Source organism: Macrotis lagotis, chromosome 5, assembly GCF_037893015.1.
Source record: "Macrotis lagotis isolate mMagLag1 chromosome 5, bilby.v1.9.chrom.fasta, whole genome shotgun sequence".
NCBI lineage: Eukaryota > Metazoa > Chordata > Mammalia > Peramelemorphia > Peramelidae > Macrotis > Macrotis lagotis.
Window position 1 is genome coordinate 50,823,774 of NC_133662.1, and position 144,179 is coordinate 50,967,952.

The window sequence follows — 144,179 nt, forward strand, 5'->3', positions numbered from 1 at the left end:
TTGCTTTCCCAATTAAATATTTCATATTTGCTTCCATATTTTCATTCCTTTTTTATTGATTCTTGATTTCTTATGCAAAGTTTAATTTCTATTTGCCTAATTCAAATTTTTAAGGAATCATTTTCTTCAGAGAATTTTTATACCTTTTTTTTCCATTTTTAATAATTCTGTTTGCAAGTTTTTCTCTTAAAAATGTTCCTCCTTTAGAAAATTGTTAATTCTTTTTTTTGTTGATTGTCTTACATCATTCTAGTTTTTTTCCTAATTCTACTTCTGAACCCTTCCATGGATTAAGAATGATTCACATATTTCTTTGAGGTTTTATATTTAGCACAATGTGCTGACTTTGTCTTCCTCTGAGTTTTCTTTTTATCTCTATCACTCCAGCATCTTTCTTTGGTTATCTTATTTTGTGTGTTTCCTCATTTTATTTCTAATACATTTCTTGACTTTTAACTTTATTTTTAAGTTGAGCTTTATTCTTGGTTTGGGGGGAGTGGGTACAATCTCAAGCTTCAGATTTTACAGATTGCTATTTTCAGTGTCTTCTTCCTAAGACATATTAGTAATAAGACAAAGATATAGCTATAAATCATACAAGTGCAATAATATAAAACATATTCCATATTAGTTGGATTTGGAAGAAAAGGGACTAATAAAAAAGAATAAATCAATAAAAATGTATTTCAATCTTCATTCATTTTTAATCATTTCTTTCTCTGGTGGTAGATAACATTTTTCACCATTTCTGTAAGTGTTTAGTCCTATTAGGATGATATGCTTTAAGCAGAGGTGTGATTTCTGCTCTCCTGAGCTGTGCTCGGTACTGTCAGTGATAACAAGCATTCCTTTCCACCCTGAAATTGTGACCAGGGACCCAACTCTTGCTATTGCTCCTCCTTGCCCTGGATTTCTGACTCAGAATGGCATGTAGCATTGCAACAGAGTCCTGATCCCAATACCATTGAAGGGACACTATAATCTCCTTCTCCTCAACTGCCTTTTCCATCTGTTGGCTGAGTTTGAGAAGCTATTGCTTCTGATTTAGCTGCTCTCCTTCCCAAGTCTGTGTGCTATATTGCACTCCATTCTCACTCTAGTGAAATTTATGACTTCCTGTCAGCCTCCTAAATTGTCTTGGGACTATTAAATAATTTTACTCTTTCCTTTTGGTAGTTCTGCTGCTCCAGAATTCATTTTGAGGCATTTCTTGAATATTATTTGAAAAGTAATTTGAGAAAGTTCAGCTGAGTCCCTGGGTAAGCTCTGCCATTGTGGTAGAAAATATTGTTTCTAAAACATGCCTCATGCATTTGACTACCATACTGTTTTACAGTAGATCAGTAAAAAAAAAAAACCTCTTAAAGAAGCAATGGTGAATTAATTTCAACCTCTAACATGATATTCTATTCAGCCACTTAGTATAAATCTCTTTAAGTTATAACATTCTGTGTGTGTACACACACACACACACACACACACACACACACACACACACACACACATATATATATAATTCATGCAGTAATTGCATCAATGATATATACGCTATCATTGCCTTTTTTCTCTTAAAGCATAAATCTGGTCTTAGGTCACATCTGTGCAACTAAACAGAATAAGATATAATTCAACAATTCATTTGGTGTGATTTTTTTAAGACTTGTCTAAACACATCTTTGAATAATGGGTATTTTGATGAACCATATCAAATGTACTTAAGATTCTCATTGTCATTCATTTACTGTTGTTAGGACCTTAGTCTAAGACAGACTGATTTTTGACTAGTGTTCACCAGGAGTGAATAAAACAGTTGCAGATGGTTAATTTTTAAAATTCATTGTTTGACCAAAGTTCTTGTGACACATCTACATTAAAGATATTATTCAGCCTATAGGAATATTACATAATTTGATTGACAGTAATTGCTACCATATTCTTCAATTATCTATTTACTAATTTCTACAATATATACTACCAATTATATATATATATTATATATATATATATATATATCTCAAACTAGTGCTGCTATAGAACTTCCATTCAAAACTGACATAGAAACTAATTGACTTCAAAAAACTAATTTTGAATTAGCATGTATTTAAAGCAGAATTTCAGAATCAATTATTAATGATAGAATTCTTTTGGGTAACTTGTTCAATAGTTAAAATAAATGTATATCTTTGGAAAAAATACATATTACAAACATTCATGCATTTGACATACTGTAAATCTAGGAACAATCAAGTTATCAGTTTAATTTTTAGATTATAAATCATTCTTTTTTCAAAAATTATTCATTTATTTTCATCCATTTATACATGCATATTTATAAGTAACAAAATTTCTCTCCTGGTTATAAAGTATTCTCCATTTTTGTTATATGACATGACAGATAAGGGGCCTCTCAGAGCACACTTATGATTTATTCACCTATTTATCCATATATTTATAGTTCATCCATTTATTCATTCAATATTTATTGTCCTAATGGTCAAGGAGATGGGCACTGGATGAGTGTAAGGCTTAGATTAAGGAACTGTGAATATTTAATTTTGGAAAGGGAAGAGGCTTGGACATCATAGCTATCTTTCAGCATTTGAAAAAATAACTTGTGGAAGAGGAATTTCAGGCTTGTTCTACCTAATCCAGAAAACAGAACTTCTGAATTAATAAAAGGAACTATACATTGATAATTTTGTCATAAAATATGACAGTGGGCAGAATTTTCACAATTTAATCTGGCCTGATCAATTTGGGTTATCTTGAGAGCTGAGAAAATTTTCTTTACTGGAAAAGTTCAACTAAAAGTAGAGTACCTAATTAGGAGTATTCTCTTTAGATTTTCCCCATGATCATTGATATCCTTTCCAATTAAAAATGTGTAACTTCTTTAAATCAGGGATCTGAAAATAAAGTTTGAAAGAAATTTAGTCCAAGAATCAAAATCAATTTTGATGCTAGGCTTTATGACACAAAAATGAAGTAGTGTCTCAAAATGGAATTTTTTTTAAGAAAACACACAGTTGCCAATTACTAAGGCTGGATTCATGGGATCTTTCTTTTCAATTGTTTTGTAATTGCCCATGAATATTCTACTATACTTCATATTCTTTTCGATCTACTGACACTTAACAACATCTATGTGAAAAGACACATCAGGTAGCTACTATGTAAAAGTCAGTTTCTCATTGACTCATTGTTTAATTTCAGCAAATGAAATTCTACTTTGCTAAAAATAGCTAATCAATTCAGGTATTTCACAATGGACTTTTCTGCCACATTTAAAAAATATTTTTAAAACTAAATCATTGCCTTTGTGCAGTCTTTCTTTCTAGGCTCCCTGTTACATGACTCCATTTCTATTTTATGTGAATAGATTATTTTGGGGCTAGTGGAATAGGGGATGGCAAGTAAATTGAAGAACTTATTGAAATAGAATAAAACATCCACAAATGATACCACATGTTTTGATACCTAGTAAGTTTAATTTTTTTTTAATTTTATTTAAGGCAATGGGATTTAGTGACTTACCAAAGGTCACAAAATTATTAAGTGTTTGAGATCAGATTTGAACTCAGATCCAACTGACTCCAGGCCCAGTGCTCTATTCATTGTACCACCTAACTGACCCCATAAGTTTTTTTTAAACTTGCAATCTTTATAGTAAAAATCCTGTTGACATGGCAGAACTTCCCTGGGACATGGACGCCAAATAGGCAAACTAGTGATATTCTTTCATATACTCTTTATCACAGGTTCAATATATCCTTAAAATAACTGTGAAAAATATTTTCCTGAAATGAACAGCTCACCTTATCATTCTTATTGATAGTTTTCAGTAATTTGAGTCATGTATGATTTTTTGTGTGTAGTTTGCTTTTTTCTTCTCTATCTCATTTTATAGATGATAAAACTGAGACAAACAGGTTTAAGTGACTTTCCTTGCACTGAATCACACAACTATTACATGCCTGAAACCATACATGAACACAAGGTTTCCTGATTCCAGACCTGTTGCACTATCCACTTCACAGCCTAGCTGCCTGCCTTTTGCCATATGTCATTTAGCAGCTGATAGATCCCTATGACTCCCTGTTTCTTCTATGATTAAATATAGTTTCCTCTGTTTGATATTTAAAGCTCTGGGCAATCTTTCAACATTTACCTCTCTTTCTCTCTTATATCTAGTATTCTTTTACAGACTCTTCTCATACAACATATTCACCTATATGCTGTTCTTCAGGTATGATGATATATCAACTCTATTATTTGGCACTATCTTCCTTGCCTTCTCTCTCTCTCTCTCTCTCTCTCTCTCTCTCTCTCTCTCTCTCTCTCTCTCTCTCTCTCTCTCTCTCATTTTCCTCAATATTTAAGAAAGATCTACCTTGTATAGGGAAAATATTCTGAAAAGGAAGAATATATTTTTTTTAAAACTACAAGAAATTTGTTCTATATTTTGATTTTCTTTGAGGAATGATGTGAATATATTTCTGCAGGAGACTGAGTATCTGGTAGTAATTAGTCAATGTTTTCCTAATATACTTAGAATCCAAAGTAATGGCTGATTGGAAGCCTGAATGTTTATGACAAGCTTAGGTATTTGCTTGCTTCTTTCCAAATTAAATTGTCATTGTGCCAAGGGTTTATGTTGAATTCCCTTCAGCAATCAATATTGGTGTATTCACATAGAATATGAGTAACTGTTTATAAAATTGAGAAATGACACTGGAAAAAAGGAGAGATCAATTATATATGTATTCCATGAATTACTTAAACGATGCATGGGATAAGTAATTTGGAGAAATGATGTATTAGGAAAAATCCTGTCTCTGTCAGTGTCTTGTTGACAGGAAATGAGTCATTTCTTTCCTAGGTCTTAGTTTCTATACTGGAGAAGAATAGTTATTCTACAACTTCCAAAATTTTCTCCTAAATCCCCAAGATTATGTATTTGGGAAAAAAACTTTGAGTCCTTATGATCTTATAATGATGTTAATATAATTGTTTAAAGTGTTGATTGATGTAAAGTTTTATTCATGATGTAAGGTTGAAGGAATTCTGGGTAAGATTTCTTGAAAACATGTCATTAGAGAAAGATGCAATTATATGAAACATGACACTTAATAATTATTGATTCCTGACATGTTCATAATCATGACAGACTTTTCTCTCTTGTTTCTTATATTGAGATTGTAGGCTGAAAGTGGAACATTGTGAGGTAAAAAACAGACTGCAACCAGGTTTTTAAAGATCGAATCAGAAACGAAATTCCTGAGACTTTAGGTGATGCCACCTTGGAAGAATTGAAAACTTGTAGGTACACAGATGTAACTCTAAAATAGCTACATAAAGCCCCAGAAGCTTGGAACATTGCACCTTTCAAGGAAATAGTTCCTTAAAAATTAGAATTGAATAAATTGAAGCACATGACTTTGTGAGAAGTCAGAAAACAATAAAACAAAACTAGCAGCATGAAAAATAGGACAAAGCTTGAAATATCTCAATGGAAAAAGGATTAACCTGGAAAATAGGTCCTGGAAAGAAAACTTCAAATTGTTGGACTACTTAAAAGGCATGTTAAAAAAGAATCTAGAAATCATCTTTCAAGAAATTAACCAGGAAAATTGCCTTGATACTTTAGAATCAGATAAAATATAAATTGAAAGAATCCACCTGTCTCCTCCTGAAAGAAATCCCAAAATTCACAGGAAATATAATAGTCAATTGGCATAGCTCCCAGGTAAAGGAGAAAATATTGCAACCATAGTCAGAATAAGACAAGATTTAAAGCTTCTACATTAAGTCATCACAGGATAGGTATATAATATTCTGGAAGGCAAAAGAAGTTGTATTATAACCAAGAATTATAACTAACCAGAAATATTGAGCATCCTGTTTCAGGGGAAAAGATGGGCATTTCATTAAATAAGGGACTTTAAAATTTGCCTGAAGAAAAGTCTAGAGCTGAACAGAAAATTTGATCTTCAAATAGAAGACTCAAGAAAAGCAAAAGATAAAAAGGTAAGGGAAATCAGAAGGAATTTAGTGATATTGTACTGTTTATATTCAATTATGTAAAACCATGCTGGTAACTCACATAAACCTCCTCATTTGCAGGACAGATAGAGGGAGTATATAAAGACAGGTATGCGATGAATATGAATGAATAATCTCAAAAATAAATTAAGGGTTGATAGAGAGATGTACTGGGAGAAAGGGAAAGAGGGAGATATAATGTTAAATTATTTCATGTAAAAGAAAATAATGGTATAATGGTGAGGGAAGCAAATTTAGCATTGTGGAGCTTCACTTTACTAATGGAATTGTTAGTTGTTCTATGAGGTAACCAGTTGACTCCTTCTTTTGTAGAAGCAATGATTTGATTAATATTCCTAGAGCAAGAGGAAAAAAGGAAGGGAAAAGGGGAGTGTATTTTCATATGACTTTGGGGAAGAGGGTCAGCATGATTTCCTACAAGGCTAGGAGAATAGGTGCTGCAAATTCACTGAGTGTACTGGGATGTGATATTGAAGAAAGGTAATTCACTCTTAGGTTGCACTAAGAGATATAGTAAGTTGAGTATTAGACCATCAATCAGTCAAAAAATACACATTTATTTATTAAGAGTTTTATCTGTGGCAGTTAGAGTGCTAAATAATGGGGAGATAAAAAAAGAAAAAGCAAGGATCTCACATTATAGTGGAATAGATACATGTGAAAATAACTTGTTGCAGGCACATTATGTGGAAGGTAATTTTGGAACAGGAAGTAGCATCTGATCAATACTGTCTTCCCTGTTCAGGTGTCTTCTATAAGTGCTATATTTTAGGAAATACAAAGAAAATCTGGAAAGGGCCAAAATGGAGAGCAAGCAGATGAATGAAATTATTGTGTATAATGCCATATGACTATTACTTAAAAGAATTTGTAATGTTTAACTTGAAGATTTAGACAACACAGCATAGATGTCTTCAGATACTTGAAGCAGTATTAAAATAGAGAATGAATTATTCTGCTTGGTTACAGAATTCAGACTTGTTGTTTTCTGTGTGCTTCCATCACTAGGTTTTGGGAGCAATCTCTTTTGAAGAGAAGTATTTTTCATCAAAGGAAAGGTTGAGGACCTCTATGGGGAAATGAAGGGTTGATGTAATCTTCACACTATAAGCAATAAATGTGAGCAGCCAGAAGAGTTAACTTAAGGGAATCTCTATTCTTTCCCAGAGATATCAGCTATGATAATATAAAAGCAACTTAAATGAAGATGTGTCTTTCTATCTTATGCTTTAACAAATAATTATAGAAATGTCAGTTAAGGTTATATCTATGGCAGCAATTTTCATATGATCTTAACATATGCATGAAAAGACAGATTGTGAGATAACCTTCTTAAGTTTCATGTATCATTCACCTAGATATGTGAAGAGATCTTCAATATAGATTCATTATTAAATCTCGGACTTTTTTATACTTTCATCTTCCCAATTGTGTAACTCACAATTTTATACTGAATTCATACATTGAATTCAATAAATGAAAGCAAATTAACCTATATTGAGATATACAATGTATTATAGAAGTATAAGTGGAAAATAAATAAGATTTCAAGAGAATTTGCTCATTCTCCTATTCTTCATACCCTGGAATGAAGCAGAGATAAGATATATTATAATTGTAAGATATAATTATGATATAATTATAAGATAAGAATTAAACAGTGGATTAAATTCATTGAGTTTTAGTAATGGAGAAAATACAGGCAAAGAGGAGGAAAACTGTTCATTATTTTTCTCATAATTTAGTGCTTTTCATAGAAATTCTAAAGAATCAACAAAGATACTAAATAGGACATTTGATACCAATATCAATGTTATAGCTTCAAATGAATCCCATAAAAATCAATAATATCTCTACATGATAACAACAAAATTCAAAAAGATAGTAGAGAAAACTCATTCAGAGAAAATATTAAATGCATTTGTTTACTTTGGGGGGAATGGAATAGTAGGGGGAATCAATATACTTGAGTAGTTTCATTACCCTACACAATTTTCCTAAGGGAAATGTTTTAGTTCCCATGGATGTGCTACTATATATAAAAATAATGAAGTTAATTGCTGATTTCATGCTGTCAAGTCAAACTGCCAATGAGTTAATAAAACAGCTAAAATAAAAAAATAATGTCAATTAAAAAAGAATATCAAATATCAAAGAAAATAACAGAAAATTTAGGAATGAAGGTGAAATATTTTCAAAGTCATCAAGTTATATTATAGAAGTCATCAAAGGATTAGTTATTGGTTAAAATAAAATATATAATTTGAAGAATAGAGAATTAGATAGATTCCAAAAAATTAATTATTTTGAAAATCAACTGAAAATTTAGAAAGCAGTCTTCTAAAAGCTGGACATAGACCAAGCTCCTAATTAATATTCTATAATAAATACAAAATAAATGCTGAACCTCAATTTTAAGGGCCATAATCTTCACACAAATAGAAGCAGAAGAGTTTGTATATATATTTCAATCCTAAGGGTAAAACTTTGTTTTTAATTAATTCCTTTTAATGTTTCTCTTGGTTCCCAAGTATGTATTCAAAGGTTTTCCCAGCACTTGTCTTTTCAGCAAAAAAAGGTTCAAAGTGTTCTTATTTAATAAAGATCCATTTTGAATTATAGAATTGTTCTATATTTTTCATGATAAGATATTCCTAAGAATATTATGTGAAATGTTCATGATGAATTAATTATTTATGAGGTAAATCATCATCATCCAAATTGCACCTATCTGGAAACCTTTCATCACAATGAGTTACTATTTTTAAATATTTGATCAAATAACATAATATTTGATTAAATAAAACTAGTAAGCATAATATTACTATAACGATTACTGTTATTATTGATTGGAGAACTAGAGAGCAGAGTAGAAAAATTCTCTCATAGCTCTCATTCAAAGTGGTCTCAGAAATCCAAGTCTGCTTATTTCCTAATTGCTGCATGTTTAGATTTGATTATGGTAGCCTCATATATTCTTTTTTCCATATCCTTATTATTCTTAAGCTTCCTTTTGCAAGTATTCTTCTCATTTTATATTAAATTGGCCCCATTAGTTTATAAGTTTTTAAAAGTATGGATTCTTTTAATTTTTCTTCTTTTATTCCCCTTTCTTAATATAGTGCCTGAGACATAATAGGAAGTTGAAAAATATTTATTGTATTTGTTTTTTAAAAATTTTATATTTTTCAAATTTTATTCATATGCATTTTGAGCAGATGATGGTTATCCTGGAGCTGAGGTAAGTAGAAAGTAGTATTTAGCCAACTTTAAATACTTAATTTGTATCCAAAATTTGAGATAAATAGTATAATAAAGACTAATAAAGACTCTGATGACCATTAGTAATATTTCCTTTAAAAGATATCACATTTAGCCATTGTCAGTCAAAGTTTCCTATAATATTTAAGGGATATTTACTAATAAGTTCATCTATTCATAATAAAAACAATCTAATTTGAAATGCATGAGGGTTGAAAGTTTAATCAGTATCTTTTGATGTTTAAGCAATCGTTAATTAATAATACAGTTTGGGAAGCAATAGTAATTCTTAAAGAAAGATTATTCCCCCTGGATTCCTTTTGGTCAGGCACTCACACAATTCTAAAAATACTACTGTTTTGATCATAAATTCTCATATTTGTATTCAAATGCAAAGTCCAAGTTTTAGAAAAGTTTAGTAAAATTTTATTAAGACATTTTGAGTTATCTAGGAATGAATTTTAAAAACTTGTTCAGATGCTTAAAATACACTCAAATAGTTGAAAAGTAGTTTTATTTTTAAAGTCCAAACTTGGAATGTATTTAGTCTTCCCTGGAGAAAGAATGACTGGATTCTCAAAGGACAAAAGAGTAGAAAATTGAAATCCCTGAATACTGGTTTCTACCACCACAACATGAGAGTACTAGATAGTGTCAATATATGGCAGAAGAAGGTTCAGTTCTTCATTTATTATTAATGTTCTTATATCTTTTACCTCATATATTTACAACCTCCTTCTGGGTCCTCCTCTTATCACTTTTAAATCTAATAAATGATATAACCTTGCCAAATTAAAGGGACATGATATTTCTGAAGATAAATGAATGTATCTACTTGCAACTGCATAATGCAGGGGATTTCTTGATGATGTAACTGTCCATTTATTGCTTCCAATGCACTACTACTAGAATTGCATATATATATATATATATATATATATATATATATTGCTCTACCTGTACAGTAATATAAATGAGGTAGTCACTAGAAACAAGACAGTCCTGTGGACTACAGAACAGTGAGATAAAGGCAGGCAGATATAGAACAGAGAGGCAGAGACCGAGAGACAATGGCAGGAACAGAGAAATAGAGGGATAAGAGAAAGAGACAGAAAAAGAGACATAGAGAGAGAATCCGAGAGACAGAGAATCAGAGAGATACAAACATGGAAAATAAGAAAGGAAGGAAAGAAGTAAGAAAGGAAGGAAGGAAGGAAAGAAGGAAAGGAAAAAGGAAGGATGAAAGAAAGAAAGGAAGGAAGGAAGGAAGAAAGAGAGCTGGAGAGAGAGGGAAAGGAAGGAAAAAAAGGGAGATAGCCTATATTATTGAAAGAAGATGGTTCATTTCATCATTTAGTAGTCCTAATTGCATTTACATTTTAAAGAATATGAAATAATATTACTTAGTTATATATAATCCCCAAACCCAATTGGAAATATTTATAAATTAATATAATTCTAAACTGCATTGTATTTTAAGTCAGTTGAAATTTCTCTAAGTCTCTTGGAAAATATTAATAAACTAATTTGTATTAAAACCAAAATCACCATATCTACATATACAAACATACATATATACATACACAAATATCTATCTAGATATGTCTATATACATATCTAGAATCTCTCATATATATATACACATATATATGCATATATATATATATATATATATATATATATATACATATGTCAAAAGTGATTCCTCAAAGTATGTTCCAAAATGAGGAAAGTTATATTTAGTTTGGGGACCTGGTTTAAATAGATTCATTTTAGTAAGATAATTTAAAAATATTAAAGAAACCACCTCCCTTTTTTAAAGGATTTCCAAAGTTGAGAGATGGAGGCAAAAAATTTTCAAGTTTAAAAAGAGATCCATATAAAGTGATAATATGGTTAGATGAAAAGGTGACCATGGTCTCTGGAAATTAGATCCCAATTGTGGAAGTTAATATTCCAAGACAAGAGAAATGTCTATGTAGGGAAAGCGTAGATGATAAAAAACAATTGCATAACCTCTGGTGTGTTAAGAGGGAAAAATAATCTAGTTCATCAACTTCTGAGATTATGAGGTTTAGAAAAGTGTAAGAGATCATGAAATGTCGATTTCCATTTCTGTGTGAGATATTATTGTGTCAATAAGAAAAGGTCAAGAGCTCGGAACTATCACGCACACTGTATTAGAAGGGGAGGGTTTGGTTCAAGATTTTGGAAATGAGATTGCGATAAGTATAGTCACATAGGAGGAGATTCATAAGAAAACCCTGTAACATATCTAAAGTAGAGATAGTACACTGAAAAAAAGTGTTGATCAACTATGATACCAAGTGTTTTAGGAACATTAAGAATGAGAAAAAGGTCATTGAATTAAGTAATAAAAAGTAATAAAAATATCATTGATTAGAAATTTTAGTTGAATGATGCATTCAGAGGTCATATTGTAGATCATTTTGGAGAGTAAAAGCTTAAGAAGTAACAACTCTGAGTAGTTTTCTCAAAAAAGGTAAGCTAAAAAGAAAAGACTAGATACAGGAGGAGACCTAGAAGGAGTGAAAGGATCAAGTAAACTTTTGGGGGAAATTTGTTCTTGTTTAGCATGTTTAGCATGTTTTGTTCTTGTTATTTAGCATGTTTGCAGACTGCAAAGAAGAACCTGATTGATTTGGAGATATTGCAAACTGAAAATGGAGAATGATAGTAAAGCAAATCCAATGTAGAACAAAGAGAGCTAGGATAGAAAAATTGATAGAAGAGTTAGCCTTGTCAAAGTAAATGACAGCCTTTTCGTTTGAGAAAGGGGAATGGGAAGAAACAGTGAGGAAAGGCATCAAGGTGATGTGAGATGAGAAAGAGTGGAAAGAGAAGTGTTATGAGCACATTGTCTTTGGTATATTTTGAAATGAGTTTTTCAGATGAGAGATTTGGGAACAAATTCCTTGAGAGTCTTAAAAATACTCACTTTTGATATAGCCTCTGTGGATCGTGGGAGAGCAAATTGATTTGGAATATGTAGGATGATTCCCTCGACACAGCAAGAAAGGCATTGAAGTTAGAAAAGTACATTTGTGATGCATCCAATAAGTATAGTACTCAAGGTTGTTCACATTTCCATTAAAGACAGGTGAATAAGAAGAAAGGAACACCATGGAACAAACTGAAGTTTAACTTTACCAAGACTGAATCAGTGATAGGACAAAGTGAAAGATTTCAGGAATAGAGAACAATGTCAAGTTGAATTGACCCACCAAGATAGGGAAAGGAAAGGAATAGATCTGTTATAGAGATGTTATCCTAAAATAATGGGGTGGAGGGAATGAAGACATAGCAAAAATTGTGTAAAAGGTTAGAGGTGGAAAGTAAAATGGAAAAATCAAATGATAAATCATCAAAAATGAATTGTTAGGGTTCATGGTCATAGAAAGGAAGCATTTAGGAGTGGTGGAAACATCAAAGGATTTAACATCTCTGGAAAAGTAACTAAATTATAATAGAGAAGCAGATCCTAAGAACTGAGTAGGTTGAAGAACAGAGAAGTTAGAATGAGGAAACCTGTTTTAGTTGAAGCCCATTAACATGAAGTTAGGAGATAATGTAGATATAATGAATTCATTGAGTTCCTAGAGAAAAAGAGAGGACATAATGTATTATAAAGACTAACATTATTGCTGTTATACAGGCATTTCAGAATTTTCTGACTCTTCATGATGGCAATTGTTGGTTTTGTTGGCAAAGATCTTAGAATGATTGACGTTTCCTTTACTCATTTTATAGATGATAAATCTGAGGTAAATATGCCTAAATTATTTGTCATGTGTCACAGAGAGAGTGTCTGAAGCCAGATTTGAACTCAGAAGGGTGAGTCTTCATGAAACTATTTGCATCATATTCACTTTATCATAGTCATAGTATAACTACCAGGATTACAAATAAGGAGATAAATGAGAATAATATAATATTCAAAGAAAGAATCTGAAAATGGCAATAAGGACAAGGAATATGCTGTCGTTAAAACTAAGACTAGGAAGACATGGCTATGAGATAATATGTAGCCATTACTAGAAAGGTTATTGAGAGAAGTGGCATCTTTAGTAGGCAACCAGTAAAAAATGAGTATTAGACTATGCAGTGAAAAAGAAATAGGTATTAAATATATGAATATTTTTATTATGGAACAAGCATTTCAGCATACACAATAAAAGGGGCATTTACAACTGTATTTGGGCAATGAAAGACTTGGATTCATGGGACTGATGTTAAGAAATTTAGTGTCTAAATTATTATTTTACTGAGGAAGGAAAAAAATGGTAACAAAAGTCATCTACAGCAAGAAAACATCAAGAATAGCAAGGAAACTAATGAAAAAAGTGCAAAGGAAGGTGGCCTAGCACTACCAAATCTAAAACTATACTATAAAGTGTTAGTCATCAAAACTGCCTAGAGCAATGGGTTAGTGGATTAAGACAGGTTCAAAAGAAACCACAGTAAAATGATTAGAATATTCTACAGTTTGAGAAATCCAGAGACATCAGCTTCAGGGATAAAAAGTCACTATTTGACAAAAATTTTTGGGAAAATTGGAAAATAACATGACAAAAATTAGGCATAGATCTACATCTCACATTATACCAAGATAAGTTCAAAATGGGAACAGAATTTAGACATAAAGAGTGACATCATATATAAATTAATAGAGCAAGAAATACTGTATCTATTAGATCTATGAAAAGAGGATTAAATGTGTGATCAAACAAGAATTATAGTAATTTAAACTATAAAATGAATGATTTTGAATACATTATATTAAAAATAATTTTGCACTAATAAAATCAATTCTGCCAAAATTAGAAGGAAAGCAGAAAGCTGGGGACACAATCTTCACAACAAGGATTTCTGATGAAAGTTTCATTTCTAAAATATAGAGATAATAACATCAAATTTATAAGGCTACAACTCATTCCCCAATTGATAGATGGTCAAAGGATATAAATAAACAATTTTCAAATGAAGAAATTAAAGCTGTATATAATAGGAAAACATGCTCCAAATCATTACTGATTAGAGAAATGCAAATTAAAAAAACTAATAAGTATCAGTTCACACCTATCAGATTGGCCAATATGAGAAAAAGGGAAAATGAATAACGTTGGAGAATTTTGTGAGGATTGGGCACTGATGCCCTGATAGTGGAGTTGTCAACTGATCCAACATTTCTGGAGAACAATATGGAACTACACTCAATGAACAATAAAACTATTCATACCCTCTAACCCAGCAAGTCCAATTTTTAGGTCTATATCCAGAAGAAATTATAAAAAATGGTAAAAAGTCCTACATGTTCCAAAGTATTCATAGCAGTTCTTTTTGTAGTGGTGAAGAATTGGAAAGTGAAGGGATGTCCATCAATTTGGGAAAGGGTAAACACGTTATGGTACATGAATACTATGAAATATTATTGTTCTATAAGAAATCATAAATGGTCAGACTCTAGAGAAGTATGGAATGTGATACAGAATCTGATGCTGAGTGAAAGGAGCAGAACCAAGAGAAACATGTACACATTAACAACAACATTGTGTAATGATCAACCTTGATGGAAGCATCTCCTTTCAGCAGTGAAGAGAGCTAGGACAACCCTATTAGACTGGCTTTGGACAGCACTAACCACATCCAGAGGAAAAACAAAACAAAACAAAACAAAATGAAACAAAAAACTAAAACAAAAAACAACCCTTCAGAGTCAAAAGAACACTTCATAAAAATTATCTTTTATGTATCTCCTTCCCTTAATTCTAATTCCTCCTACTGAAAATGACTAATTTGTGAACATGTTTATCAAAAATATATATGCACAATGTTAACCTGACTATTAGCCACTGAGGGGATTGGTGGGTTGGAAGGGAGGTTGGAAGGAAATCTTGTACTTTTAAAATATACACAAGTATCTAGATGAATGATTAAAAAAATAAAATAGATGAACGTTAAAAAAAGAAATATAGGAACCAGGGAAATGAATTATTTAACTTCAACAAAAATTTCAAATTTATGCCATAGTGATAGTATAAATATTGAAGATATTGAAAATGTAGTAATTAGAAGAAGAATAACAATAGTTTAAAGTAAATTTATTTCAGGTGTCATATAATAAGATCATTCAAATACCTCCCTCACGGACATTATGGAAGATTGTGATATTGTTTCCTAGGAAGATCCAGGAGGTCCCCCTCTAGTAGGCAAAAGCAGAAAGATGCATATCACAGGAACATCAAGATAAAGGATCTGAACTATAGAGTCCTGTCACAGAGTAAATAGTGAAAATTCTGGCAGCTAACATATACAGAATTTGGTGCAAGAAACAATAAAAAGAATAATGTCAGTAGATCATACAACAGGTTGTAGATAATGGTGAGAAGTAAAAACCTGGAAATATAGAGAAGCACTGCTTATAAAGGGGGTACGTTTTGGTTAGAAGATAAGCAGATAACAGGAGAATGAAATAAAGGTAAAGACATTCAACAGAAGTGTTTGGTATTTGCTAAAAACAGAGTGGTGGATAAAAGCACATAAACCAAATTCTTTAAAATACAAAAAAGATATAAAATACAAATAAAAAAGTTAAACTAGAGGGGACCTCAGCACCCCTTTCTCAGAATTAGATAAATCTAGCTACAAAATAAACAAGAAAGAAATGAAGGACATGAAATGAATCTTAGAAACGTTAGATATGATAGACCAATCAAATGCAGAATGTTAGAAATCTTAAATGCATCTTTCTCAGATCATGGTGCAATAAAAATTGCATGTAACCAAGGGTCATCTAATGAAAGACTAAAATGTAATTGGAACTAAATAACTTAATCCTAAAGAATGTGTGGTTCAAGATACCAGAGACTAACCAGGAAGTCTCCTGATCTCTCTTCACTTTCTCTCAGAAATATCAATAATCTTGTCTCTAAATGACATAACCTACAAAAAAGACAGTGGAGACATTTTACCTCTTCAGATTTCTTGGAATGAATTCAGGAAAGGACTTTACTCCAGTGAAGGAGGTGCACAGGTGAGTATAGATGGAAGTGGGGAGGAGGCAGCAATCATAGATATACCAATAATGAGCAACTAAGACTCCTTGGTCAGAGGTTAGCAGTCCAGTGGCTCAACTAATGTAGTTTTGTTGGCTGCAAGCAAAAGACATATTCTGAACTCCAGGGTACTGAAACAACAAGTGAAAATAGATAGGACATTCCAAACCCATTGAATAATGATGTAGACTACTGTGTGATGCCAAAAGAGCAAGGCCTGGCATCCCAAAACAAGAAGCATGGGAGAATGCCACTCTGTGACCCAGGAGTAGAACTCAAGTTTAAAAAACTAGAACTATACTAAAAATGAGTAAGAAGTATAAGTCTGACTATGGAAAACTGCTATGCTGACAAAGAAGATTAAAACATTAACTCAGGAAAGGATGCTGGCCAAAGTTCTATGTTTGAAGTATTAGAGGGGAATATGAATTGGTCTCAAGCCCAAAAATTCTTCTAAGAAAAACCTGGAGAGGATTGTAAATATCTTGGAGAAAAATTGGGGAAATAAATGAGAGGTAAACAAGAGATAGTCAAATGCATGAAAAAGGTAGCACAAAAATTGAATAAAGAAAATAACTCCTTCAAAAACAGAATTTGGGGGTGGGAGTGAGCAAGATGTCAGAGAGAAGTTAAGAACTTCCCTAAAATTTCTAGGTTTTCCCTCAGAAACAACATTAATGAAACTTCAAAATGGATTCTGTAGTGACAGAATCAAAAAGAACAGTGTAGCATTTTCCAACTTTAGATATCTGAGATTTCAGAAAAGTTTTGTCAAGGGGAGGTTTGAGGAGGAGCATGACCCAGAGCAGGGAGCAGATAAAAGGCAGTGTATGGAGAAGACAACTGGCAATTCTTAGTCAGAGAAGAGATCTGTAGAAGAGACGCTTAAGTCCCAGCTCAGCAGACTAACAGCATTGCAGGCCAACTGGTGAGCCCTAATTCAAGTGTCTCAGCTCCCCTGCACAGCCAGTAAAACTAAACTGGTAATGACCCAGACTGCTGAGCAAGTCACTAGCAATCCCAAGTAGGAAGGTCTGTGAGTCATCTATTCCCCCAACACAAAAATCTTGAGACAGTGCACCTATGTCGCAGGAGCAGAGATAAAAATGAATAGGAATTGTCAGGGGAAAAAAAGGTGCTGATAATAGAAAGCTTTTTGGGAGATCAAGATGTTCCCAACACTATCAAGAAGAAACTGGAAGAAAATGTAATATTTGTGAAGCACAATAGGGAAATATGAATTGGTCTCTAACACAAAAACACTTCATGCAAGAGTTTAAAAAGCTCTTAAAATATTCAAGTAGAAAAATTAGTAAAAGAAATGCAAGGGAAATTTAACATCTTGCAAAAGGAAGCACAAAATCTGACCAAAGAAAATAGTTCCTTTAAAAATACAATTGGCAAAAACTGCATCTTGCTGATAAAGAATGGAAAATTGAGGGGTTGTCTATCATTTGAGAAATGATTGAACAAACTATGGTATATGAATGTGAAACTAAAAGTCTTATAAAATAATTGTTGATAAATAATCATTGCATACATTTGGCAAAAGTCATATTTTATTAAAATTCAAAAAATGAAAAATAAACTTAAGGAAAAAATACATTTGGGTAAATGCATAAAAACCCCAATCTTTTAAAATAAGAATTGAACAAATGGAAAAAAGAAAGCAATACCTTTAAAAATAGAATTAACCAAGCCAAGATGATAGTGCATGTTCCTGAATCTTTTCCTTAGTCAACTTTAAATAAGGCCTCTCACACCAAAAAAATAAATAAATAAAAAATAAAAATAAATTAACAGTTCAAGATTCATGGAGGATTTTCAATAGAGGTCTGCTTCTTCAGCAAAAAAAGGGGTAAGTATAGCCCAGTGTAGGTGGGAGAGCAGGAAAGTCAGTATGAGGCTCTTAGTCTCAGCACAGTCCAGGTCCTGGTACAATAAGATAGCATCCCAGTTCCTGGATAAGCTAGATAGCAGGTTAGCAAGGAAGGTCTCAACCACAACAAATCTGAGCCCTATTAACTCTGGGGCAGCAGTAGGACTGGATTGTGAGCAAGCCACTTCAAAGGCAAAATCAGGGTATAAAAGAGGAAACAAACTTCTATATATGCAATGCAACACCGGCTTTGCATGCACAACACTTGTCAAGTGATAAGCCAGGAACCAGATCCCAGGACCTGCACAAAAAATTCACTACTGTAATCTCTGTTACCCAGGAGCACAGTTTAACTATCAAGTGAGCAATAAACCAAAAAGAGTGCTAATAACACAAAGCACTATTCGGTAGGGATGACAAAAATGCCATGTCAGAAGAAGAAAGCAATGACAAATTATGTACATGCGAAGTCTCAAAGGAGTTTAAGAATTGACTTCAAATCCAAAACCTCATAGAGTAGTATAAAAACAATTTTAAAAACCAAAGAAGAGAGAAAGAAGAAAAATGGAAAAAATGAATGGAGAGCCATGCAGGAGAATTAGAAAAAAAATTGAAGAAATAAACTACTTGAAAAGTAAAAATGACCAACTGCAAAAAGAACACAACACATTAAAAAATAAAAACGACCAACTGAAAAAGAAACTGACTCAACAAAAAAAATTGACAAGCAGGAAATGAAAAACAGCTCATTTAAAAGTAAAATAAACAAACTGAAAAATGAAAAAAAATGTTAGTAGAAGAAAATAAAATTTTAAAAGTGAGAAGTGAACAAATGGAAATTAATGATCCTTTGAGACATTATAATTCCATCAAAAGGCTGAAAAAATAGTAGAAGAAACTGTAAAGTAAAATTTGGGAAAAAACAAATGATTTGGAAAGTAGATTCAGGAGAGATAATGGATGAATTTTTGTTCTACCCTAAAAACCTAGATCAAAAAAAGAGCTTGGAAAATATATTTTTTAGAAATTATTACAGAAAACTTCTCTAATATCCTAATTTAAGAAGACAAAATAGTCATTGGAAGAATCCTCATAATACCTCCTGAAAGAGACACTAGGAAAAAAAATCTTCAAGCAATATTGTAACCAATTCCCAGAGTTCTCAACTATATGAGAAGATAGCAAGTAGCCAAAAAGAAGCAATTTAAATAGCATGAAAACGCAATCAGAATTATTCAGGACTGATTAACTTCAACATTAAAGGATTGGAGGGTTTGGAATATGATATTCTAGAGAACAATAGATCTTGGGATTACAGCCAATAATTTATTTCCCTGTAGGATACAGCATATTTTACTAAGTTTTAAGATGGATTTTCAATGAAATATACAACTTCCAAAATTTTCTGGCAAAGAGACAAAGACTAAAGAGAAAATTGGTTCTTCAAATACAAGAGCAGGAGATGCATAAGAAGGTAAAATGAAAGGGGGGAAATGCTAATCAAGTACACTAATCTATATGCATCATTAGTAAGATAACACTTGTAACTTGTAACTTGTCATTTCTCTTAGGACAGTTTAAAAAAAAAATTAGAGATAGGGTATGGGCATAGGAAGACCACAAAAGTGTTGAGGTTTTATTCAAAAACTCAGAATAATGAGGATGAATATTGTTGAATGAATTGTACTTAGAGAATATGTATATAAATGAGATGTGAAGTTATATTGATAATGATGGTGGAATTTCCTATTGAGAAAGGAGGGAGTGTGCTTAAGAAGATACCTAAATAGGGGCAGGTAGGTAGTGCGGGTGGCTAGGTGGCAAAGTGGATAGAACATCAGCCTTGGAGTCAGGAGTACCTGGGTTCAAATCCGACCTCAGACACTTAATAATTACCTATCCATGTGGCCTTGGGCAAGCCACTTAACCCCATTGCCTTGAAAAAAAATCTAAAAAAAGAAGATATCTAAATAATTAAATCATGAAATGATTTTACATTACTAGATACTTTAGTAAAGGAAGGTTGTAGTACAAGAAGGAAAGAGGGGAAGCATGTACTTAGAAGGACTGCACAAGAATAAATCATGAAGTGATCTTGAATTATTCCATAAATTCTTTAAATAATACTACAGTTAGGAATCTGATAGAAACAAAGGAAGAGAGTATGTCCAAAATATTAGTTAAATAGGATTGTAGTGCTATGTTTGGAGAGCTGTAGAGACAGAAAGAGAGAGTGTACTCAATACTTTGGTTGGGGAGGGTTGTAGTTTTAGGATTGGAATTCAATAGAGATGGAGGGAGTAAGTGTATTTAGAATTACTGAATTTGAAAACATCATGCAATGATTTTTCATTGTTTGATGCTTGACTATATATGTAAGTGAGATGGCTTAGTGAGAATAGGGTGGAACAAACAGTCCATGAAATGAGTTGACTTTGCCTGAAGCTTTGGCTCATGACAATAGCATTTCTCTGAAGGATACATGAATAGAGGGTGTGGTTTAAACTGACCATAATTTGGTGAGATATTTTATGACTTTTGGGAAGAGGGGAGTAGACTTAGATAATGATTATGAAGAAACATTGGTTATCAATCAATCAAGCAAAACACCAATCAACCCTTGAGAAAGATGCTTCTTTCAAGACAGATAAAAGATAATAAAGCAGGGGTTGGAGATACAAGAGAGGGTTAAAACAATAAAGAAATGAAAATGATTATACTAGGAGCAAGCTAGGCCTTATGGGATAAATAGCTTTACATGAAGAGGCACAAAGATTTATAACATAAAGGGAAAGAAGGGAGTGTATAAACACTGAGTAAATCCTACTCTCAACAGAATAACAAGCATTAACAATTTGGTTTAAAAATCTATCCAACCTACAGGAAAATGAGTGGGGAAGTAGGAAAAGAAAGGGAAAGAAGGGATTTATAAAAGTAAAGGCAAAAGTTAAAGTAAAGTTCAAGCTAAAATTAAAGAGAAAAATTACAGTGGAAAGGAAGAAAAACATTGGTGAGGAGGGAGAAGAAGAAAAGAAAGAAAAAAACTATATAAAAGGAGGAAAACATGGATTTAGTAACCTTCCCACCCCTCTACCCTCAGTTGGGAAAAGTCAGGTTAGCATTTTACATATATATTTTCAAATACATATTTACATACATATTTACAAATTAAGAGTTTTGGGCATGAGGAATTAGGATTAAGGGAAAGAGATACATGAGATGATTTTTATAAAGTGTTCATCAGATTCAGTTGGGGTGTTTTTTTATGTTTTTTGTTTTGTTATCTTCCTCTGTTTGGAGATAAAATAGTACATAATCTGTCAAATATGATTGTCCTAGCTCTCTGGAATGCTGAGAGGAGTTGCTTTCATCAAGGTTGTTCATCTTATAATGTTTATGTCTAAATTGTTTTCTTGGCTATATTCCCTTTCCTCAGCATCAGATCTTGTATGTCATGTGATGATTCTCTAGAGTCCTAGCATTTATATTTTCTTATACCATAACTTGATTAACCATTCCCCACTTGATGGGAATCCCTTCAATTTCCAAATATTTGTCACTACAAAAAGAGATGCTATGAATATTTTGGAACATATAAGACATTTTTCATTTGTACAATTTCTTCTAGAAATTATCTTAGAATTGGAATTGCTGGATCAAAGGGTATGAACAGTTTTATTGCTTTTTTGGGAATAGTTACATATCAGAATTAGAAATATTAACTATAAATGGGGAAAATACTCAAACCCACTATAAACCCTATATAGGAAGTAAATTAGCAGAATGTATTAAAAACCAGAATTCTACAATATGTTGTTTATTAGAAATACATTTGAAGCAAAGAGAAATACAAAGGATAAAGGTAAAATTTGACTCAAACAAAATATATTATGCTTTGGTACAGTCGAAAATATCAAGGATAACAATCCTCATCTCAAGCAAAGCAAAATCAAAAAGAGACATTATTAAAAGTTATAAGCCAGGAGTGGAGTCAAGTTGGTGATGTGAATGTAGCATTTCCCAGAAACTCATTCCCCCCAAAACTCCAAAAGTCATCAAATTATGACTCTAGTCAAAATTTAGAGGGGCAGAACCCACAGAAAGACTGAGTAATACACTTTCCTAGTCCAAGATAACTTAGAAGTTCTGTAGGAAAAGTTTGTTTCACCAGTACTGGGGGATAGAATAAAATGCCATCTCCAGCTCCAGCCCCAGCCTCAGCACAGTGCAGCCTAGACTAGCCCAATCCAGTCCAGCCCAGCTCAGCCCAGGGATCACCAGGAACAGCTTGAAGGGCTAGTGAGAGAACTCTGCTGTACCAGAATGAATGTGGAGTGAGGAGCACCAGCCTCAGAGCAATCCTGCAGCAAGAACCTGCAGTGGGAAAAAGGGGAAACCAGGTTGCATCTTCAGAGCACAGCCCACAGACAGTAAGGGGGTCAAGAGAGACTGAAGGAATCTCTGTGTTCTCCCTTGGGCAGAATTCTGCAATTTGCCCACACTCAGATCCAGGTTCCAAACTCAGCCTTCCATACTAAGATAGCAGGGACTCTCCTCACAGCTCCAGGGCAATGGAGAGCAATTGTGGTCATCTACATAACAAAGTACAGCCAAGAGAGCATAAGACCTTGGAGAGATAAAGGTCCCAGTGAGGTGTCCCAAAAAAATCCCCAAAGCCTTGGAAGTGCTGTAAATGAGACTTGGATTGAGGAAAAGAGTAAACAATAAGAAAAAGAGGAATCTGACCATAGAAAATTACTTTGGTCTCATGAAAGATCAAAGCACATACTCAGATGACAACAAAATCGAAGCTTCTGTATCCAAAACCTCTAAGAGAAATAGAAAATGGGCTCAGACTATGAATGAACTAAAAAAAAGATTTTGAAAAGCAATTAAGGGAGGTTGCAGAAAAATTGGGAAGAGAAATGAGAGCAATTCAGAAAAATCTTGAAAACCAAGTCAGCAGTTTGGTGAAAGTAATACAAAAAAATACTGAAGAAAATAATATGTTAAAAGCCATTTTAGGCCAAATAGAAAAAGAAAAACAAAAGGCAAATGAGGAGAATGCCTTAAAAAGCAGAATTGGCCAACTGGAAAAGTAGATAAAAAGCTCTCTGAAAAAAATAACTCCTTCAAATGCAGAATGGGACTAAAGGAAGCTGACTACTTTGCAAGAAATTAGGAAGAAATAAACTCTTCCAAAAAAAAACAAAAATTAGAAGAATTCATTGAATATCCCATTGGAAAAACAACCAACCTCAAAGACAGAACCAGAAGAAATAATTTTAAAATTATTGGCCTACCTGATAGTCATGACAAGGAAAAAAACCTAGACTTCACTTTTCAAGAAATATACAGCAAAATTACCCTGAAATCTTAGAAGCAGAAGGAAAAATAGAAATTGAGGGAATTCACAGGTAACCTCCTGAAAGAGATCCCAAAATAAAAATTTCCATGAATATATAGTCAAATTCCAAAATTCCCAAGTCAAAGAGAAAATACTAAAAGCTGCCAGAAAAAAGAAATCCAACTGCCATGGCCCAATAGTCAAGATTACACAGGATCTAGCAGCATCTAAATTAAGGGCTCATTCTAATATCATTAGGATATGATATTCCAGCAGGCAAAGGATCTTGGTTTACAACTGAGAATCAACTACCCAACAAAATTGAACATCCTCCTTCAGGGGAACAGATGGACCTTCAGTGACACATGGGACTTTCAAACGTTCCTATTGAAACAACCAGAGCTGAATAGAAAATTTCATCTTCCAATGCAGGACTCTGGTGAACTATAGAGGGGATGAATGAGAAGGATTAACTATGAGGAACTTAATGATATTGAATTGTTTGTATTCCTGCATGGGAAGAAGATACTGATAACTCACATGAAATTTCTCATTTAAAAAAAAAAAAACTGTTAGAAGGAGCATATATAGTGAGGGCACAGGAAGGAGCAGAATATAATGGTATAATTAGTAAAAAGATGGAGTCAATGGTTAAAAAGGGAAGTACTGTGAGAAAGAGAAAGAAGAGGAAGAAGGAGCTAAGATATTTTATATGAGTCAAGAAAAAGTTTTTTCAATGGAATGGAATGGTCAGAGGCAAGGTGGAATGAGTGAGCCTTCATTTTCATCAAATATGGCTCAGAGAGGAAATAACATACACACTTAAAAGGGTATAGAAATCTATGCTACCCCAGAGAAAAAATGAGAAGAAAGGAATGGGATAAGGGGGAATGAGGGAGAGAAGGGGGGGGATAAGTGATAGAAGAGAGGGAAGATTGTGGGAGAAGGTACTCAGATACAGCACACTTTTGGATAGGGACAAGATAAAAGGTGAGAGAAAATACAATAAATGAGAGAGGGAGGAATGAAGTGGAGGGAAATACAACTAATAATAGCAACTGTGGAGAAAATATTGTAGCAACTTCTCTGTTGGACTTATGATAAACAAAACAACTCACCCCAGAAACAGAGCCATTGGAATCTGAACATAGACTGAAGTCCATTTCTCTCTCTCTGTCTCTCTGTCTCTCTGTCTCTCTGTCTCTCTGTCTCTCTCTAACTGTTCTTGGGGTTACTCATCTTCTTGGGGTAGGGAGGTGGGGTTTATGTTTACTCTTACAATAAAATCATTGTAATAATATAAAATAAATAAAGCAAAAATAGTTTTAAAAGTTATAAGGGTGAAGTATATCCTGTATTATTTATATATTATCTTTAAGTACTTTGCCTCCCTCAGTCTTAATAAAAGTTCTACCATCTTAATCAACAAAGCTTTATGTCTGATTAATATCCACATCTTCTAAGTACAATCCATTCAATTACATCCAACAAAACAAACACACAAAAAAATAAACAACCCTTCAGAATCTGATGAACACTTTTATCAAAATTATCTCTTATGAACTCCTTTTCCCTTAATCCTAATTCCTCATACTGGAAATAACAAATGTGTAAATATGTTTATCAAATTATGTATGTATTGCTAACCTGACCTTTCCTCCCCTGAGGGAAGGGTGTGGGTGGGAAGAGAGGGTGGAATGAAATTTTGTAACTTAAAAATATAAATGTACATATGGATGAAAATAAATAAACAAATTTTAAAAAAGAATTATAGGGAGACAGAGAGAGGGACCTCAATTTCCCTCTCTTAGAATCTGATAAATCTAAATGTGAAATCAATAAGAAGGAAGTTTAGAAGGAAAATAGACTTAGAAAACTTAGACCTCTAGAAAAGGGTAAAAGGGGATAGAAAGGAATATACATTTTTCTTTGTGGTACATGGCACCTATGCCAAAATTGACCATGCATTAGGGCATAAAAACCTTAAAATAAAATGCAGAAAGTAAGAAATAAGAAATACATGCCTTTCAAATTAAGATGCAATAAAAATTACATATAATAAAAGACCATGGAAAGATAAAACAAAAAATAATTGGAAACTAAATAAGCTAATTTTCAAGAAAGAGTGGATCAAACAACAAATCAAGGCAATAATCAACAATTTCATCCAAGAAAATGATAAAAATGAGGCATCATACAAAATTTTATGTTATTAAGGGCAAGGCATTTTAGGGAAAATTTTATATCTCTAAATTATTTTATGAATATGATAAGAAAGAAAAAATAATGATTTGGGAATTTATCTAAAAAAGCTTGGAAAAGAACAAATGAAAAATCCCAAACTCAATGCCAAAATAGAAATTCTGAAAGGTCAAAGGAGAAATTAATAAAATGGAAATCAAATAAACCATTGATCTATTGATTAAAACAAAGTGTTGATTTATGAAAAAACAGTGAAATAGATAAACATTTGGTCAATCTGATAAAAAATAAAGGAAGATGAAAACCACACTACCAATATAGAAACTAAAAATGATGAGCTTCCCACCAAGGAAGAGGACACTGATCAGATAGTTTGTAGTTATTTTGCCCAGCTTTAGGAAAATAAATTTGTCAATCTGAGAAAAATGGATGAATATTTACAAAAATATAAACTATCCAGATCAACATAAAAGGAAATAAAACACTTAAGCCCATTTCAGAAAAAAAATGATGTAAAATATCAATAAATTTGCTAAGAAAAAAAAATTCCAGGTCCAGTTAGATTTACAGATGAATCCTACCAAATATTTCAGGAACAATGGATTCCAATTCTACATAATGTATTTTTTTTTAAAATAGAGGAAGAAGCAATTCTTTCAAATTCTGTTTATGACACCAATGTGATAGTGATACCTAAACCAGGAAGAGCCAAAACTGACAAATGAAATTGTAGACCAAACTTCATAATGAATATAGATGCAAAAACTTAAAGAAAATTTTAGCAAAGAGTTTAAAACACATTATTGCTAGTATAATACACCATGACCAAGGTAGAGTTTATTCCATGTAGCTATGAATGGTTCAATTATAGGAAAATAGTCAGCATAATTGAATATATCAAAAACAAACCAACAGAAAAAAAAATTACATCAACAGACACTGAAAATTCTTTAGAAAAAAATGTAAAATTGGGTGGCTAGGTTGCACAGTGGATAGAGCACTGGCCTTGGAGTCAGGAGTACCTGAGTTCAAAGCTGGCTTCAGGCACTTAATAATTACCTAGCCATGTGGGCTTGGGCAAGCCACTTAACCCCATTGCCTTACAAAAACCAAAAAAATAAACGTAAAATCTAATTCCATGCAAAATACTAAAGAGTATAGGAAAATATTTTCCTTAAAATGATATGCAAAAATCATGAATAAATATTATATGTAAGGGGAATAAACTAGGAGAATTTCCAATGAGAAAAGGGACAAAGCAAGTTTACCCATTATTAGAGCCATTGTTCAATATAGAATTAGAAATGTTTAGTAATAAGAGAAGTAATAGTGATAAGAGAAGAAAAAGCTTTTGTAATAAGAGAAGAAAAAGAATTTGAAGGAATTGGAATCCACAATGAGGAAGTGAAACTTTTAATCTTTGCAGATGATATGATATTGTATTTAGAGAACCCCAGAAAATGAACTAAAAACTATTTAAAACAGATAACTCCAGAAATGGAGGAGAATTATAAAATAAACCTCCATAAATCATCAACATTCTTATGTATTATCAACAAAGGATAACAACAAGAGATAGAAATAGAAATTCCATTTAAAGTTAATGTGGAAAATATAAAATATTTTGGGAACCTACCTTCCAAAACAAACCAGAAACAGCATGAACACGATTACAATATACTTTTCACACAAATAAAATCAGATCTTAACAAATGGAAAAACATCAATTATTCATGGTTAAGCCAAGCTAATATAATTAAAATGATAATTCTACCCAAAATAAATTATGTATTCACTGTCATACCTACCCAAATCCCAAAATATTCATTTAAACAATTAGAAAAAATAGTAACAAAATTCATCTAGAACAATAAAATATGAAGAACATCACAAGAACTGATTTTTCTAAATGCCCTAATGCTAACTGTATCAGATGTAAAACTATATGATAAAGTGACAGACATTAAAACTGCATGGATGTGTTTAAGTAATTTGGTAAAGGACTAGTGCATTAGAATAGGTACAAAAGAAATCAAAGTAAATGACTATAATATTCTACTGTTAGAGAAACCCAAATATATTAGCTTCTGAGATAAGAACTCAGTTTTCAACAAAAATTACAGGAAAAATTAGTAAATACAATTGCAAAAATTTGGCATAGACCATATCTCACACCCTATACCAAAATAAAGTCAAAAGGGGAAAAGGATTTAGTCATAAAGGGGTATACCATGACTAATTAAAAGATAAAGAAATGCTTTTTCTTTGGGATCTATTGCAAGGTGAGAAATTTATGACCTAATATGTAATAAAGAACATTATAAATTACAAAATAGATTTTAAATATAGCAAATTAAAAGTGTTTTTAATAAAACCAATGAAGCCAAGATAAGTATGAAAGTTGAGAAAAAAGAGAATTTTCTTTTTTTGTTGTTTATTTATTTTATACTATTAGAATAAACTTGTTCTGAGACTAATCATAAAGCAGGAAATCCCAGAAATTCATTTACCAAAATAGTCCAAAAGCCATCAAATTTTGACTCTAGTCAAAAATCTAGAGAGGCAGAACCAACTGAAAGATTGAGTGATACAATTTCCCAGTTCAAAACAATTTATACAATCTCCAGACAAGTGTGTTCCACCGGGAATAAGGGTAGAAAATGGGACACAGCAGCCACAGCTGCAGCCACAGCCCAGCACAGCAGAGCCTGTCTTGGTGCCTGGGTTCATGGCAGAGGGGGCAGTTTAATCATCAGAAACAGCTGGAATAGTTGGTGAGAGAAATCTGCCACACCAGAGTGAGTATGGAGCATAGCTCTAGCCTCAAAGCAGCCCTGAGATGAGAAACATCAGTGGAAGTTGGCAGAACCACACAACACATCCAAAGCTCTCAGTCCATAGACTGTAAGGGGATCAGAGGAGACTGCGGAAGTCTCTCTGCTCTCCCTGGGGCAGGACTCAGCTATTTGTCCATACTCAGATACAGGTTGCATTTTGGGCTCCCAATCACCATAACCAAGCAGGGACCATTCTCAAAACTCCAGGGCAGAGGGAGGGCCTGAACACAGAGCTTGGAGTAAATCATTCGTAGGCTGGAGAAATGAGAAAACAACAGAAAAAGAAGAATCAGACCATAGAAAATTACTTTGGTCCCATGGAGTACCAAAATACTTACTCAGATGATGACAAAATTGAAGCTTCTACATTCAAAACCTCACAGACAAATAGAAAATGGGCTCAGACTATGGAGGAGTTCAAAAAAACATTGAAAAACAATTAAGGGAGGCAGAGGAAGAAATTCAGAGGAGAAATGAGAGTAATGCAGAAAAAATCATGAAAACCAAATCAGCAACTTGATGAGATAAATACAAAAAATACTGAAGAAAATAATATGCTAAAAACAGTTTAAGCCAAATGGAAAGGGCAGCACAGAAGGCAAATGAGGAGAAATGAGAAAAAAAAGCAGAATTTTCCAGCTATAAAAGGAGATTTAAAAAAATATGCAGAATGGAACTAAAGGAAGCTGATGACTTTATAAAAACTCAGGAAGAAATAAAACTGTACCAAAAACACACACAAAATTAAAAGAAAATATGAAACAACTCATTGTTAAAAGAACTGACTTTGAAAACAGATCCAGAAGAGATCATTTAATAATTATTGGGCTACCTGAAAATCCATGACCAAGAAAAGAGCCTAGACTTCATTTTTCAAGAAATGTGTATTTCTTGTATAGCAAAATTACCCTAAGATCCTAGAAGCATAGAGTAAAATAGGAATTAAGTGAATTCACTGATCACCCCTTGAAAGAGATCCCAAAAGAAAACTTTCCAGGAATATCATGGTTAAACCCAAAAACTCCCAATTCAAAGAGTAAACACTAAAAGCTGCCAGAAACAAGCAATTCGACTATCCTGGTTCTATTGTTAGGATTACACAGGATCTGTCAGCGTCTATATTAAGGGCTCATATGGATTAGAATATGATATTCCAGAAGACAAAAGATTTTGGTTTACAAGCAAGAATCAACTGCCCAGCAAAACTGAACATGCTTTTTCAGGGGAAAAGATGGACTTTCAATGAAGCAAGGGAATTTCAATCTTTCCTATTGTACCAATCAGAGCTGAACATAAAGTCTGATCTCCAAGGACAGAACTCAGGTGAACCATAGTGGGGTAGATGAGAACTAATTATGTGGAACTTAGTGATATGGAACTGTTTGTATTCCTACATGGAAAGAAGATATGGATAACTCTTATGAATTTTGTCATTTATGGGCAATTAGAAACACCATGAATAGACAAGCCACAGGAAAGGGCTGAATATAATGGTATAATATCATAAAAGAATGGAATAATTGGGTGATAAATGAAAGTACTGGGAGGAAGAGAAAAAAGATGAGAAAGAATTTCCACAGATATTTCTGATAAAGACTCAATTCTAAAATATGTAGAAAATAGAATGTAATTTATAAGATTTCAAGTCATTTTCTAAGTGATAATTGAACAGAAAACATGAACTGGAAGTTTTCAGATGAAGAATTTAAAGATATATACATATATATATATATATATATATATATATATATATATATATATATATACATTTGAAACAATGCTCCAAATCATTATTGATTAGAGAAATGTGAATTAAAACAACTTTGAGGTACCACCACACATCTATCATTTAAAGATGATCAAAATATGGCAAATAAGCAATGTCAGAGAGAAAGTGGGAGACTAATGACCTACACTAATGATGGAGTTTTGAACTGATCCAACCATTGCAGAGAGCCATATGGAACTATGTCCAAATTGAGATAAACCTGGTCATACCTGGTCATTGCTTTGATCAAGCAATACCAATATTAGGTCTACTTACAAAAGAAATTATAAAAAGTGAGAATCTCTGACATGTACAATAGTATTTATGGAAGTTCTTTTTTAAGTGGAAAAGAATTGGAAATTAAGTTGGTGCCTATCAATTGGGAGAATGGATTATGGCATGTGAATGTTTTGAAGTAACTATTGTTTTATAAGAACCCAAGAATGGTCAAATGGAAATAATTTCATGAACTCATGAGTGATGGGAACAGGATCCAAACAACATTGTAAACTTTAAGAGCAATATTGTGAGTTGATCAGCTATGTTGGATGTGCCTTTTCTCAGCAGTTCGGATATCAAGAATAACCCTAGGAGACCTAGTATGGACAATGTCATACACATCAGAGGTGGTGGTGGATTCAATTTAATTTAATCAAAATTGTCCAATTTGTTCTTAATGATGTTCTCCGTCTCTTCCTTGGTCATAAACTGCTTACCTTTCCATAAATCTGGCAGGTGAACTATATCTTGATCTCCTAGTTTGCTTATAGTATTGTCTAAATCATGTATCCATTTTGATCTTTTCTTGGTATAGGGTGTGAGATAGTGGTCCAATTCAAGTTTCTGCCATATTAACGTCCAATTATCCCAACAATATTTAATTGAAGAGACAATCCCAATAGCTAGATTCTTTGGGATTATCAATCAACCCATTACTATAATCATTTCTTGCAATTACACCTAATCTATTCCACTGATCCAGCACTCTATTACTTAGCCAGTACCAGACAGTTTTGATGACTGATGCTTTATAATTTTAGATCTTGTAAGGTTGAGCAGACTGTTTTTGCATTTTTCATTAAATCTCTGAAAATCTTCAACTGTTTATTTCTCCATATGAATTTATTTATAATTTTTTCAAATTAATTACAGTAATTTTTTTTGAATTTTGATTGGTAGGGTACTAACCATGGTAGAATTGTCACTATTGTTATATTAGCTCAACATATCCATGAGATTGATATTTTCCCACTTATTTAAACCTGATCCTATTTGGGTGAGAAGTGTTTTATAATTGTTTTCAAAAAGGTCTGAGACTGTCTTGGCAGGTAGACATCAAGTTATTTTATATTGCCTGAAGTTACTTTGAATTTGATTTCTCTTTCTAGCTCTTTTTGCTACATAATACAAATCATACATAGAAATGTTGAGGATTTATGATTGCTAGAGTTACTCATTATTTCTAGTTGTTTTTTAAATGATTTTTAGGATTCTCTGGGTATATTATCATGTCATCTGCAAAGAGAGAATTTTGTCACTTCCTTCCCAATTCTAATTCCTTCAATTTCTTTTTCTCTTATTGCTGAAGCTATAATTTCTAATAAAATATTGAATAGTAGTGGTGATAATGGACATCCTTGTTTCACCCCTGATCTTATTGGGAATGCCTTTAGACTATCCCCATTGCATATAATGCTTGTTGATGATTTCAGTTAGATACTGCAATCCATTTATTGATATGCTCTTTAGTGTTTTCAGTAGGAATAGGTGCTGTATTTTGTCAACAAGCTTTTTCAGCACCTATTGTTTTAATCATATGATTTCTGATAGTTCTATTATTGATATATTTAATTATACTGACAGTTTTCCTAATATTGAATGAACCCTGAATTCATGGAAAATTACTACATGGTTTCACTCTACTATCTTGGTGATAAGTTGTTGTAGTCATTTTGCTAAGATTTTACTTTAGATTTTTGCATCTATATTTATCAGGGAGATATGTCTGTAATTTTCTTTCTCTGTTTTAAATCTTACTGGTTTAAGTATCAGTACCATATTGGTGTCATAGAAACAGGCAGAGTTCCATCTTCATGTATTTTCCCAAAGAATTTATGTAGAATTCAAACCTATTGTTCAATGTGAATTCATCTGGCCCTGCAGACTTTTACTTAGGGAATTCAATAATATTTTGTTGAATTTCATTTTCAGAGATAGGGTTTTTAGGTATTTAATTTACTCTTTATTTAACCTGGGCAGCTCATATTTTTTGTAAATGTTCTTTCTTTTCACTAAGATTATCAAATTTATTGGCATAGAGTTGGGCAAACTAATTTTGAAATATTAATTTAATTTCCTCCTCATTGGTGGTGAGTTAACTTTTTTCCTTTAAGAAACTAGTAATTTGGTTTTCTTATTTCTTTTTGTTAATCATATTGAACAGAGGTTTAAAATTTTACTGATTTTTTTTTCAGAAAATCAACTCTTGCATTGATTTAGTAGTGTAAAATTTTTCTTGCTCTCAATTTTATTAAATTTTTAATTTTTAGAATTTCAAATTTGGTGTTTAATTGGAACTTTTTAAATTTATTCTTTCTCTAATTTTTGTTGCATATTTAGTTGATTGACTTCCACTTTCTCTAATTTATTCATGTAAGCATTTAAATATGAAATATATCACAATACAGAACCCTTGAGCGTATCCCATAGGTTTTGGTATGTTGTTTCATTATTGTCATTATCTAAGATGAAATAATGATTCTTTCTTCAATTTGTTGCTAGATCCACTCATACTTGAAAATGAGGTTATATTATTTCCAATTAATTTTGATTTTACATCTCCCTGGCCTATTATTTCAAGTGATTTTTATTACATTATAATCTGAGAAAGTTGTATTCACTATTTTTGCCTTTCTTCACTTGATCATTCTGCCAAATGTACTGCAGAAAAAAAACTATATTCCTAGACATCCCCATTCAGTTTCCTCCATAAGACTACAATGTCTAGATTTTCTTGCAATCTATAAACCACCTTAACTTCCATCTTTTTTATTTGATGGATAGATTTATCTAAATTAGAGAGTGGGAGGTTGAGGTCTCCCACTAGTAGACTTTTGCTTTCTATGTCTTCCTGATACCTTCAACTTCTCCTGTAAGAATTGAATGTTATACCATTGGGTGCATACATATTTAGTATTGAAATTACTTTATTGTCTATTTTTTGTCTATGGTACCATTTAGGAGGATATAGTTTCCTTCCTTCTTCCTTATCTCTTTTAATTATATATATATATATATATATATATATATATATATATATATACATATATATATATATATATATATATATATATATATATATGTATATATATATGCAGGTGCTTTTTATGAGATAAGAATTGCTACCCCTGCTTTTGGTCACTTCAGCTAAAGCAAAATGTATTTTGCTCCAAGCTTTTACATTTACTCTTTAAATATCTCTATTCTTCAAATGAGTTTCCTGTAAGCAGCATATTGTAGGATTCTGGTTTCTAATCCACTCTGCTATTCGCTTACATTTTAAGGGAGAGTTCATCCCAATGAGACGCTAATGCAAATTGGTGGAGTTGTGGTCATATTCAACCATTCTGTTAGCTCAAACCAGTATAAAATCATGCATGCCATTTAACCTAGAAATATCACTGTTAGGTCTATACTAAGGGAGATAAATGGAAAGAAAAGGAAGGAACCTACATGTACAAAAATATTTACAGAATTTCTTTTCTAATGATAAAGTATTGGAAAATGAAGGTAAATAGCTAACCAAATTATGGTACATAATTATGATAGAGTACTACTCACATAAAAGAAATTATTTTTAGGATGTTCTCAGAAAAACCCGAGAAGACTCACATGAGCTTGTGCAAAGTGAAATCCACTTTGTACAAAATAACAGCAATATTGTCAGAAGATCAATTATAAATGACAGCTATTTTCAGTAATACATTGACTCAGTACAATTCTGAAGGGCTTATGATGAAAAATACTTTCCATCCAAGGAAAAATAATTGATGGTATTTCAGAACAGATTTAAGAATATATTTTCAACTCTTGAGAGTTATTAGAGTCTTTGTCCCAAGTAGGGTTATAGCCAGTTTCTCCCCCATTGGATAGCAAGTATTAAACAGGGAAAAGGGGAGGAGGGAGAGAAAGAGAGGGGGAGAAAAAAGGGGAACTAAGAAAAGCAAGGAAAGGGAAAAGGGAAAAAGGGAAAGGGGAAATAAAGGAGAAGGGGGTGGATATAGGAAGCCAAACACACTGAAGGTGGTAGTATTGAGAAATAAAATACTGGGGAATATGGATAAAGGCGGGGGGGAAGGGGAAAAATATAAACAGAGGGAAGATAGCATGCAGGGCAATGAAGAATTAGTAATTATATCTTTGAATTTTAATGGGATGGACTCTCCCTTAAAATGAAAGCAAATAGCAGAGTGGATTAAAAACCAGAATCCTACAATATGCTGCTTAGAAGAAACTCATATGAAGCATAGAGAGATATATGTAGAGTAAAGGTACAAAGTTGGAGCACAATATATTTCACTTCAACTGAAGGGAATAAAACAGGGGTAGCAAACCTTATCTCAGATAAAACAGGTGCAAAAATAAATAGTGTTAAAAGAGTTAAGGAAAGAAACTATATCCTCCTTAAAAGTACCATAGACAATAAAATGATTTCAATACTGAATATATATATATATATATATATATATATATATACATATATATCTGTGTGTGTGTGTGTGTGTGTGTGTGTGTGTGTGTGTGTGTGCACCCAACAGGATAGCAATCAAATTCTTAGAGGGGAAGCTGAAAGAACTAAAGGAAGACATAGACAGCAAAACTATACTAGTGGGAGCCCCCAATCTCCTGCTCTTAGATCTAAAAAAATCAAATCACAAAATAAACAAGAAAGAAATTAAGGAGTTAAATAGATTGCTCAAAAAACTAGATGTGGTATATTTATGGAGGAAATTGAATGGTAATAGAAAGGAATATACCTTTTTCTCTGCAGTACATGGCACTTATTCAAAAACTGACCATGTACAAGGACATAAACACCTGCAGAAAGGCAGAAATTGTGAAGATATCTTTCTCAGATCACAATACAATAACATCCATATATAATATTGGGCCAGGGAGATATAGACCCAGAACGAATTGGAAACTGAATAATCTCATTTTAAAGAATGTGTGGATCAAAAAACAAATTATAGAAAAAATTTAATCATTTTATCCTAGATAATGACAATAATGAAACAACATACCATACCTTCTTAATTAATTTGGTGGTGCAGTGGATAGAGCACCGACTCTGGAGTCAGGAGGATCTGAGGTGAAATTAAGTCTCAGACTCTAAATAATTGTCTAGCTATATGACCTTGGGCATGTCATTGCCTTGCAAAAATATAATTAATTAATTAAAGAAAATATACAATTCTATAAATGAGATACTGATTCAATATTTGCATTTGCTTCTAAATCTATACTTCAGTAGGCATGTATGCTCAATAAAATTATACACTACATAATTAGCAATTGAGAGAAAAGAGAAAGGCAAACAAATTTTAGGTATTATTATGAAAATGTTTGAGTCTCAGAAACTCCCAGGATTCCCTATAACACTTGATGTAATTGTTGAAAATTATCATTCAACTACCATTAAAAATGAAAAACATCTCCAAAGAATTTAATCCTTGTCATCTCAAGCAAGATTATAATTATGATTAGATAGAATCAATGTTTTTGGATCATGTTAACTATTACTAAGTTTATTCTTTGTTGTACATTTTATGGGGCCAAGTAAAACAAACTCTCTCCCCTTCTGTTAACTGCATATATACTCTTTGGGTTCAAAGTTCTTTGTCTTTTCTCTTTTCTTTTCATTTGTGTGGTTGTACATTCCCAGTATTTAAATCAGTGTCTATCATGTAATTATCACCCAATAAATAATTATTGATTCAATTTGCTTGATACCTTTGAGATAATAGTTGAATAATTGAACCTATATTAGCTTCAGTTTCTTCTTCTTTATAATGGGGATAATAATTATTGTATTTATGGGTTTTCTAAAAATAAAATGAACAAATTTATATGAAATTCATCCCTCATGGGGCAGCTAGGTGGTGAAGAGGAAAGAGCACCAGCCCTGGAGTCAGGAGTCCCTGAGTTCAAATCTGGCCTCAGACTCTTAATTACCAAATTTTGGGCAAGCCACGTAAACCCACTGCCTTACAAAAACTTTAAATAATCTACATCTCATACTCTTTTTTGAATAGTCAATTTTGGATAACAAAATAGTTGTACTAATACAAATTGAAAAAATGGAGAACTAGAAATAAAACATTGAAATATAAAATGACAAAAATATAAAATTATGACAATCTAGGAAAAAATTTCCTTCTTGTATAGAAATATGATAGTGTTGAAATAGAATATTAAATGTATTATCAAATTAATGTTGATTTTTGCCTATTTTATTTCCTTTTCATTTTTTCTTTACTATTTGTATTTTTGAGAAACAGGTGACACTGTGGATAGAAGACTGGGTTTGGAGTCAGAAGGACAGTAGTTTGAATTCAACCTCAAACACCTGCCACCTACTAGCTGGGTGAGCTTGAGCAAAGCACTAAACCCTGACTGCTCTGCATCCAAGGTCATCTTCAGTCATCCTGATTCATATATGCTCATTGGACCCAGATGGGTCTGGAGAAGAAAGTGAGGCTGATGACTTAGCATAGCATCACCTTGACACAAATTCAATTTATGTGCTTTTCATGGTATCACCTCCCTGATGTTTTGTTCTCTTTATTTTTTGAAAATGAAAAGCAGAAATATTATTATCACATTTTGAAACTATGAATCATTAGGTAGCAGCAAAATTAGTCTTATATTGGGAATGAAGATCATATAGAACAAAAATCGTATAAATAACAAAAAAGAGATAGAGCATTAAAAACAAGTATACACACACACACACACATACACACACACACACACACACACACACACACACATATATATATATATATATATATATATATATATATATATATACGTGAATATGAAGCAAATGGCCTACAGGGCTGCAATAAAATATTAAAATTGAAGTACAGAATAATTTATAGTATAATTATAGTAAAAGACATGGGGCTAATTTCTTTAATATAATTAACATTTTTATAAGCTATATAAACTCAATTTATGACAACATTTTGACTCTAATTCTTTGGTGTCATAAAGCAAAATATTAAAGTTATAGAAAAACAAAGAATGTGGTAATTCACATCTGAAATTATATTACATGAGCTATCTTCTTTCAATAGTTACATGGAACCAAATAAGTAATTTAAATACTACAAATATGGTATTTTGCATTCTTCAACTACAACAATCAGTTGTGTTTTCTTCTGGTATTATAGCAACATTTAAAATAACTAAAAATTATTTTGTTAACTTTTCTTATATTTATGTAATTATTTAGTTGAAACAAAATTTATCACCAATGTCATAAACTTCTCACCATCTTTGAACTATATCTGCATATATTTAAATTTGTATGTATTTTGACTAGCTAAAAATAGCTGCCTTTTATTTTAAAAAGTAGTTCAAAGTTAAATATAGCTAGCAATGATGTCTTGATTCATATGATGTCATCTAGTACAATAAATTTAAAACCTCTAGATCAATTATCAAACTATTCAAATGTAGCTTAAAGTCAATTTATGAATGGTTTTATAAATGCTAAATAAAATTGTACTGAACCATTTTTGCATTCCTTATATTTATCATTAATTCCATTGAATTTACTTTGGAGTTCATTTAATGGTAAAACTTACTAAAAACATCAGATCGACAATTTTTCAAATTAGCTACTTAGGGCATAGCTTGAATATTTTCTGCACTTCAGTTAAAAAGGTTAGAAATAAGTTGCTTTATCTAACAAATATACATTTTTCTTATGTTTTTGTGAGGCAAATGGGGTTAAGTGGCTTGCCCAAGGCCACACAGCTAGGCAATTGTTAAGTGTCTGAGGTCGGGTTTAAACTCAGGTATGCCTGACTCCAGAGTCAGTGCACCACCTAGCCGCCCCACAACTATACATTTTTGAAAAGCATCCTTGAGAAGGTTAGTATTTCAAATATATATGTGTGTGTGTGTGTGTGTGTGTGTGTGCGTGTGTGTATGTATATATACATATATACTGTCAAAAAGATTCTCTTACATAATGTAAATTATTTCTAATGAAAAAGACATATAAAGTCATGAAATTAGATTGATTTTAAATTATTTTTTTCTTTATTATTAAAGATATTGAGTTTTACAATTTTCCCCCAATCTTGCTTCTCTCCCCCACCTCCACCCCACAGATAGCACTCCATCAGTCTTCACTTTGTTTCCATGTTTTACCTTGATCCAATTTGGGTGTGATGAGAGAAAAATCATATCCTTAAAGAGAACAGAATTCCCAGAGGTAACAAGATCAGACAATAAGATATCTGCTTTTTTTTTTTTTTCCAAATTAAAGTGAATAGTCCTTGTACTTTGTTCAAACTCCACAGCTCCTTTTCTGGATAGAGATGCTACTCTCCTTTGCAGACAGCCCCAAATTGTTCCCAATTGCTGCACTGATGGAATGAGCAAGCCCTTCAAGGTTGAAAATCATTCCCATGTTGCTGTTAGGGTCTACAGTGTTGTTCTGGTTCTGCTCATCTCAATCAGCATCATTTCATGCAAATCCCTCCAGGTTTCCCTGAAATGCTGTCCCTCCTGGTTTCTAATAGAACATAGTGTTCCATGACATACATATACCATAGTTTGCTAAGCCATTCCTCAATTGAAGGACATTTAGTTGATTTCCAATTCTTTGCCACCACAAACAGGGCTGCTATAAATATTTTTGTACAAGTAATATTTTTACCCTTTTTCCTCAACTCTTCAGGGTATAGACCCAGTAGTGGTATTGCTGGGTCAAAGGGTATGCACATTTTTGTTGCCCTTTGGGCATAGTTCCTAATAGCTCTGCAGAAGGGATGGATGAGTTCACAGCTCCACCAACAGTGTAATAGTGTCCCAGATTTCCCACATCCCTTCCAACAATGATCATTATCCTACCTGGTCATACTGGCCAATCTGAGAGGTGTGATGTGGTACCTCAGCAATGCTTTAATTTGCATTTCTCTAATAATTAATGATTTAGAGCAGTTTTTCATATGGCTATGGATTGATCTCCTCATCTGTAAATTTCCTTTGCATAACCTTTGACCATTTGTCAATTGGGGAATGGCTTATTGTTTTAAAAATATGACTCAGTTCTCTATATATCTTGGAAATGAGTCCTTTGTCAGAATCATTAGTTGTAAAGATTGTTTCCCAATTTACTACTTTTCTTTTCATCTTGATTACATTGGTTTTATCTGTGCAAAAGCTTTTTAATTTATTATAATCGAAATCATCTAATAGGTTTTTAGTGATGTTCTCCAACTCTTCCCTAGTCATAACCTGTTCCCCTTTCCATAGATCTGACAGGTAAAAGAGTCCTTGATCTTCTAATTTGCTTATAGTATTGTTTTTTATGTCTATGTTCTGTAACCATTTGGATCTTATCTTGGTAAAGGGTGTGAGGTGTTGGTCTAATCTAAGTTTCTTCCATACTAACTTCCAATTACCCAGCAGTTTTTATCAAAGAGGGAGTTTTTATCCCAATGGCCAGACTCTTTGGGTTTATCAAACAACAGATTATTTAATCCTCTCCTGCTTTTACACCTAGTCTATTCCACTGGTCCACCACTCTATTTCTTATCCAATACCAAACAGTTTTGATGACTGATGCTTTATAATATAATTTTAGATCGGGTAGTGCTAAGCCACCTTAGTTTGCATTTTTTTTTCATTAAGCTCCTGGCAATTCTTATTTCTCCATATGAATTAACTTGCAATTTTTTCTAACTTGTTAAAGTAATTTTTTTGGAATTTTGATTGGGAGGGCACAAAACAGTTTAGTTTTGGTAGAATTCTCATTTTTATTATATTAGCTCTCCATATCCATGAGCAGTTGCTATTTGCCCAGTTAATTAGTTCTGATTTAATTTGTGTGAGAAGTGTTTTATAATTGTTTTCAAAAAGATTCTGAGTCTGTCTTGGCAAATAGAATCCCAAATGTTGTACACTGTCTGAGGTTACTTTGAATGGGATTTCTCTTTCTAGCTCTTCCTGCTGTTTCTTACTAGACATATATAGAAAAGTTGAGGATTTATGAGGGTTTATTTTATAACCTGCAATTTTGCTAAAATTGCTAATTGTTTCCAGTAGTTTTGTGGATGTTTTCTTGGGAATCTCTAGGTAGACCATCATGTCATCTGCAAAGAGTGAGAGTTTTGTCTCTTCCTTCCCAATTCTAATTCCTTCAACTTTTTTTTTCTTCTCTAATTGATGAAGCTAACATTTTTAAAATGCTATTGAATAGTAGTGGTGATAATGGGCACTCTTGTTTGACCCCTGATCTTATTGGGAATGCCTCTAGTCTTTCCCCACTGAATATAATGCTTGTTGATGGTTTCAGATAGATAGTGCTAATTATTTTAAGGAACAGTCCATTTATTCCTACACTCTTTCGTGGTTTTGATAAGAATGGATTTTTTTATTTTGTCAAAAGCTTTTTCAGCATCTATTGATAAGATCATATGATTTCTGATAGGTTTGCTGTTGATATAATTGAGTATACTCACAGTTTTCCTAATATTGAACCAACCGTGCATTCCTGGAATAAATACTCCTTGATCATAATGTATTATCCTAGTAATGACTTGTTGTAGTCGTTTTGCTAAGATTTTATTTAGGGTTTTTGCATCTATATTCATCAGGGAAATAGGTCTAAAATTTTCATTCTCTGCTTTTAACTCTTCCTGGTTTAGGTAACAGTACCATATTGGTTTCATAGAAAGAGTTAGGCAGAGTGTCATCTTTCCCTATTTTTCCAAAGAGTTTAATAGAGGATTGGAACCAATTGTTCCTTAAATTTTTTTTGGAATTCACTTGTGAATCCATCTGGCCCTGGAGATTTTTTTTTAGGGAGTTCAATAATAGCTTGTTGAATTTCTTTTTCTGAGATAGGGTTGTTTACGTATTTAATCTCTTCTTCATTTAACCTGGGCAACTTATAGTTTTGCAAATATTCATCCATTTCACTTAGATTATCAAATTTACTGGCATAGAGTCAGGCAAAATAATTTCAAGTTATTACTTTAATTTACTCCTCATTGGTGGTGAGATCACCTTTTTCATTTATAATACTAGCAATTTGGTTTTCTTCTTTCTTTTTTTAAATCAAGTTGACTAGAGGTTTATCAAATTTATTGGTATTTTCATAATACCAACTTTTGGTTTTTATTTATGAATTCAGTAGTTTTTGTGCTTTCTATTTCATTAATTTCTCCCTTAAATTTTAGAATGTCTAATTTGGTATTTGATTGGGGATATTTGATCTGTTCTTTCTCTAATTTTTTTAGTTGCATATTTAGTTCATTGATTTCTTCTTTCTCCAATTTATTCATATAAGCATTTAGAGCTATAGTATATCCCCTGAGGGTTGCTTTGATTGAATCCCATATGTTTTGGAATGTTGTTTCATTATTGTCATTATCTAGGATAAAATGGTTAATTCTTTCTATAATTTGTTTTTTGGTCCACTAATTTTTTAGAATGTTATTCAGTTTCCAATTTGTTCTGGTTATATATCTCCTTGGCCCAGTATTGCATATGACTTTTATTGCATTGTGATATGAGAAAAATGTATTCACTATTTCTGCCTTTCTGCAGTTGATCATTAGGTTTTTATGTCCTTGTACATGGTCAATTTTTGTATAAGTTCCATGTACTGCCGAGAAAAAGGTATATTCCTTTCTATCCCCATTCAGTTTCCTCCATAAGTCTACCATATCTAATTTTTCTAACAATCTATTTACTTCCCTAATTTCTTTCTTGTTTTTTTATGATTTGATTTATCTAGATCTGATAGCGGGAGGTTGAGGTCTCCCACTAGTAGAGTTTTGTTGTCTATGTCTCCCTGTAATTCTTTCTGTTTCTCCTGTAAGAATTTGGGTGCTGTGCCACTGGGTGCATATATATTCAATATTGGAATGACTTTATTGTGTATGGTACCTTTAGGAGGATAAAGTTTCCTTCCTTATCTCTTATAACACTATCTATTTTTGCTGCTGTTTGACTGAGGTAAGGATTGCTACCCCTGCTTTTTTTTTGCTTCAGCTGAATTAAAATATATTTTGCTGCAACCCTTTACCTTTATTCTATATGTATCTCTCTGCTTCAAATGAGTTTCTTGTAAGCAGCATATTGTAGCATTCTGGTTTTTAATCCACTCTGCTATTTGCTTACATTTTAAGGGAGAGTTCATCCCATTCACATTCAAGGTTATGATTACTAATTCTTTATTGCCTTCTGTGCTATCTTCCTTCTGTTTGTATTTTCCCCCTTTCCCACCCTTTTATCCATAATCCCCAGTATTTTGTTTTTGAATACCACTCCCTTCAGTGTGTTTGCCTTCCTATATCACACCCTCCCCTTTCTTTCCCCTTTCCCTTTTTCCCTTTTCCCTTCCTTTTGTTATTTCCCCTTATTTCCCCCACTCTCCTTCCCTTTCTCCATCCCCCCTCCCCTTTTCCCCTTTTAATACTTGAAAGGTTAGATGTTTTATAAGTTAACTGAGTATGTGTAGGTTGACCTTTAGCCAAGTCTGATGACAAAACGATTCAGGTGTTTCTCCTCTGCTCCCTTCTTCCCCTCTATTACCATTGGTTTTTGTACCTCTTAGTATAATGAGATTTGTCCCATTCAATCCCCTCCCTCCTCCCGTCTCTTTCCTGTCACCCTTTTTAGGGTGATAGTGTATTTTTTTAGATCAATCTTTCTAGGTCATAGAAAATACTGAGTGTCTGTCCCTTCTATTTCACTATATTCTATTGAATAGAGTCAAAATTCCTGAGGGTTATTAGAGTCTTTCTCCCAAGTGGGGTTAGAGCCAATTACATCCCATTAGATAGAAGTCTCATGGATACGTCATCGATGTCCATCATTTCTGGTTAGGTATATTCTCTCTGTTAGAGTTACATTTCTCATGATTTATGAGAATCTCTTCTACCCCCATGCTGGGATATAGCCAGTTTCAACTTGCTGGATTGCATTTTTTTTTCCTTTTACTGCCCCCCCTTTTTTTTACCTTTTCATGTGTCTCTTGAACCTCCTGTTTGATGTCCAAATTTTTTGTTTAGCTCTGGTCTTTCCATCAGAAATTTTTAGAATTCTTCCATTTCATTAGATGTCCATCTTTTTCCCTGGAAGAGAAGGCTCAGCTTTGCAGGAAAGTAGACGCTTGGCTGCATTTCAAGCTCCCGTGCTCTTTGTAATAACTCGTTCCAGGCCCTTCAATCCCTTAAATTTGATGCCACCAGGTCCTGCGTGATCCTTAGTGTGGCTCCTTGATATTTAAATTGTTTCTTTCTGGCTGCTTGCAGGATTTTCTCTTTTATCTGATAGTTCTAGAGTTTGGCCACAACATTCCTTGGTGTTTTCATTTTAGGATCTTTTTCTGGTGGGGATCGAGGTACTCTTTCAATAACTACTTTGTCCTCCAATTCCATGATATCAGGGCAGTTTTCCATCACTAGATCCTGTCATATTAAGTCCAGGCTTTTTTTCTCTTCAATGTTTTCAGGACTTTCTAAAATTTTCAGGTTGACCCTACTCGATCTATTCTCGAGGTCAGTGATTTTGTTAATGAGGTATTTTACATTTGCTTCTATTTTTTCTATTTTTTGATTTTGTTTAACTGACTCTTTCTGTCTCATGGAGTCATTAGTTTCTGTAGACTCCATTAATTTTTGGTGGGGGAGTTTTCTTCATTAACCTTTTGCAACTCCTTTTCCAATCGGTCAGTTCTACTTTTGAAAGAGCTTTCCATTTAACCAGTTGAGGTTTTGAGAGAATTAATTTCTTTTTGCATTTGCTCGTTTGAGGATCTGAGAGAATTATTCTCATTTTGCAATTGTCCAATTGATGATCTGAGAGATTTATTCTCCTTTTCTGTTTGCCCAGTTGTACTTTCTAAGTTATTAATTGTCTCTCCCAAATTTTTAAGCTCCTTCCTTATTACTTCAAGGAAGTCTTTCTGTGCTGGATACCAGATTGCATTCTCCTCAGAAGTTCCAGGTCTCTCTGAGTTGGGGTCTTTCCCTTCCAGGAATTTTTATATGGATCCACCTTTCTGCTGAGCCTTCTTCATTATGCTAATACCTTGCCTTGGGCGGGGCGGGGGCTGATTCACCTGGGTTTGAGATTGCTGAAGGCTTTACTGAGAGCAGTTTCTCTGGCTGGCCAGTAGCAGGTGCTGGGTTCCCTCTCTGGGGTGTCTGTGACCTTGGTTGGGGGGCCTTCTCCCTTTGCCTGAAGGCAGGAGTTGGGACTATTGAATTCTTTTGCTTTCAATCAATGGTAGGCTTTACCCTGGCCTGAGGTGATTCCTTACCTGGGCTTGTTCTTCTGCTCACACTCCTGGTCCTGAGGCAGAAGTAATTTGCCTTTGTTTGAGGAGAGGCTTCTGTGCAATGGAGGCATGCCCTCAGACTTTCTCAGGCCCGAGAAGCCTAGGGATGGTGTCTGCCGTTCTCCTGCACCAGAATATTTCTCCCAGCCTGGTCCCTGAGTGCCAGGGGGACAGCACCAACACCAGCTCCTCTGCTTCCCCTCGGACCCAAGCCCCTTTTGTCCAGCCCCACCGCTGATCCAGCAGGTCTGGCTCTCAGGCCCTCAGACTCCTGGTTCCAATTCATCTGTTAATCTGGCTGATCCCAGGCTGCATCTCCCTCGGAGCCCAGACTCACCTGCCAGTACTCAGCAAAGGCTGCTGTGGGAGATAAATCCTGAGGTAGATCTACCTCTCCTGGCTTTTCTTTCTGGGTTTCCTGGTTCGGATTTCTTTTAAGAGGTTTGTTTCATGTTATAGATGGGGAAGAGATCAGGAGACTTTAGAACTGTGCCTGTCTTCTCTCCGCCATCCCGGAACGATTTTAAAATATTTAGAGCATCAGTCTCCTCTCCTCTGTTTCTCCTTTCTCATTCTTTCTTACCATCTCCTCCCCTTCCTTAGTCTCATTTGTTTTATACTCACCTCTTCTCTGCTCTCTTTCCTTTTTGTTACCTTCATCCTTTCCTCCTTCCTTCCTTCCTTCCTTCCTTCCTTCCTTCCTTCCTTCCTTCTTTCCTTCCTTTTTCTTCCTTCCTGCCTTCCTACCTTCCTGCCTTCCTACCTTTCTTCCTTTCTTTCATAACAATCTTATTGAATGTGATAACACTTTCTATTTTCTCATGAGGAGCATTCCAGTTAATGCTTTCAAAGTGAATAAAATTAGCTACACTCTAAGAAGAATAGAGTATATTGAGATTGTGGCATATAATGATATTGAGTGCATAAAAAATTAAATAGAAAAATAATTAGCAATACTAAGAAAATAAACTCACCTTCTTTGCTAGGTATCATTGTCAACAGCAGTTGAAGGATTGTGTAACTCTTTTGTGTTCTATGAAGCCTGTGCTTCAGGATTTAAAAAGCTTGGAAGGCTTAGAGCATATTTGTTGGGATTTAGTACAAAAGCAGTTCCAAAGAAGAGCCTCTCCAAACAGCTTCTTTATAAATGAAAAATGGTTTCATAACCCTCAGAAATTTTTATTGCTACTTAATACAAGTTATGTGAATTACAAACCCCTAAGGATAGCCTAAGTATTGCAAATTGGATGATAAAATTAATTGTAGTTTTGCTAAATATTTCATATAAACTGACTAAGATTAACCATATTTCCAGAAAGAGAATTTCCTTGTGACTTGTATATATTTTGAAAAGTTTTAGCTCCTTATAGCAGGGTGATTTTGAATCCAAGCTGGAAGTGTGTATCCTTTAACGAATTTGCTTTACTAAGAGATGAAGGCAGATTAACAATCTTCAAAGATGACAGAATCAATGAGGATGACTTTACTCACTTAAAATACCATTATTTAAATTAGCAGAGATGAGAGTGATTAGATAGCTCAAGGCAAGTCTCTTACCATTACTGGAAATATAGTTCACAAATGTAGAATCCATTGATAGAGAGTCATTAATGTGATACTTGCATAAAATAGATAATATATTTTATTAATAATTTTTTATGTATCTCTTTCCCTTAATCCTAATTCTTCACATTCAAAATGATACTGTTGTTTTATAGGAGCAAACTTTAATAAAAAGTTATATTCATTTTGCTCATGTTTTAATTTTATCTATAGTTGGTATTCAATAAAGTATAAAAAAATGAACAATAATTAAGAAGTTACTGCATGTGCTTCTTCATGCTTTTATCACTCTTTAATAATTTTTTGCATGCCATCTACTTTGAGGACTATTTTAAAAGAAAAGATACCTGAAAATGTTAAGAATGTATCTAGGAATGTTAAAAAGGGAGACGTTTAAGAATGAGATTGAATATAGTAAGAACTTCTTGGTGATTATACCAGATTGAAGGGGTTTCATATTAATCTATAATAAGGCTTTTAACCAGAAGAAAATTAATAGCTTGCAGTTGTGATAATTTTTAAAATGTATAGGTAATACTTCACAAAAATTCTCTCTCTTATACTTATTTTGTATTGAGAGAATTAAAGTTCATAAAGACTAAAGTATTTATCAGTGGTCACAGAGGTAATAAATGGTATAAAAAAAGTAAAAATTTTCTTTGGTTTATTGAAAGTGGGTGTCTGTCAAGGAGGAAATGATGACTTAAAGGATTTTCAACATTGTCTTCCCTTAAGTCTTTGATCAGGTGTGTACAAAGTTATATTACTTGATATCTGGCAACTAGCAGAAAATAAATGTCTTTCCTCTTTTAGAATCAAAGCAAGAAATTTCTAAATAAAAGGTTGCACACGTCATTTTGATTGTGCAAGATGAATAGGTGACCAAGATGAAAGAAAGGTTTACCCAGTCTTCCTTAAGATACATTCTCCATATTGAACTTTAGCATATCTGCCAACAAAATATATCTGTTGGAAGGTCTTCTACTGGAGGCTAACCATACAGAATACTGCACATATCTCCAGCCATTTCTGATCATACACTGAACTTTCTTCCTAATGAAAAGGGGGCAAAAGAAAAAATTCTCTTCATTTGTTAAAAGCCATATTAGTTGGACTTTTAAGTTGCAAAGGAGTGAATTGCTTTACACATGTATATATGTAATATTTCAATATACAATTGGAAAACAAGATTATTTAAAATTGATACAAACTAAAAGAGTGCAAATATTAAAGATGGGCATCACTTAAAAACTGAAGATTCTTGTACTCAATTCAATCAATTAATAAGCATTTATTAATACTATTGGTTAGTCCAGTGTTAATTAAACAAGTATGAAATTGAAATGGTGTGTAATTTCAAGGAACTAACATAATAGATATAGAAATGGAAATAGATATACACATATCATATATGTATATATACAGTGCAAACTGCATGAATTTTGGTCCTAATAAGAATCAAACTACACTTTATATTCTCCAGAGTTTACCCTCAAGGGAACAAATAGAATTAGGCCAATTTGTCTAAGTCCAGAAATTGGTCTTATGAAAGAAAATACAGAAATTGAGACAATATGTGCTTATTTCTTCTAAGTTCTGTGGCCAAACGCATATTTATAGTTCAGTTATATCAAATATTTATAGGAAGTAGAGAAAAGATGATAAAATAAATGGTAGCAGATTATGAGATCTCACAATACAATTATAGATTATTTATTTATGATTTAGAATGTCTGACTCATGTCATCATAAGGGATCCCATTGGGGGGAGGAAGAATGTCTTACCTATTTTTTAATTGATATTGTATTTACCCAAATACATGTTATGAAAATTTTTTCAACATTCATCCTTTTGCATATGTATATTTTTAAGTTACATATGTTCCTTTCCCTTCCCATCCCTTTCCGCTCAGTGGCAGATTAACATTGTACATACCTATTTTTGATAAATATATTTACAGATTTGTTATTTGAAGTATGAAGAATTAGGATTAAGGGAAAGATATACATAAGAGATAATTTGTATTAACTCTTCATCAGATTCTGAAGGGTTTTTTAGTTTGGGTTTGTTTTGTTTTTCTTCCTCTGGATGTGGATAGCATTGTCCATAGCCAGTCAAATATTGCTGTCCTAGCTCTCTGAACTGCTGAGAGGAGCTGCTTCCATCAAGGTTGATCATTTCACAATGTTGTTGCTAATGTAAACATTGTAAGCTTGGTGAGAATATCATATCTAGACTCAGGAAATCAGGGTCTACAGATTTCCAAAAGAAAAGGTTTTTCTCCCCTTTATAGGAAATTTTTGCATTTTGTTATCAGAAAGATAATCCAAGAAGCCTCTTTTTTCAAGGAGGGTGCTGACAGTTTTAGATAGAGAGAAGTAGACAAAATTGTATACATTGCATAATATACATATATATATGTATGTATGTATGTGTATATATACATATGCTCTTTTTATGATATAAGTTCAGAAGGAGAAACTAATTTATTAATGATCATGGAAATAATAAATGGCATAAATAAGGAAATACAATTTTGTATATGCATGTATATATGCTTGTATGACTGGGAGAAATCTTATATAGGAGGCATTTTTGGAAGCAATCTTTAAATAAAATTAAAATTGCAAGAAGTGGAGTTTAGAAGACTATCCATCCATTCCAAGTATGGGAAAATAGTTTGTTCAAAGGCTGAGATGAGAATTTCAACTTTAAGGAACAATAAACAAGATAATTTGATTGGATTGTAGAGCTCATGTGGGAGTCATTTATAATAAGCTTGAAAAGATAGATTAAAGGGAAGGTGTGCAGCAAATAAGATGTCAATTAGATAAGTTTACAATTTATTTTAGAGTGAAAAGGGAGCTACTGAATCATATTGAGAAAAGTTGTAGCAAAAAAAAGTTGCTGATCTAGCATTAAAAAATGAAAAAGTTTTATAGATATTTCAGGATGGCTATCATCTTCTACATAAGGATTCTTGACTACAGACTAGTAAATATGCTGAGTGCCTTCAAATTATCTTCCTATGTCATGATTTCAAGATTCTTCACTGTTCTGCTTGCCTCCTCTGAAGAGACACCAATTTATCAAGTTCTTTAAACTTTAGTACAAAATTATTAAAGCTTGAAACTACACTAAGTCATTTGGAAAAGCCAGAACATACTTTGTAAATAAATATGAAATACCAATATCTATAACTAGAAATATGCATAAATATCTACAGAAATGTGTATAGGTACACATACATGAGCATATAAGCATATGAGTATCAGTGTATTTGCACTTATATATGTATTTCTATATCCTTAGATTTCTGTATTTGTGTATATTTTAATTAAATTTTTGAATATTTGAACATTAATATGTCATGATTATCAGTTTTTCAAAGCGCCTTAACTTATACTTTATAAATGTATGTCAAAGTCAATGAGAATTTCAATATCACTTTCCATAAAACAAGTTCAATCAATGCTGGAATTAAGTAAAATTCATGCTTAATTCATCCTGGGAAATTAAAAAAATGAGGCAGTGGTAAAAATCTATTCTAAAAACATGAAGATTCATTCTTATGAAACTGCCATGTGAACTAAACAGAAAACTATTTTTTTTTGTAAGCAGAAAGTTGCTGATTTTTTTTCCTTTGTTCTCAAAAATTAACATGAATGAATTTACTTCTGAGTTCAGTTTTTATTTACTTTTACCAAATTCACTTATTTTTTCTATATTCACTTCATCAATTTGGTTTTTGAAACAGGTCATCAGACAATGATATATCTCTTGATTCTTATTCCTGAAATTCAGTTGATGTTCATTCCATTTGCTTAAATAGTTTTGATATGCTAAGCCACATTAATTTCAACAAAATCAAATAATAATCAAAAATTTCAGACAAATATCTATCATATGCTATGATTTGATTTATTAATGTCTCTTACTTTTGACCAGGATGAAATTATGAATGTCATCAATCATAATTTTCTCCAAAACAAAATATGCAATTTTCACTTGCATTTGTTTTCTATTTTTCAATTTGTATTTTTATTTCTATTGCTGCAATGATAACCATATAATGTATTTTTGTTAAATCCTAAAAATAGTGGTTTTTAAGCCCAACTTTTTCCTCATACAGAAAATGAATACATGTTTCCCCAAGTTCTAGTCAACAATAAGTATTTGGCATTTGATAAGTCTTTATTATATGACAGAAACTGTGCTGTGATACAGTTACAAAGAAAAGTAAGAACTATACACCTCCACTCTAAATTTAGAGTGATATATGAATAACCTTGATAAATGAAAATTATATATAAAGCAAATAAAAGGAATTGGTTGGGGAGCAGATATGGGAGATAAGTGGGTTAGATATTTTCCAGAAATTTGTAGGAGTTCAGTATTGAAAGAAGTCAAATATAACAACAATGTGCAGTTATTTGTGAATTTATTTTGTTAGAATGCTGGAAGTGAAAAGCTTTGAAAACCCTGATATAGATTTCTCTGGGGGGAAATGATAATAATGTGTTTAAAGTTAGGAGAAATAATTTTCAAATTGGGCAATTTGAAATTATGCCCAAAGGGCAACAATAATGTGCATAACCTTTGATGCAGCAATACCACTACTGGGTCTATACCCTGAAGAGATGATTAAAAAGGCTAAAAACACCACTTGTACAAACATATTCATAGCAGCACCGATTGTGGTGGCAAAGAATTGTAAATTAAGTGAATGTCCTTCAATTGGGGAATGGCTTAACAAACTGTAGTATATGTATGTTATGGAACACTATTATTCTATTAGAAGCCAGGAGGCATGGGAATTCAGGAAAGCTTGGAATATTTGCATGATCTGATGCTGAGCAAGATGAGCAGAACCAGGAGAACATTGTACATCCTAACAGCAACATGGGGGTGATAATAAAATTTAGTGGACTTGCTTGTTCCATCAATGCAACATTGAAGCACAATTTTGGGCTATCTGTGATGAGGAACACCAACTGTATCCAGAGAAAAAATTGTGGAGTGTGAAAATGACCAAAGATTATTACTTTTAAATAAAAAAAATGTTTTCTTATTATGTAATTTAGCTATCTCTTATACTTTATTTTTCTTCCTCATGGATATGATTTCTCTCTCATCATATTCAACTTAGATCAGCCTATACCATGGAAACAATGTAAAACTAACAGATTGCCTTCAGTGGGGGGTGGGGGAGGGATGTAAGATTGGGAGAAAATTTTAAAATTCAAATAAATAAAATCTTTTATTTTAAAAAAAAATAAAAAAATGAAAAAAATTCTCTAAAAGCAACATTGCCCCAAAAAACTATGAGAAGACCAAGAAATGCTTTATCAGATCTTTGGAAAGGGGATAAATTTATGACCAAACAATAATTAGAGTACATTATAAATTCCAAAATGAATGACTTTATATTAAATTAAAAAGTTTTGCACTAATAAAATCAATGCTGACAAAAATTAGAAATCAAAGGAGAAAATTGGGAAACAATCTTCACAACTAGGAGTTCTGATAAAGGTTTCATTTCTAAAATATACAGAGAATTGCATTAAATTTATAAGATCACAAGTCAATCCCCAATTGATAATGGTCAGAGGATATGAACAGAAAGTTTTCAAGTTATAATTTTAAATACATTAAACCTATATAAAATCATATGAAAAAAATGTTCCAAATCATTATTGAATAGAGAAATACAAATTAAAACAACAATGAAGTATAATTTCACAGCTATCATATTGGTCAAGAAGGGAAAAAAGGGAAAATGCTCAATTTTGGAGAAGTTGTGAGAGGATTAGGGGGATATTGATACATTGCTGGTGGAGATGTGAATGGATCCAACCATTTTGGATAGCAATATGGACATATGCCCAAAGAGCAATAAAACTGTTCATACCCTTTAACCCAGCAATTCCAAATCTAAGTCTATATCCAAAAGAGATTATAAAAAAGGGGAAAGTCCTGCATGTTCCAAAACATTCATAGCAGCCCTTTTAGTAGTGGCAAAGAGTTGGAAATTGAGGAGATGCCCATTAGTTGGGAAATAGCTAAACAAGTTATGGCACATGAATACTGTAGAATACTATTGTACTATAAGAAACCATAAATGATCAGACTCTAGAGAAGCATGGAATGAGTTACAGGATCTGATGCTGAGTGAAGAGATTAGCACGGAGAAAACAAGATACACATCAACAATAACATTGTGAGATGAACAAAGTTGATGAAAATAGCTCCTCTCAGCATTTCAGAGACCTAGAACAACTATATTAGACTAGTCATGGACTATGTTATCCCCGTCTAGAGGAAGAAAAATAAAAGAAAACAAAACATATACATGCAAAAAATCCTTCACAATCTGATGAACACTTTATAAAATTATCTCTTAGTTATTTCATTCTCTTATACCAATTCCTCATATCAAAAATAACTACTACTAATCTGTAAATATGTATATCAAAATATGAATGTACATTGCTACCCTAACTGTTCACTACTAAGGGGAAGGAGGTAGGAAAGGAGGATGGAAGGACATTTTGAAAACTGAGAATTTGCATGTGTGAATGGATGAAATTAAATAAGTAAATCTTTGAAAATCCTTGACAAGATTCTCTATATAAATAATAAATTGGAATCATCAAAAGCATATTTTTATCTCAGCCATAATGCAAATAAAAATACATGCCAAGCACACACACACACACACACACACACACACACAGACAAACACACAGACACACACACACACGTATCACAGAAAATAAAATTTAAAAAAAATATACTTTGATTTACATTTAAAGAGCATTAAGTTTTCCTCTGGAGATGAACAATAATATCATCTTGAATCCCTGGGCTTTTAGACCACTCTGTTGCTGATATAAGTCATTTATAATTGACCAACATACACTAAGACTATAACTATGAATAATGCTTTTCCTGCTCACATAATTTTGCATCATGTTCTTTTTTATATTTATATTTTTCCATAGGCATCCTATTTACCATTTCCTGTAGCAAAATAACATTCCACCAAAATTATATAGAACAACTTGAACACCAATTAGCAAGCACGCCATCAATTTCAATTATTTTATAAATTTTAACCATATATAAAGGTATTTTCCTTTTTTTATTAATTTGTGATATGAAAATAGTAGTGACACTTCTGTATAAAAAGGTCTGCAAAGTTTTGGACATAGTTGAGAATGGTAGAATTAGTTCAAAATTCCATCAATAGTCTAATAGTGACACAAAATTTTTATAACCTTGACATCATTTTCCTTTGCCATAATAGTATTCAATCTAACAGAAAGAAAGTAGCATATTTCTCTAATTAATAAGGTCACAGCTAAGACAGTATTATCTGAATTTGGATTTTAACTCAGATCTTTCTGACTCCAGGGAAGGTGCTCTCTCTACTGTGCCACTTAGTTGCCCCCTCCAAGAACATTTCTTAATTTAATATAATCTAAATTTTCCCATTTTATAATTTAATATTCTTCATCTTTTGTTTTATCATTCCATTATTGATATATATATATATGTATATATATATATGTATAAAATAGAAAATCTCCCATGCTTTCCTAATTTGCTTTTGCTATAACTCTTTATGTCTAAATAGTGAGTTTACTTGTATGTTTTCTTGACATACAATGTGAAATATTGGACTATAATTTTTTGCAAAATTGCTTTAATGTTTCACAGTAAATTTTGTGAAATATTGTATATTTGTTTCAAAGGTCTGAATCCTTGAGTATATCAAAAAGGTTATTATGGTCATTTACTATTGTGAATGATGTAATATATATAATCCCTAATCTATTGTTCTGATTCGAGACTCCATTTCATAACTTGTACCAGACTATTTAGATGATTGTTCTTGATATTTAATCATTTCCATCAAGTTTGATACTTTATGACTCCATTTGTTGCTTTCTTGCAAAGATACTGGAGTGACTTGTCAATTCCTCCTTCTAATCATACACAAGTGTAGATATAAAGCAAACATGGTTAAAATATTTGTACAGAGTCACGGAGCTAGTGAGTTTCTAAGGTCAAAATTGAACCCACAAAGATGAATCTTCCCAACTCAAGTCCTAACAATTTAATACTTTGATATCAGGCACTTCTGACCCATCTTCCTTTACATTCTTTTTTATTAATTACTTGGATATTTTATACATTCAATTCTTTCAGATGAATTGTGTAATTATTTTTCAAGTTTTATTGATTTTTGTTCTTTTGATTTATATACAACCAAATAAGCAGATTAATTTTTGTAGAATTGTCATATTTATTGTATTGGCTTAGCTTACCTGTAACTATTTTTTGTCTTTGCAGAGAGTTCACCAAGCATTTTATATTGTCTATAGTATTCCTGCTGGATATCATTGATAATTGAAATGTTAAACATTTTTTGATTTTGGTTTTTATCCATCCACTTCGCTGAAGTTCTTATTCTAAATGTTTTAAAGTTAATTGTCTAGGAGTTTCCTAGTAGGTCACCATATAATCAATAATGAGTGATATATATTTCCTCATTTTTTCTAACTTCATCAATTTCTTTTTCTTCTCTGATACAGTTAACATTTCTAGTAAAGCATTGAATACATGCAGTGATAACGGACATACTTTCTTCATAGTTGATATTATTAGGAAGGCTTCCATTTTATCCCCCATTACAGATAACAGTTTGTAATATTATATACGCTAACAGCAACATGGGGGTGATGATCAACCCTGATGGACTTGCTCATCCCTTCAGTGCATCAAGCATGAACAATTTGGAGCTATTTGCAATGGAGAATACCATCCAAATCCAGAGAAAGAATTATGGACTTTGAAAAAAGACCAAAGACTATTAACATAAAAGTAGGAAAAAAATTATATTATGTAATTTTACTATATCATACTTTATTTTTGTGCCTTAAGGATATGATTTCTCTGTCAACACATTCAACCGAGATCAAGGTATAACATGGAACCAATGTAAACAATAAAAGAATGCCTTCTGTGGGGGTGGGGGGAGGGAAGCAAGAATGGGGAAAAATTGTCAAACTCAAAATGAATAAGCTCTTTCATGAAAAAATAAAAATAATTTTCATATTGTTTTTATTATTTTATTGATACCAGTTTTTCTGATTATTTCTCTAACATTGAATATACCTTAAAATCCTGTTATAAAACTCACTTGATCATTATGCATGATTTTCTTTACCCAGTTTTAACAAAGGCTTCATTGAAATCTCTATCTGACAAGTTTTCCAAAATTATAGCCTCTGTTTTAAGTTCTCTTAAGTTAAGTTCTCGAAACTGCTGCTGCTGTTTCAGTCATTCTGGGGCCACGGTTTTTGTGGATACTTGACAGACTTCCACCCTGGTGTCACAAGTATCACCTGTTAAAATTTTTAAGCTGGATGGAAAAACAAACAAACTCAAAGTGGACTTGTGTTGTCTCTATCACTCTAACAATTTATTGGAGACATTGTTTTAAAGTTGTTCAGAGGGAAATGTTAATAGAGTTCAACTTGATCACCTCTAATCTGCAATTTTGTCTCCAAAATATTATAATGAATGGGCTTGAATTTAGTGATCAGTGTGATTATCAAAAGGGAAGATGGATTTAGAGAAACATATCGCCAAAAGATATAAACATTTAGCACCTGTGAGATAACTAGCAATATTTGAAACCAGTAGCTAAGATTACAAAATTTATTTACTGATAGTCAATAAATAGCTGTCTGCCACAGGAACAGATTTCAATTAATCTTAGAGGCAGTAATCAGTCTCCTATAATGCAGCTAGACAATCAGCATAGATAGGAATTCTTAAGACACAATTGCTCAAATTTTATATTAAGCAAGAAAAATGCACAATCATTACAAGTGAAGAGATTATCAATTAAATAATCATAATTTCCAAGGTCCATTCACCAAAACCTTAAGAATATTTTCTCAAGTAAATATTTTCACTTTGAAAGATCAAGGTTAAATAGGAATTAGGTGAGACACATAGCATCTTTGTCCTTTCTGCTAATGGAGTGTATCAAGTACATTTACATTGTACCTTCATAGCATAAAACTATACTGTAATATCTTTATTCAATTTCAAAATGTAGTTCTTGAATTGGTCTGTTCAATAATTCATAGAACATTGATTATAAAAGAATGATAAGGCGCAACTAGCTGGTGTGGTGGATAGAGCACCACCCTTGGAGCCAGGAGTATCTGAGTTCAAATCCAGCCTCAGACACTTAATAATCACCTAGCTGTATGGCCTTGGGCAAGCCACTTAACCCCACTGCCATGCAAAAACCTAAAAATAAAAAAAAAAGAACAATAAGATAGTTACCTATCTCATGGTTATTTCTATTGATTCTTATAAAATGTGTGAAATGAGATTATTATTTTAATTACTAAGTAGCTTTAAATAAGTTATCACATTCAAAACATTCATTTAGAAATTTCTGGAGTATGAAGTATAAATTGTTAAAAAAAAATACCTGAGGGGCGGCTAGGTGGCGCAGTGGATGAAGCACTGGTCCTGGAGTCAGGAGTACCTGGGTTCAAATCCGGTCTCAGACACTTAATAGTTACCTAGCTGTGTGGTCTTGGGCAAGCCACATAACCCCATTTGCCTTGCAAAATCCTAAAAAAAAAAAAAATACCTGCCAGCAAAGAGTCAAATACCAAATCAGGAAAATTAGGATTACAATTTCAGCTACATATCCATAATCCTATACCCAATGTTATATTTGGAAGTGAAAGGGATTTTTAGTTTCTGAAAATATTTTTTCCTGAGCATCATCATCTTAAGCAAGTAATCTTCCCAAAAGCCTAGTTATAGAAAAGGCAATTTAACATTTCTGATAAAAGAAAATCCCAGCATGGACATACTCTGAAATCATGACTAATGTATAATAATGTTCATTGGAGCTTTCACTTTTTCTTCACAAATGCTTAAGATCTAGGGGGCATAATCATTAATTATTGTATACTTTGGAAGCTTTAATCTTCACTTTACATCTCATTAAAATTCAATAGGAGCAGTTCTTTCTCATTCTGCCATGCATCTATATTATATATGAGCACTGATGAATTGCAAGATATCATGTATATACTATTATTCCTTCACTTTCCACAACAGTGAATTATTCTGCCAGAAGATGATTGTCTTTATTATTTAAGCATCATTTCCATGTCATGGAAACAGGAATATAATTTATACCACAGAATAGAATTCTATCATTGCTGGTTGCATTTTTTTTAATGAGACAAGGAACAAGACTTTATATTTTATGAGACTTCTTGGCAGTAAAGTATATTCATTCCCTCCTGCCCCATGAGTCTACCTTACCTCAGCTTAACTTGTTCACAATTAACAAACAATTGTGTCATAAGGTTAAAGTTTTATCAATGCCTTTTTTAAATGCTTCGTAATTCATATGAAAGAGGAAATTTATTTGATAGCTTATCATATAAAATTGAAATGGGGAAGTTTCAAAATTAGAAAGAAGGTAATTGCATTCATTGAATTTGAATTTATTTTTAAAGATCTGTATTTTAAATATATTTATACTTTATATATTTATATATTACTTATGATAGACTGAGGCTATTTTTTGCTGGCCTGAATTCAGTATCCTTTTTCTCATACTCATTTTAGGGAATTCCCAGGTGCTGAGAGGTTTATTGCCTTTCCAAAGATCCTAATGTCAGGGGGCAGTTAGGTTGTACAGTGGATAGAGCACTGGCCTTGGAGTCAGGAGTATCTGAGTTCAAATCTGACCTCAAACACTTAATAATTACCTAGCTGTGTGGCCTTGGGCAAGCCACTTAACCCCATTGCCTTGAAAAATCAAAAAAAGAAGATCCTAATGTCAGGAGGTATCAGAATCAAAAATCAGTTGTCTTCATTCCAAGATTTGGTTACTAATCAATAAAGGATGGAGCATAGGTGGAATAATGACATACATACAAATATATATATATATATATATACATATATGTATATATATATATATACAATTTAAAATTCTGAAAAGTGTTCAACATATGCCATCTCATTCTGACTTCCCAAATAGCTATTAAAGGTATCATTATTACCATGCTAAACTTGAATTAGCAGATTCATGGCAGTAATTTCTCAAAAATAGAAAATATTTGATAAAGGATTCAAATATAATGTTTTTCACTCCAAATTCAGCATTACATTCATTTTTCTATACAAAATATACTTTGGGCCCAGGTTTGTTTGCATTAATAAACTTGCCTTGTTTTTTGAGTCTCTGTCCAGCCATTTCACGCAACAATATTTATTTCCACAAAATAGCACTGAAAATGCAATATGATGAAATTTGGAGTCTATTTTCTGAGATTCTTGGGCTTTGCATTATCAGTATGAAAGGGATACTCACACCATATTGACTAGATAACTTTCAAAAGCAGTGATATAAGTATGAAATTTTGTGCTTGAACAAAATATAGTTGGAGAACACAGGTGAAAGGAACTCACCTAGGATTCATAAAGATACTGGAATTTCAATTAGATGGCATTCATGCATAATGTCGTTGATCCTAGAAGTCCCCCTTCCCTCAGCTATCTTCATAAAAAAATGACTCTTTAGATTCAAAAGCTATGATATGAGGTAGTTCCACAGAGAATCTACTTCATTCTTCTGTCACAGCAATGGCTCCTTACACACCACTCTACAAGTTTTGTATTCCAATGTCAAACAATTTTTGATTGTGAGGAAATGGAGAAAAAAGGTGGCTAAGGTGAAAAGGTTACTGATTGGAGCTGAAGAGTTGCTATGAGGCATTTAGTATAGACCATAGCGAACTAGAAAGCATATGATCTGTGTGCTCAATGATGAGTGTGAAAAGAAAGCATTACACTCTCCTGGAGGTACATAGCACAAAATTAAGTCAAGGATCTTATCTTAATTAAAACCTTTTCTAAACATCACTTGATCTTGTAATTATGTTTTAAATTTAAATTTTACAAATGATTACTCAATTAACTAATTATGTATTAATGACAGATGGATACTGAATAGCAATGATTATAGTTCAGGAAAAGTTGATTTCTGCTAAGTAATTGGTGAGAACATAGTTCATAAAAAGTTTTTTTTTAATTTATTTTTTCTTTTTTCCAACACTGTAAGAACAATCATCTGATAAAGCAAATTGGCATATGCTTTGTAATTTGTCTTACATGGTTGTTATGGGACATTGTGAAATTTAGTGATTTCTCCAGCACCACACAGTAATAACAGAAACAGTACATGTAACTAAGTCTTGGGGAAACCCAGGTTGCATCTATCAATAAAAACAGCAACAACAGCAATAGAAGTTAGCATTTATATTCAACTATATTCAACTCTTTAACATTTTCAAAATACTCTATAAAATTATTGAGAGGACTGCTATTGTCATCATCTCACATTTTACAATATAGAAAGCAAGGAAGTTTTGATTTTTCCAATGTCACACATTTAATAAGAGTGTGAAGCCAAATTTGAAGTTATCTCTTCCTAAAACCCCTTGTAATCCTCTACCCCCTATGCCATCTATTTGTCTCAAAGCATATTATGCTCTTTGCAGAAAGTTAATTATGAGAAAATTCAAATTTCCATAAAAATTTCATCAATTAATTTCATATAGCTAAGTAGATCAATGAATCAACTAGAAGCCTTCAAATTAAATATGAAAATGTTTGAAATTCATTTGAAGTGTGATGATGTCAGAAGAGGTTTGTTCCAAATGTTACATGATTTTATTGTGCACTCCTATTTATGTAAAACTATCAAGTTGGAAGAATGGGAAGATAGGTGTCATAGAATTTAGGGCAAATAAGACACATCATTGAAGAGAAACGGCATAGTATGTATCAGGGTTAGTGCATGATCAAATTTCTTAGACTTAGTCTAGGTCATAACTTCCCTAGTTATTATTTGACTGAAGGACCTTTTAGTTTCAAAGAATCTGAATATATTCAAATTATGGAAAAAGTGTCCCACAATCTTTAGGAAGTAGTTTCTACAGAAGGATCCATAGACACATATGTATTCAGATTCACCATGGATAAAGTGGAACATATTGTACAATCCAAAAGTGGGATTAAAGAACTTCTAGCAATCAGTTCTTGTGAGTTACTTATTTTTGTAAAACATATTTCAACATTATTTTCTTCTTAAATTTTGAATTATAAATTCTCTCTGTCCCATGACCCAAGTCAATGAGAAGATAGACTATATGATATGAACTATACATGCAAAATAATGGAAAATATATTTCTAAAAGCCAAGAAAACTAAGTGATGAAATTATAACTTAAATTTCATTGAGTTCACAATCTGTTTCTGGAGACAGATACCATCTGACATTTTCATTAATTGTTGTATTGATCATGGTAGCTAAGATTCATAGTAGATCATCAATGTAACATTGGTGTTTCTATGCACAATAATCTCACAGTTTTGCTCAATTAAATTAGCATTAGTTCACATAGGTTTATCATGATTTTTCCATAAAACATTTTCCATAAAACAAAAATTCTTATAGCTCAATAGGACTCCACCACTCTTTCTTCAGCCTTGCAACAATTGATGAGCATCCAGGACCTATCAGCCTCAACACTGAAGGATCAGGAGAACTGGAATAACATATTTTGCAGAGCAATGGCCTTGGAATTACAATCCAGAATGTACTACTCTGCATATACTGTCCAGAGAAATGTACAACCAAGCATATAGTGCCAGGGAAAAAGATGGATATTCAAGAAAATATAGGACTACCAGAATTTCCTGACACAAAGGCCAGAACTGAACAGAGAATCCAATCACCAAATACACAACTCAAGAGTTGCATGAAAAAGTCAAATGAAAAGGGGAAGGAAAAAAAAAAACTAAACAAAACAAAACAAATGTTGGTCAAGATTATCAAATTGTATACAACTCTAAAAGGGAAGGTATAACAGTTTTAATTCTTTAGAACTGCATTTCTCTTAGGATAATTAAAGTGTGAACCTAAAGGATATGGGTAAAATTGGGTCTTATCTCTCCATTGAAGAGGTCCAAAAATGATGTCCATATGTTGGAGACTAAAAGCCCTGAAGAAAAGCAAGGGTGTTAACTTTAATTTTGTATGACATTATTCTTTGACCCATTTTAATCATTCTTTTCTTAGCACCTTGTGAAATGAGGGCATCATAAAGTCCAAAGACCTGAGTCAGTGTCTCCATAACTTACAGTCATTTTTAAAATACTCAGGTGAAACCTCAAAGCCTCTCAGTTTTTAGAGATCTTTAAGATTCTTGTAGTTAATTGGAACAGGTTTTGCCTTAATCCATACTTCACATTGCAAGGGGATAAATAACCTTGGGGGGGGGGTAAATTGTGAGAAAGATTAGGCCATGTTGGATTTAACAAGGAGTTAAGAACCTTGAGTAGAAAAGGGGGAGATAAATTGTGAAGAAAACAGGCCTAACTTCACTTAACAAGGTGTTAAGAACCCTTATCCTGGGTGAAGGAGGGAGATGGGGTCTAATATGTGAAAGAAAAAAGGCCTGGGTTGAGGGGCACAAATAGTTAAATAAATGTTATGACTTTGGATGACACTTGCACTCATGAGAAGGATTGTGTGTACTTGAAATATATTTGAAAAGTGTGTAAGTTAAAAAATGAACATATTTATAATTTAATGCAATTTGAGTGAATGCTGCTTATGAAGCAATCAAGCAAACAATCTGTGAGGATACTTTAATAAGAATATAAGCTTATCAAGCAATAAAATAATCAAACTGTGATTGATGATACCGGATTAATAATATTAGTGAGATAAATAACAGCAAGGGAAGAAGCACAAAGTTTTTATAATTTTAGAAGGGAAGAAGGGAGATTTAGCCCAGAGAAGGAATAAGATACATTCCAACTTGGGTTTAAAAATTTAACCTGATATAAAGGGAAGGGGAAAAACTGGGAAATGGAAAGATAAGGGAAGAAGGGAATGATAAAAGGGAAGGCAATGTTATAAGTGAAAATAAATTGGACTTCAGGCCAAGATGGCGGAGAGAAGACAGGCACAGTTTTAAAGTCTCCTGATCTCTTCCCCATCTATCACATGAAACAAACCTCTTAAAAGAAATCTGAACCAGGAAACCCAGAAAGAAAAGCCAGGAGAGGAAAATCTACCTCAGGATTTCTCTCCCGCAGCAGCCTTGACTGAGTACCAGCAGGTGAGTCTGAGCTCCCAGGGAAGATTAGCCAGACCAACAGCTGAATCGGAACCGGGAGTTTGAGGGCCCGAGAGCTGGACCTGCTGGATCAGCGGTGGGGCTGGACGAAGGAGGCTTGGGTCCACGGGGAAGCAGAGGCGCTGGTGTTGGTGCTGTCACCCTGGAGCTTGGGGAAGGGGCTGCGGGGGGAGGTTTGGTGCAGGACAGCTGGGGACACCATCCCTGGGCTCCTCAAGTCTGAGAAACTCTGATCCCAGGCCTCCATTGCACTGAGGCCTCCTCCCAAACAAATGCAAATTATTTCTGCCTCAGGCCCAGGTGTGTGAACAAAAGAACCAGCATCAGCTGAGGAATCACCTCAGGCCAGGGTAAAGCCCACCATTGAATGAAGGCAAAAGAATTCAATAGCTCCAATTCCCTCCCTCAAGCAAAGGGAGAAGGCCTTGCAACCAAGGTCACAGACACCCCCGAGAGGCCAACCAGCACCTCCTACTGGCCAGCCAGAGAAACTGCAGTCAATAAAGACTTTAAAGATCCCAAACCCAGGTGAACCAGCCCCACCCTACTCAAGGACTTAGCATAATGAAGAAGGGTCAGCTGAAAGGTGGATCCATAGAAAAATTCCTGGAAGGGAAAGACCCCAACCCAGAGGGACCTGGAACATCTGAGGAATACACAATCTGGTCTCCAGCACAGAAAGACTTCCTTGAAGAAATAAGGAAGGAGTTTAAAAATCAACTGGAAAATTTGGGGGAGACAATTAATACCTTGCAACAAGAAAACAAAACCTTAGAAAGTACAATTGGACAAACACAAAAGGAGAATAAATCTCTCAGATCATCAATTGGACAATTACAAAATGAAAATAAGTCTCTGAGATCCTCAAATGAGCAAATGCAAAAAGAAATTAATTCTCTCAAAACCTCAACTGGTCAAATGGAAAGCTCTTTCAAAAGTAGAATTGACCAATTGGAAAAGGTTAATGAAGAAAACTCCCCCGAAAAAATAATGGAGTCTACAGAAACTAATGACTCCATGAGACAGGAAGAGTCAGTTAAACAAAATCAAAAATTAGAAAAAATAGAAACAGATGTGAAATACCTCATCAACAAAACCACTGACCTCAAGAATAGATCGAGGAGGGGCAACCTGAGAATTATAGGACTTCCTGAAAACACTGAAATGAAAAAAAGCCTGGACTTAATATGACAGGATCTAGTGATGGAAAACTGCCCTGACATCATGGAATTGGAGAGCAAAGTACTTATTGAAAGAGTACCTCGATCCCCACCAGAAAAAGATCCTAAAATGAAAACACCAAGGAATGTTGTGGCCAAACTCCAGAACTATCAGATAAAAGAGAAAATCCTGCAAGAAGCCAGAAAGAAACAATTTAAATATCAAGGAGCCACAGTAAGGATCATGCAGGACCTGGCTGCATCAACTTTAAGGGATCGAAGGGCCTGGAACCAGATATTTCAAAGAGCATGGGAGCTTGGAATGCAGCCCAGAATCTACTTTCCTGCAAAGCTGAGCCTTCTCTTCCAGGGGGGGAAAGATGGATATTTAACGAAATGGAAGTATTCCAAAAATTTCTGATGAAAAGACCAGAGCTAAACAGAAAATTTGGACATCAAACAGGAGGTTCAAGAGACACATGAAAAGGTAAAAAAAAAAGGGGGGGTGGTAAAAGGAAAAAAAATGCAATCCAGCAAGTTGAAACTGGCTATATCTCAGCATGGGGGGTGGGGTAGAGACTCTCATAAATCCTGAGAATTGTAACTCTAACAGAGAGAATATACCTAGCCAGAAATGATGGACATCCATGATGTATCCATGAGACTGATATCTAATGGGATGTAACTGGCTTTAACTCCACTGGGGAGACAGACTCTAATAACTCTCAGGAATTTGGACTCTATTCAATAGAATATAGTGAACTAGAAGGGACAGACACTCAGAATTTTCTATGACTTAGATAGAATGATCTAAAAAAAATACAATACCTCCCTAAAAAGTGGGACAGGAAAGAGACAGGAGGAGGGAGGGGACTGAATGGGACAAATCTCATTATACTAAGAGGTACAAAAACCTATGGTAATAGAGGGGAAGAAGGGAGCAGAGGAGAAACACCTGAATCTTCTTCTCATCAGACTTGGCTAAAAGTCAACCTACACATGCTCAGTTAACTTATAAAACATCTGACCTTTCAAGAAGTAAAAGGGGAAAAGGGGAGGGGGGGAAGAGAAAGGGAAGGGGAGTGGAGGAAATAAGGGGAAATAACAAAAGAAAGGGAAGGGAACAGGGAAAGGGGAAAGAAAGGGGAGGTGTGATATAGGAGGGCAAACACACTGAAGGAGGTGGTATTCAAAAACAAAATACTGGGGAATATGGATAAAAGGGGGGGAAGGAGGAAAATACAAACAGAGGGAAGATAGCACAGAGGGCAATAAAGAATTAGTAATCATAACCTTGAATGTGAATGGGATGAACTCTCCTTTAAAATATAAGCAAATATCAGAGTGGATTAAAAACCAGAATCCTACAATAAGCTGCTTACAAGAAACTCATTTGAAGCAGAGAGATACATATAGAGTAAAGGTAAAAGGTTGGAGAAAAATATATTTTGCTTCAACTGAAGTAAAAAAAGCGGGGGTAGCAATCCTTATCTCAGACAAAGCAGCAGCAAAAATAGATAGCGTTAAAAGAGATAAGGAAGGAAACTTTATCCTCCTAAAAGGTACCATAGACAATAAAGTCATTTCAATATTGAATATATATGCACCCAGTGGGACAGCACCCAAATTCATAGAGGAGCAGCTGAAAGAATTACAGGAAGACATAGACAGCAAAACTCTACTAGTAGTAAAATTCAACCTCCCGCTATCAGATCTAGATAAATCAAATCATAAAACAAACAAGAAAGAAATTAGGGAGGTAAATATATTGTTAGAAAAATTAGATATGGTAGACTTATGGAGGAAACTGATTGGGGATAGGAAGGAATATACCTTTTTCTCTGCAGTACATGGAACTTATACAAAAATTGACCATGTATTAGGACATAAAAACCTAATGATCAACTGCAGAAAGGCAGAAATAGTGAATACATCTTCTGCAGATCACAATGCAATAAAAGTCTTATGCAATACTGGGCCAAGGAGATTTAGACCCAGAGAAAATTGGAAACTGAATAACCTCATCTTAAAAAATGAGGGGACCAAAAAACAAATTATAGAAAGAATTATCCATTTTATCCTAGATAATGGTAATAATGAAACAACATACCAAAATCTATGGAATTCATTCAAAGCAACTCTCAGGGGATATATTACAGCTCTAAATGCTTATATGAATAAATTGGAGAAAGAGGAAATCAATGAACTAAACATGCAACTAAAAAAATTAGAGAAATAACAAATCAAAAATCCCCAATCAAATACAAAATTAGAAATTTTAAAAATCAAAGGAGAAATTAATAAAATTGAAAGCAAAATATCTATTGAATTAATAAATAAAACCAAATTTGGTATTATGAAAAAAACAATAAAATTGATAAACCTCTGGTCAATTTGATTAAAAAAAGAAAGAAGAAAACCAAACCACTAGTATTATAAATGAAAAAGGTGAACTCACCACCAATGAGGAGGAAATTAAAGTAATAATGTGAAATTATTTTGCCCAACTTTATGCCAATAAATTTGATAATCTAAATGAAATGGATGAATATTTACAAAAATATAAATTGCCCAGGTTAAATGAAGAAGAGATTAAAAACCTAAACAACCCTATCTCAGAAAAAGAAATTCAACAAGCCATTAGTGAACTCCCTAAAAAATCTCCAAGGCCTGATGGATTCACAAGTGAATTCTACCAAACATTAAAGGAACAATTGGTTCCAATCCTATATAAACTCTTTGGAAAAATAGGGAAAGATGGAACTCTGACTAACTCTTTCTATGAAACAAATATGGTACTGCTACCTAAACCAGGAAGAGTTAAAACAGAGAAAGAAAAGTATAGACCTATTTACCTGATGAACATAGATGAAAAAATCCTAAATAAAATCTTAGCAAAACGACTACAAGTTATCACTAGGATAATACATTCTGATCAAGTAGGATTTATTCCAGGAATGCAGGGTTGGTTCAATATTAGGAAAACTGTTAGTATACTCAATTATGTCAATAACAAACCTATCAGAAACCATATGATCATATCAATAGATGCTGAAAAAGCTTTTGACAAAATACAACATCCATTCATATTAAAAACTCTAGAGAGTGTACGAATAAATGGACTGTTCCTTAAAATAATTAGCAGTATCTATCTGAAACCATCAACAAGCATTATACTCAATGGGGAGAGGCTAAAGGCATTCCCAATAAGATCAGAGGTTAAACAAGGGTGCCCATTACATTATCACCAATACTATTCAATATTGTATTAGAAATGTTAGCATTAGCAATTACAGAATAAAAAGAAATTAAAGGAATTAGAATTGGGAAGGAAGAGACAAAACTCTCACTATTCCCAGATGACATGATGGTCTACCTAGAGAATCCCAAGAAATCATCTAAAAACTATGGGAAACAATTAACAATTTTAGCAGAGTTGCAGGTTATGAAATAAACCCCCCTAAATCCTCAATTTTCCTATATATGACTAGCAAGAAACAGCAGGAAGAGCTAGAAAGAGAAATTCCATTCAAAGTAACCTCAGACAGTGTAAAATACTTGGGAGTCTATTTGCCAAGACAGACTCAGAATCTTTTTGAAAACAATTATAAGACACTTCTCACACAAATTAAATCAGATTTAAATAACTGGGCAAATATCAACTGCTCATGGATAGGTAGAGCTAATATAATAAAAATGACAATTCTACCAAAGCTAAACTATCTGTTTAGTGCCCTACCAATCAAAATTCCAAAAAATTACTTTAATGAGCTAGAAAAAATTGTAAGTAAATTCATATGGAGAAATAAAAAGTCAAGAATTGCCAGGAGCTTAATGAAAAAAATGCAAATGAAGGTGGCTTAGCACTATCCGATCTAAAATTATATTATAAAGCATCAGTCATCAAAATTGTTTGGTATTGGCTAAGAAATAGAGTGGTGGACCAGTGGAATAGACTATGTGTAAAAGTAGGAGAGAATTCTAGTAACCTGCTGTTTGATAAACCCAAAGAGTCAGGCACCTGGGATAAAAACTCCCTCTTTGATAAAAACTGATGGGATAATTGGAAGTTAGTATGGAAGAAACTTAGATTAGACCAACACCTCACACCCTTTACCAAGATAAGATCCAAATGGTTACAGGACATAGACATCAAAAACAATACTATAAGCAAATTAGAAGATCAAGGACTCTTTTACCTGTCAGATCTATGGAAAGGGGAACAGTTTATGACTAAGGAAGAGTTGGAGAACATCACTAAAAACCAATGAGATGATTTTGATTACATTAAAATAAAAAGTTTTTGCACAGATAAAACCAATGTAATCAAGATCAAAAGAAAAGTAGTAAATTGGGAAACAATTTTTACAACTAATGATTCTGACAAAGGACTCATTTCTAAAATATACAGAGAACTGAGTCATATTTTTTAAAAGAAAAAGCCATTCCCCAATTGACAAATGGTCAAAGTATATGCAAAGGCAATTTACAGATGAGGAGATCAAAGCAATCCATAGCCATATGAAAAAATGCTCTAAATCATTAATTATTAGAGAAATGCAAATTAAAGCTTTGCTGAGGTACCACCTCACACCTCTCAGATTGGTCAGTATGACCAGGAAGGATAATGATCATTGTTGGAAGGGATGTGGGAAATCTGGGACACTATTACACTGTTGGTGGAGCTGTGAACTCATCCACCCCTTCTGGAGAGCTGTTTGGAACTATGCAAAAAGGGCAACAAAAATGTGCATACCCTTTGACCCAGTGATACCACTACTGGGTCTATATCCTGAAGAGATGAGGAAAAAGGGTAAAAACATTACTTGTACAAAAATATTTATAGCAGCCCTGTTTGTGGTGGCAAAGAATTGGAAATCCACTAAATGTCCTTCAATTGGGGAATGGTTTAGCAAACTGTGGTATATGTATGTCATGGAACACTATTGTTCTATTAGAAACCAGGAAGGACGGGATTTCAGGGAAACCTGGAGGGATTTGCATGAACTGATGGTGAGTGAGATGAGAAGAACCAGAAAAACACCGTACACCCTAACAGCAACATGGGAGTGATGTTCAACCTTGAAGGACTTGCTCATTCCATCAGCGCAACAATTGGGAACAATTTTTGGCTGTCTGCAAAGGAGAGTACCGTCTTTATCCAGATAAGGAGCTGTGGAGTTTGAACAAAGTACAAGGACTATTCCCTTTAATTCAGAAAAAAACCCAGATGTCTTATGGTTTGATCTGGTTACCTCTGAGAATTCTGTTCTCTTTAAGGATATGATTTCTCTCTCATCACACCCAATTTGGAACAAGGTACAACATGGAAACAATGTAAAGTCTGAAGGAGTGCTATCTGTGGGGTGGGGGCGGGGGGAGGGAAGCAAGATTGGGGGAAAACTGTAGAACTCAAATAATATCTTTAATAAAAATTTAAAAAAAAGAAAAAAAGAAAATAAATTGAAAGTTAAACTTTTAAATGAAAAGTCAAAGGGGAAAGGTAATAAAATATTGGTGAAGATGAACAAGAGAAAAGGAAAAAGAAAAATATAAATGAAGAAAGAGCATGGAGGGAAATAGAAAATTAGCAATCTTAACTGTAAATGCGAATGGATTTAACTTTCCCATAAAACAGAAGTGAATAGCAGAATTGATTAAAAAACAAAATCAAACAATATGTTTTTACAAGAAAAATATTTGAAGTATAGAGATATAAACAGGGTAAAGGTAAAAGATTGGATCAAAATATATTATGCCACAGCTGAAGGAAAATACCTGGGGTAGCAATCCTAATCTCAGATAAAGTGAAAGCAAAAATCAATCTCATTAAAAGGGATAAGGAAGGAAAGTATATCTTCTTAAAAAGCACAATTATGTCATTACTACACATATGTGCACCAAGTGGTATAGTATCCAGATTCCTAGAGGAAAAGCTGAATGAATTACAAGGAGGCAGAGATAGCAAAATTTTAATAATGAGAGATCTCAGTCTCCCTCAAAAGGAAGGTAAGAAGGTGAATAAAATCTTAGAAAACTTAGATATGATATATGCCTGAAGAAAACTTAATAGGTTTAGAAAAGAATATACCTTTTTTTCTCAGCAATAAGTGGCACCTAGACCAAAGATGACCATATAATAGGTTACAAAAACTTAATAGTCAAATGCAGAGAGGCAGAAATAATAAATACACACTTCTCAGACCATGGTACAATAAAAATTACATGTGATAATGGATCATGGAAAGATAGACCAACATGTAATTGGAAAATAAGTAAGTTTATCTTAAATAATGGATGGATCAAAAAGCAAATAATAGAAATAATCAGTAATTATATCCAAAAAAATTATGATGAGATATCATACCAAAATTTATGGGATATAACAAGGGCAGTTTTGAGGGGAAAATTTATATCTCTAAATGCTTAAATGAATTAAATAAAATGATAGGGGGTCAATGAATTGCATATGCAACTCAGAAAGGGGGAAAAAGAACAAATTAAAGATACTCAATTAAATATCAAATTAGAACTTCTGAAAATCAAGACAGATATTAAGAAACATGAAAACAAGAAACCACTGATCTCATAAATAAAACAAAGAGTTGGTTTTATGAAAAAGTCTATAAAATACAAAATTTTTTTGTTTAATCTGGTTAAATATAATAAAGAAGATAACCAAATTGCCAGTACTAAAAATGAAAAGGGTGAACTAACCAGCAATGAGGAAGAAATTAAAGAGAGATAATTTTGACCTACTTTGCCAAACTGTAGGCCAATAAATTGGACAACTTGAGTGAAATGGATGAATATCTACAAAAATACAAACTGTACAGATTAAGAGAAGAGTAAATAAGTTCCTTTAATAAGCCCATTTCAGAAAGAAAAACTGAAGAAACCACCAATAAATTCCCTAAGAAAAATCTCCAGTTCCAGATGGATTTACAAGGAAATTCTACCAAACATTTACAGAGCAATTAATTTCTATTCTATATAAAATATTTAAAAAATCGTAGAAGAATGTGTTCTGTCAAACTCCTTTTAAAATACCAACATGATCAATATCAGGAAGAACCAAAACAGACAAAGAAAATTATAGACTAATCTCCTTAATGAATATTGAGGGAAAAATCTTGAATAAAATTCTAACAATGAAATTACAGCAAGTTATTATTACTAGGATAATACACCATGATCAGGTAAGGTTTATACCAGGTAAGTAGGAGGACAACACTCAACATAATTGAACATAACAATAGCAAAACTAACAAAACTCATATAATTATCTCAATAGATGCTGAAAAAGCCTTTGATACAATATAATATCCATTCCTATAAAAAACACTAGAAAGTTTAGGAATAAATGGAGTTTTTCTTAAAATAATAAATAATATCTTACTAATATCATCAACAAATATTATACATAATGGGAATAAACTCAAAGGTTTTCCAGTAAAACAAGGATGATTGTGGGGCAGCTAGCATAGTGGATAAAGCACTGGCTCTGGAGTCAGCAGTACCTGGGGTCAAATCCGGTCTCAGACCCTCAATAATTACCTAGCTGTGTGGCCTTGGGCAAGCCACTTAACCCCATTTGCCTTGCAAAAACGTAAAAAAAAAACAAGGATGAGTGAAACAAGGATGCCCATTATCACCATTACTATTTAATAATTAGAAATCACAAAATAGATCAGAAATTCTTGACAGAAATAGGAAAGGGGAGTCTTGAGGCCAAGCCCTGCTAATGAAATAGTCCCAGGGATAAAGGGAAAATCCCTTCATTAAAGTAAGTGTGAAATATTCTCTTTTCTTTTTTATTTTCTCACTTTGTTGGAATTCTTTATTATACTCTTCATCTTCTTTGTTGAATTTGATAAATTAACTTGTCCGGTAAATTTGTTACTTGTTTGGAAAATTTACTTGTTATATCAACTCCCAATGTTATTCTTTTCCTAGTGGATATGGTATATAGTTGCAACTTCATATTTAATCAAGAATCCTATGCCAGGAGCCAATATGTTGTTATGAGAACACCCTTTTCTAGAAACTCTTTAAAAAATATTCCAAAAACTTTTAATTTATGAATCTAATTAAATGTTTGAGAGTAAGAACCCACAGAAAGATACAGTGAGGCAATTTTCCAAGGTAATCTAGAAGATAGTGGGAAATCTCTGTTCCATGGGGGTGGGGAGGGCTACAGCACAGCCAAGAATATTGCCCTGAAGAAAGGAGCATCAGTTTTCCAGGACCAGCCTGTTGGTTGCCTAGACATATCAGTTCCAGGGAGCTCTGGTTCCTGTCAGCAGAAGTAGTTTCCTGACCTTCTAACCAAGGAAACAGTAAGCACAATTTGGAAAATCAGCAGGGAAACATCTGCCAGAGCGAGTGGGAGCCAGCATGGCCCTCAACACAGCTGCAGCCAGCAGCATAGCTGGGGCCCTCAGTGTAACCCAGATTCTAGGAAACAGAAGAAGGTACACAGAGCCACTGCTTCCAGAAAACTCAAACCACAGAAGGTAAGGGAGAGAGGGGAGACTATCTAGGGCTGTCCTCTGGCTCTGGGACAGGACTCTTGTGCTTTGTCCATATTCAGAAACTGGTCTCAGTCAGGGAACCTCTTTGCCATAAAACAGGCACCTTCCTCATAGCCCTGGGGCAGAAGGATGTACTTGTGGCCATCCACAGACCAAAGTACAGACCAGAAGAGTAGTCAGAACCTCTCATAAGACTTTGAATGAACTGAGATCCTTACAGGGTGTCCCAAAATTCACAAAAGCTCAGTAAGTACCCCAAAACTGAACATGTATGGGAAATGAGTACACAAAAAAAAAGGAACCTGGCTATAGAAAATTACTTTAGTCCTTGGAGGACCAAAACACACAATCATAAGATGAGAAAGTCCAAGATTCTGCCTCTAAGTCCTCCAAAAACTATAATACTTTGTCTCAGGCTATTTCAAGAGCTCAAAAAAGACTGTGAAAATCAAGTAAAGAAGGTAAAGGAAAAATTGGAAGAGAAATGAAGAAGATGCAGGAAAAAAATGAAAACCATGTAAACAGCTTAATCAAGGAGACCCACCCAAAAAATGCTGAAGAAAATAACATATTAAAAACTAGTTTTTAATAAAAAGGTCAAAAATGCAATGAAGAGAAAAGTATCTTAAAAAGCAGAATTGGCCAGATGGAAAAAGAGATTAGAAAGCTCTCTGAAGAAAAGAAATACTTCAATGTAGAATGAAGATAAAGGAAGCTGAGCACTTGGAATGGAAAACTAGAAGAAAACATGAAATATCTCATTTACAAAAACAATGGCTCTGAAAAAACAGATCCAGAAGAGACAATTTAAAAATTATTGGGCTACCTGAAAATCATGATCACGAAAAAAAGCCTTGACTTTATTTTTAAAGAATTTGTCTGGGAAAATTGCCCTGATAACCTAGAAGCAGAGGGAAAAATAGAAATTGATAAAATCTAACAATCTCCTCCAGAAAGAGATACAAGAAAATAACACACAGGAATGTTAAAGCCAAGTTCCAGAAAGCACACATCAAAGACAAAATACTGCAAGCAGCCGGAACAAACAATTCAAATTTTGTGAAGCTGCAGTCAAGATCACACAGGACTTAGCAGTATCTACATTAAGGGCTCATAGAGCTTGGAATGTTATTTTCAGAAAGCAAAGGACCTTGGAATGCAACCAAGAATCAACTACCCAACAAAAATGAACATCCTCTTCCAGGGGAAAAGATGGACATTCAATGAAACAGGGGAATTTCAAATGTTCCTGTTACAATGGCCAGAACTGAACAGAAAGTTTGAGCTTCCAATACAGGACTCATATGAAGTATAGAGAGGGTAGACAAGAAGGGTACATTATAAGAGATTTAATGATTCAGAAATGCATGTAGATTATACAGATTAAGAATCATATAACCTTCTCATTTTTTTTAGGATTTTGCAAGGCAAATGGGGTTAAGTGGCTCACCCAAGGCCACACAGCTAGGTAATTATTAAGTGTCTGAGGCTGGACTTGAACTCAGGTACTCCTGATTCCAGGGCCGGGGCTCTATCTGCTGTGCCACATAATTGCCCCCCAAATGTTTCTTAATAATAAGCACTCCAACTATGATTCCAAATTCACAAATACAATAATTTTGTCATTTAAATTCTATGCTAATAATTTTTCTTAGTCAACTTTTCATTCACAAAGAACTGTATTACTTACTTTCAATCAGTTTTAGTTTGGAAACATCACCAACATTTTGATATTCTTTCAATTTTTTTTATGCTCTGGACTACATTATCCTTAGCCATGGTTTCTACTGTTGGTTTCTTTGGGGATAAGAATTGTTCCCAAATAAACTCACAGAAGTATATAAGCATTGTCAAACCTGGGAGGTTTCTTTTTCACATTCTAGATTCAATTGATAGATAAGACAGAGCTCCCCATAATTTACATCATATAGATAAAAAAGTGATAAAAAAAGATTCCTCAGAATCCCTCATTAGGTAGTGACCAGTCACTACCACTTCTATCATTTTTGTTATGTCACTAGGTATTTTTTTATATTTTATTTTCAAAGAGGAAAATGACAAGGCCCTAACATGAGAATGAGCTGGATTTAAGTGAGGCATATTTTCACAAAGAAACCCACTTCAATTTCTCTTCCAAAGTCATTGAAGTCTAGTAGCAAGACAAAAATCAAGATGACTGGAAATGGTCCAGGATGCAGGTGAATGAACTTGGCATCTTCAATGCCTCATTGAGCTCCAAGCATGCCACATTGTTTCAATTGCATCCATTTGCTTTTCATCTGCCCCTTCCACAAAAGAAACTGTTTGTATTGTCGGTGTTCACATCCTCCTAACTCACTGATGACTTGAGACGTTTCATTCACACTCAACCTAGTTTAGCTTTTCTGCCAAGAGGAGTTTAATGGGGTATGTCTGCTATACATAATACAAATTCTTGGAGCCTCAGTTCAGAATTGTGTGTATATCAATATCATAGGTAGATTCTCCTCTAAAGAAGAAAACTGAGTGATCCTCAACTTTCTTCTTATTGTCATATACTTCAAACAACTAAATTTGTGATGTGTTATAACCGTCTTTACCTTTTCCCTTTGTAATATTATTTTTTGGGAAACTTTGTTCTCCTTAAGTACTGGAGTGCAGAGATAGAAATCAATTTAAATTTATTGTCTACAATGATGGTACTTGATAACAATGCCTCAAATCTTTAGCTTTTGCTCTGCTTTGTTTTTTTTAAGGTAATTACTTTAGGAAATTATATTTTTATTCTATAGAATATTAACAAAAACATTATCATGAAATTAATGCAAAATATGTTAACTGGCACTATCCAAAAGCAAATTAGTGTACTCTCTATAAAGGTGTATTTTTTTTGTCTTCTACACTTAATTGATATATATTTTGTCATTTCTGTCTTCTTTTAAACAATTCTTTTGATGTTCTCTTATGACTAACTATAATAAGAAAGTGCTTCCTGGTCCCATAAGTTCAAAATGTAGCTCAGTTTTTGGGGCAATGAGAGTGCATGATTTTCTTAAAAGTTACAAACATTTTTTGTCATGATCATCTAATGGAATTATCCTAATTGATAATCACTGTCAGCATGTCACAAATAGAGACAGAATGAAGATCACAAACCATGAGCAAAATTTTTCATTATTTTTGCTGTCTAACAGTTTCAGGAGAAATGGCAGGAGCAAAATCAAGGACTGCATAGAATATTCATAGGTCTAACCAAAACCTTTGATGCTGTCAGCTAGGAGGGAACAGATCATGGTGAAACTTGGTTGCCTGAGGATTTTATCAGTATTGTATGCCAGTTTTATAACAGCATGGTTACACAAGTTCTGGAAAATGGGTTATCACTATTAATGCTTCCCCAGTTACCAATGGAGGGAAGCATAACTATTCTAGCTCCCATGTTTTTTGACATCATTTTATGAGTGATATTGTCAGATGTCTTTGACAAAGACAGAAAAATGAAATCAATGTCAAACACTACACTTATGGCAAATTATTTAACTTGAAAAGCAAACAAGCCAAAATTGCAGGTCTAGACTAAAGAGGAGTGAGAATTTGTAAGGGACTTTTGGTTTGCAGATGAGTATGTGCTCGGTGTAGCTTCTGAGACTTAGATGCAAGGAAGTGTTGATTGATTCTCTACTACTAAAACCAGGAAAACAGAAATTCTTTACCAGGAACACTTCACTATTCATATGTGAAATCACTGACTCTAATGTAAAAGTTTTGAAGCTTTGGCTAAATTAATTTACCTTTTCAATATACGTTCCTGGAATGTACAGACAGAAAATAAGATTGATGCATATATTTCAAGAGCTAGCTCAGTATTTGGAAGGCTTTAAAAACAAGTCTGGGGGAAAAGAGGAATTACTCTTCCTAAGAAACTTAACATCTACCCAGCTGTTGTACTGAATTCATTGTTTTCAGTCTCAGAAACCTGTACAGTATGAAAGGTCCATTCCAGAAAATTGAACTGCTTCTACTTAAATTTTCTTATCAGGTTTCTGAAGATAAGGTGGACATGCAAGGACCTGGTTACTGAGATCCTATATTGCAGAGAGTACAACAACTCCATTGGACTAGCAACTCTATTTAAATGACAAGTATGTATTTTCTAAGAGACTTTTACAGAGAATTCACATAGGGCAAGTGTTCAAATGAAAGTGAAATGGATGATACAAGAATACTCAAAGTGACTCTTATGAACTTTAGTATAAACTGTGAGAAATGGGAAAGTCCGGCAGAGGAATGATATGACCACGCCAAAAATGGTACCATCCTTTATGAGCAAAATAAAATTATAGCAGCTCAAAAGAAATACATACTGTACAGATTTAGAAAGATCTCTATCTCAAATGGCCATGAATGCTATTTGTGCCAAATCTATGGTAGAGACTTCCCAAGCTAACATTAGTATGATCAGTCATAAGAGGACATACTGTACAATGACTTTAAGATCATTCTGTCATTTTGATTATCTTCAAACATAATGTACAAGAGCAATCAACCAAACCACCCAACCTTAACCTAACATAAGCACATGACATTCATGCTCTCTATTTAGAATGCTTCTAACTGCCCTAAAATGATAAAGTACTTAGTAACTGCATGTTATAATTTCCATATAGGAATATAAACAGAGTAAAATTATTGAATTCCTTTTAATTTTTTAATGTGGATATTGCTATTCTTTTGAGTCTTGTAATTGAATGTTAAACCTTGTAGTTAACTAAGGGCATTTCATAAAAATGCTTTAAAATCTCCATTTAACTAAACATCTAGATTTTTACACTGAGGGCTAATTCTTGGTTCTAATTCTAGCTATTTTTTTCTACTAGTATATCAATTTCAAGCAATCTGCTCCTTTAACATGGTAATTGCTAAATCTTCCATAAGACTGTGGTTCTATAATATTTCAACATTTTCTTTTTGGTTGCAAGTAATATTTTGTCTTTGGCCTGGGTTTACTGGAATTTGGCTATAATTTTTCAGGGAATTTAATTTTGAGAGTTCTTTCAGCTAATTATCAGTTGATTGCTTCAATTTATATTTTAATCTTTAGTTCTATGATGTTCTGGGGGTTTTCATTTTAATTTTTTGAATGATATTGGGCTTTTAAAAAAAATCATGTCTAGGGGCAGCTAGGTGGCACAGTGGATAAAACACCGACCAAGGAGTCAGGAGTACCTCGGTTCAAATCCATTCTCAGACACTTAATAATTACCTAGCTGTGTGGCCTTGGGCAAGCCACTTAACCCCATTTGCCTTGCAAAAACAAAGACAACAAAAAAACCCCAAAAAATATCATGTCTATCAGATACTCCAATAATTCTTAAATTATTTATCCCCTTTTCTGGTCAGTTGCATTTCTGATTTAAAAAATGGCCAAATGGAATAAGTGATATTCTGGAAAATGAGACTTAAACATTAGATTTGGGTGGGTAGAAGGTAATGTGATGAAACAATAAAACAAAGTTAAAAGAGTAAAAATATATATATTTTTTAATTTGTTTTGTTTTTAGTGAGGAAACTATGACTCAAAATTGTGTGTAGACTATAGAACTGGTAAATAGCCTCTGCTCCTATTCATTGTTAGTATACGAATTCTCTTTAATCACTTTTTGGAAACCACTTTCTCTTATCAACTTTAAGAACTTCTCAGTTTATGTTTCTGTTCTCACCATTTTACTATAATCACTGGTATTCATATGGTTGCAGAGCAGTCTTCATCCCCATTTTTTAGATCTCTCCTGAACTCCTAAAATATATTTGGTTTGATGATAAAGTTGTTATAGAGCAGTTTTGGGAGAGCCTAGCAAAGTGCTTCCTCTACTCTGCCACCTTGATTTCCCCCCTTAGAAGTGTTTCATGAATGATTTTAAAAATGTTTGGAGACAATGCTGGGAAAGTTCTCCTGAGTTGCTGCTACTATTTAACAATTTTAGTTCCATCCTCTTTTTTTCTCTCTAAAAATATTTCAAATGCTTCTTTTTTTAAGGTTTTTTGCAAGGCAATGGAATTAAGTGACTTGCCCAAAGCCACACAGCTAGGCAATTATTAAGTGTCTGAGGCTGGATTTGAACTCAGGTACTAGACTCCGGGGCCAGTGCTCTATCCATTGCACCAGCTAGCTGCCCCCATCAAATGCTTCATTTGGTTAAGCTCTGATTTTCAAGGCTAGGTCACCTGGACCTCGATACTGAGCTCCAGTGTTCTTCAGAAGACTTTATTATGTTTTCTACAATGTTTTTAGTAAATGAAGTATAGTTTTCTATTACTTAAATTTCCTATTCTTTTCCACTTGTTCCTTCTCTTGATCACTTGAAACTTGTTTCTGAACTGAATTGTTAATTTAAAACATTCTGTGTCATAAGAGTTTTCCGTTTGTGGGATTTCTGTGGAAATGATCTGTGAATTTTTTTTAACTGGTATCTATTTTCTGTTCTCAAATATTCTGAGTACTTTTCAACTATTATTTCTTTTATTATTGCTTTGTGTTTTTTTCTTTTATCCTTCTGCATTCCTCTGAAAGACCCATGATCTTTTGATTGATTTGATTTCCATTTTTGAGATCAGTTTGTTTTTCCAACAGAGTAGAGATATTTTCTTTTAAAATTATTGATTTTGGGGGTGACTAGGAGTCCCAATGTATAAAGCACTGGCCCTGGAGTCAGGAGTACCTGAGGTCAAATACAATCTCAGACACTTAATTATTGCCTAGCTATGTGATCTTGGACAATTCACTTAAACCCATTGCCCCCGAAAACAATTAATGTGCTTCTCTTATGGAATTTTTTCCTCTTCTGTGTTAGTTTCTCAATAAGCTTATTTGCCTCTAATAAGTAAGAAATTAAATGGTGCCCTTAAAAAATTTGAGACATAGTTTTTATCCAATTCTAAAAGTGGTTTACTTATTAGAAAAACAGAACACAGTAAAATGTGTTTGGATAAAACTGACTGGTAGTACTTTAAGTCAGTTTGATACTTCTTTATCTATACTTTGCCTATATAATGTAAGATTGTTGATAAGAGAGACATTTTTTCATCCTTGCATCATAGAAGAACTATCAAAAGAAAATTGGGTCTTTTTAATGTTTTTTTTTTAAAGAATAAAGACAAGGTATCCAACAAGGGTTAAGGAATACCTGAAAGAAAGATAGGGCAAAGGGTGTTGCAGATGTTGAATAAAAGATGTTCAGGAAATATATTACGTATAATATGGGAAAAGATCTAGAGATAGAGGTAAAGACAAAATTGTGAAGCCATTATCAAGTAAAACTGGCAATGCTATGGAAATATAATCCCAAGAAGAAGCCAAAAAGAAGTGTTAGTAGACAAAACACTAAACAAAAAGCACTAGAGGAAAATTGTTTTCTGATTATGTCAATTCTCCATATGCTACCACTTGCTTCAAGGACTAAATATAAATGTTTATCTTTTAAAATACCTTATAACATTTAGCCAATCTATTTTGTCAGTCTAATTATAAAACTTTTTTCAATCCTATTCTTATTAGTAGTATAACCAGTTGCTTTTCTTGCTCTTCTCTGAATGAATTTTTTTCCTGCTCCTTTTGAAGTGGCCATTGGCAATGTGTGAATGAACATCTTCTCTCACTATACCATTCCTTGGGGAAGTACTTTATATTTTATTATCTCAAGCCTCACTTTCTCTGTTAATACATATCTGCTGGTGTATTCACCAGCTGTTAGTGGTTCTTCTTTTGGAATAATAATAGTCACATGGTATATAATTCTATAGGTATAGCTTATCTTTACCTATAGAATGAAAGTTTCATGAAAGGAAAAAGGTTCAGACTTCTCAACACTTGAGCCCATATCTGACAAATGCTAGGTATTTACAAAATATTTTTTAATAGTTAAGAGGAATGCACAGTAAAAATTCTTTTTTCAATTAGAAATTCCAAACAAAATTAAAATTTAAGTTATGTGAGTATTTAATTATTTACCTTAATTTTAAATTTCCTATCTTCCAAAAAAGAATATTTCAATATTCAAAGAAAACTGGAAAAGATAATTATAAATAAAAATAACATCAATTACATACTTTTGTTAATGTGCAAATGAATTTAAAATAGCAATAATAAAAGCACCAGCTTATGCATTCCACTTCTGAACTTTCTTTTGCTCTCCCCTTTTTTCTCTTAAAATATTGTCTTTCTTTTCCTTTTTTTTAAATCACTATCTTTAGCAACAAAGACAATCAAAACAATAATCATAACCACTGCTGTCTCGAACTGTATGCTTCATTCTATATCCCAATGGTATTTTCTTTTGTGAGGTCTGAAATATATTTATTTATTTGTATTCTGAAATTATGATTCGTCACTACACTCTTTAGTAAATATTTGAAATGTTTTACTATATTCTTTATTTTTCCTTGTGATATAAGGTTTGTGCTCTACTCTAGATCTCTTCATGTATTTCTTTCTATGTCTCTTAGTAATTACTTAGATTCACTAATATTCTATTAAATTAGCATTCTACATTTTGTTTAGTGCATCTATAACTTGTGGACACCCATTCTAAGTTCAATTCTTTCCTAGGAAAAAAGAAAAGAACATATACATATATTAATATATATGTGTGTGTGTATGTGTCTTCTCATCTGTGTATTTGGTAAATGTTCAATAATAGGTCAAAGAGTATATACAGATCAGAAAATTTTGTGGTAGGTATATAATAAATTGCCTTCCAATGTGTTGAGAAAAATTAACAAATACAAAAGGAATGCATTGGTTTGAATGTATTTCAGCAAATAATGCAGCAAATATCCTTTTCATCTTTTGTCACTTTTCCAATATAAAGGCTTTAAGGTATAAATACAAATTTATTTATTTTAATTTATCTTACAATAAGTGATTTGAAATAATTTTCCATATATTTATTGATAAATTGCATATTTTTTCTTTCTTAGGAAATTGTCTCTTCATAACATTGCATTTACTAGCTATGCTACTTGTTGTCATCATCTATTCCTCTCAATTTCCCACACATATTTAACAAGTTGACAAATTTTGCAATTTCTGTCTATACATCATTTGACATTTATGCTACTTCTTCTCTATCTCTTAGGGGCAATTCATGATTACTTATGTCAACTGTCTTCTAGTTAGCCTCCTAAATGTATGCTATGGATTCCATCCCCTCTTTTCTTATACTAGTTTTTCTCAAAAAAGTACACTAATAGTCATATCCCAGTCATGGGTCCAGTCATTGTCCAAAATTTCTAAGGAAACTTTTGACTTTTTGAGTAATTCATTTTATTCATTTTTATGCATTGTCTAAAATGTATGTATATGAATATGTATAAAGTTATATGAGATTGGCTTTTATCACCATCCCTTTTTCTAGGTTTCTCAGTACACGTTGTAGAATTTCTATAAATCTTGAAGATCAAGGCAAGATGCATTGTACATTTGCCATCTTATTTAGTTTAGACCCTTTTAATCAGATTTGCAAGATAACAGAAGAAAATGCAACTAGATATTGTTGTGTTTTACCTTCCTTCCAAGAAACTTTCAAATAATTGATAGATAAGTAGAAAGATAGCTAGAGATCTACATAGGCATAGAGATACATACATAGATATGCACATACTTAGATGCACAAAGTTCATAACTCAATATATAAAGATATAGATATACATGGATACATAGATATATAGATAGAAAGATATGTTCACTAATATGTTTTTAATTTCTTTCCTTATTTGCCACGTTCTATTTCCTATAAAATTATAATTGTTCAAAATTCATATGCAACTAAAGGAAACTTTCTGGTTTTCATAAGTGAAATTGAATGCGCTAATTTTCATAAATCTTATCCAAGATTTTTTTATCACAACGTAAAAGCACCTAAGAGTAGATAGATAGTTTTATACCATCCAAAACTATAGAATTAATGATTTTTGTACACAGGGATTTGTTTATTTTTCTTCTTCTTCTTCTTCTTCTTCTTCTTCTTCTTCTTATTATTATTATTATTATTATTATTCTCATTATCTAATAAAGAATGTTTGTTTCGTGTTTGATTGTGGTAGTACAAGATGATAGAAATCCTTTAAATATAGTCCCTAAACATCATCTGGGTTCTGGTCATAAAGTATTAGTAAAACAATACTTCTTGATTTTCTATTCATGTATGATACTAAAGTCTGGTCTTCCAGTGTCCAGGCTTTTTAGCAAGTCCAGAACTAATTACATGACCCAGCACTTACAGACATATGAAAACTAATTTGTCTAAACTGAAAATTTCTTACTAACATTTCCAAAGAACCTGGTGAGAGAATATATCAATAAATAATTATATTCTCAATGAATTAAAAAAGACAAGAGATAATTTTAGTGTGCTAACAAATGAGAATTTATAGTTATAGCATTAATAATAATGTTTATATATGTACAATATACCAGGTACTGCTGTGAGCATATTGCAAATATTTTCTTATTTGATTCAAAAACTCTGGTGAGTAGGTTCTTTTATAGCTCCCATTTAACAGATCAGGAAATTGAGCCAGAGGTTAAATGAGTTGCAGAGGATCATATAACTAAATGAACTTTAATTCAGCCCTTGGTTCCCTGACCAGGATCATTGTTCCACCTAATTGCCATACCTAATTGTCATTTTTGCAAGTTAACAGAAAAAAGCTATCCAAAAATAGATTGTGCATTTTCTATAGAATGACCCCCAAGTCACTGTGATGCCCCCAATATATAACAATGCTGCTTGGTTGTTTCTTGTCTTTCATTAACAAAGATGACCAAAATGACAATTCTGTAACAAAACATATTATGTTTCTGTTGAAGTAAAAAAAAAAAGTCAAAACCAGGGATCCTTATCTCAGACAAAGCAGAAGCAATTTTAGATCTCATTAAAAGAGGTAAGGAAGGAAATTGCATCTTCTTAAAAGGCATCATAAGCAATGAAGTTATATCATTAGAAAACACATATGCACCTAGTGGTGTAACATCTAAATTCATAAAGGAGGAGTTGAATGAATTACAAAGTGACATAGATTAAAAAAATCTTTAATAATGGGTTCCTCAATCTCCGTCTTTCAGAACAAGAAAACATCTAACCACAAAAATGGAAACTAAATAATTTAATTTTAAAAATGAATGGATCAAACAGCAAATCATAGAAATAATCAATTATGAAAGCAATGGGACATCATAGTAAAATTCATGGGATATAGCAATAGCAGGTTTTAGGGCAATTTATTTTTATCTCTACAAACTTAAATGAATAAAATAGTGATAGAGGAGACCAGTGAATTGGGCATACAACTAAAGAAAGCTAGAAAAAAAGTACAAATTAAAGATCCCCAATTAAATATTAAATTAGAAGTGCTAAAATCATGGCAGAGATTAATAAAATCAAAGGCAAGAAAACCATTGACTTAATAAATAAAATTAAGAATTGGTTTTATGGAAAAAAAACCCCAAAAAGTAGATAAAACTTTGTTTAATCTAGTTATAACAAGAAAGAATATAACCAAATTGCAAGTATCAAAAATGAATCACAAATGAGGAGGAAAGAAAAGAGTTAATTCAGAGCGATTTTTCCCAACTATATGCCAAATAATTTGATAAACTGAGTGAAAGGAGTAAGTGTTTATAAAATACAAACTGCCCAGATTGACAAAAGAGGAAACAAAATTTTTAAATATCCCCATTTCAGAAAACAAAATTGAAGGAAACCATCTATAAACTCTCTCAGAAAAAGTCTCTGGGTCCAGATAGATTTACAAGTGAATTCTACTGAATATTTAAGGAAGAATTAAATCCAAATCTACATAAACTATTTTAAAAAATAGTAGAAGAAGTTCTGCTGAATGCCTTGTATAACACTAATATGGTACTGATACTTAATCCAGGAAAGACCAAAACAAAGAAAATTATAGATCAATCTTCCTAATGAACGTTGATGCACCTGTGTTTTCTTGGTGTTAATTGTTAGGTTAAAGTTAGCACAAGTAGCAGAAAATCAATTCATACTTTGTAGCATCTCAGTTTCAGAGACTGCGGCAGGTGCATAATCATGTGTAATCAGAAAATCAAGCATTGGTCTTGGCTTGTAACCTTTTCAAGTTGAAGAATTTACCATCAGAGCAGTAACTGACCTTAATGCTGTGTTCTTTCTCAGTGAAGGCATTTGACAGTGGGCTGAAAATATCCTACTAATAAGGATGAAAGCAAGGGCACAATTTTATTTCACTGCACTGATGACCAGGAAATCATAACGGCATTGTCCACACTATTCACAATCTGGACAAGCAGGCCTTCATGAAACTAATGTATAATGTTAATAAACATCTCTGGGCAACCAAATTTTGACATAATTTTCTAACAGCCCTCACAACTGATAGTATCAAAAACTGTGGACAGATCTGCAAACCCTGTATATAGACTAATGTATGCTCTTGCCATTTTTCCTGGAGTTGTGAGGCAGTAAATACCTTATCGACTCTTCCCTGACCCTTTCTGAAGCCTTGCTGTCTCTTAGGAAGACCCTTTTCCAGGTGAAGCAAAAATCTTTTGAGGAACTTTCTGGCAAGAATCATACTAGAAATAATTAAAAGAGAGACACCCCTGTGGTTGTCAGAGGATAATTCTCTTTACCTTTATAAAGACAAACAATTTAGACATTCTTGAGTTGCTAGGGGATAATCCCTTCATGCCATGTAACCTGGAAAATCTGAGTCACTTTTGTAGGAATATGGGATCCCCCACTTTGTAAATATTATCTGGAACAGAATCAGTACCAGATACTTTGTCATATAGAAGGAAACTAATGGCATTCAAAACCTCTTCAGTTTGAGCTTCAACTAGGGATGGATCTAGTTCAAACTGAGGTAACCCACCAATGGCTTTGAATTGATTTGTGATGTCTGTGAAAAACACTTTGGAAGTGTCCAGTTCATCTCTCTAGTATCATGTCCCAATCACTAATCAATGTAGCTCCATCAGCACTGAGCAATTGAGACACAGCATATATGTCTTTGGTCCATAAACATCCTTCATGGAATCATAAAAGCACTTTAGAATGTTGCTATGTGCATAGCCATAAATTCATCCGCCTTGTAACAGATTAAAGATTCCTGCATCTATCTAGGTTTAACTTCACTTTTAATTTAGATGGAATTAAATACTGGTAAACTCTATGGAGTTCTTTAATTTAACATCTTCTGTATTTCCCCATCACTTTGATACCAGTCTTGATGTTTGACAGTGTTCTGAGCCAGATGAGCAATTGCAATGCTGTACACCAAATCCCTGAAAGGTGCCTACTATTTTTCGGCTCTTCTATTTCCAACTGCATGTTGGCTCAACTTTTCCTTCAAGTTAGTAACCAACTGTTCTGGCTCAGAGAAGCACTATTATTCCTTGACATTATTTTTTCTGGTAGTCTTTTTGCCTCAGAAGTACTGCTTCAGTTGAATGTTTGTATTTAGATTAGAGAGGTTGACTATGTTATCAGTCCAGCACTCTGCACCACACATTGCCTTAGTCACTCTTTCATCCTATCTGTCTCTTCTCCTTACAATCACATAGTCTATTAGATGCCAATGGTTGCTGCCAGGGTGCATCAGGAAGCTTTATTGTGTTTAGGTAAATGGAAAAAATATATGTGATGAGAAGATCCTGAGAATTTCAAATCTTCAAGAAAAGGTGACTCCTGCTATTGCTGTTTCCTCCCTAGCCTCCCTGCCATGTCTGGTAGTCTGAGCATACTCCAGCATTAAAATTACCCAGAATTATAAACTTGTCTTCATGTATTACATTGATGATAAGTGTCTCTATTTCTTCATAAAACTTTTCTTTGACTTCGTCAGGGTTCGTGATGATGGGAGCATAGGCAATGATGATAGTAGCTTGGTATTTTCCTTTAAGTGACAATCTCATTATCTTGAGTCTGTCATTTACTCCTTTTGTTAGGCATTCAGACTTATTGACTAGCTTAGATTTGATTGCAAAGGTATCCTAGTTTCATAGTGCTCCTCTTCACTGTGACCACTCCAGAAAACTCTGGATGTAACGTTGACTTCAGGAATCTGACTTTTGTTTGCCAATCTTATTTCACTTAGGGGTGATATTTGGACATGAAAGTTGCTGAGTTACCTTGCAACAAGATCTGTTCTTCAATTTTCATTGGATCTTGTGCTTTCTATGAGTGTGAGCATATCCTACACAAAAATGGTGAGTGGAATCTTCTAAGAATAAATGTATAATTTTTGTATTTTGTCCACAGGGTAGGATCCATGCCACAATAATCAGGGCAGGTTTGGGTAAGCAGACAAATTTAGAGCCCCTTTTCCATCACCTTCCTCATAGCAGGAAGTGAGCAATGAGATCCTTAAATGGACTGCTCAGACACCCAGGGGATTACCAAATCCCACTGTTTCTTTGAGTTAGGAAACAACAGAAGGATCTGGGCAGTCAGTGTGCATGGCTGTTATAGCTCCCAGCACCTGCTTCATCACTTGTCTATTACCACAGGACTTTGGTATATAAATAGTAAAGTGGTATGGGTGATATCTTTTGATTCGCACATAAATTGGATTTAAGTGAGGCAGAGTTTCAGAGTGTCATCAGACTCACACTTTCTTCAAAAGTCATCATTGTCCAATAGTAAGATAGAGTTAAGGCAATTGGTGATGGCTCTAGATGCAGTGCACTTTGGCATTTTCTATGTGTACTTAAGCTCTAATCACTCTACAGAGCCTGCTTCAGCTGCTTTAATGACCATTGGAATGGATTGTTCTCATCCTCTCATTTCATCAATGGAAGACTACATATGCTTGCAGTAAGACACCCCATCAATTCACCAATGCATGGTACAACTTCTAATAGTCACAGGGAAAAGGTGGCTCAGATTGACATCAAAGGTGGAAAGTATCCCTGTGAAAGACTTGGAAACCCTTACACCAGAGATGCTAGTGTTCTTTGAATATCCCCTACATCCCTTCACACAGTTACAAAATCATTGAAATACATCCATATGTATATACTTCATTTTCTCTTTAAAAATATGAATAATTCTTCACTGCTTGCTCCCTAATGTAAAGTTTATGAAAATTTCATAAGAAAAGAAATCTTAGAAAGAATGCAACATTTTTATATAAACAAAGTATCAGTATTATGTACAAGAAAAATGATGGCTAACAAAAACAATAGGTGCTTTTACTTGACATTTACTTTTGTTATTTCTTTTTTTCTTTAATTGTAAAAGTATTTCCATATCATAACTAATGAATAAAAAGAATGTGAAAATATTCACTCCATATGGTAATACTATTGAACAACCTCTAGGAAGAAGTTTTCATAGTAATATCACAGATGTTATAATCTCCACTTGTATGCAATGCCAAGATATAGCCCCTGGAGAGGGGAGGCAATATGTGTAAATTGTAGAATGTTACATACATTATACATTATCTATATGTCCATTAGTATTAGAAAAATAATGTATTTCCAACTCCTGATTTTCACAGCCACCTCTAATTAAGATAAGTGGATTATCCTAATAAACTAATAATGAGCAATTTAGATTCTTTGACACACATCAATAAGGGGTTTTTGAAAATAAATTTTATTTGGATTTTATATTTCCCTAAAAAATGGATAATTTCATTATCATTTATTCTATTTGAATCAAATTACAGATCACTTTACTACTGACTATAGTCATGTTTTCAGCTGTATTCATCACATGTTCCACATTTAAATTGACATATGAATATCAACCTGAATAAAAATTAAAACTGTCATATTAATAGTACAAAAAGTCTATATCTCTCCTGGAATGTACACTTCAACAAACCCATAACACATCAGGTGTTTCAACTTTAATAGTTTAAAATGCCATGTGAGTGTCTATATATATATATATATATATATATATATATATATATATATATGTATATATATATATACATATATATATGTATATATATGCATACATATATAAATATATATATATGCATATCATAATAAAATAACTCATTTTCATTCTACCTAGAATATCTAGCTTCTAAAATACCAATTTGAGAGGCAGCTAGGTTGCACAGTGGATAGAGCACTGACCCTGAAGTCAGGAGGACCAGAGTTTAAATCTATCCTCACACTCAATAATTGCCTAGCTCTGTACCTTAGGCAAATCACTTAACCCCATTGCCTACAATAAGCAAAATAAAGAATTTAAAATAAAATAAAAATATCAATTTTGACATCATTTCACAATCTAAAAACCTGTATAACTAATGTAAGAAGAGATTCTCTATCTTTTTGAAATTATTTTTTCACATTTACCCTATTGCCATTCATCAAAGGCAGTATATTTATTATAAATATATATATATATATATAAAGTGAAATAAAACTTTAATTATCCTATTTAAATGGTATTGTATGGCCTTCTAATGAAAAATTTTCCTATGAATAATTTTTAATTAATTTTTATTAAAGATATTATTTGAGTTTTACAATTTTCCCCCCAATCTTACTTCACCCCCCACCCCCACCCCAGGAGAGCAATCTGTCAGTCTTTATTTTGTTTCCATGTTGTACCTTGATCCAAATTGGGTGTGATGAGAAAGAAATCATATCCTTAGAAAAGAGACAAGAATTCTAAGAGGTAGCAAGATCAGACAATAAGATATCTGTTTTTTTCCTAAATTAAAGGGAATAGTCTTTGAACTTTGTTCAAACTCCACAGCTCCTTAACTGGATAAAGATGGCATACTCCTTTGCAGACAGCCCAAAATTGCTCCCGATTGTTGCACTGATGGAATGAGCAAGTGCTTCAAGGTTGATCATCACTCCCATGTTGCTGTTAGGGTATACAGTGTTTTTCTGGTTCTGCTCATTTCACTCAACATCAGTTCATGCAAATCCCTCCAGGCTTCCCTGATATCCTGTCCCTCCTGGTTTCTAATAGAACAATAGTATTCCATGACAAACATATACCACAGTTTGCTAAGCCATTCCCCGATTGAAGGACATTTACTTGATTTCCAATTCTTTGCCACCACAAACAGAGCTGCTATAAATATTTTTGTACAAGTAATGTTTTTACCCTTTTTCTTCATCACTTCAGGATATAGACCCAGTAGTGGTATTGCTGGGTAAATGGTTATGTACATTTTTGTTGCCCTTTTGGTGTGGTTCCAAATGGTTTTCCAGAAAAGTTGGATGAGTTCACAGCTCCACCAACAGTGTAGTAGTGTCCCAGATTTCCCACATCCCTTCCAACAATGTTCATTATCCTTTCTGGTCATATTGGCCAATCTGAGAGGTGTGAGGTTGTACCTCAGGTAAGCTATAATTTGCATTTCTCTAATAATTAATGATTTAGAGAATTTTTTCATATGGCTATGAATTGCTTTGATCTTCTCATCTGTAAATTGCCTTTGCCTATCCTTTGACTATTTGTCAATTGGGGAATGGCCTTTTGTTTTAAAAATATGACTCATTTCTCTGTATATTTTAAAAATGAGTCCTTTGTCAGAATCATTAGTTGTAAAGATTGTTTCCCAATTTATTACATTTCTTTTGATCTTGGTTACAGTGGTTTTATATGTGCAAAAGCTTTTTCATTTAATATAATCAAAATCATCAAATTGGTTTTTGGTGATGTTCTCCAACTCTTTCTTAGTCATAAACTGCTCCCCTTTCCAAAGATCTGACAGGTAGACTAGTCCTTGATCTTCTAATTTGTTTATAGTATTGTTTTTTATGTCTAAGTCCTGTAACAGTTTGGATCTTATCTTGGTAAAAGGTGTTAGGTGTTGGTCTAATCTAAGTTTCTTCCATACTAACTTCCAATTATCCCAGCAGTTTTTATCAAAGATGGAGTTTTTATCCCAATTGCTGTACTCTTTGGGTTTATAGAAGAGCAGATTACTATAATCATCTCCTGCTTTTACACCTAGTCTAATCCACTGGTCCATCACTCTATTTCTTAGCCAATACCAAACAGTTTTAATGACTGATACTTTATTATATAATTTTAGATCATTTATAGCTAAGCCACCTTATGAATGATTTAATTGGTTTATCTGGTCATAGTGTTAAATTCATGGGCTTTGTCTAAAGATTAATAAAATTTTGCTGAAAATGAAAGGAAATTATTATTTTCAGTAATTCCTCCTCTGAGGAATCACTAAAATGTACTGAGTAATCACTGAAATATTTTAAGAAAGAAAGTTACATAGTCAGAGATCTGCATTTATATTGAGAATTTGCTCTATTATCTTTTCATCATAAATTTTTCTCAACTGTTTCATTGTCTGTGACTTATTTGAAGATTCATCATATTAGCTTGAAAGTTCAGTGATGGTAATACCTGATTCATTTTATTTTGTCTTTCATATCTTAAGGTTTAATACAGAACTACTGACTTGGTAGAAATATATTAAGTATTTGCTCAATTATCATGAATTATATTGAAACATCCTAATAGATATCAAAGGGGTAGTTTATAAGTTATTACCTGGAAAACATATGTCTTTGAATCCTTCTATATACATAACGAGAACAACTAAACATTCTAAAACTAAAATTCAATTTCCAAGTATAATGTGGTTAAAGATTGTGGTGGTACTACACTTGAATATTACAGTACGTGGACTCTTTCCATCTCTTACCTTGGTTTGACTAAAACCAGGCTTATTTCTAGGTTTGAGTTATTTGCTCCAATATGTTCTCATACTAGGAGGTCTTATTTCTCAGTGTTGTATTAAATTGAAACTTCCACGAACATTATGTTTAAGGGAAATATACTTCTCAAAGTCTGCTCATATTAGGAGGTCTTATTTCTCAGAGTTTCATTATTATATCATTAGTTTTAAACTATTTCAAGGGGGCAGTGCTAAAATGGCAGAGCAAAGGCAGGAACCAACCTAAGTTCTCCACCAAGTCACTGCAAATAAAAAAAAAAAAAATCTACCACCCCAGGGTAAGCAGAGATGACATTTCTGTATAGATTTCAGAACCGTAGACCTAACCCCAATGGACCTGGAGAAGTTCTTGGGAGTCACTGAAGAAACAGAAGCAGCTGCTTCCGGAGCTCTCTCACCTCACAGATGGTAAGGGGATCAGAAGGAGATTGCAAGGGTCTTTTTGTTTTCATTGAGGCAAGATACTATGGCTTTAATTATACTCTGAAATGGGCCACATTATGGGGTCATAGTCCCAGGAAGAGGAGGAGAAGTAGCACAATAAACTTTGCTACCAGGAGAGTAGGGACCCTCCTCACAGTTTCAGGGCAACAAAAAGTGTTTGAGGTCCCTCATAGACCAAAGTAAAAGCTAGGAAAGGAATAAACACTTCTACCTAGATCATATCACCTTGAAAAAACTGAAAACTTAGAGATCTCTAGAAGTATGTGAAAAAACTGCAACCACAAAAAAAGAAGAATCAAAAGCTTAGAACAGTGCACACTTCATCTTGGAAGCAAAGTTAAATGTTAACAAAGAGTCAAAATCAAGTCATAGAGGGAAAATGAGCCAACAACAGAAGAAAAAATATCTGATCATATGAAGTTACTATGGGTGAGAGGGAAGATCAAAACACAGAAACCACAGAAAATAACAAGGTCAAAGATTCTACATCCAAAGTTTCAAGAAGGGGTGGCTTGGTGGCTCAGTGAATAGAGCACCAGCCTTGGAGTCAGGAGTACTTAGGTTCAAATCCAACCTCAGAGGCTTAATAATTACCTAGCCATTTGGCCTTGGGCAAGCCACTTAACCCCATTTCCTTGAAAAATCTAAAAAAAGAAAAAAAAACCCAAAAAACAAAGTTTCAAGAAAAATATGAATTCATCTCAGGCTATGAAAGATCTCAATAAAGATATTGAAAATCAAGTAACTGAAGTAGATGAAAAAGTGTATATAGAAATGTGTATAGAAAACTGAGTTAACAGCTTAAAGAAGACGACACAAAAATACTGAAGAAAATGACATCTTAAAAACCCGTAGAAGTCAAATGGAAAAAGAGGTCCAAAAAGTCAATAAGGAGAAGAATGATCAGCAGAAGTGGTCAAATGGAAAAGGAGATAAAAAAAAGGTCACTAGAAAAATAAGTAGTTTATACTATAGAATGTAGCAAAGGGAAACTGATGACTTTGTGAGAAATCAAGAAACAATAAAACAAAACCACCCAAAAATGAAAAAGTAGAAAACAATTTGAAATAACTCTTTGGAAAAACAGTGGACCTGGAAGAAAGATACATGAGAGATGATTTAAAATTTATTGGACCACCTGAAAGTCATGATTAAAAAAAAAAAGAACCTAAACATAATATATCAAGAAATTTTCAAGGAAAACTGTCCTGAAAGTTTAGAACCAGAAGGTAAAAATAGAAATTGAAGGATTCCACTGTGAACTTCCTTAAAGAGATCCTAAAATGAAAAACCCCAGGAATACTGTAGTCAAATTTTAGAACTATACGATAAGGAGAATATATTACAAGTAGCCAGAATGAAACCATACAATATTGGAACCTTAGTCAAGAAAATAGCAGCTTCCAAAATAAATGATCATAGTGCTTGGAATATGATATTTAAGAAGGCAAAAGAGATTGGATTACAACTACAAATGAACTATCCAGCAAAACTGAACATATTCTTTCAGGAAAAAAGATGTATATTCAATAAAATGGGGACTTTTGACATTTCTAAAGAAAAGACAAGAATTCAATAGAAAATTTGATCTTGAAATATGAAACTCAAGTGAAGTGTAAAAAGGTAAACAACAAAGGCAAATCATAAGGGACTTAATGATGTTGAATTGCTTATGTTCCTGTATAGAAAGATAAGACTGTTAACTCATATGAATTTTATCATTTATTAAAGTAGTTTGAAGTAGCATATAAAGAAAATGCACAGATCAGAGTTGAATATGAAGTGATAATTTGTTTAAAAAATAGAGTTAAATGATGAGAGAGGAATGTATAGGAAAAAAAGAAAGGGGCAGGTAGAATGGGGAAAATGAATTCATATAAATGAAGTAAGAAAAAAACTTTTGTAGTGCAGTGAGAGAGTGAGGAATTGAGGGGGAGTGAGTGAGCTTTACTCTCATCAAAACAAACTCAGAGAGGGAATTACGTACACTCTCAACTGGGTATGAAAATTAATCTTTCTGGAAAGGAAAAATAGGGAAAAGGAAATGGAAGAAAGGAGGAAGTGATAGAAAGAAGGGCAGATTGTGGAAGAGAATAGTCAGATACAAAACACTTTTGAGGATGGACGGGGGAAATGGAGAAAGAAAGAGAATAGAATAAATGGAGATGGGAAAATAGGATGGCAAGAAATACACTTAGCAAATAATATCTGTGAGAAAAAAAATTTGAAACATGTTCCTCTGAAAAAGACCTCATTCCTCAAACTAGAGAAATCTGAATTAAAATTAGGAAAAAAAGAGCTATTCCCCAATGGATAAATGATCGAGAAATTTAAAATCTTCAGATGAGATTATTTATGCTAAGTTTGAACATATTTTTAATCTTCTCATCATTGTTTGGAGAAATGCAAATTAGAATAATTCTGAGGTACTACCTCATACCTGTTGGATTGAATAAAAGAACATTAAGAGAAAATGACAAATATGGAGGTGATGAAGGGAAAATGAGGCATTAAAGTCCTGTTGGAGGAGTTGTGAATTGATCCAGCAATTCTTTAAAGCAATTTGTAAAAGGTTATGGCACCATATGCCTATCCTTTGACCTAGCAATATCACTACCAGGTCTATATTCCCAAAGTGGAGAAAAACAGGAAGGAAAAGGACATATTTGTATAAGGATAATTATATTTCTGGTGATAAGGAATTGGAAATTAAAGGGATGCCTATCAGTTGGGGAAAAGTTGAACAAATTGAGGTATGTGATTATGATGGAATTCAATTCTGCTATAGGAAATGATTAGCAGAATGTTTTCAGTAAAGCCTAGAGAGACTTACATGAGCAAATACAAAGGGAAATGCTTTATATACCAAGTAACAGCATTAATTTAGAATGATCAGATATGAATGATATAGATTTTCTCAATAGTGCTAATTCAAGACAACTTTAAAGGACATATGATAAAGAATATTATCCATTCCCATAGAAGAACAAATGATCTTTGAGTATAGATTGAAGAGTTTTATTTTATTGATACCTGTATTTGAAACTATTAATATTTGGGGGGGGGGAGGGAGGTGGAAGGTCTATGTTTACTTTCACAGTATGACTATTATGGAAATGTTCAGTATAATGGCACATTTTTAGCCTATATCAAATGAATTGGGATTTTGTATTTTTCCAGCTGATAATTTATTTTATTTTCCCAATTATGTTATGAAAATTTTTCAACATTCATCCACATGAATATGCATATTTATAAGTTACATAATTTCCTTCCATCTTCCCTTTCCAAACTCCTCCCTTCAAAGATGAACTATCTGGTGAACCTCATATATATGTGTGTGGTGTGTGTGTGTGTGTGTGTGTGTGTGTGTGTGTGTGTACATATATATATGTATATATATATATATGCATTTGTATTAAACATATTTACAATTTAGTCATTTTCAATATGAGAAATAGGCCTAAGGGAAAAGAAAAAAAGACATGAGAGAGGAAAGAAATACATGAGAAAAAATTTAAATAATGAAGGAAATTTTCATAAAGATTCTTTAGGGTTTTTTATTGTTTTCTTTTGTTTTGCTTTTGTTCTCTGGATGTAGATAGCAATGTCCATAACAGGTATCCCAAGCTTGTCCTAGTTTGCTGAACTGTTGAGAGGAGCTGCATTCATCAAGGTTACTCAACTCACAATGTTGCTGTTAATGAGTACAATGTTCTCTGGATTCTGCTGCAATTGCTCAACAGTGGTTTCTATAATTCATTCCATGCTTCTTTACATTCCAACCATTCATGATTTCTTATAGAATAATAGTATTCCATATCATTCATATACCATAACTTGTTCAGTCATTCCCCAACTGATGGGCATCCCCTCAATTTCCAATTCTTTGCCACTACAAAAAAGGAAAGAGGAAAGTACAAACTGGGAAAAATAGTTGAGAGAAAAATATAGAATCAGTAATCTTAAGTGTAAATGTAAATGTAATGAACTCCCCCATAAACCAGAAGTGGATAGCATAATGGATTAAAAAGCAGAATCCTACAAGATGTTGTTTACAAGAAACACATTTGAAGCTAAAACATAAATAGAATACAGACAAAAGACTGTAACAAAATAAATTATTCTTTTGTGGAAGTTTAAAATATCAGTAGTAGCAATCTTGATCTCAAAGTAAAAGCAAAACTAGATTTCATTAAATGCAATAAACAAGGAAACTATATCTTCTTAAAGGCACCATAGTCAATGAAATTGTATCATTATTAAACATATATGTATCAAGTTATAGCATGCAAATTCTTACAGGAGAAACTAAATGAATTCCAAGGAGACATAGTCAATAAATTATAATAGTGGGGGTCCTCAATCTCTCAGTCTGAAAATTAGATCATTCTAGTCACAAAACAAAGACAAAGTAAGCTAAGGAGGTGAATGAAATTTAGAAAACTTAAATATGACAGATTTCTGAAGAAAATGGTACAGCAACAGAAAAAAATACACCTTTTTCTCTGGTACACATGATACCTATACCAAAATTAGTCATATATTAGAGCATAAAAACGTTACAACCAAATGCAGAAAGGTAAAAATAATAAATGCATGCCTTTCAGATCATGACACAATAAATATGAGTAATGGAGGTACTTGGAAAGTTAAACAAAAAAATAATTGGAACTAAGTAACCTAATATTACAGAATCAGTTGATCTAACAGTAAATAATAGAAATAATCAACCATTCCATCCAAGAATATGACAGTAATGAGACATCTTACCAAAATTTGTGGAATACAAGTAAAGCAGGTTTTAGTAGAAATTTTCTATCTTTAAATTCTTATATGCATAAAATAGAGAAAGATATGAAAGAATTGAACATGCAACTTAAAGCTAGGAAAAGAACAAATATAAGAAATCAAATTAAATACCAAATTGGAAATTCTGAATATCCAAAGGGGAGATTAATAAAATGAATGAAAAATATTGATATAATAAAAAAATTAATAGTCAGTTTTAGGGGAAAAAAAGCAAAAAATAGAAAAACCTTTGGTTACTCTGATTTAAAAAAGAAAGAAAAATATCGAATTACAAGTACCAGAAATGAAAGGGGTGAACTCACTACCAATGAAAAGGATATTAAGGAGATAATATAGGGCTCTATTACCCATCTGTATGCCAAAAAACTGACAAGCTGAGACAAATGGATGGATATTTACAAAAGTATAAACTACTCAGATTAACAGAAGAGAAAATAAAAATGTTTAAATAGTCCAATTTCGGGAAAAAAAAGAAACTGAAGAAACCATCAATGAACTCCCTAAGAAAAAGTCCCCATGTCTAGATGGACTTACAAGTGTATTCCATCAAACATTTAAGGAACATTTTATTCCAATTCTACATAAACCACTCACAAAAAAGATGGAATTCCATCAAATTATTTATAAGACACCAAAATGGAGCTGATACCTAACCCAGGATGAGTCAAAAAAGACTAAGACAATTATAAACCAATTATCTTAATGAACATTGATGCAAAAATCTTAAATAAAGTTTGGCAAAGAAATTGTAACAAGGATTTTAACTAAGATTAAACATGATGATCAGGTAAGAATTTGAATATCTAGGAAAGGATGGTACAATAGTAGGAAAACAATCAACATAATTAAACATGTCAATCACAAAACTAATAGTAATAATATGATTATCTTAAAAGATGCTGAAAAACCTTTGACAGAACACAATATCTATTCTCTTTAAAAACAATAGAATATAAGGATAAATGTAAAATCTATTTTCTTAAAAAACAACAGAATATAAGGATAAATGGAGTTTTTCCCAAAATAATGAGCAATTTCTATCTAAAACCATTAGCAAACGTGTGTAACAGAGATAAAATGGGAGCATTTACAAAAAGATCAGGAGTGAAACAAGGATGCCCATTATTGCCACTACTACTCAATATAGAATTAGAAAATTTGTTTTTAGCAATAAGGATGACAACAAATTGAATAAATTGTAATATATTATTATGGAGGAGTATTATTTTGTAAGAAACTGTGAATGGTCAGACCTTATAGAAGCATGGATAAAGCCAAAGTATCTGATGCTGAGCAAAGGGAGCAGAACCAAACGAACATTGTACACATTAGCAACTACATTAGCAATTGACCCTGAATGATGAATGAAGCTCCTCTCAGGATTTGAGAGTTCTAGGAAAACCTTTTTTTTAAATTTTTTACCTTATATCTTTGTAGAACCATACATATCTACATCATATACACACATAGCATTTATATACAAATACATCTATATCCCTTACTAATACATATACATATACATATACATATACATATACATATACATATACATATACATATACATATACATATACATATACATATACATATACATATACATATCAAAAATACAAAAACCTATATACAGTACAAACACACTTGCAAAAAGGCTTAAATATACAAATATTGATATTTATACCAGCATTATTTCAATAAACTCAATCTGAAAACTACTTATGACCACATAATTTTAATGAGTATCAGCAATTCTTCCATAAATTCTGGTCTAAGCAGAGAGTTAGTTGCATAGAGTTCAAAGAACAGAAGAGATTTACTTATGGTAACTAAACTAGTATGAGTCCCAGGCTGTTGTGGCTTGCTTCCTTGGGGCCCACAACAGGCGACCTCCCTCCAGGAGGGGAACTGAGAATAAGGAGTCAAGCCACTACTGCCTTATACCTCCAGCTCAATTTTATTATTGCTTAGCTATTACATATATACTGTTAGGTCTTCCGGGGTAGAACAAAGAATAATGACGTAATTTGGGGGGTGCAAGCTGTGTGTAAGTACAGCGTCTTGCATTACAGGATGGGGGGTTACGTTAGGGAGGAGATGATAAGGCACAGCTGTGTCTAGTGCCCTTGGTCAGTGGGGCGGAATGTCCAGCTCCCAAGGACTCCAGCTCACCTTATCTCTCAGGGTGGCAGGCCAGCTCCTGAGACTGTCCAGGTGGTGGTTTACTTGGAGATAATTTGTGTCATGGCTGTTAGAATAATAGCCTGTGTACCCACATCTCCCCGTTGTTTTTCATTTAGGGCTGGGGGACCTGGATAGCCATAATAAACACCAAGAAATAGTAATGAACATAATAAACAACACGAAACATATAGGTGCTTTTTTACATGGGGTCCAGGGCATCTGTGGAGACCAGAAAGTGGGGGGGAAGTGTCCAATGTCAGGGAGAGAAGGGCAGGTAGGGGTGTGGAGTTTGATGCTCATAGTAGAGGAGTTAAAGGCGAAAAGGTCCCCATGGAATGAGCGGGTTAGCGGGACCCAGTACGGATATGGAAAGGACCAACAGAATTAGAAAACTTTAAGAGTCCTGGGATACGTTGTGGCTGCTTGTTCTTCTGGTGAGAGTGTGGGGAGACCTACAGTTCTGTTACTGGCAAAGAAAGCAGGGAAAAGAGATGCATCATAAAAGAACCTGGGGGAGGGTATGAGTGCCCACTGAGGGGTGACCCATGCTTTGGGGGTAACATAGTAACAAGGAGTTGGTGAAGAGACAAGTGTCCTCTAGGTTTATAGTCCATCACTCTTTTTGCCAAGGTGAGGAACTCGTCCTGGAGTGCTGTGGGGAGGTTGGGGGGAATCATCTTTTCCCCCCTCAGTCCTCTGTGTCTTAGGTTTCATCTACTGTTGTTTAGAGACATTCTTTGCATTCCTTTGGTCAGGACTACGACAGAGCTAGATGGTCTGGGGCCTGCTGATGCTGCTTGTCGGATCAGAAGGTCGGAAGTCTACAGCAGGCCATGCAATCTGTGGGAAAAAACACAAGCAAACCCTCTCCCTTGCTTTAGAATGGGGAAGGAAGGGAAGCGGGCAAGGACCAGGGCTAGGGCTTGCAAATCTGCCCGTTGCACAGACTGTGTGGGAGAGCTCCTCTGAGTGAGTAAAATGGATCCATTACTGTAGATTACATAGCCCAGGTGCTTTCTGTTTGCATCTGTAAAGGCTACATAAACCTGTGGAATGGGTCAGGGGAGGGAAACAAGAAGAGGAGTGTGACAGGGTGTGCTGAAATCCCCTTGAGGAGAGGGGAGGGTGGGTAATGATTACCAATAGACCCAGAAAAAATCTCTCATCTTACAGGCATCCAGGAAGTCCTTAGCTGCTGCTGAGGGGGCAGGGGGAGCATCTTGATGTTTCATAGGAGGCTGGATGCAGCCATCTTCCCGAGGCAACTCAGGGTAGAGATGAGGAGGCTTGGGGAGGGGGGTTGTCTGGTGGAGGATCCGGGAAGGGCTTAGGAGGAGGGGGGCAAGTGGATTGATTTCTTTTCAGTTTGAGTGCCCTCATCCCGGACCTCAGTGAGGTGGCACGGGCTCTCTGCTCTGGCCTTTTCTGCATCTAAAGCCACCTGTAAAATATCTTGAGGCTTTTCCTCTTTCCCTGAAAGGCAGGCATGTATTGCAGTGACCATATGATAGAAGGGCAGTGGGGGAGAAAAGTCACCATGGACCTCAGCTCTGCAGGCAAGTGTCAAAACATGCCCCCAGACATCAGGATCCAGGATGTGACCAGCTTCAATCCAGGGTGCCAAAGCCAAAACCGCCTGGTGTGTTATCTTACATTCTTTTTCAGTGCATTTCAGGCAATGGGAACTAAGGAGTTGTTTAAGAACCAGTACTTGCATATCTTGGGAAGAAGGGGGAAAATTCCCCATTAGGATAAGGGACTACAGGGGCCTCTAATAGCTGTGGGGCTGCTGGGGTGGGGGGACGATCAAAAGATCGGCTGAATGGGGCACTTAACTTGGCCAGCAAGGAGGAGTGCGAGTCTGAAAAGCCCTTCAGAGGGGGATCCCAGATTTCAACACCATTTGTTGTGGCTTGCTTCCTTGGGGCCCACAGTGGGGACCTCCCTCCAGGAGGGGAGCTGAGAATAAGGAGTCAAGCCATTACTGCCTTATACCTCCAGCTCAATTTTATTATTGCTTAGCTATTACATATATATTGTTAGGTCTTCCGGGGTAAAACAAAGAATAAAGAGATTTGGAAGGTGCAAGCGGTGTGTATGTGCAGCGTCTTGCATTAGAGGATAGGGGGGTATGTGAGGGAGGAGATGATAAGGCACAGCTGTGTCTAGTGACCTTGGTCAGTGGGGCAGAATGTCCAGCTCCCAAATACTCTGGCTCCCACGGACTCCAGCTCACCTTATCTCTCAGGGCGGCAGACCAGCTCCTAAGACTGTCCAGGTGGAGGTTTACTTGGAGATGATTTGTGTCATAGCTGTTAGAATAGCCTGTGTACCCACACCAGCCAAGACTTGGGCCTGGGTTTTGGTGACTCTGCAAATGTCTTTAAATTCCCTACTCCTGGAGGCCTTGATAGTTTTACAACCCTCAAAGCACTATCATTCATTTGATTTTTGTACTAACCTTAGGAAACCCATGGAATAATTATCTCCATTGAAAAGCTGCAAAAGATATTCCAAAGCCATTTAGACCATTTGGAGTTGGGCCTTCTGCTTCCAAGATCAGAACTCTTCACTGACACCCCACAATATACTCCATGACCAATTCCAGTTATGGTGTTAACATCAACCTCTCAGTGTCATAATGACATTAATAATCCCAATGACCTTTGAAAGACTCAAATAGGAGTTGGAACTATTGTTTCTCAACTCCCAAAGGAGTTTGAATGCTGGAGGTTGAAAGCAGAAACAGAGGTTTCTGGTCCCTGGCCTTAATTAGAAAGCCATATAGCAGAACATGCCCCTGATTTGACTGATTATCAGAGTAATGGACAGTTTCTTTAGTAATGTATCACATCATTTGCAGAACTACATTCTCTATAGCTTATCAACCTACTCCTGTTTTTGATTCTGAAACTTCTCAATTACCTTTATGAGTCTAGGAAAGATACTTCAATGCTTCATAATGCCACCTGAAGGGTTAGCCTTGGATATCATTGCATTTGATTTGTCTTTTCCCCTCCACTTCCTTTTCTATGTTCCTTGCTCCCCAGGATCCTTCTTGAAAGCTGTGAGCTTTCCATGACATAACTCCCATAAGACGTAATATGGGTACCCAATATTTGCATCTTCCCCTAGTATTTCCTGGATGGACGAAAAGAGATTTAAGATATCAGCAACACCCAAGGGATGTAACTAGGGCAGGGTAACCTAAATTTTGTCCCAAGGATTCTGCAATTTAGAATGTACTAAGAGAATCTGCACCATAGAAGATTGAAACAACAGAAGTTAGTGGACAGGTAGCAAGAATAAAAAGTTAACTAAAAAAACCACCGGGTTGCAAGTCCTTCCACTGTCACGACACCCTGGATGAGCTCTTCCATGAACTAGCCTCACTTTGTTCCCTTTCGATAAATGGGTCTTGGAGTGCTGAAGTACAAGTCTCCAGTCAGGATATATCTCTCCAACTTTATCCCTCCTTACTTAATTGCTTAATTTTTATTTTTGTACAAATGATGTTTGTTTATACATTACTAAAATATTCTTGTTTAAGATTAAACATAATACCCCCTCCCCCAAAAAACATAGACCCTCATGAGAAATAAAGTAAAGGAAAGAGAAAATAAATGTGCTTCAGTCTGTGTTCCAACACCACCAACTCTGTCTTGGGTGGGTCACATTCTTTATGATAACTCCATAACAAAACTACTTCCATAGTTTTCCACTGTTGCTGATCACAAGTCCCTCCATTCATATCTCCCCACTAGCACATACTATATTTTCTCTCTCTCCTTTCACTCTGTCCCTCTTCCAAAATATGCTGTAGGGTCACTTAGTGGCACAGCAGACTGATCACCAGAACTGGAGCCAAGAGACCCTGAGCCCACATACCACCCCAGATACCCAGCAACCACCCAGCCTGTGTTCCAGGACAGGTCACCCAATCCCACTCCCTTGCAAGAAGAAAAAGAGAAAATGTGTTATATCTGACCACCCTCCTCCACAATCCACCATCTCCATCAATCACATCCCCCCATTTCCCACTCTCCTCCTTCTCTCCATTTTACTCTAGATGTCTATACCCTATTGAGTGTGTATGCTGTTTCCACCTCTGATAAGAAAGTTCCTTCATTCCCTCTTGCCTTCCTCCCTTCCATATCACTGGAATAGCTCATTGTATATATAAATATATATATATATATATATATATATATATACATATATATATATATATATATATGTGTGTGTGTGTGTGTGTGTGTGTGTGTGTGTGTGTGTGTGTGTGTGTGTGTGTGTATCTATCTTTTATGCTAAATATCGTACCTTATTCCACCTCTCCTTTCTCTTAATCCCAGTACATTTCCCTTTTAACCATTGACTCCATTTTTACAATATGTTATATCTTCAAATGCAGCTCTCTCCTGTGCTTCATCTATAAAAGTTCTTTCTACCTGCTCTATTAAATGAGAAATTTTATATAAATATTATCGGTATCATTTTCCTATGCAGGAATACATGTAATTCATCATTATAAAGTTCCTCACATTTTACCCTTCTCCTTCACTTTCTATGCTTCACCTGAGTCCTGTATTTGAAGGTCAAACTTTCTGTTCAGCTCTGGTTGTTTCAACAGGAACAATTGAAATTCCCCTGGTTCATTGAAAGTCCATTTTTTCCCCTGTAAGAGAATGTTCAGTTTTACTGAGTAGTTGATTCTTGGTTTCATTCCAAGCTCTTTTGTCTTCCAGAATATTATACTCCAAATCCAACAATTCCTTGATGTAGTTGCTGCTAGGTCCTGTGTGATCCTGAATACAACTCCACAATATTTGAATTGTGTCCTTCTGGCTGCTTGTAATATTTTCACTTTGAATTGTGAGTGTGGGAACTAGGCTATAATATTCCTGGGGGATGTTTTCTTTTTGGATCTCTTTCCAGGGAAGATCGGTAGATTCTCTCAATTTCTATTTTGCCCTCTGCTTCTGGAATATCTGGGAAATTTTCCTGTGAAAATACTTTTAAAATGAAAAAAAATGAAAGCAAGGCTCTTTTCATGATCATGACTTTCAGGTATCCCAATAATCTTAAATTTATCTTTCCTGAATTTGTTTTCCAGATCAGGTTTCTTTTTCAATGAGATGTTTCACATTTTCTTCTAATTTTTCATTCTTTGGTATTGAAGTATTGTGTCTTGATTTCTCATGAAGTCAGAAGCTTCCTTTAGCTCCATTCTATATCTGAAAGATTTGTTTTCCTCAGTTTTCCTATATCTTTTTCCATCTGACCAGTTATGCATTTTAAAGCATTCTTCTCCTCAATAACTTTTTTGAACTGTTTTATCCATTTGACCTCTGCTGGTTTTTAACATGGTATTTTCTTCATCATTTTTTTGGATTTCCTTGACTAAGCTGTTGACTTATTTTTCATGTTTCCCCCCCCCACATTTCTCTAATTTCTTTTCCCAATTTTTCCTTCTATCTCCTATACTTGATTTTCAAAATCTTTTTTGAGCTCTGTCATAGCATGAGCCAAATTTCCATTTTTCTTATGAGTCTTTACATGCAGGAGATTGTACTTCCTCATCTTCTGATTGAGTATTTTGATCCTTCTTGGGATTATAGACAATATATTTCCAAATGGTACTCCTCTTTTTTTCTCTGTTTACTCATTTCTCCAGCCTGTGACTAGTTTGGGGGTGCTTCCTGAGCTTTTGAGTATTATTTGGACATCCCCCCCACAAGGATCTCAGTGTGTGAAGCTTTGACTTCCCTCCTAATCTGTGAATGACCACAAGTGCATCCCTCTGACACTAGGCTGAGGTAGGGGGGCTGTTCGAAGGATGGGCCTAGACTGTGATCAGGATTTAAATGTGGTCAGGGCCCTAGAGTCTTCTTCCAGGTACAGGGAATGAGGGAGCACCAACAACCTACAATGAGAATCTGGAGAAAACAGCCTGAACACCCAGAGACAGTAAGGGAGTCAGGGAAGACTGCAGAGATTTCTCTTCTCTCCCTTGAGGTAGGACTCTGCTGTTTGCCTACACTCAAATCCAAGTTGTAGCTTGGGCTTTCATACTAATATAGCCAAGCCTGACTCCTCCTTACAGCTCTAGGGCAGAGCGAAGTACAGGGGTCATCTACATATCAATACACAGGCAAGAGATCATAAGACCTTGGAGGAATAGTGGTCCCCCCCAAAAAAGAAAACAAAGTCTTGGAAATGCTGTGGATTGGTTTTGGGCTGAGGAAATGAGCAAACAACAGAAAAAGAAGAATCTGACCTGTTCCAAGTACAGAGGAGAGACCTTTGAAGTCTCTCCCCACTCCCCTAACTGGCTCAGTTGCCTGAGGGCTCCTGCTTACTGGCTCTGCTCCTGTTTGCTGGTTCCACATTTATTTCTGTTTCTTGGATCTGGGCTTCCATGAGGCCACTGCTGCTGAGCTGACCTTGCTAACTGCTTTAACTGTCCTGAGGGCCTGGGCTTCATGTACTTATTCTAGAAGAAGTCCCCTGCATTGAATATTCCAATTTGTTCCTGGTGCTCCCTGGGGCATAGATCAGGAAACTGCCCCCACTGCTGTGAGCAGTGGCTCCCAGGAGCCCTGGGGCTGCCTTCAGGAGACTGAAGTTCCTTCACTCTGGCAGACTGCCCCTCTTACACATAGAGTGGAGCCTTTCCACTATTTTCCAGGTTACCTTGGTCTGGAGAATTTCCTCACTGGATCTTTCTGTGGATTCTGCCTCTTGAAAATTTAGTTAAAGTCATAAAGTTAAGATTTTTGACATATTATGGAGAGAGCTCCTAAGAGAAGCTCTTCTCCTATCACCATCTTGGTTCTGCCCCACCTAGGAAAACCTTGAGAGGCCCCTTTGAATAATGCCATCCACATCCAAGCCAAAAAAAGGTCTAAAATTCACAGAATCTGAATGAACACCATATTCATTTTTATTATTTTACTTAAATTTTTCCTTCCTATTCCATGGTTTTCTTTGTTTTCCCTTAGTTCAAACTCTTCCTATAAAAATAACTAATATTTAAATATGTTGAATCTATGTGTAATTTTATTAGACTGTTCATCTCTGAGAGGAGGTGGGTAGGAAGGGAGGGTGGTAGAAACATAAGTAACTTATAAATACAGAAGCAGATGAATGTTAAATAACTTTCTAACATAATTGGAAAAATGAAATGAATTAAAAAACAAAAAAATGAATAATCTAATAAAGGAGTTATAGGGAAATAAGGAAAAGAAATGAGAGTGAAGCAGGAAAATCATAAAAACTGAGGCAACAGTTTGGTGAAGAAGCCAAAACAATTAATGAAGAAAACAATATTTTCATAATGTTTATTTGTTTGTTGGATTTTGCAAATTAATGGGGATAAGTGACACACAGCTAGATAATTGTTTGATTCTAGATTTGAACTCAGGTTTTCATGACTCCAGGGCAGGGCTCTATCCTCTGTGCCTCCTTGCTGTCTCATGAAAATAACATCCTCTACTCAAAACTGCGAAATAAAAAAGGTTCAAAAAAACTAATAGAAAGTGACTTAAAAAGCAAAATTGGCCAAATGGAAAAGAAGATACAAAAGCTAGCAGAAGTAAACAATTCCTTAAAATATAGAATTGAGAAAAATGAAGCTGATGACTGTGAGAAATCAATAAAAATAAAACAGAAACATAAGAATGAAAAACTAGAAGGCATTGTGAAATATTTCATTAAAAATGACGTGGAAAATAAATCCAACAGAGATAATTTTAAAAAGATTGAACTTCTGAAATTTATTGTGAAAAAAGAGCCTAGATATCACATTTCAAGAAATTCCTAAGGAAAATTTTCCTGGTGTTCTAGACCCAGTGAGCAAAATAGAAATTGAACCAATCACCTCCTGAAAAAGATACTCCAGAGAGCATCATTGTCAAATTTCAGAGCTTTCAGTTTAAGGAGAAAATATTGCAAGCACCCAGAAAGAAAATATCCAATTATCAAGTAGCTACAGACAAAATTACACATGTTTTAACAACTTCCAATTATGGGTTCATAATAATGGGAATAGAATATTCTAGAAGGCAAAAGAGCAAGAATTGAGGAAGAATTGTAACCAACAATCAAATACCTAGCCAAATTAAATATGCATGTTTAGACTTCAGAAAACCCTGAAAGACTTGAATAAGTTTCTGCTGAATTGAAATGAACAGAACCAGTAGAAAAATGTATGTATTAAAAGTAACATTGTCATATGATCAACTATGATGGTTGAAGTTCCTCTCAATGATGAAGTCCTGAAAAGTCAGGTGCAGAGAATGCAATTCACTTTCAGAGAAAATAGGGAGTCTAAATACAGAGCAAAGCACACTAATTTCACATTTTTCAAACTTCTTTTTTGTCTTTTCTTTCTTTCTCATTTTCCCCTCCCCCTTAGTTCTCTCATTCTTCTCTCACAACATGATTACTATGGAAATGTGTTAAACATGAGTATATGAATAATCTACGTTAGAATTCCATTTTTATTTCAGAACAATTTTTCGATCACTAAATGTTGGATTAAGAATTTTTTAAAAATTATTTACTTGTTTATTTATTTTCATTCATATGCGCATGTATATTTTTAAGTTACAATATTTCCTTACACCCTCCCTTCCCAACCCCCTCCCCTCAGTGGGAAACAGTCAGGTTAGCATTGCCTGTATTATATTTTTTGCTGTTATAATTAAGCAGGAGGAAAGGGAAGATCATAGAAAAATGTTGTAGCTTTGAAAACTGTCCACTGCATGTAATTGGAAAAAAAATAATTATGTAAAAACTATTACCCCCCACACAAGTCAGTAAAAATCTTAATATTGTATAGCATAATATTGTAAATTAAGGATAAATATGAATGGTACGGATAATACATCTAAATTTGGTGCAAATGTCATATTGGTAGTGTCTCTCTCTGTTTTCTAAGGGCAGACATGCTAAAAAATGGTTTCGTCTTATTCTATCAGTTGTTGACCTTATAGACATTGAAGTATTTATTCTTCCAGTTCGAGCCTTTAACATGATTAATGGTGGCTCTCATGCTGGTAACAAGCTGCCACGGAAGCAGTTCATTATCCTCCCTGATGAAGTCCAAAACTAAATGGAGGCCATGCACATTGCGGTTAAAGCAGAAAGATGAACAAGATGGCACATAGTAGGGGATGAAAGTGGTTTTGCTTCTAACATACTGTTGAATAAAAAAACATCTGAAACTGCTGAAGAATATTCTTAGTAAGACTAGCTTTACTTCTAAGGTAATATTTTTTGTGTTTTTTGAATGGTAATTTATTCTATTTCTTAATTACATGTCATGAAAGTTTTTCAACATTCATAAACATGCATGTTCATATTTTTAAGTTACATAATTTACTTCCACCCTTCCTTCCCACACCCACTCCCCTCAGCAGCAAATAGTCAGGTGAATATTGTACATGCATATTTGGGTTTGACATGTTTATAGATTAGTCATTTTCTGTATGAGGATTTAGGATTAAAGAAAAAGAAAGAAAACTATGAAAGAGGAAATAAGAGAAAATTTTAAAAGTAAATGTAGCTTTCACTCAGAATCAGGAAGGGTTTTTGGTTGCTTTGTTTTGTTTTCTTCCTCTGGATGGAGATAGCATTGTCCAAAACCTGTCTCCTAGGGTATTCCTAGCTCTCAGAATTCCTGAAAGGAGCTTCATTCATCAAGGTTAATAAACTTTGACCTTGGGCACTTAACCCCATTTCCCTGCAACAACAATAACAAAAAATGAACTTCTAGAAATATTTTGGGGTGGCTAGGTGGTGCAGTTGATAGAGCCCTGGCCCTGGAGTCAGGAGGACCTCAGTTCAAATCCAGTCTCAGACAATAATTAGCTAGCTGTATGACTTTGGACAAGTTACTTAACCTCATTGCCTTGTAAAAACAAATAAAAACAAAATAAAAATAAAAATGAAAATACACTTACAATGTTATTATTTGTACATACAATGTTCTCTTGGCTCTACTCCCTTCACTTAGCATCAGGTCCTGTAATTCACCCCATGATTCTCTGGAGTTTGACCATTCCATAACATTCACATAACTTTACTTGTTTAGTCATTTCTAAATTGATGAACATCCTCTCAATCTCCAAATCTTTGCCAGTGCAAAAAAAGCAGCTATGAATAATTTGGAAGAAGTGGGACTTTTCCATTTTTTATGATTTTTTTTCTAGAGATAATACTAATATTGGAATTGTTGGGTCACAGGGTATGATCAATTAATAAGGCTATATTTGACATAGATGCTGCTGTATAAGAACTTTTCCTATCTATGGAATATGAATTGGACTTCAAGTCTCTTGATGATCCCAGGCAAAACATTTCCTCCATTGAACTTTGAGTCTACAAGACCTTCATCAAGGACAATCCAGTGGTATCCAAAGAAGATTTATTTGGTCGGGATGATTGGAAATATTGGAAGCATTTCACTGATACTTCTTACATCCATGTGGCAGTAGATAACCTCAGAGTGACAACTCCCAAATTACATTGAAAAGGCTGTAAGTGAGAAAGCCTTCAAATATCTATTTCTCAAAGTAAACCAGATTTGCTCTCTTACTTGATCTCTCCAAGTGTCTAAACTGGTCCAATCCAATGACTATGGACTAATGATTTCCCATCATTCTAGGGAGATTGAAGACAACTTCATCTCACACCTGATCATGGGAATGTATCTTATTCCCTCTCTGGACCTAATCTATTGAATAGGATTTTCTCAGTGTTCACACCCTCCCTTCTTTCCCTCTTCTGTAATATGTCTTTGTGCTTCTCCATCTTGTGTTTTTTTAATCCACTAAAGCATAACCTTCTTCTTTTTATGTTTTTATTGTTTTAACTCCATCTTGTGCTTTTATTTCTTCTAATAATTTATATTATTACTATCCGACCTAATAGAAGAACTATAACTCAAACTACTATCATTCAAAGTGACATCAGTCAAAGGGCGATTGATTAATTGTCTAATTCCTTGATAAGTTCGAAGTACTATCAAATTTATAAGGTTATATATTATTCCTCAATTGATTAATGGTCAAAGGAAAGGGAGGTTTCAAATGAAGAAATTAAAGCTATATATAATCAGAATAAAAAATTCTTCAAATCATTACTAATTAGACAAATGAAAATTAAAAATACTATGAGTTCTACCTCACAGATATCAAATTGGATTAGATGACAATATGGGTAAGCAATCAGTGTTGGAGAGGTTGTGGGAGGACTGGGATATTAATGCATTGTTGGTGGAGTTTTGAACTGATCCAACCATTTTGTAAAGCACTATGAAACTATACCCAAAGAGCAATAAAACTGATCATACCATTTGACCCAGCAATCCAATTCTAGGTCTATATGCAGAAGAAAACATGAAAAATGAGAAAAGTCCTGTATGTTCTAGAATATCCATAATAGTTCTTTTTTAAGTGGCAAAGATTTAGAAATTGAGGGCATACCCATCAAGTGGGGAACGACTAAATAAGTTATGGTATAGGAATGTTTTGGAGTACTATTATTCTGTATGAAACCCTGAAGGTCAGACTCTAGAGAAACATGCAATGAATTCCAGGAACTGATACTGAGTGAAGGGATCATAACCAAGAGAATACCATACATATTAATAACAACATTGTGAGTTGATCAGCCTCAGGAGTTCAGAAGGCTAGAACAAGCCTAGAGACCTGTATGGCCAATGCAATCCACATGGAACAAAACAAAAACAAAACTAAACCAAAAAGCCCTACAGAATCTCAATGAATACCACATTCACTTTTTACCAGTTTCTCTTGTGTTATTCTTTCCCATTTCATGTTTTATTTTTTTTATACCCTTAATCCTATTTCCTCATATAGAAAATGACTAATCATTTAACATATTAAACACATTAAACAGTCTATGTGTATGTATAATTTTCACCAGACAGTTCACCACTGAAGGGACAGGGCTGGGAAGGGAGAGTGAAACATTATTTTGTAACTTAAAAATAGGGAGCACATATAAATATATGTGGAAAATTTTTCATAACATGCAATTGGGAAAAATAAAAAAATAAGATTTTTATAAGATACAGAAAAACACTCTATAACCTATTTCTATATGAAGCAGTCATGTGATTGTCTAAACCTATTAAACAGAATTATTTTATTAAAAAATAAATTTAATGGATTTTGTTAAATATATCCCAATTACTTGTAAAAATGTAGCATTTATTCTTAAAAATTATGTTCCAACTTCTCTCTCACCCTTGTGATCTTTTCTACTTATTGAGAAATCAAGCAATATAATACAGATTTTACATTTGAAGCTATATAATACTAATTTCTATATGAATTATGATACAAAAGAAAACACAAAAAGATATTAAAAAGTCCCAAAAGTAAGTAAAAATATGCTTCAATATGCATTCATATTGCATCAGTTATCTCTTTAGAGGCAGTTACCATTTTTATCATGAACCCATGGAAATTGTTTTGGATCATGTTCTTGATCAGAGTATTTAAATATTCCACAGTTGATCCATGGAATATTGTGGTTACTTAGTACAATGTTCTCTTGGCACTACTCAATTCATTCTACATCATGTTATATCAGTTAATTTTTTTAGCTTTTAATGTTTATTGCATTTTTTGTCTTTTAGACTATCATATTGCAAGCTTTCTTCCCCTTTAAAGTAGAAGTTTCCATATTCTCTGAAATTCTGCCTCTTACTCCATAGTATATGAATGCTATCTTTCTGGCTGTTTGAAGTATTTTCTCTTTGAGCTTTGAACCTTGAAATTTGCCTATATTATTCTCAGTAATTATAATATTGCAATATTTATAGAAGTAAAATGTGGACTTTTTCAGGGTCATTGACCACATTTTTCAACAACACTGAGGCAGTTTTTGTTGATCATTCTTTGAAACATTACATCTAGTCTATCTTTATCATGGTTCTCAAATAATTATTGATTTATATGTCCTCAATTCATTTTCCAGGCATGTTTTTTTTAATCTTTCACATTTTTCTACTTTCTTTTCATTCTTATGATTTTGCTTTGTAGTTTCTTGAGGTCTCATGGAGCTGTTAGTTTCAACTCCTTCAATTCCAATTTTTATAGTCCCATTCTCCAACTGAATAAATTCTATATTTAATGGGTTTTTTTGTTTTTATTTTGTTTATTTTTTAGGTTTTTGAAAGGAAAATGGGGTTCAGTGTCTTACACAAGACCACACAGCTAGGTAATTATTAAGTGTCTGGGGCTGGATTTGAATTCAGATACTCCTGACTCCAGGGTCAGTATTCTATCCACTGTGCCACCTAGTCACACCTAATTTTTTTGTTAATCTTTTTCAATTGTACAATTATATTAGGGTTTTTTTCTTTAATCTTTTTTGTATCTTTAATCATTCTATTTTTCTTTTCCTGTTTTTATTTCCTTAGCCTCATTTATGTATCTATTTTTCTCCTACACTTATTAACATTTGAAAATCACTTTTAATTTTTTTGTCCAGCCACTCTGAGTTTGTATGCAATTGTTTTTTTTCTTTGATGTTTTCGTTAAAGCTATTTTAACTTTATTTTTTCATAGTTTGTGTCTTGATATTCCCTGTGATTATACTCTTTTAATTTTTTTGTTTCTTTCAGATGCTTTCATCTGTTCCAAAAATATCCCTGTGTTATATAATTCTAAAGAATATTTAATTTAAAATTCCAATGAAATTATGCTGAGTATTCAAGAACATATCTTTTACACCTGAGGAGGCACTTGACTAGAAACAGAAAATTGGACCCAGGTCAGTTGAATAGAGATTGCATTTGTCTAAAATCTCTATATTCTTCTTTAGCTTAAATAGAATAATGTGGAATCATTTTTGAAGGGGACGAGACTGGCTTCAAATCTATTTTAACTCCTCCTAACAAGAATGTATTTCCTTATAGAGGATATAATTCTTTCCTTCAATTTCTTTTCTTTTTGTTTATTTGTTTTGGGATGGCAAAGTGATGAAGCAATTGACCTTAGCATCTTAGTACTAGAAATAATTAACTTCAATAATAAGATAGAAAATGGAAAACCAGCAAACAGGTTTTCACTGATGTCTAAAAAGATATAATTGAAAAAGGGAAACAAAAGTTTTTGTCTAACACTAATTATACCTAGCTATGGTATACACAGTTATTTCAGAACCCAATCAATTTACCAAAAGTAAAATGTGATCTTTTATAAATGGCCCATAAATATTAATTCCAGAGCAATTACTGCAATATTTTAACAAAAGGAACACCTCTCTCAAAGGGAGACAGGTGTTGAATACTGGAAATACTAGGGCTTATATGGTCTTTGAAAGACTTTTCTATCCCTTCTGACCAATCATTGACTGGAATCAAAATGTAATTGATATATTCACTCCTTATGTTTTCCCCACCCCTATTCATTTTACTAATGATCACACAGGGGAGGTAACAGTAATCTCTTTAAGCATGGGAAAAGGAGAAGGAAGCAGACCCTAGCTTAACTCAGAATTAGGTGGGACAAAACTGATCTGATCTCAGGTTCTGATCAGGTAGAGGTTAAATATTTTGTCTTACACTCACATTCCTGTCCAAAGGCACTGATAAAGACAAACCCTAGTCTTTGTAATGTATACTACCAATGTCCCCTCAGATTCTTTTTTGTTTAATTTTTTAAAATTTATTTTTAGTAAAGATATTACTTGAGTTTTACAATTTTCCCCAAAATATTCCTCCCCCCCCCCACAGAAAGCAATCTGTTAGTCTTTACTTTGATTCCATGTTGTACCTTGATCCAAATTGGGTGTGATGAGAGAGAAATCACATTCTGAAAGAAGAGACAAAAAAGTCTAAGATGTAAAAAGATTAGACAATAAGATATCTGGTTTTATTTTCTGAATTAAAGGGAATAGTCCTTGAACTCTGTTCAAATTGCACAGCTCCTTACCTGGATACAGATGGCACTCTCCTTTGCAGACAGCCCAGAATTGCTCCCGATTGTTGAATTGATGGAATGAGCAAGTCCTTCAAGGTTGATCATCACTCCCATGTTGCTGTTAGGGTATACAGTGTTTTTCTGGTTCTGCTCATTTCACTCAACATCAGTTCATGCAAATCCCTCCAGAATTCCCTGAAATCCCATCCCTCCTGATTTCTAATAGAACAATACTATTCCATGACAAACATATAGGACAGTTTGCTAAGCCATTCCCCAATTGAAGGACATTTACTTGATTTCCAATTCTTTGCCACCACAAAGAGGGCTCTGATAAATATTTTTGTGCAAGTAATGTTTTTACCTTTTTCTTCATCTCTTCAGGATATAGACCCAGTAGTGGCATTGCTGGGTCAAAGGGTATGCATATTTTTGTTGCCCTTTGGGCGTAGTTCCAAATAGCTCTCCAGAAGGGTTGCATGAGTTCACAGCTCCACCAACAGTGTAAAAGTGTCCCAGATTTCCCACAACCATTCCAGCAATGATCATTATAATTTCTGGTCACATTGGCCAATCTGAGAGGTGTGAGGTGGTACCTCAGAGAAGCTTTAATTTGCATTCTCTAATAATTAATGATTTAGAGCATTTTTTCATATGGTTATGAATTGCTTTGATCTCCTCCTCTGTAAATTGCCTTTTTCCTATCCTTTGACCATTTGTCAATTGGGGAATGGCTTTTTGTTTTGAAAATATGACTCAGTTCTCTGTATATTTTAGAAATGAGTCCTTTGTCAGAATCATTAGTTGTAAAGATTGTTTCCCAATTTACTACATTTCTTTTGATCTTGGTTACATTGGTTTTATCTGTGCAAAATCTTTTTAATTTAATGTAATTGAAATCATCTAATTGGTTTTTGGTAATGTTCTCCAACCCTTCCTTAGTCATAAACTGCTCCCCTTTCCATAGATCTGACAGGTAGAAGAGTCCTTGCTTTTCTAAATTGCTTATAGTATTGTTTTTTATGTCTAAGTCCTGTAACCATTTGGATCTTATCTTGGTAAAAAGCGTTAGGTGTTGGTCTAATCTAAGCTTCTTCCATACTAACTTCCAATTTTAACAGCAGATTTATCAAAGAGGGAGTTTTTATCCCAATGGCTGGACTCTTTGGGTTTATTGAAGAGCAGATTACTATAATCACCTCCTGCTTTTACACCTAGTCTAATCCACTGGTCCACCACTCTCTATTTTAGCCAATACCAAACAGTTTTGCTGACTGATGCTTTATAATATAACTTTAGTTCAGGTAGGGCTAAGCCACCTTCTTTTGCACTTTTTGTTCATTAAGCTCCTGGCAATTCTGTACTTTTTATTTCTCCATATGAATTTACATACAAGTTTTTCTAACTCATTAAAGTAATTTTTTGGAATTTTGATTGGTAGGGCACTAAACAGATTGTTTAGTTTTGGTAGAATTGTAATTTTTATTATATTAGCTTTGCCTATCCATGAGCAGTTGATTTTTGCCCAGTTATTTAAATATGCTTTAATTTAAGTGAGAAGTGTTTATAATTGTTTTCAAAAAGATTCTGAAGGGGAGGCTAGGTGGCATAGTGGAAGGTGAGGCTAGGTGGCATAGTGGAAAGGGTGGCTAGGTGGCATAGTGGATAAAGCACCAGCCCTGGAGTCAGGAGTACCTGTGTTCAAATCCAGTCTCAGACTCCTAATAATTACCTAGCTGTGTGGCCTTGAGCAAGCCACTTAAGCCTATTTGCCTTAAAAAAATGTAAAATAATAAAGAAAAAAGAAGAAAATACCTCTCTTTTAAGGGGAGGCTAGGTGAGGTAGTAGATAAAGCCCAGGCCCTGGAGTCAGGAGTACCTGGGTTCAAATCTGGGCTCAGACACTTAATAATTACCTAGCTGTGTGGCCTTGGGAAAGGCAATTAACCCCATTTGCCTTGCCAAAACCTAAAAAAAAAATGAAAAAAAGATTCTGAGTGTGTCTTGGCAAATAGACTCCCAAGTATTTTATATTGTCTGAGGTCACTTTGGGATTTTTCTTTCTAACTCTTCCTGCTGTATCTTCCTAGACATATATAGCAAAGTTGAGGATTTATGAGGGTTTATTTTATAACCTGCAACTTTGCTAAAATTGCTAATTGCTTCCAGGAGTTTTTTTGAAGATTTCTTGGGATTCTCTAGGTAGACCATCATGTCATCTACAAAGAGTGAGAGTTTTGTCTCTTCCTTCCCAATTCTAATTCCTTCAATTTCTTTTTCTTCTCTAATCTATTCCACTAACATTTCTAGTACAATATTGAATAGTAGTGGTGATAATGGGCACCCTTGTTTCACCCCTGATCTAACTGGGAATGCCTCTAGCCTCTCCCCATTGAATATAATGCTTGTTGATTGTGTCAGATAAATACTGCTAATTATTTTAAGGAACAGTCCACTCTCTAGTGTTTTTAATAGCAATGGATGCTGTATATTGTCAAAAGCTTTTTCAGAATCTATTGATATGATCATATGATTTCTGATAGGTTTGTTGTTGATATAATTGAGTATACTAACAGTTTTCCTAATATTGAATCAACCCTGCATTCCTGAAATAAATCCTAATTGATCATAATGCATTATCCTAGTGATGAGTTGTTGTAATCATTTTGCTAAGATTTTATTTAAGATTTTTGCATCTATATTCATCAGGGAAATAGGTCTATAATTTTCTTTCTCTTATATTATATGGTGCTGCTAGGTAACAGCATCATGTTGGTTTCATAGAAAGAGTTAGGCAGAGTTCCATCTTTCCCTATTCGTCCAAAAAGTTTATATATATAATTGGAACCAATTGTTCCTTAAATGTTTGGTAGAATTCACTTGTGAATCCATCAGGCCCTGGAGATGTTTTCTTAGGGAGTTCAATGATGGCTTGTTGAATTTATATTTCTCAGATAAGGTTGTCTAGGTATTTAATCTCTTCTTCATTTAACCTGGGCAACTTATATTTTTGTAAATATTCATCCACTTCACTTGGATTATCAATTTTATTGGCATAGAGTTGGGCAAAATAATTTCAAATTATTACTTTAATTTCTTCCTCATTGGTGGTGAGTTCACCTTTTTCATTTATGATACTAGCAATTTGGTTTTTCCAATTCAGCTGCTAATCTGGTTGATCCAGGGCTGATCCTCCCTTTGAGTTCAGACTCACCCCCCCCACCTCAAATTCTTTCAGTGCTGCTGGGGGAGACAAATCCTGAGGTAGATGTTCTTTCTCCTGGCTTTTATTTCTCGGTTTTGTGGGTCAGATTTCTTTTAAGAGGTTTGTTTCATATGATAGATGGGGAAAGATCAGGAGACTTTAGAACTGTGCCTGTCTTCTCTCCACCATTTTGGCTGTAAGTGATGTCCCCTCACATTCTTGTGGAACACAAATACACCTACATATTCTTCACAATTCCTTTTTTCAATAAGAATTTGGGTTCCACACCTCATTAGTGATTTCTTTTTTAAATCACAATCATTATTGACATGACTACTGACTTTTTCAGAAACATCACATCAACAACATTATGAGATGAACAATTTTGATGGAAGCAACAGTTCAGAAAGTTAGGGCAACTATATTAGACAAATAATGGTCTATACTAACCCCAACCAGTGGAAGAAAAACAAAACAAAACACACAGAACAATATTCATAGTAACTCTTTTTGTAGTGGCAAAGAATTGGAAATTGACGGGAGGTCTATCAATTGTGGAATGGCTAAACAAGTTATGGTATATGAATACTATGGAATATTATTGTTCTACAAGAAACTGTAAATGTTTGGCCTTTAGAGAAGCATGGAATGACTTATGGGATCTGATGTTGAATGAAGGTAATAAAGCCAAGAGAATTGACTATGACTGGCCCTACATACTTCATCTCCTAACTCTTACTGGAGGCCTCTGACCTCCAGACCTATTTCCCTTTGTCTGAAATAATATCTATTCTATCCCTATACAAAAACAGCATATAAGATGCTCCTTTGACTAGAGATCCCTCCTTCTAGTGTGTTGTATTTCACAACAAATAAACATCTCCTTTGGTTAGGAGATTGCCTATCATCTTCTAAATTCTCACATAACAACTAGCTAGAGATTGTTACAAAAAATGTCAAAATATCTCTTTTATTTTTATCTTTCTCATATTACATAGGTGCTTTTATTTCAAAGCAGACAACTACAGTATTGGGATATATAATCACAATAGTTCCAATTTAACTGGAAAATTTCTATACATTAGACCTGTTTAACTACTAGCAATGCTTAAAATACAAATTGTTTTCAGAATTATTTCAAACCATTAGAACAAAATGATTTAAAATTTTACAGTATGTGCTATCAATTACAGTACTACAAAACAAAAAAAAATACTAGATTGTGCAAAACAATCCTTCTATTATTACAGTATCCATGAAACCATGTGTCCATACCAAATTTAATGCATGGTTTATGACTTCCAGAGATGGGGTGACTAGGTGGCACAGTGGATAGAGCACTAGCCCTGGAGTCAGGGGTTCCTGAGTTCAAATCTGGCCTCAGACACTTAATAATTACTTAGCTGTGTGACCTTGGGCAAGCCACTTAACCCTGCAAAAAGCTAACAAAAAAAAAGAATTCCAGAGATCCCAGAAGAGGTTATAATTTTGATATTTTCCTTATTACACATTCAAAGCAATCATATGTTAATTTCAGGCTTTAACATTACAATAAGTAACCAAATAATTGTAAATCTAATCTCTCTGAAGTTACATAACTGTTATGCACATCTTACTCATCAGTAAGTTACCTTGCAGTGAGACTATACAATTGCTATTTGTTCAGTCATCCTTCAAATCCCCTTACCCAGCATTTACCATTAGAGAGGTTCACATTCTTAACTTATTTAATAATACACATACAATTATTAACTTATATTAACCATAAAACCCTTATGCTAACATCTCATTACATTAGACAAAGAGCAAAATGAATATTCCAATACTTCTTACTTTTTTGTATTCCAAGCTTCTTTACCCAGATACTCCAAGAATCCAATCACATACATACGATACAATAAAAACTCCAATGTAATTATTATTCATACCATGGTTAATACAATGGCTAAGGACAAAATCATTAGTTGAAACTTCAATTCATTTAGTTTGCTATCAAATATCCAATTTGACGTTTTCCAAAAATTTTAGTTTGATAAAAACTTTAGAATACATTGTACACAGAATCCAGCACTCAGAATCCAAAACTCGATCCAAAATAATTCAATTATTACCAATATTAAGCATGAAATTAAAAGAAATTATAGAATTAATAAGTCCTCTCCATGAATACCCTTCCACTCACTCTTTCCTTTCCTGTTTTTTCTTTTTGCCAAAAGAATTTAGTGAATAACACTGATAACATAGCTATATTTTTTGCACCAGCCCTGGAGTCAGTAGTACCTGGGTTCAAATCCAGTCTCAGACACTTAATAATTACCTAACTGTGTGGCCTTGGGCAAGCCACTTAACCCCATTTGCCTTGCAAAAAACTCAAAAAAAAGTGTTCAGTGGAGTAGCCTACTATCATAGTGGACAGAGCAGTGACCCTGGGGTAAGGAGGCCCTCAAGCTCACATCCCTTCCCAGAGATCCAGCAACCACCTAGACATGGGGTTATGGACATACTACCCAATGCCACCACATTGCTAAAAGTAAATAAGAAAATGTGCTATATCTAACTAAACTCTCCCATGATCTACCCTCTACTCTATCACCTACATCTCCTCTCCCCTCTCCCCTCTCCCCGTCCCCTTTTTACCATGGCTTTTTTATCCTTTTTCTTCTAGCGTTCTACACCCTATTAGGTATATGTGTTGAATCCTCTCTCAGTCATTTCTGATGAGAATATGAGCTTCCTCATTCCCCTTCACCTTACCCCCTTCCATACCATTGCAAAAGCTATTTCTTGTTTCTTTTACATGAAATATCTTAGTTTGTTTTCCTTCTCCTTTTCCTTTCTCCCAGTACATTCCCTTTACACCCATTGACCTCTTATTTAAAATATATTACACCCTCAAATTCAGGTCTCTCCTGTGCTGTATTAAATGAGAAGATTCATATGAATATTATCAATATCTTCTTTCCATGTAGGAATACATATAGTGCAATATCATTAAATCCCTCATAATTTACCATCTCATCCACCCTCTCTGTGCTTTACCTAAGTCCTGTATTTGATCTAACTTTCTGTTAAGCTCTGGCCATTTCAATAAGAACACTTGAAATTCCCCTATTTCACTGAATATCCATCATTTCCCCTGGAAGAGGATGCTCAGTTTTGATGGGCAGTTGATTCTCAGTTGCACTCCAAGCTCTTTTTCCTTAAGGATATTATATTCTTATGGACCCTTAATGTAGATGCTGCTAAATCCTGTGTAATCCTGACTGCAGCACCACATTTTTGGAGCTTGTAATATTTTCTCTTTGACTTGGGAATTCTAGACCTTGGCTTTAATATTCCTGTGGGTTAATTTTTTTTTATCTCTCTGTAGGAGATCTGTGGATTCTCTCAATTTCTATTTTGCTCTCTGCTTCTAGGATATCAGGGCAATTGGCCTGTTCTTTAAAAATGAAATCATGGCTCTTTTCCTGATCATGACTTTCAGGAAGCCCAATAATTTTTAAATTGTCTCTCTTGGATCTCTTTTTCCAGATCAGTTTTTTTTTCAATGAGATATTTAATGTTTTCTAGTTTTTCATTCCATAGTATTGTTTTATAATTTCCTTATACCTTGCAAAATCATCAGTGTCCTTTAGCTTCATTCTACAGTTAAAGGATTTGTTTTCTTCAGAGAGTTTTCTTATCTCCATTTCCATCTGGCTGATTTTGCTTTTTAAGATATTCTTCTCCTCATTAACTTTTTGGACTGCTTTTTTCCATTTGACCTAAACTAGTTTTTAACATGTTGTTTTGTTCAGCATTTTTTTGGATCTCCTTGATTAAGCTACTGACTTGGTTTTCATGTTTTTCCTGTATCACTCTCATTTCTCTTCCCTATTTTTCCTCTACCTCTCTTACTTGATTTTCAAAATATTTTTTTGAGCTCTGCCATAGTTTGAGCCCAACTCCTCTTTTTCTTGGATGCTTTGGATACAGAAGATTGGGCTTTCTCATCTTCTGAGTGTGTGTTTTGATCCTCCATGGGACTAAAGTAATTGTTTATAGTCAGGTTCCTTTTTTTTCCCCTTTACTCATTTCTCTAGTCTGGTTGTGAAGTGCTTCCCAAGCTTTTGAATACTATTGGGAGAACCTCCATAAATTCCTTCAAAGTCTTATGAGAGGCTTTGACTGTTCTCCTGGCCTATGCTCTGGTCTGTGGATCACCACAACACACCCCTCTTCCCTGGATCTGTGAGGGGATTCTCTGCCCTATGGCAATGTGTGTGTGTGTGTGTGGGGGGGGGGTGACCAGGTTCTGAATATGGGCAAATCACAAGAATTCTGTACCAGGGACAGAGGAGAGACCTTGACAGTCTCCCCTCACCCCCTTACCTTCCATGGGCTGAGCACTGGGAGTAGCTGCCAGGCTGATGCCCCTGGGCAGATCCACTGGTCTGTTTCTGTTTCCTGGGGTCTGGGCTGTACTGAGGTCCATGGTTGCATTGAGAATCAAGTTGGTCTAGTCTTCATGCTAGCTCTGGCAGAGGTTTCTCCACTGATCTTCCAAGATTTGCTTGCTGGTGTTCCTTGGGTTGGCAGGTCAGGAAACTGCTTCTGCTGCCATGAACCAGTGCTCCCAGGGACCCAGGTCAACCCCACACTGTTCCTGGAAGACCGTATCTTCTTCACTCTGGTGTAGGAATCCTGACTGCATTGCTACCCCCTCCAACCACGTGGAAAAGAGCCTTTCCATGATCTTTCAGGTAACCTTGGGCTGGAAAATTGCTTCACTGGATGTTTCTATGGGTTCTGTCTCTCAAAAATTTAGGGTCATAATTTTAAGGTTCTTGAAATATTTTGGAGAAAGCTCCTGGGAAAGCACTCATACTGCCCTCTTGGCTCCACTATAATGGGTTAATTTTAAAAACAGAATGAGGGTCAGGAGTATAGAATGTATGGGCACAGGAGAAACATCCATTAAATGCAATTTCCTTTCAGTAAATGTGTCTCCCGATCCCTGGTGTTTATATTTTCTTCCTTTCCCATCTGCACAACCACCTCACCTATGATAGGTTTTTCTTTCCCTTTAAGGCAAAGTGCTTGAATTCTCCTGCCCCCTCTCCCCCATCTCTCCATGGGCAGAGCACTCTTCTGCTTAACCCACTTGAGATTTTCAGTCTTAATAATGTGGTGGATGGAATCAAACCACCACCTGTGCAACCCTTGACCCCCATCCCCTTCCCCACAACCCAGGAAGGAAGCATGGGGACTCTCCCAGTCAGTTGTTAGAATAAGTAATCTTCCCTTCTGTAACTTTTCAATATTAATCATTTGCATTAAAAGTTCTTTCTGCTGAACCACAGTTTTTTTTTTTTTCTTTTAATGAATCAGCCCTCCTCTCAGCTCCAGTGCTACTCAGAGGGGAAGGGCTAAACTTCAAGAGGGAAGATGCTGCAAATATACTTCCTCCTTGACCCTACCTCCCGAAATTCCTTGGCTCACCTTCTAATGCCCCCACAGTTTAAAACCTAAGCCGAGTCCCCATATCCAGGAATTTCCAAAGATTAGAGCTACCCCGACCACTTGTCCCCCAAGTCCACCAGCAAGCTTCTGCATAGTGGGCTTTAATTCTTGGAAAGGGAACCTAAAATCCCCCACCCCAGATATCCTATTTCTCTGGTCCACTGGCCTCTCCTTCAGGATAGTATCCTGCTTTGGAGAACTCCTTAGCCAAACAGGGTAGTTCTGGCCACCAGACTCACTAGCCCAGAGATCATCTCACACCATGGTTCTTCCCTCCAGACATTTTAACCATTCAACTCCAAACCAGGACCATTTTCCCTCAGAATCTCTTAAGATATTTCCCCATGGAGTATGCCAAGAAAGTGTGCTTAAAATCAAGTCTTTTGCATAGTCTTATTTTCTTGTGTTCTTCCAGGAAAATGTTGAAAAGATTTATTTTATAAAATCCCAAACAAGCCCCCAAATTGTTATGAATGGCTCATAAATACAAGTCCAGGGCAATTAAAATGTCATTTCTTAAGATATCTCAAAAAAAGTATCACCTCACTCAAGGGGAGAGGACTGATGAAATCCAGAAATTCTAGGTTTTATATGCACTTTAAAATTCCTGTTCTTCCCTCTTTGCACAAATCATTGGCTGGGGCTACAATATAATTGATACATTTGCTCCCCAAACATTTTCTTGGCCCGGCCCAGCAGTACAGGGGAGGGAGCTGTAATCTCCTTGAGCATCAGCAAAGTAAAAATGCAGACCTAAGGTTAACCTAGAATTTGTTGGGTGCAGACCTGATCTAATCTCAGGTTTTATTAGGTTAAGGGTGGCTTTTTGTTTTATGCTTACCTATCTGCCCAAAAGTATCAATATAGGCAAATCTCAGTCTTTGTAATGTAAACAATCTCCTTTCACATTCTTGTGGAACACAAACACATCCACATATACCTCACATGTTCTCTGAAAGTATTAAAATTTTTTCTTGATTAAAACATTAGAAAGCTGTGAAAGATTAATAAACTTACATTCAAATAGAATTGTATAGTTGTGTAGTGATGCAATATGACTCAGAGAATCTGTTTAAAAGGCAATTAGAATCCTTCAAATTAAGATTCCTCTCTGCTACTTAACCATCCCCAAGACTCAGAGATATTTACCTTAAAATGATAGTATTACATAAGAAAGGTTTTAAAGATTTCTCTAGTTTTGATATTATGAATCATAAGGGATTTTTGTAATTGATATTTCATTTTGTTTTTTCAAATAGGTGTTATGAAAGTTTTTCAACATTCATCCACATGCACATGCATATTTTAAAGATACATAATTTCCTTCCACTATGCCTTTTCAGTGCCCCTCCCATCAGCATGGAATTTGTTAGGTGAATAATGTACATACACATTTGTGTTTAACATGTATACGGATTAGTCATTTTTGGTATAAGGAATTAATAAAAAAGGGAAAAAAGGAAATTATGAGATAGGAATGAAATACATAAGTGAAAATTTTAAAACATGAATGAAGTTTTCATTCAGATTCTGAAGGTTTTTTTTTAAATTTTGTTTTGTTTTTCTTCCTCAATCTCCTAGGGTTATCCAGCTCTCTGAACTGCTCAATGGAGTTGCATCCATCAAGTTTGATCAACTCACAATGTTGTTGGTAATGTATACAAAGTTCTCTTGGTTTGCTTTCTTCCCTCAGTATCAGATCCTGTAATTCATTCCATGCTTTTCAAGAGTCTGACCTCTTATTATGTCTTATAGAACAATAATATTCCATAACATTTATTCCATAAATTGATGATTCATTCCCCAATTGATGCCCTCAATTTCCAATTATTTACCACTACAACAAGAGTAACAATGAATATATTGGAACCTGTGGGACTGCTTCCATTTTTTGTGATTTCTTTTGGATATAGGTCTAGTATTGGAATTTCTGGATCAAAAGGTAGAATCAGTTTAGCTGCTCTTTGGACATAGTTTCATTTTGCTTTCCAGAATGGTTGGATCAGTTCACTGCTCCACTCACAATGTATAAATATCTCAATCCCACAACCTCTCCAACATTGACTTTTTTTCCTTTTTGTCACTTGTCCGGGGTCTTCTTCCCCGGACTCCCGAGTGAGCTCCTCAGTGGGCACTGCTTCAGGCGTCCCTGGTATTTCCCTCCCCCGGGGATCAGCGAGGAGGGACTCAGGCAGACACTTCTTCAGGAGGCATATGTTTTATTAGGTGCAGAGGGATCCCGAATAGCTCAGGGCGCTGGTTAATATAGGGAGTTATTTCCGGGCTGCCACCCCAATCCGCCCCGAGGGCAGAACCTACCACCCGATTGGAGCAATGGACACAGGCCAACCAGGCGAAGCCACTGCTCCCCTTAAGGAGCCGTGTCTTCTCTGGGTTGGTCTGACCTCACTCCCGGGGAGGTCCTATCCACCCAGGCGGTCAGGGCCGACCCCCGACAGTCACTTTAACCAATCTGATAGGTGTAAGGTAATACCCTAGGGTTGTTTTAATTTGCATTTCTATAATCAGTAATGATTTGAGCATTTTTCATATGGTTTTATACAGCTGTAATTTATTCATTTGAAAACTCTCTGTTCAAATCCTTTGACTATTTATCCATTGGGGAATGACTTGTAACCTTATAAATTTGATGCAATTCTCTAAATATTTTTGAAATGAGATTTTATGAGAACCTCTAGCATAGAAAACTTTCCCAGCTTTCAGTTTTCCTTTAAATGTTTGCAGCTTTTGTTTCATTATAGAAAAAGCTTTATAATTTAATAGTCAAAATCATTCAATTTGAAATTTATCACTTACTCTATTTCTTACTTAGTCATAAATTTCTCCCCTTTCCAAAAATCTTTCAGATAGAGTATTTCTTATTCAGCTAATCAGTCTATGGTTTTGAACTTTTTATATAAATCCTTTACCCATTTTGACCTTAGTTTGGTACAGAGTCTGAAATGTGGGGCTTCGCCTAGTTTTCCCATACTAATTTCTGGTTTTCCCAACATATATTGTCAAATAGCGAGTTCTTATCACAGAAGGTAATATCCTTGAGTTTGTCGAAGAATGGATTACTCTAGCCAGTTATAACTCTTTGTCTGAACCAATCCTAATCCATTGAGCCATACCTATTTCTTAACCAGTCCCAAGCAGTTTTGATGACTGCTGCTGCTTTATAATAAATTTTTAGATGTGGCAGATTTAAGTCTCCTTTTTTTCCCCATCACTTCCCTTGCTATTCATGACATTTTTGTTGCTCCAAATGAACTTTGTTACCAATTTTTTTTCTTGGTAAAATAATTATTTGGTAGTTTGGCACTCAATAAGTTGATTGGTTTGGCACTAAATAAGTAATTTAATTCAATTTGGAAAGAATTGTCATTTTTCTTATAGCATCTTGACCTAACCATGAGCAATTAAATTTTTTTAATTGCTTACATCTTATTTTATTTGTATAAGTGCCTTGTAATTGCATTCATACTATTTCTGAGTATGCATTGGAAGGGATATTGCCAAGTATTTAATGCTTTCTGCAAATACTTTAAATGAAATTTCTCTTGCTATCTCTTGATCTTGGGCTTTGTTGTTCAAATAGAAATGCTGATGATTTATATGTGCTTATTTTATATTGTGCTGCTTTTCTGAATTTGTTCATTGTTTCAAGGAGCTTATTGGATGATTTTCACAGATTCTCTAAGCATAACATCATATCATCTGCAAGAAGTGAAAGCTTTGCTTCTTCATTGCCAATTCTGGTTTCTTCAATTTCATTTTCTTCTCTAATTGCTAAAGTCCGCATTTCTAATACAATGTTGAATAGTAATGGTGATATCCTTGATCTTAATGAAAATAGTATTAATTTACCCCATTATATGTAATACCTGTTTATGGTTTTAGGTAAATATTGCCTATTCTTTTAAAGAAAAAATTCATTTATTCCTATACATTCTAGTATTATTTTTATAGTAATGGATGATGTAATTTTTTTGGCATCTATTGAAATAATCTTATGATTTCTGTTGGTTTTGCTGTAGGTATGTTCAATTGCATTGAGTGATTTTCTAATATTCAACCATCCCTGCCTACCTGGTATAAATCCTAACAGATCATGGCATATTAGCATAGTAATAATTTGTTACAATCTCTTTGCTGAAATTTTATTTAAGGTTTTTGCATCAATGTTCATTAGGGAGATTGGTCTATAATTTTCTTCGTCTTGTTCAATTATTCTTGGTTGAGCTATCAGGCATGTTGGTGCAATAAAAGGAATTAGAAATAATTCTCTTCCATTTTTAAAAAAATATTTTATGTAAAGTAAGACTTAATTTTTTCTTAAACATCAAATTCACTTTTAAATCCATATGGACATGTAGACTTTTTCTTAGTGAGTTTATTGATGGTTTCTTCAATTTCTTTGTTCTGAAATGCATTTATTTGAGTCTTTCATTTACTTTTCTGTTCATCTGGGAAGCTTTATTTTTGTAAATATTCATCTATTTCATTCAGGTTATCAAATTTATTGGCACACAGTTCAGCAAAATCTAAATTATATCTTTAATTTTCTTCTCATTGATGGTTAGTTCACCCTTTTCATTTTTGATACTGATAAGGTTATCTTCTCTCTCTCTCTCTCTCTCTCTCTCTCTCTCTCTCTCTCTCTCTCTGTCTCTCTGTCTCTTTCAATTAGATCCACCAAAAGTTTATCAATTTTATCACTTTTTTCCATAAAAACAACTCTTAGGTTTACTTATCAGATCAAAAGCTTCCTTTTTCACAATTTTATGAATTTCTCCCTTAATTTTCAGCATTTCTAATTTAGTTTTTAATTGGGGATATTTAATTTGTTCTTCTTCTAGCTTTTTAGTTGAATATAAAATTCATTGAACTCCTCTTTCTCTTTTAGTAATAAAAGTATTTAGAGATGTAAAATTTTCCCTAAAATCTGCTTTTGTTTCATTCCATAAATTTTGGTATGATGTCTCATTGTTATCATTTTCTTGGATGTAATTATTATTTCCATGATTTGCTGTTTGATTCACTCAATAATTAAAAGTAAGGTATTTAGTTTCCTATTAGTCTTTGCTTTATCTATTCATGACTCTTTCTTACATGTAATATTTATTGCATCATAATCTATAAAGCATGCATTTCCTACTTCTGCCTTTCTCTATTTGATTATAAGATATTTATGCCCTATTACACGGTCAATTTTGGTTTAGGGGTGATGGACTGCAGAGAAAAAGGTATATTCTACTCTATCACAAATAATTTTTTTCCATAGGTCTATCATATCTAAGTTTACTAAGATTTTATACACCTTCTTATTTCTTTCTTGTTTATTTTCTGGTTAGATTTATCTAGTTCTGAGAGAAGGTTAAGGTCCCCCATTACTAATATTTTGCTGTCTGTGTCTCTTTGTAATTCACTTGGCTTTTTTTCTAGGAATTTAGATGGTATACCTCTAGGTACAACCATGTTAAATAATTATATAGCTTCATTTCATATGGTGCCTTTTTTTTAGGGTTTTGCAAGGCAAATGGGGTTAAATGGCTTGCCCAAGGGCAGACAATTAGGTAATTATTAGTTGTCTGAGACCAGATTTGAACTCAGGTACTCCTGATTCTAGGGCCAGTGCTTTATCCACTGCACCACCTAGATGCCCCCATGATGCCTTTTAATAAGATATAGTTTCTTTCCTTATCTCTTTAAACATTTAATCTATTTTTCCTTTGGTTTATTTGAAATCAGGATCAATACGTCTGATTTTTTTTTTTACTTCATTTGAAGCATAATAGATTTTGCTCCATCCTTTTACCTTCACTCTATGTGTAACTCTCCGCATCAGATGTGTTTCTTGTAAACAACATAATGTAGGGTTTTGGTTTTTAATTCATTCTGCTATCTGCTTCCATTTTATGGGAGAGTTAATTCCACTCACATATGAAAATAACATTGTTAATTCTGTATTTCCCTCCATGCTATCCTTCCCCATTTATATTGTTTTCTTTCCTTTCGTCTTTTTTCTCCTCACTAAAGTTTAACTTCCCTTCTCCTTTAACTTTTCTTTTAAAATTTAACTTTGTTTATTTTCATTTATACCTTCACATTCTCTTTTTTTCCCAGTCCCTTTTCCCTTTTCTTTCCCTTCCCCTCATCAAGTTCCCCACAGAGTTGGATAGATTTTTATTTTATTTTTTTGAGTCTTAAATATTTTATTTGTTTTCCAATTATACACAATGGTAGTTTCTAGCTATCATTCTTCTACCTATCACTTTTATTTTAATTACAATTAAATTATAATCTTACAATTATTCTCCCATCTTCCCTTCCCTCCTCTTATTCCACTCCTACAGAAGGTAGTCTAATAATATTTACATTGTTTTCATGTTATACATTGATTAAAATTGAATGTAAGAGAAAAACATATTGAATAGATTTTTAAACCCAAGAGGGAATGTATCTTCCATCTCTAGGCCAAATCTATTGAATAGAATTTACTCAGAGTTCACATACACCTTTCCCTCCTTTACCTGGTCTTATTTATTGATAGAAGTACTATCAATCAAGAATTGTCAGTCAAGAGAAATAATTAATTGCTTGATTGCTTGATAAGCTCAAAGTACTCTCAGAGAAAGTACCCAAAGCATATGAAAAGTAGGTCAAAGGAAACTGTGGCACATATGTTTAAACACCCCTGTTTTTCATCTGAACTTCTTTTCTCAAACATAGTGATATCATCTTGGTCCTCTTAAAAGGAGACAAGAGCCAGCCCTACTCAGATCCTCTAAATCCAATCACTTTAATAATATTTAACACTTTAATTATCCCAAAGGAATCACTGTTCTTTAGAGTTGCAAATGTTGTATCTTCCATTGCAGGCATCTTTATAAACATTTGTTTTGTTTTGCTTTTGGGAAATTTTTGAAATCCTCTATTTCATTGAAATTCATCTTTCCCCTGATATAATATGTTGAATTTTGTAGAGTAGTAAAATCTTAGTTGTGATTACAAGTTCCTTTGCCCTCTCATATATGGTATTTCAGGGCCTGAATATTAAATCTCTTAAGTCCTATGTAAATCTGATTGTGCTTCCTTTTTATTTAAATTTTCTCTTTCCTGTTGTGTTGCTTACAGCATTTTCTCCTTTATTTGAGAATTCTGGGATTTGGCTATGATAACCCTAGGAGTTATTGTCTTGTGGTCTCTTTCTAGAGGAGTTCTGTGTATTCTTTCAATGGATATTTTGTCTTCTTGTCAAGCAAGTTTTGACAGCTTTCCATGATAATATCATCCATTATATTATTCAGGTTCTTTTATTGAACTAGATTTTCTGGTAGTCTATGGATTCATAACTTATCTATCTTCATTTACTTTTTCTAAAAGATATTTGAATTTTCTTCAATCATTTTACTTTTTTAATATTATTTTGTATTCTCATAGATTCATTGGTCTCTATTTTTCTAATTCTAGTATTAGGGTTTCATTTTCTTCAGTTAGTTTTTATTCTTCTTTGCCAGTTTGTTAATTTTACTCTAGGCTGAGTTGAATACCTTTACCAATTGGTGGAGATTATTTTTTTGAAGAGTTATATTCTTTTTTTCAGCTGGTTATTTTCACTTTTAAAGGAGTCGATTACTTTGGTCAATTTTTCTTAATTTTCCTGAGTGACTCTCATCTCATTCTTCCATTTCTCTTCTTCCTCTCTTTTTTGGTTTTTAAATTCTTTTTTTAAGCTCTTCTATGAATTTTTGAATTTGAGTCCAAATCACAAAATTTTTTTGAGATTTCCCCTGTGAGTAATTTTTTAATGATTTCTTCTTCTGAGGTAGTAATGTTATCATCATTTAACTGCATAGTAGTCCTCTATAGTGAGTGCTTTCTTAGCTTTTCTGTTCATCTTGAAATGTCTGAAATTCTTATCCTGAGATAAAGGGAATATAAATCCAAACTCTTTATGCTGGGGCTGAGGTCTCATCCCTGACTTGTCATTGGTAAAGATGCAGCCTGGGAAGCCCAGAATTGCCTTTGTGCAGTTCTTTACCTCTCCTTTATGTTCAGGTTCTGCCTATTCAGTGACTTGTTCCTTTTGAGTCCTTCTTTTCCCCCAGTGTACCCAAGGATGAGAATTTGCTTGGCTTTTTGAATCTCCCTGCTGGTTTGCTATCTAGCTGTGGAGACCTTTGCTGTTTTCAAACTGTCAGGAGCTGGACTACACTGAAACATCCCATTGGCTTTCCTGCTCTCCTACTTGTGTTTTACTGCCCCTTTTCTCCCAATGAGACATAACTTCATTGAAGATCCTCCGTGATATCTAATATCGAAAGCTTCTTTGAAGGCAGAAATAATAAAAGTATACTTCTCAGACTATGATGCCATAATATTACATGTAATAAAGAATCATGGAAAGATAAACCAAAAATGAATTGGAAATGAAACAGTTTAATTTTAAATAAATGGGTGGATCAAATATTAAATAATACAGTTAATCAATAATTATATCCAAGAAAATGATTCCAATGAGATATCATACCAAAATTTATGGGATGCAGCCAAAGCAGTTTTGAGGGTACATTTTATATCTCTGGTGCAGCTAGGTCACGCAATGGATAGAGAGCACTGGCCCTCATGTCAGGAGTACCTGAGTTCAAATCTGGCCTCAGACACTTAATAATTACCTAGGTGTGTGGCCTTGGGCAAGCCACTTAACCCCCTTGCCTTGCAAAAAAAATGAAACTAAAAAAATTTATATCTCTAAATGTCTATATGAATAAACTAAAGAAAGAAGAGATCAATGAATTGGGCATGCAACTCAAAAAATCTAGAAAAAGAACAAATAAAAGATTCCCCAATTAAATGTAAATAAGATTCTTAAAATCAAGGGAGAGATTAACAAAATTGAAAGCAAAAAGTCATTGATCTAATAAATAAAACTGAATGTTGGTTTTATTAAAAAGCCAATACATCACACCTCTCAGAATGAACAAGATGAGAAAAAGGGAAAATGGTCAATATTAGAGAGGTTGTGGGAATTTTGGAACATTGATGGATTGCTGATGGAGTTGTGAACAGATCCAAACATTCTGCAGAACAATATGAAACTGTGCCCAAAGAGCAATACAATTATTCATACCCTTTGACCCAACAATTCCAATTCTAGGTCTATATCCAGAAGAAATTATGAAAAAAGGGAATAGTCCTAAATATTCCAAAATATTCATAGCAGCTCTTTTTGTATTGGTAAAAAACTGGAAATTGAGGGGATATCGGTTAAACAAGTTATGGTACATGAATACTATGGAAAATTACTGTTTTATAAGGAACCGTAAATGGTCAGACTCTAGAGAAACATGGAATGACTTACTGGGATCTGATGTTGAATGAAGGGAATTGAACCAAGAAAACAATCAACACATTAACAACAACATTGTGACATGAACAATCTTGATGGAAGCAGCTCCTCTCAACAGCTCAGAGAGCTAGGACAACTGCATTAGACCATGGACAAACATGGACAATTTTATCCCCAACTTGAGGAACAAAAACAAAACAAAACAAAACACACACACACACACACACACACACACACACACACACACACCAAAAATCCTTCAGAATCTGAGGCACACTTTATAAAAATTATCTCTTTTGTATCCCTTAATCTAATTCCTCATAACAAAAATAATTATTCTGTAAACATGTTTATCAAAAAATGCATGCACAATGATGGGAAAAGGGTGGGAAGGGAGGGGTGGAATGAAATTCTGTAGCTTAAAAACATACATATGCATATGGTTGAAAATTAATTAATTAATTAAAAAGTCTATAAAATAGATAAAACTTTGGTTAAGCTACTGAAAAAAGAAAAAAGTTAACCAAATTACCAGTATCAAAAGTAAAAAAATGGTCAACTAATCACCAATAAGGAAGAAATTAAATATATAATTGCCTTCCTCTTTAATGAACTGTATGTAAATAAATTAGATAACCTGGGTCAAATGGATGAATATTTACAAACATACAAAATGTACAAATTAACAGAAGAGGAAATAAAATAATTAAACAGCACCATATCAAAAAATGTAATTGAAGAAACCATTTAATAAACTTCCTAAGAAAATGTCTCATAATGGATTTACAAGTGAATTCTACCAATCATTTAAGAAACAATTAATTCCTATTCTTCATAAAATATTTTAAAAAAACAGGGGAAGAAGGAATTCTGAAAAATTCCTTTTATGACACCAACATGTCCTGATCCCTAAACTAGGAAAAATCAAAGGAGACAAATGAAATTATAGAACAATTTCTCTAATGAATATTGATGCAAAAATCTAAAATAAAATTTTACCAATGAGAATACAACAAGTCATTTCTAGGATAATACATCATGATGAGCTTGGATATATACCAGGTAGGCAGAGATAGTTCAATATTAGACAAACATTAAATATAATTGAAATATCTGTAATAAAATCAAGAGAAATCATATAATTATCTCAATAGATATTGAAAAAGTAATTAATAAAACAACATACGATCCTATCAAAAACATTAGAAAGTTTAGGAATAAATGGATTTTTCCCTAAATTAATAAATAGAATCTAACACTATCAACAAATGTTATATGTAATAGAGTTAAACTCATAGCATTTCCAATAAAATCAGGGAAGAAACACGGATGACCATTATCACCATTACTAGTCAATATAATTTTAGGAATGTCAACTCTAGCAATAAGAGAAGAAAAAGAAATTGAAAGAATCAGAATTGGCAATGAGGAAACAAAGCTTTCATTCTTTGCAGATGATATGATGTCATACTTAAAGAACCTGAGAAAGTCCTCATCTAAAAAACCCTTTGAAATAATTAACAAATTCAGCAAATTAGCAGGATAAAAATTAAATCCACCTAAATCATTAGCATTTCTATATATGAGCAACAAAGCCCAAGAACAATAGATAGAAACAGAAATTCCATTTAAAGTAATTATAGATAACATTAAATATTTGGGAATTCACTTTTCAGATCAAATCCAGAAACTGTATGAATACATTTATAAAGTACTTCCCCCCCAAATAAAGTCAGATCTAAATAGAAAAATGTCAATTGCTCAGAATTAGGTCAAGCTAATATAATCAAAATGGCAATTCTGCCCAAATTAAATTACTTATTCAGTGCCATGCCAATTAAACTGTCAAAGAACTATTTTACTGAGCTAGTAAAAAATACTTACAAAATTCATTTGGAGCAACAAAATGTCAAGAAGGGAGGTAATGTAAAAAAAATATAAAGGAAGGTGGCCTAGCTCTGTCAGACCTAAAACTCTACTATAAAGCAGTAGTCATTAATACTACCTGGTACTGGTTAAGCAATAGAGTAATTTATTAGTGAATTAGAATAGGGTCATAAGTAACAGCAGTAAAAGATTGCAGTAATCCACTGTTTGACAAACCCAAAGACATTGACTTCTGGTATAAGAACTCACTATTTGACAAAAATTGTTGGGAAAACTAGAAAATAGTATGGCAATAACTAGGAATAGAAACATATCTCATACCCTATGTCATAATAAAATCAAAATTGATACAGGATTTAGATGTAAAGTTTGAAACTACTGACCAACTAACAGTCTAAGAAATGCTCTGTCAGATCTATGAAAAGGGGAGAATTTTGACTAGATTAAATTTAAAAGTTTTTGCACTAGTAAAATCAATGCTGTTAAAATCAGAAGGAATGCAGAAAACTGGAAAGTAGTTTTAAATGGTTAGGGGTTCTGATAAAGAACTCATTTTCAAAATACATAGAATTGGATCTAATTTATAAGGTTATAAGTCATTCCCCAACTGATAAATGGTCAAAGGACATGAACAGACAGTTTTCTTTCTTTTTTCAGACAGTTTTCAAATGAAGAAATCCAATCATATAATAAAAATGTTACAAATCAATATTGATTAGAGAAATGCAAATTAAAACAACTTTGTGGTATCATCTCACACCTATCAAAATGGTTAAGATGACAATAAGGGGAAATGAGTAATGTAGGAGAGGTTTCATTGATGCATTGCTTGGTGGAATTGTTAATGGATCCAATCATTCATGAGAGCAATATGCAACTAAGTCCAAAGAGCAATAAAAATGTTCATTCTCTTTGACCTAGGAATTCAACTTTTGGGCCTATATCCAGAAGAAATCATAAAAAATGGAAAGTCTCATATGTCCTAAAATATTCATAGTAGCTCTTTTTTGTAGTGACAAATAATTGAAAATTAAGCGAGCTCCTCACCGATTGGAGAATGGCTAAGTAAATTATGGTACAGGAATACTTTGGAATCAGAAACCATAAATGGTCAGACTTTGGTTGATTGGTTTTTGTCTTTTGTTATCAAAGACCAAAATGACATCACTATGTTTGAGACAAGATAGAGTGTGTCTGACTATGACTGATCAGACCAATATAAGCTTAGAGTGGTCTACCTCAGGTTGGGCACAAAAAGTCCATGTGAGCACCTGGTGTGAATACTCTAAAGTTATAGATGTCATGTCTGCTTTGAGCTGCTTCAATTCTGCTTTCCTCATAGAGTGCAACAACCTCGCTGAGGAAGGCACATCATGCTGGGTGGTCCTGTGCTAGTATTTCCTGTGCTGTTAATTCAATTATAAAGTTCTTCAATGACAGCTTCAGGGTCTTTCAGGTGGGTCCCTAGAGAAGCATGGGATGAGTTGCAGTATCTAATGCTGAGTAAAAGGAGCAGAACGAAGAGAGCAATGTACACATTAAAAACAACATGGTGAGATGATCAGCCCTGATAGAAGCAGTTCCTTTCAACAATTTAGAGAGCTAGGACAACCATCTTAGACTGGCTGTGGACAATGCTATCCACATAGAGTTGAAGACAAACAAAACAAACCAAAAATCTTTAAGAAACTCTTCAGAATCTGATAAATTCCTTATAAAAATATCTCTTATGTATCTCTTTCCCTTAATCCTAATTCCTCATACTGAAAATGACTGATCTGTAATCATATTTATCACAAATATGTATGTACAATATTAATCTGACTATTCACCAATAAGGGGAGGTATGTGGGAAAGGAGGGTGGAAGGAAATTTTGTTACTCAAAATGTACTTATGCATATGCATGATTGTTGAAAATCTTTCATAACATCTATTTTTAAAAATAAAATATCAATAAAAAAACCTAAAAACAAGAAAATATCTTTGGATCTTTTTTGGTATAATTTGTTAGTACAGAGGCTTCATTTAGCTTTTTATAGGGAAAAGCTCCTTAAACATGCTAAGTTTCATGCCATCATCTTGGCTCTGCCCAGAAGTGCCCTGATTCATGTAGGTGGGTTTTTTGGGGGTTTTTTAGGTTTTTGCATGGCATATGGGGTTAAGTGGCTTGCCCAAGGCCACACAGCTCGGTAATTATTAGGTGTCTGAGACCGAATTTGAACTCAAGTGGTCCTGACTCCACTATGCCACCTAGCAGCCCCTTCCATGTAGGTTTAAACAGAAAAAGATCTTACCATCCAGTAATACTTACCTTCTCCTTCCTTAAATTTATGAGGATTTGTGGTCCCAGAGAAGCTAAGGCATAGAAGCAGACAGAAGATTCAAGCTCATGACCTTTGATTTCAGTGGTAGGATTTTCTTCTTTATGGAATGCTTCTTCATAAGGTTTATGCTCTTCATGTTTTCTGTTGTCTGTAAAACAAATGTGCTATAAAAATAAATTTTATACACTTCTCTAATTTCTAAAATTCATTAAACAGCCAATCTCCATAATTTGATTATTCTTTGACCTACAGAAAGGCTGTCTCTTTTATTCCTCTTACTCAGCTTCTTAACTTTGGCATAAAATTTGCTCTGACAGTTTGACACTACATTTCATTTCTGGTTTCTTTTCATTCAAAGATCTTTTGAACTCCTCTAAACAGGTCAATCAGAAAGGTGTCTTTCTTCTTTAGGGCTTGACACAGTTTCTGCAGTGGTTCTCTAATTTTCCTTATAGTTATCTCCTTCAGTCACTTGTTAAGTTTAGTTTCGTTTCTAAAGAAAAAAGTCTGTGAGAAAATTGCACCAGTCACATTATTTTGACACTGATATATGATCCCATTTGTGCATGTACTTCCTCCACCAATTTAAGTTTCTATTTATTAATGTCATTGCATACTAAAGACCTCAAACTTTACATCATCTAGTTTTCCTAAAATCAGAGCAGAATCTTATTTCTTCCTTTTTGATCCTTTCAGTCTCTTTTCATTTAATTCCTCATTTCATTCAAGGGATAGCATAGAGTTGCGGAAGATTAGTACTAGGCAAGAAGTTAGGAAGACCTGTGTGAAAATGAATACTTTCATTTGCTTGAGGCCCAAACACAATCCCCCACCCCCACCAATTGTCCAGGTAACCCAGAAGAATTGGATGCCTTGTACTGCCTTGACATATCAATAATGCTTTGTAGTGATTAAGAATAAAACTAGCTAAAGATGCAAAAAACCCAGAAACTCTGAAGCCAATTAAGCTCATACCAAATTTACAATAGACCTCTATTCATTTTGGGCTTAGTGACCTTCAGGAGACAGCTCTATGCCCAGAGACACCCATATTAATAGACCAAAGGAATCTAGGATCCATCCAATTTTATATCCTCTTGTTATTGCCAGTGCTTAAGCCCTAAACAATGGGTTGCCTATCAAAAGGAATGTCTTCTGATTTGTGTATCAAAGGACCAAAGCTAAGAAAACTGGAAGTCCTCCTTTCTCTTATTTCTTGGAGCTTCCACCAAAGGATCAGTCTAAAAATCTTGCCTTTTCTTCTTTCTTTGTTCAAAAATTTTATAAATACATTATTCTTTCCAATAGGGCTTTATACATATCAAAACAGGCATTGTTTCAATTTGCAAGCTTATTCTCAAGAAATAAACCTGTTTATAATCTCTATAAACTATTCATTACATGTTCCCCTTCTGAGGTTTGAGATCTTTTATTTATTTTTCAATTATATATAAAAATTATTTTAATATTCATTTTTAAGGTTTTCTACTTCCCACCCTGCCATCACCCAAATCTAAGATAGAAAATAATCTGATATGGAATACATATGTAATCATATTACCCAAATTTCCATATTAGTCATGTTGTGAAAGAAGAATAAGTACAAAAGGGGAAAACTATGAAAAAGAAAACAACAGCAAGTTTTTAAAAGTGAAAATATGTTGTTTTGCTCAGCACTCAGACTCCATAGTTCTTTTTCTGGATTTTGATGGAATTTTCCATCACAAGTTTTTTTGATTACCAAATGGCTGAGAAGAGTTGAGTATATCATAGTTGACTATCACAAAATATTGATGCAACTGTGAACAATGGACTCCTAGTTCTGCAGACATCACTCAACATTGGTATGTGTAAGTCATTAAGATTGTTCTGAAATCTTACTGTTTACCACTTCTTAAAGAAAAATAATACTCCTTTGCATTCATATACCATACTTTATTCCATCATTCCCCAATTAATGGACATTCCCTCAATTTTCAATTTTTGCTACCACTAAAAGAAATGCATTAAATATTATTTTACTTGTGGGTTCTTTTTATTTTGTTTGTTATGATCTTTTTTGGGAGACAGACCTAGTAATGGTATTGATGGATCAAAGAGTATGTACAGTTTTAGGAATCCTTTTGGAAATGACTCCAAATTTCTCTCAAGAAAGGTTCTATTAGTTTCCAATTCTGCCAGTGTCCTGGTTTACCACATCCTATACAAAATTTGTCATCTTTTTTCTGAGATATTAAGCAATGATACGGGTGTGAGCTCATACCCCAAAGTTGTTACAATATACTTTTATCTAAATTAAAGTGATTTAGAGCTTTTTGTAGAAAGAAAAAGTAGAAAGATATTCAGCATAACAATTGAAATAAGGATTAAGACAATGATTTATTTCCTCCATAAAAAGAAGGAAGCAAACAGTTATTAAGGGCTAACTATGTGCCTTATACTGTGCTATACTTTGCAAATATTATCTCCTTGACCTTGAAAATAACTAAGGAAATTAGGTGCAATAATTACTCTCATATTTACCATTAAGAAAACTAAGAAAGAAAGCAGTCAAGAGACTTGTGAAGATCACAAATCTAGAAAGTATCTGTTTCTTGCTTTAAACTAGCTTTTCCTTCCTTCAGGACCAGTACTCTATTCAATGAACCACCTATAAAGAAATTTCCTACAAGCATTTATTAACAAAGGCTTAGTACAGTACACATTACATATAACATTTTTATACTCTCCTTGGAGGTTGGGCATTAAAATCATTAAACCTGAAACATTATACAGAGAGCAGTTAAATAAGCATTTTTAGATTTCACTTTGGAGTCCCATAGTTGAAATAATTCTTTTGAATCCACATTTTATGCCAAGTCAGTCTGTATTTGAAATTTTTTCCCCATTCTTGTGATTCTCTTCAATTGGAATATATAGTACTTAACTTACTACCTGAGGTCATTCAGTTTCTTTGATTTGACCAGGAAATATCAGGAACTGTAATTTATGTGTTTGCCAACAAGCCTGAATAAGCCTTTTTTTTTTTTTTTTAAGATTTTTCGAGGCAATGGGGTTACGTGGCTTGCCCAAGGCCACAGGGCTAGGTAATTATTAAGTGTCTGAGGTCGGATTTGAACCCAGGTACTCCTGACTCCAAGGCTGGGGCTCCATTCACTGTGCCATCTAGCCGCCCCCCTGAATAAGCCTTTCTTAACTTATTTCCAATTACTGCTGTTCCGAGATTAACAAACAATTAAGGAGAAAGCAACCTTTCCAAACTTAAGTTCTTCCTCTATATCTACCAAATGAGACAAAAAAAAAAAACTAATTTCTGTGTAAGTAAGGTTTTTTGATACACTTCCTTAACAACAAATTTCTTCCTACATTTCACTGTAGAATTTCATACCTATCATCCTGGGGATTCAAAGGAAAGGAGGAAATCAGGTTCCTTTTCTTTTTAATTTGCACAAAACTCCCCATATACCACACTTCTACCTTCTAAGGTGGGAGAATGGCCCACCTTACTTATTTCATTTTATTTTTCCAATTATATGTTAACAAAATATAATCTCTTCAGTACTTTGTAAGCCACAAGTAATCCCTTGATACTTTGATTATGTCAAAACTTGATTTCCGTCAAAATGACAGATAATACAAATTGAGATGGTTAGATAATCCACTTGAAATAGAAATAGGACTCTCAAATACCTTGAATTAATCACTGGTCTAAAAGAAAACAGAATGTTCACTATTAGATTGTCTAAGATTACAAACAGAAAATGACCAATGTTGGAGAGGTTGTGAAAGAATTTGGACATTAATGTACTCTTGGTTGAGTTTTAAACTAATCCAACCATTCTGGAAAACAATATAGAACTATGCCCAAAGAACAATAAAACTGATAACACCATCTGACCTAACAATGCCAATTCTAGAAGAAATCATAAAAATGAAAAGAGATTCAGATATTCCAAAATATTCATAGTAGCTCTTTTTGTAGAGACAAAAAAAATTGGAAATTGAGGGGATGTCCATCAATTTGGGAATTTATGGTATAAAATGTTATGGAGTAATATTGTTCTATAAGAAACTATGGGTCAGGGCAGCTAGGTGGCACAGTAGATAGACCGCCAGCCCTGGAGTCAGGAGTAGCTGAGTTCAAATCCAGCCTCAGACATTTAATAATTACCTAGCTGTGTGGCCTTGGCCAAGGCACTTAAGCCCACTGCCTTTGAAAAAAAAAGGAATCATGGGTTGAACTCTAGAGAAGCACAAAACAAATTACAGGAACTGATGCTGAGTAAAGGGAGTAGAACCAAGAAAACACTGTACACATTAGCAACATCATTGTGAGATGGTCAGCATTGACGAATGTAGCTCCTCTCAGCATTTCAGAGAGCTAGAACAACCCTGGGAGACTGTTAGGTTATCCATATCCAGAGGAAGAAAAACAAAATAAAACATCAACAACAACAACAAAAACTACAGAATCTGAATGAATGCTGTCCTCACTAAATTTCTCTTTTATCTTCCTTCCTATCCCATGTTTTTCTTTCTTTTCCATTAGTCCAAAACTTCTCATTCAGAAAATGACTAATATGCAATATGTTAAACAGAAATGTACATGTACAATTTTCACTCAGGTGTTTACCACTGAGAAAGGTAGGAAAGTAGGGTGTAATGAAATTATGTAACTTTTAAATATTCATGTGAATGAATGTTGAAAACTTTCATACCATGTAAATGGAAAAGTAAAATAAAATAAGTAAAAATTTTAAAAAATGATTTTCAAATATTCTCCTTACCTAACACTTTCCACCCATCCTTCAAGAAAGCAAGCAGATAGAAATTAATTATGTATTAAATCATAAAAACATATTTTTATTAACTATGTTAAAAAAAGAAAATTAAGCAAGTAAGAAAAATGCTTAAATTTGTTCTTAGCATTCATCTGATATTTTTTACCACACATGGATAATATTTTTCATCCTGATAGCTTTTGGAATTACCTTGGAATATTGTCTTGCTCAAAGTAGATTACTAAGTCTTTCACAGTTAACATCATTACAATAGTGTTTTTACTATGTGCAACGATTTTCTGGTCCACTCAAATCATTTTGCGTCATGTTATTTGTGTCCTCCCATCAGTTTTGGAAACCAATTCCCTGCAAATTTTAATTTTTTACAGCACGGGAGTACTCTATTACTGTCAAATGTCAAACCTTGTTCAGTGATTCCCTAATTGATTGATATTCTCTAAATTTTTAATTCTTTAACATCACATGTTGGGATCCAGGGTCTCTAAGCTGTTTGATACAGTCGCAGCAAGAAGACTCAAGGCAGTCACACTGCCTGACAGAACAACAACATTTCCTTCTTCAATATATAGAGGGATACCATACATACCAATATTTATTGGTCTATTATTGATTGCAATATTTACTCACCCTAATAGTGGAATGATTATAAAGGAAGGATTTCAGAAAAATTCCTTGAATACAACAGATTGTAAACTCTGTCTAAATTTAACAGGACTGCCTCTCCCTGAGGCATACAAAAGGCTTCAACATTATGAAATCTCTGGAAAACCCAACACTGGGAATTCCAAGGAGATGTCAGAATGTATACAGGGAATACAGATACAGGATGGGTCAGATAGAATTCCAGGGAAATTAATAGTTTTGCCCCCCCTTACCATACACAGGAATATATGAAAAAGATGGTGAGAAAATAGTTAGAACAGGTGACTGATATGTGAACTCCAGTAGCCTTAATTTCATGGGAAAGAATAAAAAAAGTCACAGAAACTGTGGTTTCTACCAACAAGGCCTGAAAGAAAAATTGGTTATTGTAAGAGTTAATGGATGGGTGGACAAGCATAAAGACCCTCACTATAGATTGTTAAGGAAGTGTATCAAAAAACCTTACTTACACAGAAAATATAAAAAACTTTCCATTAAAAGAATTCTTTAATTAATAACTTTAAATGGATTAACAATTATACAATATAGTAATAAATAAGGTAACAGAAAGTTTGAGCTCATCATGGTCTGAGTTGGGATAAGAAATCAATTAACTATATGATTATTAAACTTGTAATCACATGAATAAAACTTGTAACCACATGGATTATATGATTGATGATGAAAATTGTACACTTTTGTAACCAAGGCAATGATCTTAGCTTGCTTGCTTGAAACATACATGATTCTGAGACTATAAAAATAAATCCAAGCAGCTGACAGTCAACCTGCTCCTGTCTTTACCCCTTTGTTGACTCAACTCATTTTGCCAACTCTATCCCTCCTGTCAGGTTCCAAGGACCCCATGAAGGCTGGAACACCACAACCATAGATCTACTAAATTTTTCTACACATCATTTTTCCTCTCCTTATCAACACAATTATTCCCTCAAGTCTTAACTTGCAATAATTTTTCTTCTCTATTCCCCATTCTCCCATGGTATCTCTCTCACCGCCCATTTTTTCATATCTGCCAACATAATCTAATCATTATTGTTGCCTCTGTCTATGATGAGTCATTGTAACTGCCTAATCATGATAAAATTATTAGGAATCACATATGAGGGTATATGAGAAAACTGAAACATTAATGAACTACATTTTCTTGTGAACTGATCCAACCGTTCTGGAGAGCAATTTGGAACTATGCTAAAAGAAGAATAAAACCATTCATACCTTTTGATCCAATAATACCTTTTGTAAGTCTGTATCTTAGAGCAAAGAGGAACTATATCCAAAGAACAATAAAATTGTTCATACGTAAAATTCAATGATACCACTTCTACATCTTCATTGAAAGAGATCATAAAAAAGGGCAAGTGATGCCAGTGTACAAAAATATTGATAGTATAGTATAATGTGATGGGAAAGTATTGGAAATTTAGGAGTTGCCCATCAATTGGGGTATAACTATAAATGTATGGAGCATGGAAAACATTTTGAGAGAAATTAAGTGGTATTTGAACATCAAAGAAAATGTTCCAGTCATCAAGGATTTTTAAATCTCTCAGAAAAATTAAAAAGTATGAAGTGCAAAAGAAGCTAATTAATATAAAAAATGTAGTTTGACTTCACAAGAGCCAAAGATTTATTGGTAAATTTAAAGTCACCTCATAATCTCTGAATCTTTATTTAGTCCCTCAAATTAACTTATTTTTGCTTATTTCACCAATCTGAAAATCAAAAGTCAGACAGATCAATGTATATAGATAGAACTTAACAATTGAATTGGATGTAATGTGTACTGAAATAATTGTTTCTAAGTAGTGACATAACTAGCTCTAATTTCAGACACTGTAAATATGAGAAGAGAACTATAGTTTAATCATTGTTCTAAATGGATTAAATAAACCAGGAAACATAAAATCACAAGCTCTAAAATTTTAATGAATAATATATTCAAGGAATAGGACTAGATATGCTTATATTGTTATAATGTGTATCATCATTGAGTGCAATTTCTATATTTATTCCTATTGAAATTCACCAGTTTACTGTAATTTATAGTTTTACTGTTTTGTAGAACATTAAGGGTTTTTCAGTTGAAGTGTCAGGGTCACCTGGTCTATATATATATATTTGATAAAAGACTTGAATCAGTCGTCCTGGATAACAGGCTAGAGACCAATCAATTATGTCCATACTCCTCTGCCTTTTCAATTTATTTATAATATATCTGAATTAATGTAATGTGACAAATATTAATCATAATACTAAAATTAATTTTAATTGTTTTTAATGTTATATAAAATATTTATATAGTACTCACTATGTGCCAGTCTCAGTGTTGAGAACTTTGCAGCTATTAACACATTGGATACTCAAGACAGTTCTGGGAGGGAAGGGCTATTATTATACCCATTTTACAGATGAGAAAAATAAGATAAAGAGAGGTTTGGAAACTTTCCTGGGATCATAAAATTATTACATTTCTGAGGCTGTATTTGAACTCAAGTCTACTCTATTTTAGGTACGACCTATCTGTTCATGTCAACTTATAAATATATAATTAATTTGTGGCACAGTCAGGCAGTGTGAAATGAGAACTGTCCTTAAAGTTAAGAAGATGAGGTTCAAATCTAGGTCTAAAAATTACTACTTGCATAGCACTTAGCAAGTTAAAAGCTCTCAGCTAGCTAGGAACATATCTAAAAGTCATTAACCTATTTATATAGAATACAGAAGGAGAATTTCTTTGTGTGAAAGTGTTAATTGATGTATTATCTGTTTTG